This window comes from Lissotriton vulgaris, chromosome 4_1 (genome assembly GCF_964263255.1).
Source record: "Lissotriton vulgaris chromosome 4_1, aLisVul1.2, whole genome shotgun sequence".
In the NCBI taxonomy this organism is placed as follows: Eukaryota; Metazoa; Chordata; class Amphibia; order Caudata; family Salamandridae; genus Lissotriton; species Lissotriton vulgaris.
This window is the reverse complement of record NC_141691.1, coordinates 2,064,659,501-2,064,803,679: the sequence shown is the minus strand read 5'-3', so window position 1 is coordinate 2,064,803,679 and position 144,179 is coordinate 2,064,659,501. Positions and strand designations below refer to the sequence as shown.

At 45.4% G+C, this 144,179-nt stretch overlaps 1 protein-coding gene across 1 annotated transcript; it reads left to right on the top strand.

Moving 5' to 3' along the window:
• The first annotated feature begins 51,961 nt into the window (after positions 1-51,961).
• Positions 51,962-134,026, top strand: LOC147724988 (uncharacterized). Its single transcript, XM_086966471.1, has 3 exons — positions 51,962-52,061; positions 55,485-55,536; positions 129,461-134,026. The coding sequence occupies exon 3, from the start codon at positions 130,671-130,673 to the stop codon at positions 131,712-131,714; it is 1,044 nt and encodes a 347-aa protein (XP_086822597.1). The 5' UTR covers positions 51,962-52,061; positions 55,485-55,536; positions 129,461-130,670; the 3' UTR covers positions 131,715-134,026.
• Positions 134,027-144,179: the final 10,153 nt, after the last annotated feature.

Below are 144,179 nucleotides of genomic sequence, written 5' to 3'. Positions count from 1 at the left end.
AACTTCTTATGGTTACATTGATTTTGGACATGAGAGAACAATACGTTGAGGTTTCAACCAAAAATGTCTGTATTATAAGGACATCACGAAGAGTCTTCTTCAGGACAGAAGGGAATGTGACAGCCTAATAAAAGAAAACAAATTGTTTAGATGTGTGTGTTTTCTTAAATCAAAATGACAATAAAAATGCAGGGTCATGCATAGACTCACGAGTCGTGGAAAATTTATGAAATCCTCCAATACTAGATAAGTGCAATTAAAGGCGTCTTATCAGCGCATCTATGAATGAGGTCAAAGATTTAAATATATTGGTCACTAATTTGTGTTATTGATGTATCAGTGTGTTCTGTTTCTTGTTACCAATTTTTTCACTTCTATCACCTCATGTCACAACAGTAACTTTTGAACCAACAATTCTTATATTGTATGACAGCCTATTTTTCTACTAAAATAATTTGATACAGAAAAAAGATAAAAACAAAAAATATATATACATACTTATCTAAATATCGTTATTGTGTGTTTGTTGTTTTTGTGACTATTGCATGTTTAAAGGAATTAGCTGCCACCCGATGAAACCATTTTGTTGACTATAACTTCAATATTTTTTTTTCAGAGGGACACTGGGTTACCCCATTGACTTTAATTGTCAGCAGAAATAAGGCCTTGCCACCTTTGAACCCTGGCCCTATAGCTCGGCTGTTAGAAGCAGATGGAGACTCCCAGTCCTGCTCCCCTTTTGGCAGATGCACTGGCCAGAAAATTTAGTAAAGCAGGAGGTGTGTCTACCATCGCCCTGTACCACCCCTCAGATGGGACAGATGAAGTAAACCCCACTTTTCACTATCTTCCAACTTGAGTATATGAATATTAGCCTTTTAGGAGTCAGGGTATTCCCACCCCCTCCATGTGGGTTGAACATAACCTAAAATACCCTTAAATTCAGTATGCAGGTCACTGCCCGAGAACCTGACTTCAGGTGTGATGAAAGTAAAGAAGATGACGGAAGACGAATGCTCGTGAACCAGGAACTGAGCCCTGCTGCAGAAGAAACCATCAAAAACCCTGCCACCTGCAGAAAGGACTCGATAAATGCAGCTTGCTGTCTTTCCCAAAACCTGAAGGGGCCTCCAAGAAACCCTGGAGCCCCTCCAGCCTCCATCAATTGCCAATAACCTCCATTTGGGCTTGAGTCTGTAGTCCCCCAGTGAAGAAACACAGTTGTTGAGGACCCGCACTTCGGATTGACGCGACTCACTGCTGTAAGAGAACTCTGACATCTACACGCCTCCATCAACTTGAGGGATCCTCCCAGCAGTGTGACTGACACTGTAAAAAATTCAACTATGATGAAAAAATGTTACGACAACTAGCAGTACCGTCTCACTATAAGAAATTGACATGTAATCCAACCAAAAGACTATCACAAGAGATTGAAGCCTTAAGCAAATCAGGTCTTGAAGGTGGTTGGCTAAATGAAAAGGAAGCTGCTTTTCTAATTAACAAAACACCCACGGTGCCTGCAATTTATATGCTACCAAAGGTGCATAAAGATCCTGTTAATCCGCCCGGCCGACCCATAGTTTTGGGCTGTAATTCAATGCTAAAACCCCTAGCTCAATACTCAGATTATTTTATCAGACCTTTTGCGATAAACTAGACTTCTTGTATAAGGGACACCATGTCTGTTATCAACGCTGTAGAAAACTTTGACTTTGATCCCCAAAATGACCTTTTAGTTTCTATGGATATAGAAAGCTTATACGCTAATATTCCACAAACAGAAGTGTTGAGCATTCTCACCAATCTCTTAGAAATGTGACCCAGACCGCATCATTACAGAATGTGTTAGGATATCTCTTTATGAAAACGTCTTTTTATTTCAGAACACATTCTACTAGCAACTTAAGGGAGTTGCTATGGGTGCAATTTTTGCTCCAGACATTGCCAATATTTATGTTTCATGTTTTGAAAATGACCATTAGTGGCATGTATCTAATCCATTTTCCAATAATATTCGAAAATGGCTTCGGTATATAGACGATGTCTTTATGGTGTGGCATGGTACCACCCAGCAACTATTGCATTTTCACACATGGTTGAATTCAAGGAACCCCAACTTAAATGTAAATTGTAAATTGATACTTGTATAGCGCACTACTCACCCGCAAGGGTCTCAAGGCGCCTGTACGAATACCACTGTGGAACCCATCCTGGCTTTCCCTGTGAGGCGTCCACTCCTGGGCACCCCCAAGGTAGAGGCCAGGCATCCTTAGCGCTGTGGGGGCCGTTGTGGAGATTAAGCAAGCTATTGCCCAGAGTTGGACTCCATGATTGGAATAGGCACGAGGCGAGAATTATCAGGTCCGTGGAATTTTGAGCCCAAGACCCGCGGAGGCGGGGAATTGAACCCTGGTCCTGGGGCAGACCTCTGCATCAGGGTCTGCCGCTCTAACCATTAAGCCACACTTCTCCCCTTACAGTTCACTATTGAACATGACACAAATGAGATGCCTTTTTTGGACATAATTATCAAAATAGATGTTGACAATCATCTATATACGACCTTATTCACGAAACCCACGGCCAGAAATACCCTTTTAGGCTATGATAGTCATCATCCGCAAGCTTTGAAAGACGGGCTACCGTTCGGCCAATTCTTGTGTCTACGCAGGAATTGTACATTTAAAGAAGACTATTTCTGTGAGGCAAGAAAGCTCAAAGACAAGTTACATGCCCGAGGCTACCCGTCTAAACTACTTAAAAGATCAATGAAAAGGGCGTGGTATAACAACCGCCAAGCCATATTAACAGTTAAAGAACACCAAGATAGATCAAACACAGTCTTTGTATCTACATTTGGCACACATTCCAATGCCATCAAAAAAATCATCTCAAGGCACTGGAATCTTTTGAAATCTATCCTGGAACTAGTACAAAAGCCAATGTTTAAATTTAAGAGAGGCACTAATCTTCAGGACAGACTCATACACGCCTATGAAGATACAACATCTAAAGACACAGTGAATAATATGAGACAATTAGTGCCACTGATTGGTCATCATAAATGTAATATGTGCACTGCCTGTGCGACCACCACAACTGTTAAAGCTTGCAAAATTAATGATGTCAACTTTACAAATAAATCATTTTCTAATTTTAACACCACTAACGTGGTATATTGTGTACAATGTCCCTGCAAACTCCATTATATTGGTAAAACAATTTAACCAATTAAAAAACACATTCTGCAACATCAGTCGCGTATTAGGTGTAAAAAGGAGAATGCCCCTTTAGTAGACCATAGTCACGATTTAGGCCACAAAGAGACTGACATGCTCTGGTGGGTACTTGAAGTTATCAAACCCGGTAAAAGACAGAATAATGTAGATAGAATCTTATCCTTACGAGAAGATAAACTAATCTGCTCTGCTGATACTGTTAATCGGGGATTAAACTCAGCTACTGAATGGCACGCCCTTGCATGCTTATCTTGATGATCCATCTATATAAAGTTCTCTGATGAACAGTTGTCTGATGTCATTGTGTTCATCCTTAACATCCTAAAATGTCATGATATTTATCAGATTAAGTGTATGATTTTTTTATTGACTAGCTAATTTTATGATCTGTGTTGATTGACTAGTCCATAGAAGCAATATGAAAATGATGTTTCTTCACGAATAATTCATAGATTTTTATCTGAATGTACGGTGTTCAGTCTGAACATTTCGAATGCCATGGCATCTATCATAGAAAGTGTATGATTTGTGTTGACTAACTGTTTTCTACTTAGTTCATAAGCTAAGGAACACAGGAACGATGGCTTTTGACTATTTAATGTCAAATATATAATAACTGGTTGTTTCTTAGCCACAGTCCATCAAATGTTACCATTGCATCTTATGTCATTATTACCTTTAAGCAACAGTGTGAACATATCTAACAGCCACATGATAGTCAGATAGAAATAGATGCTCACTTCATCTATAGGGTACCTTTAATATAACTATATGAAGGTCTCCTGTGCATATGTGAACTATTGAACAAATCTTTCACTTAGCACAGAAGTCACCGACAATATGCTTTATCTATTAGAAAATGATATTTCCACATGCCTTCACTATATCGCATAGGAGAAATTATATTTCCCAACATGGGGCGTGTTGTAATTTGTAATATATAATTGATTGTGTTTAAAACAGACATTTTAATAATTTTTAACACAACATAGATAGAATGTCGATTTATTAGATGGATAAGTGGACAGTTTGTTCACATTTTCTCAAGATTTCATTGTTTAACGGCATAACTTTTGCTTAGAAGTTATCCATTTAATATTGTGCCAATCTAAAGTTGTATTACTTCTTTAAGATGGCGCCCAAATATTTGTTTTGCGTTGCGCATTTAACTCTGTTTAGCATTCACCATTCTAAGATGGCGCTTGCTGGCGAACTCTTAGTCCCCTTGCGCTCCAAACTTGCATTTAAAAAACGGATGAATTTCGCTTCCGTCTTGATCTCGACATTGACGGGAGTCCGGTTATGCTGCCACAACTCTCTGCCATTTACTAAGGTAACCAACTATGAGACACGTATTAGCGGCTTGTTAACCGCTTTTGAATAACTTAGACCCGTCATTTATTACAATATTGTTGCACACCTGTCTTTGCAGACTTGCAACGGACCGGCATTCAAGTGCCCCGTGTCTATATCACGACTTTTTACCTCAAATCAAGGTAAATGGTCATAATTGAATTTCTCCCTGAATGTTTTTTAATATTATTTAAAAATATATCTATTGATCTAATTAAGGTTAAATATATGTCTTTTCAGACCACAATTGTGCGATAAACTATATGAGAAGCTTGTGAAGCACCTTACCACACAATTAACTATATCGACCTGTCGCCTTGACGCCTGTCTATCTTCCGATCTATTTTGGCTACGCACTTCGTTAAAGACTGCGTTGGGACTGAGACAACATTTAGGTATTTAACTTTCATGCTGCCTTGTTGAACTATAGCCACCTAATTTAGACTCTATGTCCAACCCAATCTTTTTATCTTTAGAACGCAACTCCATTACATTAAAAAAAAATGGAGATCGAAACGCCTTTAAATACTTCAGTCGTCTCAAGGAAACTCATATTGTTTGGCCTTTTGAGGTATGTCTCATATCCTCAGATGGATATCATGTGCCATATAGAAAACGTTTGAGCTATAAAATATGTTTATATCTCTCCCATTCAGGATGTGCTTGCTTTTCACATTAAACCAATAGTTGTTTATACAGTCTCAGATTGAATGTAATTTTTTCATTGACCAGTTGGAGCTCTACATATATATATATATATATATATATATATATATATATATATATATATATATATATATATATATATATATATATATATATATATATTATTCTTTTACTCTGCTGGTTTTTGAACAGTTCTTTAAATTGGATGAACTATGAACCATAGAACTATTAAATACGATCATTTCTTCAACTAAACATTAGATTGTCTAAAGTATATCAATCATCATTATTGTTTTTTTAATACCAAGATGCACCTAGGTGAAGTTGTGACATCAGGATTTGAAATTAAGCTCCTTTTCCACCTAGATATTGTTCTATTTTTGTTTTAAATGATAGGAATGTGATATATTGATACAATTCAAAATGATATGTATTATATGGATTCATTTTGAAAATGATTGAAGATGACTATTGTTATTGTTTGAACTGATATCTTTTGGAGATTTTTTGACATATTGGTAATTGTAAATATATCTTTTTGTTTCATGTTATCATAGGGCATTACAAATATAAATAACACAGTCCTGAGGATGGTCTCGCAGATGGATACATAAGAGACCGAAACGTCAACCATCGCCTTTTCCTAGTAATAATTTATTTACAACTTTGATTAAAAATGAAAGGTGTCATTAGGATCTACAGTGTTATATACTAATGTATTGCTGATATTCCTGTAGTCCTGTTCTTATATTTATACTGATAAACTTTTGCCTTTTCTATTTGATGATAAATTCAATATTTTTCATATACACCCGTTTAGTCTTGTTTTGTTTTTCATTTTTTGTTTGGTTTTTGATAAATTGCTTACATTTTTAGAAATTAATCTATGATTGAATTTTCAACCTTGGGACCATTAATTTGTCCTTATAATTAATCTTAAATAATCTGAATTCTCATTTGAAACAAATTCCCTTCAAGGCATCCTTTACCTTTCAGTTGACACTGTAAACAGCCCCACTCTGGTGAGCCTGTACCCTCCTGCCAGTGACCTTGATGGCATGAAGCATCATCAGTGGCACGCCCACCTCTTCAGTGACGGACTGCCCGCACCCAACTGGTAGCCTGACCGCTGCTGGTGCCGACCAAGACCAGACCACAAACTCCAGTACACTTTAACCAGGTGAAGTCTCAACTGCATGCTATGCCTACAAAGAAACTTCATCCTTGCAATAAACTCAAGCTTTGACCTCCAAGTGACTTTGGTCACCTGGAACTCCTGGGCGGAGTTGTTTTTTAAAAATTCTTTTTATTGAAAAGTAATTGCAGAACGAATACATTTAACGTCAATTTGATGCAATGCATTTTTACTGTTTGGAATATGCCACAACATAGAACAGACATCAATTGTAGCATCACTCTACTTCTCAGCCGCATTGCAAGTGTCTTCACACTCCATTATTCCCCTTGGAAGGAAGGGCCCTCGATCGGCATACATATCATCCCCCTGCTTTCATTCCATTCCCCCAAATCTTGGACCATTTTTGTTGACATCCTCTTCCTTTATAAACCACTCTTTCCGCCTGCATACACCAATCCATATCTGCCTGCCAGTCTCGGAATCTATCTCCGGTTATTCCTCTTCATGTTCTTGCAATCTTGCGCCTATCAACTATACATCCCAGGGAAACCCAGGTTATTTATTTCGCAGTAAGTTCTGTTTTGTCCCAGACATTAAGGAGGCACCATTGGGGTGAGACCCTTACCTCCTTCTCACACAATGTCAGCATTCTCAATGTTATTTTATCCCAGTATTTCTTAAAAATTGGGCATTCCCACCATTGATGTATAAATGTTCCCAGTTGACCACAGCTCCTAGGGCACAATGGTGAGCTTAATGTACCTATTTTAACTAAAGCTGTACTAGTATATACGCTCTAGGTAGAATCTTTAGTTGTCTTAATTTTAAATTGTGAACGTATAGCCACCTCCCGGGTGGACACCAACGCCTCTTGCCACTCTTCGTCTCTCACGTCCCCTACATTGTCTACCCATTTTGAGCGTATTTTCTCCAATTTATCAGGCGAGTTATTCAATATCTTCCTGTATGTCAATGATATCGCCTTGTCCTTTAAATAGTCGTCCAAGAGTCTATCTTCTAAAGGTGAGGAGGCCTGGAGCTCAGTACCGTTGGGAACTGCCTTTTGTAATTCACTGCGAACCTGAAGGTATCAAAAAGATTCCCCCTCATCTAGTTCATAATCCCTTTGAAGTTCAATAAATGGATGATCTTTCCTCTTGCCCACAAATTTCCCACACTAGACAGACCAATCAGGTCCCATTTATCGAACCAAGGATGTTTTCTTAGCAGCCCCAGATGCAATGAATCCAAAAGTGGAGTGTCATTTGTTATAGTATTTTTACACCCCAGTGCAGCTGATGCAGTGTATCATGGTGTGACAGTAGTTGAGGTTGGTGTGTGTCTTGGTGCATTCTTTCTCCCACCATAAACTGCTCTTGAATAATTCCCTGGGGACATAATATGTCTATCCATCCTATCAATCAATCAATCTATTAAAGCATTTGTAAAGCGCACTACTTACCCGTGAGGGTCTCAAGGCGCTAAGGGGAGGGGAGTGCTGCTACTGTTTGAAGAGCCAGGTCTTGAGTAGTCTTCTGAAGGTCAGAAGGTCTTGGGTCTGCCGGAGGCGAATGGGGAGGGTGTTCCATGTTTTGGCGGTGAGGTGGGAGAATGATCTGCCGCTGGCGGTCACTCTTCGGAAGCGGGGGACAGGAGCGAGGGCGTGGTCGGCAGAGCAGAGCTGGCGGGTGGGAGTGTAGAAGCTGAGTCGACTGTTGAGGTACGCTGGCCCGGAGTTGTGGAGCGCTTTGTGTGCGTGGGTGAGGAGCTTGAAGGTAATCCTCTTGTTGACGAGGAGCCAGTGCAGGTCTCTCAGGTGGGGTGTGACGTGGCTGCGGTGCGGGATGTGGAGGATCAGGCGTGCAGAGGCGTTCTGAATGCGTTGGAGCCATTTCAGGAGTTTGGCTGAGGCTCCGTCGTAAAGGGCGTTTCCGTAGTCCAGTCTGCTGCTGACGAAGGCCTGGGTGACTGTCCTTGTTTTGGTGGGGATCCACTTGTAGATCCTGCAGAGCATGCAGAGGGTGTTGAAGCCAGAGGAAGAGACAGCATTGACCTGCTTCATCATGGAGAGGGTGGAGTTGAGGATGACCCCTAGGTTGTGTGCGTGGTCGGAGGGCTTTGGAGATGTTCCTAGTGTGGCCGGCCACCAGGAGTCGTCCCAGGTCGAGGGAGTGGATCCGAGGATGAGGACCTCCGTCTTGTCCGAGTTCAGCTTCAGTTGGATGCTTCTCATCCAGTCGGGGACGACCTTCATCCCCTCTTGGAGGTTGATTTTGGCAGTATGGGGGTCTTTGGTGAGGGAGAGGAACAGCTGGGTGTCATCAGCGTAGGAGATGATGTTGAGGTTGTGCAGTTATGCGACGTGGGCGAGCGGTGCCATGTAGATGTTGAACAGCGTTGGGCTGAGGGATGAGACCTAGGGTATGCCGCAGATGACCTCTGTGGCTTCGGAGCGGAAGGGGGGAGGCGGATGCTCTGTGTTCTGCCAAAGAGGAAGGAAGTGGTCCAGTCCAGGGCCTTCTCTTGGATCCTTGGAGGCGTGTTTGTAGTGTGCGTTGGCAGAAAAGTGTCGAAGGCGGCTGACAGGTCCAGGAGGATGAGAGCTGCGGTTTCTCCGATTTCTAGCAGGGTCCTGATGTCGTCGGTGGTGGCGATGAGGGCAGTTTCAGTGCTGTGGTTGCTGCGGAATCTGGACTCGGATGGGTCTAGGATGCTGTCCTCCTTGAGGAATCTGGTCAGTTGTTTGTTGTTTGTCCTACAGGCTGCTTCTGCTTGTGGCCAGTGTACCCAATGATTCGTAACAACCCACTGATATGCCCAATAGTAATATTGGATTGCTGGGAGGGCTATACCTTCAATGTACCAGCTTTTCATGAATTTAGTCAGTGCTATATGAGGGATACCATTATTACAGAGAAGTGTGTGTATCTCTGATTCTATTGCTTGAAAATACCTTGACGGAACAAAATATGGAGTGTTCTGCAAGATATAGACAAACCGGGAGAGTGCCATCATTTTGTATAGGAAGGCTTTACCAAGTAGTGTGAGGAGCAGTGTCTTTCAGTGTTGCACATCTTCTTGTAATCTACGTAGGGGGTAACCACATTTTTTCCATAAAAGACTGTTGGGTTTGTGGTGACGTAAATCTCCAAGTATCAACACCCTTCAGTCACTCTTCACCCTTCACAGACCATGGGAAGGTTCATGCCCAGCCTGCAAAGAATACATATGAGCGACTTGTCCCAATTAATAGTGTACCCTGAGTATTTTTAAAAATGGGTAAATATGTGCTGTACTTTGTGTATTGAGGAATATGGTTTGGCTAAATAAAGCAAAATATCATCAGCATATAGGGAAATTCTGTCTTCCCATTCCCCTGTCCATTTAAGTCCCCTGATGAGTGGATCACCTCTGATCCAGACTGCCAAAGGTTCTAACACCAGTGCAAATATTAGTGGAGAAAGTGGGAAACCCTGTCGCGTCTCTCAGCAATTTGAAGACTGATGATCTTCCCCCATTCACTGTAACTTGTGCTAGGGGCTCTGAGTAGAGAAGCCTTATCCATGACAAATATTTTATCCCAAATCCAAATCTTTTCAGGGTCACAAACAGAAAGGGCCATTCAATCATATCAAATGCCATTTTGGCATCTAGTGACATTAGTACTGCCTCTTTTCTAATAGTCTCTGCCCTACCCAGTACTCCATTGAGGTGCCGCAAGTTGAGTGCTGTATTTCTACCTGGTCTAAAGCCAGATTGATCGGGGTGGACTAATGTGTGTAGCAGGGGGGACAATCGAGTAGCCAAAATCTTGGCCAGAATCTTAACCTCCAGATTTAACAGGAATAAGGGTTGATAGGAGCCATATTTTTCAGGGGGTTTTCCCCTTTTGTGTATTACTACAATATTGGCCATTCTCTGACTTTCTGGTAGGGTACCTCTTGTTACACTCTTTTTATACCTCTTCACCAAATACGGGGCAATTGTGGATGCATTTATTTTATATAATTTGATTGGTAGTCCTCTCGGGCCATTGCTTTCCCGGCCTCTAGATCCCCAATTGATGTATCTCTTCTTTTTCAGTCAAATCAGACTCCAAGCTTTCTCTATCTGTAAGCTTTTAAGGATGGAAGATCAAGGGTGGCCACAACTCTTGAGCCCCAGTTTGAGTGAACATCCCTGATGATGTATATATCTGTTTGAAATATTCTGCAAATGCTTCTGCTATTTCTTGTCTATCCCTAAGCGGGGTCCCCTCGCATGATGTAATCTCAAACACCCATCTGGAAGCCTTTTCTCCCTTTTTCAACCATGCCAATAATTGGCCTGCCTTATCTCCAACCTCATATATTCGATGTTTGGTTGCTCTGTATTGTACTGTAGCTGCTTCTTTAGCAATATCCTTATTTGTTTTCTGTTTAATCTGTGTTTGGTGTCCGGGGAGTCTAGCAATATTAACTTGGACTCTAGCTTGCTAATTTCATCTTCTATTGCGAGAAGTTGTTTCCGTTTTTCTTTACTACGACAGGTTATTGTAGAGATTCCTTGCCCCCTGTTTACTGTCTTGTGTGCTTCCCACATCGTTTGGGCTGAGTCCACTGATCCTTCATTTTCTTTGAAGTAGTTAGTGGTGGCCTCAATCAGACCCTCTCTTATGATCGGTACCTTTAGGTACCATGGAGTAAATACCATTCCATGTCTTTTAGAAGATGGCGTACCCCCATAGCGTGCGATCACTGGGGAGTGATTGGAGATACCCCTTGGGATATGACCCTCTTCGCTGTACATTGAGAGCTGACCAGCTCTTTAAAACATATAATCTATGCTGGACAGACATCCATGGGCCCCAGAGTGAAAGGTAAATTGGAGAGATGTGGGATTATGGACTCTCCAGACGTCTATTAGGCCCATAGCCCTCGAATATTCTTCTAGCACCTTCCTGGAGGCCTCCCTTAGTTTGGTTGGATTTCTATCCAAGTCTCCGCTAATGGCTGCATTACAGTCCCCTTCTATTAATAATTCTCCCTCTGGTGGAGGGCGCTTCCGGGCGCACAACCGTAATGGCCGCGCAATAGAGCAGCTCCGCCAGACCGGGCGGTAATATACACTTCATATCCATCCTGACTCACAGAATCAGCCCATAAAGTGCCGGGAAAGAGAACGAATTGTGCCGGCATGCAGCGGTGAGACCAGACGACAGCAAGCCTGCTCCAGAGTGGAGTCGGACACTTGGCAAGTCGCGCGTGGACGGCAGTGGTGAGAGGCTGGAGTGCCAAGCCAGCTGCTCGTGATGGGAGAGGACGGGGCTGCCTGGGCCTGTAGCGGTAGAATGAGAGGAGGAGGCAACGGCCTACCTGGGAAACGCTGCTGCCCGCAGAAACGCCGCGACATCAAACAGCGGTAATAAAAGCGTGCAGGGATCTGGAGTCATAAACTACAAGGTACGGAGCGAGGCGAAAGCAGACGGGAGTGGGCAGGGCCCCTACAACGATACCGGGCACGAGAAGTGCTGCAGGGCTAGCGAGGCGACTTGGGCTGGGAGGAGAAGCCTGCTTCCCCCACATTAGCCCCTCAGAATAACTGAGGTTTGAGACTTTGGCAGCGGGAACCCAACATACCCGACGCCATTCCAGACCTGCAGGGGATGTGGAGCTGCCATATTAAACACGGGACAGCGCACCGCGGAGAGAAGGCGGCATTGCATGCTGACCGCCCCAGCAGCCCACCAAACATGTGCTGAGGAAGAAAAACGAAGTGGCTTATATACCAAGGCAGTGGGTTCCAGCAAGAACCGCCACTGGGATGCTAGGGACAGGCCGCACGTAGACAGCGGAACCGCCATTTTTGAAACGGAGCTGCTCACAGGGGCACTGAGGAGGACCCGGTAAGAGGTGACAACCTGGCATATAGATAGCTGGCCCTAATTGCCCGGACAGTGAGAGCTCAGACAGGAGAGGGTATTGAACAGTGCGAAGGGCTGCCCTGTTGGAAGAGCATAGCCATCGGGGCCTGGGAGGCAGAAAGCCCACAGACAGCGACGCCGCCATCTTATAACAGAATAGTACACTGCACCACTGTAGAAGCCCACTGGATAAGCTGCGTGCCGGCGCAGGAATAGCTAGCCTTCCCATATATCACATGGGGGCTTGGACGTGGGAGAAGTGCGCTCTAAGGGAAGGAGCGAGCAGTCCACGCAAATACGACTGCACATACCGGAGTGCCTGGTAGCGCGCAAATAGAGGCCCATGCGCTGAGATCCAGTGAAACGAGTGGACTATGACAGGGGGGGGGGGCGATTGCATAGGTTCTGTGTATTGTGACAACTGGCAGGGAGCACTTGAGCCCCGGTAAAACCACAAGGAAAGATAGTGGAATGCGAGACCTGCCAGCCAGCCTGTGAGGCGGACCAACGGAGTGGAAAAGCCCAAAGAGAAGTGCACCTACAACCGAGGGGCTACAACGAACTTCAGCTGCACACGCAGTCCCAAGCACGAGAAGGACAGCCAATATGGGGGGCTCCGATGCCAAGCAGCTAAATTATCGTTTGATGCTCGCAAACCACCTAATCCCAAATCGGCGGAGAGGATGGACAATGACGTGCCTGAACAACAGGAAGAGGACTGGAAATCACTGTTGCTTGGGATGAAGCAAAGCCTTGCGTCCATAGACGCTTAAATGGACACCATGAATGCCAGAATGGACTCAGTGGTGACTAAACTGAATCAGCACGACCAGTGGATCAAAGAAACTGCGACCAGGGTGTCAGAGCTAGAAGATGGAACAGTGGCAAACAGAGAACAGATGCTCCAGATGGACAAGCTCCTGAAATTAATAGTGGATAAAAACGAGCACTTAGAGGCGCGCTCTCGAAGAAATAATGTATGCGTGCTTGGACTGGCCGAATCTACCCATTCTGGTAAAATGGAGGACTTCATGGAGAAACTGCTAGTTGATCTATTCGGATGCCTTCTCCGCACACATGATAATAGAGAGGGTGCACCGATCACTTGCAGCATGTCCACCACCTAGAGCGGCGCCGCGACCTATCATAGTTCGATTCCTGAACTACCGAGACCGGGATACGGTGCTGAGAATGGCTCGGGAGAAACAACCAGTGCGGTACGTTGGCGTTCTATCCAGATTTTATACAAACAGGGCAAGAATCCCGCCGCAGATTCCCTGTGGTGAAGAAAAAGCTGGTGGCACAGAATATTCCCTACGCCATGATGTACCTAGCAAAACTGGGGGTCACTCACGGTGGTAGACAACATTTTTTTGGCAACCCCCAGCAGGTGGAGGATTACCTCAAAAAGATACGCCGAGAAGCATCCCAAAGCGCGGAGGAGCGTGGAAGAGCCAGATCCCAATCGCCTATGCCTAATACGGACTGAGGAACATTGCAATTTCCTTCACACCCTCAGATAACTAGGCTAGCAGTATGCCGATGAACTGGCACATTTGGTGATGTACGCTAATGATGTTTGCATTCTGTTGTGTATCGCCTGGTCACTCACCTCCATCCCACTGAGCTTGTCCACTTTCTTGAGCGGAGCGATGGGCGGGTGAAATAGAGGAGGGAAGAGGGCAGGTGTGAGCCCTTGGTGACCCCCGTATGAGGGCATACACCATGGAATTCAGTTTAAAGAAGTTGGGGAGAAGGGGAGGGGATGCAGGTTGGGTGGGGGGAGGGGAGAATGCCTGGCAAGTTGGGGGAGCCTGAGTGGGTGGAGGAGGTGGGAAAGGGAACGGGAGAGTTGTTTGGGAATGGGTATGGCACTGAAGCTGAGGTACTTGTTTGTAATTCCAGAAAGCTCAGAAGAGAATGGTGGATGTTATAAAGGATGGCAGTGAGCTCACAGTCATGACTTGGAATGTAAGGGGGTTGAAAAACCCAAGGAAACGAAGGCAAGTGCTAGGATACCTAGATAGGCACCACATCAAGTTGGCCCTCTTGCAAGAAACGCACCTAGACCTGAGAAAAGAGCATAGGTTTGCGGGCAAAATGGGCACCTCACCAATGCTCAGCTTCTTACGCAGGTTATTCTGGGTATTCTAGAGTGATGTGTATATTAAACAAGAGAGGAGTGCAGTTTGTAATGGGAGGAACCGACATAGACAACGAAGGTAGATATTGCCTGCTCTGGGGGAAGCTAAACTCGCAAAAGGTGATATTCGTAAGCTATTACGGACCCAACACAGACGACACACACACCTTACTTACCTTATGCAGCAAAATCAAAAGCATAGGCACAACTTACGTAATGTGGGGAGGGGACTTTAACACTGTGGTTGACCTGAGACGGGATAGATCCCATGCCTCTCCCATGCACTACACCAACTCGCACCGCATCCTAAAGGATATAATAGACATGCATGACCTGCTGGACACATGGCGGCACAGGCATCCTACCCGGAAGGAAGGGACACCCCCGCTCCGCAGTACACTTAACCTGGGCAAGGCTAGACTACTTCATAGTATCGGTTGGCATGGCACACTGAGTGGAAAAAGCTGAGCACCTAGACCGAACCTATTCCGACCATTCACCTGTGAAAGTGATTTTGCGGACTCCGAGCGTACAGGCCCTGTTTCTTAACTGGAAGCTTAATCCCTTGCACCTGCAAAATACAGTGTTCAAAGCTGAAATGGTAAGGGACATTCGAGAAAATCCTAGACTCTGTAGCAAGTCTCACAACTGTGTGAGAAACATTTAAAGTTACTGTACGCGGCTGGTGCATATCCATGGGAGGGGGTATACTTAAGGACCTGCGTACGGACCTATATAAGTTGGAAGGGGAGATTAAAGACCTAGAGGAGGAGCTGGCATCGGGAAGGGCGGGAGACGACACACGGGCCAAAGTGCGCTCCAAAATGGCGGAATATGAGGAAGCGGCCGAAAAAGAGGGAAGGTACAGAGGGAAAACACACTGGGCATGACTCTACAGTGAGGGGGACCGCCCGGAAGGTACTGGCGAGTGCGGGAAGGCCCCCTAAATTCACAAATTATATAACTAAAATAAGAGACGCACAGGGGCAAACACACAGGAACTTAAAAGGGCAGATGGACACCTTTGTCGAGTTTTATAAAAACCCTCTACACATCTCAGAGGGGTACTCCCCTGGACCTGGAACAAAACCTGGATGACACGGCTGTGGAGTGGTTGAGAATCACACAGCAAAAGTTCCTGGGGTTGGGTCTAGAAATAGACGAAATTAAGGACGCAATAATGGCCATGAACTCGGGGCGCGGGCCAGGTACAGACGGATTGCCAGTGGAATTTTACAAGTCTTTTGTGACTATCCTTGTCCCTATTCTGAGGGCAGTATACTATGAGGCATTGGAGGAAGGCAGATTACCTGCGACTATTACGGAAGCACAGATAATCTCACTGTTAAAGCCCGGGAAGACTCCAAACTCCTGTGATTCATACCGACCCCTCTCATTACTAAATTGTGATTCCAAGATCCTGGCAAAGGATTTTGGCCACTCGTCTTAATTTACTAATGGAATGCATGGTTCTGCCTGACCAGGCGGGATTTGTTCCGAACCGTGCTACGTCCCATAATTTGAGGACCCTCCTGGCAGTACTGCTGACATAGACCCCGAGTACTTGGCGGTGGAGGTGTTCCTGGATGCCACCAAGGAGTGCGACTCTTTAGAGTGGGACTACTTGATGGGAATCCTGTGACGCATGGGGGTACCGCCGGTCTTTCTTGGGTGGATGCAGCTACTGTATCAACACCCCCGGGCCAAGGTGCTACTGAATGGAAGCAGGTCCGCAAGTTTCGCCATAACGAGGGGCATGAGACAGGGGTGCCGCTGTCCCCAATACTATTTGCACTAGCCATAGAACCTCTAGCAGCGAAATTGAGGCAGCACCATAACCATAGGGCATTAATATACCAGGCTTGGCAGTTATTAATTTCGCTGTATGCAGACAACATTACTCTATATGTCAAGCAACCCCAGGAAAACCTGAACCCTATACTGAGGGAAATCACCAAATACGGGGCTATTTCAGGGGTGCAAATTAATTGGAGTAAGTCTGCCGTGTTCCCCCTAACGGGAAAGACAGTCAGACACCAGCTGGACTTCCCCCTGATATGGGAGGCAGAGGGCTTCAAATACTTGGGGATTTACATACCCAGGAATAAAGAAGAATTAATTTGGGCCAACTATGGAGTTGCCATAGACAGAATCACAGATACTGTCTCTAAATTGATAAAGTTACCCCTGTCAATGACGGGAAGGATATCCCTAGTCAAGATGACAATCCTGCCAAAGTTTCTGTATTTATTTATCAATATACCCTACCACCCCGGGAGGTATTTCTTCAACACGCTAACAGCTCAGATAGTTCGACTCATTTGGGGAGGGAAGCAGGCATGGCTCAACTTGGCTACTCAAATGCTGCCATACCACCAAGGCGGCCACGAGGTCCCCAATTTTGAGCAATATTACTATTACGCACAGGCACACTTTGCGGTGTATTGGTTCAATCCGCCCCCTTTATGACCCATCTGGCGGTAGAGGATGGCCACATGGGTCCGATACCCCCAGAGAACTACATCTTTACAGGGGTGAAGGAAAGGGAGAGAGACCCGTCAACAGTAGATTGCACGGTCACAGCATGGCAATGGATGGCGAGGAAGTTAGACGCGCCAATGATGTGTTCCCCGCGGATGAAATTGACTCGCAACCCTATCTTGCATATCACAAGTGAAGGGCTGTGTTGCAGGATGCTCGACAAATTAGCTATTGGCACCTGGGGAGACTTGTACAAGGAGGGATTGTTTTGTACTGAGGAACAGTTCTTTAGGGACGATATACCCACATTTATGGATACTTTCCTGTACAAACGCCTTAGGCAGAGTATAAAAGCCATCACCCCAGGATTTCCTAGGGAGCTAGATACTTTTCCACCAGTACACATGATTTTACAATCTGAGACACCCAGACATGTTATTTTTCTCCCATACAGGCAGGTCAGACACAGCCCCACTCCTCCGCCTTTGCGGGCTAGAAAAGAGTGGGATAAGGATCTAGAAAGACCCCTAACTGATGAACAATGTTGCATGCAGACAGAAGTAGTCATCAGTAACAGCAGACTTAGACTGATATATTATGAATTCCTTCATAGACTGCACCATACCCGATTAAGTTAAATACATTTTGCCTAAGAGCGGATGATAGGTGCAAACGCTGTGGGAGGGAAGGAGCGGATTTCATACACCTAGTTTGGTGCTGCCCGAGGGTCCTGAGCTACTGGGACGAAGTGTTTGTAGGTCTGTCTGCAATGCTAGGAGAACAGATAGAGCCGTCCCCTCTGCTAGCACTGTTGGGCCTACAGGATGGAGTGAGGACGAAGCATAAGAAGTTCATGGCAATGAGTGTCTTACTGGCAAAAAGACAGGTGGCCTGTAGATGGGGTACGGGAGAGCACCGAAATTCAAGAGTTGGATTATGGACATGACAATGTGGCAAGAGCAACTTCATGACTATTCGGACACGCTCCCAATTAAATCCTGCCCTGGGGATATATGGAGACCATTGATCACTTACCTCCTTGCACGACATGCCGAGGATGCGAGGGAGGGATGAGGCTCAGGGGGTGAAGGGAGTTGTGGAGCTCTTGCAGAAAGGTGAATCGAGCTGTGCTGAGTGTCGAGGTAGTCAGGGAGCGTAGCAGGGAACAAGTACATGTATTGAGGGTAGGGGCAGAGGAAACATACTGCACTTCAAGGGACTTTGGAAGGCTATTGGAGCCACAGACTAAGCATGGACAGTAACGTTTGGCCCACGAGGACCTGGAATGAGAACTTTATACAACATCTCGCTAAAGTGCATGGGGGGAGGGGGGAGGGAGGGGAGGTATTTTGGAAAGTTGGGGAGGGAGAGGGGGGCAGGCAAATGTAGAGATGGATGTCAGAGTATATCTTTTACTGACCGAAGCCAAAGCCGTGCTTACGCGACGCTGTGCTTTGCTATTATTCAATAAAGGTTTTTTGAAACTATAAAAAAAATATTAATAATTCTCCCTCGGGTAGATTAATAATATGTGACCCCAAGTCAGCTAGGGCGGAGGAGTGCAATCTGGGTGGTACATAGAGACCGCACACATAGCTGGTGACGCTTTGCGTGGGGCATGCGTACTGTTCTATATGCACTACTTAATGCAGGTGAGAAATGGTGCGTCTGTTTGTAAATCCGGATGAGGGATCGATTCTGTACGCGTCAACACTGACCAGGTGAGGGAGGCTTGTGGCGTGTTTATGCGACACAGGTTCTCAATAGGGAAATCGATGTGTATACATTGTGGTGCTTACGTTACGGCACAACATTGTGAGGCTGTATGCAGTCTGTATGCATCTAGGCTTCTATCTTGTGATTTTCTTTTTGTCACTGGCACGGGACTTGCTTGTCACCTACACCACATGGGTGCCCGGCGGGTTCGTTGGTCAGTATACGAATGTGTAACTACTGACAGCTGTCGAATGAGGACGATCTGGCTGGCTCAATATGTGCTCCTCCTGGCGAGAGCACTGTGCTGTGGTTGTGCGGTGGTGTTGATTTATGGGGGTATAGTACACGTGCATGCATATTTCTTATGTCCTCTTAATACAATGTGGACGAGGTCTGATTGCTAGCTAAATCTTAACTGGCACAGTATTTATATGTAAATATGGTATTATTGACAGGCAGCTTTAATGACGATACCCCGACATGTCGTTTAGTGTCTAATTATGTCCCTTTCTGATGTGAGTGAGATTGATCATCATCAGAATCATCCTCGGGGGCAGAGGGAAAAGTATATGGAGGCGGAGATCAATCTAACAAAATTGAATCGTCCTGTGGTTTATTAAGTAAGGAGAGAGAGGGCGCCGGACAGGGTATTGGCCATTTACCTGTAAACGGCACTCCCTATCCTATTCTCTGTTATTTCCTTCATTTCTTTATTTTTCATTTCCTGTGCTTTCAGATAGATGTTTTTGCGCTGTTCTATGTCTGCTAAAGCTTGCTCTTGCCTCACTCTCTCATGCGCTTTTTTCTTCCGCATTCATACACAGTCAAACATATCTTGTCTACTTTTACGCTTAAACACACATTGTTCTACATACTGAATCTTTCTAAGATCAAATGACCCATTTATTGGCCATCATAAATCAGGATCTTTCTTAGTGTATTTATTCCACAGTGCACTATACATTATGGAAGAAATACAGTTTTTAATGTACATATGCCTATTTGGTGTGCCCTCGGGGAGCCGGCTGACTTTGTTCTAAATCCATGTTGGTATCTCCAAGAAAGCAACACATCCTTTGAAGCGTGCTTGAAAGAGGCATGTCAAAAATATTATACTAAATATAATTTTATAACAAAATAGTACTTATTGCAAATATAGTGCTATTCAAGAATTCAAAAGTTAGAGAAAAATCTCCACATTGCCTGCCTATATAAATTGCAATTTATATATTAACCCAAACTAAGAATCTTGACCAAGTAAATCCAAAACAAAAAGTATCGCTTTTGCAACCTTACCAAGCAAAAAGTCTCCAGCCTTCAACTGCCAAGCTCTGAATTGACCTAATGGTGACTGTAAGCCGAACGCCAGAGGGATCTCAGTCAGAGACAGGCACCACCTGGAGGGTCAAATCGGCAAAATCGGAAAAGCGCTTTGCCCTGCTATGACAAGGGTCTCCTCATGCAGTGTACATCCTTAGCGAGATTCCAAACCTCTGTTGAGACCACTCCATTGGGCATCCGAGTCGCCGATGAGCCCCAAGTAGGAGGTGCCAATTGGTGGGAGTGAGCCTTTTCAGTGGCCCACCGGTGCAGGGGTTCGCTCTTCTTTGCGCACTGGTCCTTTAGACTGACAAAATGGAGATTGGCAGGGAAGCTGTAATATTAAACAAATAGTTTATTAGGACTCATGAGTTGAACTACATCAATACATAACCCTCAGGCAATGTATGAGGCAGCACATGGAGTACAGAAACCATGGTGCTTATATACTGTGATAGTTGCAGAGTAAACATGGAGTTTCAAAAAGAGGCAGTACAAGTGTACACCCAAAGAGCTATTCACATATAAGGATACATGAGAATCACTTAGTCAACAGAGTGGGAGGAGCTACAATATTGCTGAAATTAGTTAAAATAGCCTGACAGTTAAGTTTGTAACAGATGCATTTTAACAGCTACAGGCCTTTCTGAGCATGTGCAGTGCTCAGGCTCAGTGCTGAAGGAGTTAACTATAGATGATGACTCAGGCGAAACAGAAGCAGGCAACAGCGAAGACGGTAAAGCAAATGGTAAACACGTAGCTAACTAAAATGGATGCCACAAACAAAATGGCTCAGCTCAAGCTAATAGTGTGGAGAAGTGTGGCTCACGGTGTAGAGCAGGCAGACCCGGAAGCTGAGGTCAGACCCGGGACCAGGGTTCAATTCCCGACGCGGCAGGGTCTTGAGCTCAAATGTCCACGGACTCGATAATTCTCGCTTCGGTGCCTGCTCTAATCATGGGTTCTCAGTCTGCAACTCTGGGCATTAAGCTTGCTTAATCTCCACAACGGCCCCCCTGCTTTCACCTTGGGGATGCCCTGTAGGGGCTATCTCACAGGGAAAAAGCCAGGACGGGTTCCCAAGGCAAGCGCCGGGAAACCTCCGGGTAGCTGTGCGCTCAATAAATGCAATAATAATAATAATAATAATCTCTACCAAATTTCCACAATGCTACAAAGAATGGTCTTTATCTGTCATCTTGCACAATCTTCTTTGCTCCAAAAGCAAGGCTCTTTATGCTTAATATCTCTGAGCCCACTCTGAAGAGCCTTGTGCTATTGTGGCATGTCTCTATTTAGCATTGGTGTGTTACATTTATCTCCCTACCTGGGAGGTATATACACACTTTAGTACCAACCTGTCACACTGACAAGGATCAAACGGGCCAGAGAAAGATTTTAGGTTGTTTGCGTTCCCATTCAGTGGGGAAGTGATGTGCGAGTATGGGTTGGCCTGCCCTTTTGGCATTAAAGAAAGACTGACATGGGGGGTGCTAGAAGGTGCACAGAAAAATGGCCGCACCTTAGTTGAGCTCTGCCCGGCTGATCTCCTATCCGCCAATAACCCACCTATAATTGCTGCTTCAATGCCTTGAAATCCATCTACATGGTGAACCACCCCTGCTCACTACGGGGACATCGTGGACTATGGGGGCCGCTGTAAAGGCCATAATCCTGACGACTGCGGTCCTGCGGTGACAATGTAAAATGGCGGCCGCCATGAAGCTGTGGTGGTGGGGTACGCTCGCCGACGATCCAAGAGGCAGAGGCAGGCTGAGACAGCTGCATAGCGTGTGGCGATAGAGCGGCGTGGAGCTGACTGTCATGGCACTGTTTGAGCTCCGGAACTGTGGAACTGCCATACCTGCTTGGAAGATCCTGGCAGTCCCTGCACAGCCGCGGAGCCGATGACTTACTGCGACGCGATCGGGAAACCTATATACGTTATCTAAATCTTCCCTGAATTTACTGTTGCAGTCCAGTCGGCGCGTGGGGAATTTGGATCCATGAAGCAACTTTTACAGACTGAGGGCATCCCATATATTATGTTATATTCCTCTCGCTTGCGTTTGGCTCGGAAGGGGACTCCAACATTTTCACTACCCGAAGACGGCGATGGACTAGGTGAAGAACCTGAAATGGCGACGCCGGGATGACCCAGCTGATCTTGATTAGGAGGAACAGTAGGCTGGCCCGTCAATGCCAAACTGTGCTCTTACTCACCGCTCACGTCGGAATTGTTGTAGGATCATGTATTGTGATTCCCTGTTGTTGACACATGCATGTTGAGCGAGGCTTATGACTGTATGATAGACTGCATTGATGCAAAATGATCATTCATATGTTTATTATATCCTAGCACAGGTACTAGACCTGATCAGCCACCTCCTACGTAGTAAGAGGCTAGTAGAATTCTACGATCACATAGGAGTTCCCCACACTGTGCAAGCTATTTGTTTTTTATGTTGGGGACTGTTCAATCTGGGATGGGATGGCTTTGGCAAGTTGGATTCGCTGAAGTGGGTGGTTGGTGGGGGATTGTGGGGGGAATGGTTGGCACTTTGATTTTTCATGGACTTCTGCGTGGACTCTGAACCCTGGTAACGCAGTACTGTAATGGGTCCTCACACTGTTATGCATATCATGTTGACTGCAAGGTAATATAAAGTTCCTTACTTGGAACGTATGTGACTTGAATAGACCCAAGAAAATAAGTTCTGTAATGGCTTATCTGGACAGGATGGATGTCCAGTTAGCCTTTCTGCAGGAAACGCACCTCACAAAGCTATCCGAGAAAAACGTGGGCACGTGGTGGTCTGGGGTTAAGGTTGCTTCCTCCTACCCCTCCTACTCTCGTGGGGGGCTGATTCTTGTTAGAAGGGGTTTCCCTTTACTGTCCTTAGCTCAGAGACGGGTGAGCAGGGCTGATTGGCCCTTGTACATGGTAAACTTGGGGATGTGGGAGTACTTATGGTTAATGTTTATGGCCCAAATGTTGATGTCATTCCTTTTTAGGTCTCGCCTCTCAATGCACATGCACATTGAGCGGAGCGAGACTATAGGGGCTTAAACAGCGTTTAACCAAGCACACGATTCCACTGGCGATTCCTTGCAGTGCATGTGCTTTTTAGGTCATTGCGCAAGCGCAAGACCTAAAAAGCGCGTGCACATGCCACCAGCCGCCTGCCTGCCTGCCTCGCATTACCACATCAAAGGCAGCCCAGCCTCCCTCCCGCAGCCCCTGCTGCTTTACACCCTCATCGCCGCTCTCCCCACTCCGCCCCCTGCGGCGGCCGTGCCGCATTTCTTCTCCCCCCTCCCCACAGCAATGCCCTCCGTCTTGTTTTTTTTAACCTGCTGCAGGCGCTGTTATTAATATCTCATCAGCCTGCTTTCTTGCCCTCCCAACTCCTTCTCACCCCCTCCTGCCACACACTGTTGCCCACTCCCGCAAATAACTTGGCATCAGCTTGAGGGGCTAATCTGTGAGTGATTCAGGTGAATTGGGAGAGGGGCAGAGATGTATGCATTCCACATCAAAGGCAGCCCAGCCTCCCTCCCGCAGCCCCTGCTGCTTCACACCCTCATCGCTGCTCTCCCCGCTCCGCCCCCTGCTGCGGCCGTGCCGCATTTCTCCTCCCCCCTCCCCACAGCAATGCCCTCCGTCTTGTTTTTTTATCCTGCTGCAGGCACTGTTATTAATATCTCATCAGCCTGCTTTCTTGACCTCCCAACTCCCTCTCACCCCCTGCTGCCACACACTGTTGCCCACTCCCGCAAATAACTTGGCATCAGCGTGAGGCGCTAATCTGTGAGTGATTCAGGTGAGTTGGGAGAGAGGCAGAGATGTATGCGTTTAGGGGCAGTCATAACTCTGGCGTAATCGGCGAAGAACTGACCTCTAAACACAAAAGGGGCTCCCTGCTTCCTCATTTTATTCACTGGAAACAGAGGTCCCATATTTCTTTCCACCTACAGTGCCATTCTGGCAAAGGATGGCTATTCGGTGCATCAGCCATTTTGTATGCATGAAATGGCCCTGTGCAGATCCTGTAGCTAGTAGAAAGCAGCAAGCAGTGCAGGGCAAATCTGTGTGGGCTTTATTCCGAGCCAGGCTGCTTTTCACTCTTGTTACTCGAGCATTAAAGTTTGTCAATGAAATGTGATTATCTGTCAGCTGTTATGCTAAGGCGCTGCTCTCATTAATGCCAATAGCTTCAGGTTTCTGATCTGTCTGCAGATAAGCAGCTAAAACATCAAATGAAAGAATGTCCGGGCAGGTGTGGGGAGAGAAGATTTGTGTGGGCTAGCATGCTTCACGGCATTATCGTTGATGTGGGCCTATGGCGCTATGGCCAAACATACACACAGCACAGTCCCGCATCCACCTAAAAACATACACACACCCCCACCCCATCTCATGCACACACATAAGCACATAGTAATTTGCGTAACTCCCTATCCACTCGAGCCCCCAAATATAGGCTTGCACTCACAGTATGTCACACACTTGCACAATCACTCACACAAGTGTGTAATATAACTTACACAGTGATTGGCTAAAACACACCCAGTGACCTAGACACGCACCAATCGTACATAGAAATGGTTCCCTCACAGCTAGTAGGCTTGGTGTCCTTTTGAGAGTTTATCAGTGCCTCTTTGTGTCTAGAGGTTTCTTTCAAGTGTGCGTGTTGCATATTTCTCCCTGTCCTTCAATTTTGCAATCACAAAACAGCTTAGCAGAAGCCCTTCCATCGATACAGTTTTTCTGAGATGTTCATGAATACACGCAGAGTCTTTTTTTTTTTTTGGTTTGAATATCAACATCTGTGGAGATCTGAGAGGAAAAATAAGTTTTATGGGTATCCAGTGTGTCTTCGCAAAGCATATTTATCACTCTAACAATACTGGTAAACTTTTAAAATACAGAAGTAATCAACAACCACAACCATGTTTATTTTGAATGTATTGCATTACACGGACTTCAGACTCACCTGCACTTGTGATGGCTTACTTCTTCCCATAGTTGTAACATGTGTGCTTGTTTTTTATTATGCATCAAGCTCCTAAACCAAACGTGCCTTCCTGGTATTTCATGGTGCTGGAGTCGATAACATGGTTCTCACTCTCTACTCCTCTATCCCTCTCCCTGCTCTCCTCTCTCTCTCTCTCCCTCTCTCTCTCCACTCCCTCTCCTCTACCTCCTTCCCTCTCGTCCTCCCTCCCTCTCTCTCCCTCCCCTCACTCTCTCACTCTACCTCTCTCTGTCTACCTCTCACCCTTTCCCTCACTTTCCTCTCTCCTCTCTCACCCTCTCCTTCTCTCTCTCCTCTCTCCCCCTCTCTCTCCTCTCTCCCCCTAACCCCTGCTCTCCTTTTTCTCCCCATCCCCATCTCCCCCTCTGCTTGCTCTCCTCTCTCTCCCTCCCTCCCCTCTCTCTCCCCTCTGTCCTTCGCTCTCGTTCTCCCCCTCTCTTCTTACTCTCCCTCTACCCTCTCTCCCATTCCCTCACTTCCCACTCCCTCTCTCTCTTTCCCTCTCTTCCCTCTCCTCTCTCCACGTCTCCGCCTCTCTCCCCATCTCCGTCTCCTCTCTCCCCCCTCTCTCTCCTCTCCCCTCTCTCTCCTCTCTCTCCTCTCTCCCTCTCTTTTCCCTCGCCCTCTCCCTGCTCTCCTTTTTCTTCCTCTCCCCATCTACCACTCAGCACCACCACAGAATAACTCTGCACCACCACAGCATCACTCAGCGCAACCACAGCATCACTCAGCACCACCACAGCATCACTTGGTCAAATATGTTCTTTCAATGTTTCATGCTGTTTTCAAGCTTTCAAGCTTTATTACGATGTTAATATTTTACTTCTGTTCTTGGATTTTCGTCACAATAAAAAACACTGAACATAGTCTTCACAAAAGTTATTTAGAAAAGTTTGAGCTATTGACATTACTAATTAAATAAATTATTTAAGTATTAATTATTTAAAAAAATTAAAAGCCATTGTTATTTGTAATATCAATACATCTAAGTCACGTAAATACAAAACATGTTGCATTACAAATGCTATAGGTGTCACATTTGCAAAAGTTATAACTATAAATGACAAAGCTATTAACTAGACCTATTGCATTTCCAATGCTTGTTTGCTGATGTTTGGCGCTGTATATCTAGGTTTCCTCCTGCTGAAATCCTATGGGGGGGATGGAAATATAGACAGATCGGGGAGTGAGGCTGCACGACACAGGCAGGTGACCAATGCTTTACTGGGGATATTGGAGGTTGGGAACATTCATGAGATTTGGTGGATACGACACCCTGGTGCACAAGAAAGTACCTTTATATCCACTGTGCATGGGACGTGGTCTCGCCTGGATTACTGGCGGTTGATGTTAGCCATTTGGCCAAGACGCTGTCTGATCACTGCCCAGTACTGTAGTGTAGTTCCTATATCCCTGATAGGCTCTGCACATTGGAATAATATACCCTATAGATGTGGCACAGGACTGAGGTCAGTATGCCTCTATCGAGTACATTAAACTTAATTACTTGTGTGTGCTAGCTAACTCAGAGGTCACTAGAAACTTCTCGAATGAACAAGAAGGGATTAGTTTCTGACAACCGCATAAACATGACAACTTTATTTCCCTTAGAATCGGAACAGTTCTTCTCAGAAACGTGGAAACAATAGATAACAGGTTCACTCAGTCAATCGTGCACGCTTTGTTTCTACAGAGTTGCACAGAAATAGATAGACGTTTTCAATAAAAAGGGTTTATTGAAAAGTCTTATTTCTCGTGCAAGAGATATGACCTGCTACCATCATAAGACAGAATGCGAAGTATAATATGTACAGTGTTAGCAGTAAGATCAAATACTGTAATAGGATGGTTTGTAGCTATGACATATATTCATAAAAATACATACATAAATAACACAGGCTAAAATGTGAATACTCGTCTGGTGCTTCCAGCTAGTTCTACCCCAGTGTACCTAACCTAAGTGTAGTATGAGGTATGATGTAGGTGCTGGTTTTCTTTAGTCTAGTTTAGCTATAGTTAGGATTGGTGTTGCCAAGATTTGCCAAAAGGCCATCTAGGTTCTATTTTGCTCCATACCTTAGAATGAGAGAGGTTGGAATCTCTTTCCGGGTCTCGATCTCTAAGACCCCGCAAGGGGAATCAGAAACACAGGATCTGGATTATCTGCGAGGAGGATGACGGCGTCTGGTCGGTGCGTGAGGCGGGGACTCGAATTCCTTCCGAACTTGCCGTGGCGAGCCGTTTCGAGCTGTGCAGACGAGCCGTGGTTTGCCAGGGCAAGTGCAGGTATATTTATACCTAGAAGGTGTTTAGGAATGCCAGTATTGACGTAAAAGCCAGGCAGAGGAACGTCATGAATGAACCCCTAAGGAATAGATGTTCATGCATAATAAATGACTTCTTGGAGAAATCAATAATCCAAGCAAGGGGAAGTCCTAAAGGCTTAAGAGTCTGGTTTTCCAAGAACTCGTTGTGACGTAAATGGACGGATGTAGGAGACCATGCCTGTATTTGGTTAGCATGGATAATGTCTAAATAAGGGTTGGATTTCTATGCCTAAATATGGGAATGAGAATTGTGCCTATATAAGGGCATAAATCGCGAAACCTATATACGGTATCTAAATCGACACACAACACCCACTCTAGTTTTGTATGAACGACATTACTAAATCCCAAACATGCTAAACATATCTAAAATAAAGTTTCACATGATATGCTAAAAACATGTCTAAAACATTTAGCTAAAAATGAATTTAAAACTGTTGCCATGCATAAAAATGCATAAGACAAAATTTTTGCTGACAAGGTGGCATATTGTCCCTGGACGTTTTTCAGAGTTCTGTTCTCTATGAATAGTTCTACTATAAGCAGATTACTGTGCCATAAAAAAAGAAAAATTCAAATTTAGAAAATCATAGGAAAAAAGTTCCAAAGTTATTCCTTGTTTTGAAAAATTGAAGGCCAAATTCAGAGTTTCTTCAGTACACTGTGTGCCTGTGTGCCTGAATCAAAAGTCAGTGTTTTGGCTTGGAGAAAACATGAAATCATCTATATCTGTAGACAAAAAGACGTCTACCATTGTAGGTGAAAGTTGGAGTACCTTGTGTAGAAGACTAACTGTGAATAGATGTGAATCATAGCCTTCAGCATTAGAAGCATCAGCAATGTTCTTATTGGATGTTACCTACGTGCCTGTTGTTTCCTCGCGTACCTCAGCAGCAGCAATTTGCGACTGTGAGATCTCAATGAATGCCGTCATCAGGATTGGTAGCCACTGGGGACAACACACAGCATGGGCCGCTACAGGGTCCAAAAGAGTATCGATATCTGTAGGCATAACTGATGGGAGTGTTAGACAGATGTCTTGCACGCATTCTTCACCGCAAAAAAGGCAGCGAAGAACAGGTAAGATGCAATCTTGCCAGATTGGTCTGAATGACAGAAACCATGTGGTATTTAGTTCTCGTAGATGAGGTAAACCCAAAATTTGGATGATACGCTCACGACACTTCATCTCCTGTAGAGCTCTCTCCACTGTGCATTGGGTGTTGCTGGTGATTTGGCTTGCCATATCGTAGCAGTAGGAATAAAAACAGGATCCCTGCAATGATTGCTAATAATAGCGGCAGTTCGCCAAACACAGAGTGCACAAAGTTGAGAATTATTACGAGGACTGCTTGAAAAGGTGCTAACAGTCTTGAACACACGTTCTTAAATACATGTACAATACCGCTTTTATCAGACTGTTAAAGCTACATCCCAACATTTCTGAGAAATGTATAGGGATGTTTGTATTCAAAAGGGCATGTATCTCAGCAGAAGTCCTTGCGACTTGTAGATCATAGGTTTCTTTGGCCGAGGTCAGAGGCACTGTTTGTTGCAAAAGAATGGTTTCATTCTGCTTAGGGTATCAATTTGTATAGAAGAGATGTTCAGTGAAGGCCATAGTGACAACTCCCAGGCTGTCTCTATTTTAGGGAACAAGACTTGCATACAGCAAGTGACCCTGGATGTAACCATTACTAGATATGGGATACCTGGTAACATGCCACAGCAGCTGTGATCATTCAACATGAGGTAACTTCCATTCGAAGGTTGTCAAAAAATTGGATTAATCACTGCAGCTGGTGAACCTTGCGGGGGCAGGATAGGTTTGTAGTGGAACCATTACAGGCCCGTGTAAATTAATACCCTGACATAGGAGAGCACCGCTTAGTGTGTATTCACAGTTTGCACCACTAAGAAACACTTCACGCCCCCCACTCCAACATCTGTGCGTGTAAGGTAAATCCCGGGATGTCTTGATGTATCCTTTACCCAACCTTTCATATTTGCCTGATGGTGTATGTTTTAGGCAATACTGAAAATGGAAAGTTGTAGCAGGCAGAGTAATTTTACCATGTATGATCCACTCAGTTGATGGTTTTTCTGCCACTGTGAATGGTAATTTTTCCAGTGTTTCAATGCTTAGCACCGTATAGTCTGCCCCCCTTTGTGCCAGTTTGATCTGTTTATCATTGAGATTGAATTCTGAAAACAGTGACGTAGTGTTGATTAAACATTAAGGCACATAGCCTGCACGCAGGTGTTGTAGCGTCCAGCCTAATGGCATGATAGAACGTAATTGAGACTGACCATGTTCCAACATGTCCACGTCTTGTTCCATAATGTCTATGGCAGAGGATACAATGCTGTCCAATGAATATATCCTGGACGACAGAGTCGTTAACCCTTTGTCGACTACAGCAAGAGATTTCTCTAAATTAATAGGATCAATTTCTTGTATTTTTTCTGAAGTTTTTGCTTGGATAACCTTCCATATTTCATTATAAGCAGCGTAGATACAGGAATATATGAAATGTTTATGACGCGGTTTTCTTGGACCTAGCAAGAATTCCCTAAGGTCTGCGCCTTCTAGATGTAAAGTTAAGTGTTGTTTTACATCCTCTAGAGTAGCTTTCTGTAGCCAATCAAGGCATAGTTTCCCTACACTGTATATTGTTACTACCCCTGGATGCTGTCTTTGAACATATCGTGGGTCTGGCCAATTGATCGTGAAACCCTCTGTAGTGTTATCACTTGCAGGTACAGGTATGGACGGAGTGTTCATGTCTTTGATCTTGGCTAACCCAAGGCAAGACGTTTGTTGGACAGTGTCATTCAAAAACATGATTTGCTCAGGGATGATACAGGCTCTAAACAAAGCTTCTGTCCACTGTACTTGCCAATCTTTTGTACCCCATACAGATTTTGTCTCAATGCTGTCTGTCCAAAGGTTGAAACCTTGTCTAGACAGTTGGGCAATAAAGGCTGCTGAATAAATCTGTTTTGTATTGGTTAACATAATTTTCGTTCCTGTCTTGTTCACATTTTTAAAGTAAAATGTTTCTGGATTTGACATGTTGAACCCTGAAAAATATGGAAACTTCTTTGCAAAAGCTTTTGAGCTACCCTTTGGAGGGGTAGGACAATGTTCCCATTGGTTAAACATAAATAAATTTCAGGGCAATTCAGATTTGAGCAAGAAATGATGACCATAATGGTTATAACAGTACATTTGTTCATAGTCTGATGAACCCTCTAAATAGTCATGATTTGTGAATACTGCAGACATTTCTAGATCAGACATCATGTTATTAACAGCCTCGAAGTCCCAATCATCAGAAAAGGTACTAGAGGTAATAAAATCACTTAAAGAAATTTTAAATAAGTGTGGAATCTTCAAATGTTCCGACGGGCCAAAAATGTCACATTCTGTTTTGTCCCAAACTATACCATCTGGTATAGGAACAACTGTGATGTTCACTGCTGACATGTCTCTTGCTTCACAATAGGATGATTTGTGTGGCTGCAGAAGTAAGTTTACTCTTTTACTTGCTGTGTCCATTTGAATATACTTTCCACTTATCAGCATACCCATAGTCATTATTAAAGCTAGCCAAAGTAGAAAGAAAAATATTCCCAAAACAATCCATAGTTCAATCCATGATGAAACCAGATAAGTCTTTTTCATGAGATGAAAAAAGTCTGTTGCTTGTTCTTTCAAAGTTCTTTGTGCTGGCGTTGTTTCAAGTTTTCTGGGATCCTCGGAAAATGTATCAAAGTTAATGAAATAGCCAGAAGCAGTTCTGTCAATGGTCGGAATTGCATCCGGATTTGTTGAAATCGCTGGAACAACTTGATCACTTGTTACTTCGTTGTAGACAGGTGTATCGGGATGAACTGTTATTTGGGTTTCAAGAGGATCGAGTTCCATAGCATTGTTGCTTAGTCCTTCTTCTCTCACTGTAGAATCTTCAAAGTTGATGAGTCTCTCAGTTTGAACCTCTTGGATAGTAGCTACAGGAGTGTGTCTGATACACTGTAGGAGTCCACTTGGCCTACTGCTTAGTATCGGTCACATAGTGTGGTTTGATCAGGTCGATGGACACAAATCTTTTCTCTTTTTTTCCAGGAAGGCCCAAATTCCTTCTTGTCCGCAAACTTTTCTCTGACTAGCTCCCCAAGCTTTGGGATTCAGACAGGCCTTACTGGGACGGTTAGTTTTTCCCCAGTGGTGGTTTCCTTCAGGAACACGTTGCTTTGTTTCGATATTAGTTCATTTAAGTCCTGTAAAACAGCCAAACGATCTTTGATATCAAATTCTTTATTTTCCACCACTGTGTCCTTCATGTCAAGGTCGGTACCAAACTTCTAGTCCCAAATAGGACCTCATACGAGTGACACCCCCTAGAGAACTTCTTAGCAATGGTTTAATGAGCGTTGGACCCCGTAAAGATGTTTGACCCACCCATCACCCGAACCTAATACCCTAGCTGTTATAGTCTGCTTTATGTCCTGTTTTTTTCTTTCCACAACAGAATTTCCCTCAGGGTGGAATGGAGAAGAATACCGCAATGCTACACCCAAACTGGCCTTGACTTCTTTGTAAGCTTGAGAGCTAAACGCAGGACTCTGGTCAGAGTGTAATGTGCCTATTGCATATGTACCGATAAAGACTCGCAAATCTTTTATAACAGTCCGAGCATCAGCCGAGCACTGAGGCCACATCCATTGAACACAAATCCACTGTGACCATGATAATTTATAGTTACTTTCCCTTTGTAAGGAGCCACAGTTGTCCAGGTAAACACAAGCTAATGGTTTATCTGAAATTAACAGGGGCGTCTGCACATGATGTTTCACAGTAGAGACTTTCATCTTCTGGCATATTTCATAGTCCAAAACATAGTTTCTGGTCTGTTTACTAATGCCGAGCCACAAGTATTTGTTTTAATAATGATATTTTGTCGGAAACACCTGCATGAGCAGAGGCGATCCCTTCATGTGCTGCTAGGATTAGTCCTAATCCATGTTCCATGTTTGGAATTACCCTATGCCCCACTCCAGGGATTCGAGCAAACAGAGCATTGTTCGCATTAATTGTATACGAGTATTTGAATGGAAACCCTTTAGGTAACGCTGCACCGCTGCCTTTGCATGAAGCAATGACAGCCAGTATTAATTCACTGTCTATTTTAGTTTTTGATTGCAGCTACGGAAGCCGTTTACACAGCCCCCTTTGCGGCTTCATCATCCAACGAATTCCCTTCAACATGAACTCCATCATGACTCAGCGTGTATCACGTGAGTGTTTTGTAGTCCGTTTCGCAACTGAACTACTTGTTCCCAAAAGATTTTGTGCTTGATTGTGCCACCTTTTACATCTTTGAAACCATTTTGAAGACAGTTCTGTGAATATTCATTGTAAAATTGAACACAGTAAAAAGAATCGCACACTATGAGTGTGGGGAATCCATGATCCGTATTTTGAAGTGCCATCTTGAATGCTTGTAGTTTAGCTCGCTGAGCTGTACAATCTTCTAGAGATTGCGCTTTTTTGACCATTGGTTGTAATTTACCATCGCGCATACGACCTTTAACGATCACGCATGCTGCACTATAATCTGCACTATAATCTTGCTTAACCCCCGTAGCAGGTTGTGTAGATCCATCACTATAAATTATAAATTTGTACTGGTCAAGAGAGAGAATTTCAGTAGGCAGAGGACATTCGTGTTCATATTGCAGGAATGCTTGTGTTTTCAAATAAGGATCAAAAACATATTCAACATCACTTGCAGCAAGAGAATTAACCCATTGTATCCATCTTGTATGTAAATATTTTGCATTTGGAATGCTCGGTTTTGTAACTGCCTCTAAGGCTGGTACAGGAGTCACGACCATAATGCATTTCCCCTGTGCTAGGGCTCTTTCTTTTGCTACAGCGGTTTGAACTGCTGTCAGAATTTTTTCTGTAGAAGTGAATTTCATTTCTGCTTGTGTGTACAAATGCGATGTGTATGCAATTGGTACTTTTTCACCTCGTTAAAAGTTAAGTAGGTGAATCCGCATTGACCCGGAATGACTCGGATCACTAAGTGGCATACGTTTATGCGTGTTTGTAAATGTTTTGTTGCTAACATGTCAGCTTGAAGTGAACGTAAAATTTATATGTGTTCTTGTGTCCAATTTGCGATTTTGAAATCAAGTTTGATTAATTTGTAGAGAGGTTTAACCCTTTCTGCATAGTTTAGAATGTAAGTTCCTCCAAAATTCAGGAAACCTAGAATCAACTGTAAGTTTTTCCGCATTTTTGGAGGTTGGAGCAGTGCACATTTATCTAAAAACTTGGCTGCCAGACTTTTGCCTTAACTTGAAAGTTAATATCGTAGGAATAGGACGTTGAGATGGGCAATTCTTGATTTCTTGAAATTGGATTTGCAGCCCTCAGAGGCGAATCCTAGTATAATGGTGTTCACCCTATTCAAGTGCCAATCCAGGTCATCGTCTGTCAGAAAAATATCATTGACATATGACAATGCCTCATCATCATAAATTTGTAGTAACTCTGTTACCCTTGCTGAGAATAACCCCGGGCTGTTCCTGAACCCCTGTGGGAGTCGACAAAATTGACGCTGGGTTCCCATTATTGAGAAAGCGGTCGAATACCTACTATCAGGTGCAATGTTTTGACAAAAGAAACCATTTGAAATGTCTCACGTGGTTTTATATTTTTTACGCACAATGTTATTCATTAGTGCTGTACCATGGGCATTTTGCACTGCAAATGTTTTGCAACAAGAGTTCAGGTGTCTGTAATCAAAACTAGACAATATGTATGGTCAGGTTTGGAGACCGGAAACAAAGGATTGTTCATTGATGAGGTGCTTGTTTTAATAACCCCTGCTATTCAAGTTGGTCTAAGATCTCCCTGACCTGTGTTTTCGCTTCTTGTTTAATTGGGTACTGCCTTTGTGCAGTTGGTTGACTTTTTAACTGGATCTTGTGGTGAGGTGAGTCCTCATCCCATCCTACATGATTTTTGTATACTGCTGGGGCCTGGGCAACTGCCCATTTCCTGGCATAAGTGTATTTTAAATGTACTGGAACATGGTTGGAGAAGGCAGGCATAATGATGTCTTCGCCATGTGGGCACTCCCTAACAAATTTTGGTGGCCAGTCCTGTTCTGCTAGAAGTATATCATAACTCTTTGAAAGATGCTCCCAAAAGAGTGCTTTATTTCATATAACCTATCTGGAGAACTAACCCTGGTGTCTACAGTCTCAACTTGAATGTCCGCATTCAAGTCTACTGTCTCCAGAAGTCCCATCAGGTTCTGGTGAGCTATTGTTACTTCTGCTGCCCTGTCCAGCATTGCCTCGGCCCATTCCCTGTTCTTTAGTTGTGTCCTCAGAATTTTCAGCATGTCTGATCTTCAGACCTGCTACCTTCTTTTTTGAGAATTGAGGTTTTGTTTGCTTTTCTGAACGTGTTGATCGTCTTTGGACTTAACGCGTTCTTCTTTTTGTTCTGACCGCCCTCTTCTTTCGGATGACTGTGATGATATCTAAAAGGTATGAGAGGAACATGTATCAGTATCTTGATACCTATCAGGTTTTCTCAAATTATCCTTATTCCTGAGGTCATACCTCCCTTCAGATGGCTCCTTTTGAAGAGACCTACCTCGGGAGGAGAACGCTTCTCTTTAGAATGTTGTTTGCTATTTTCCCACTTCTTTTTAGAAGAGGTAGGATTTTATTTAGTAAAGCCCTTATCAGGACTTTCATACATTTGTGATTTAACTGATTTCCCACCCAAACTGTCTCTGCCTAATTCTTCATAGGATTTTCAATTATTCTGGGTAGTGCTTGTTGTTGTTCTGTTACATCAAATTCCCTTAATTTCTGGTGGATTGCCACTGATGCTGCTTCTCCTTTAATATTAGATAATATTATTGTTGACACCTAGTCAAAATTATCCAATAGTTTCATACCTAAATTCAGAGCAAGCTCTGTCCCGTATTCATTTTGAATTTGTTTCAGGACATCAGGTATTACCGTCATAGACGGTACACCATGTGTTTTTGAGTAGATAAAGACTGTGCCCCAAGAGGTGCAGTCCTCCAGATGTGGTGTGATCCCCAATGGTAAGCAGATCGTTAAGATTCTGTGTTTCTCATAATGGCTAGAATCAGGAAATGCTGCTTCTATTTGAGTAATTTTTTGAGCTATTCAGAATGGAATGTGTTCACATTTTGCTGGTAATTTACCCACGACTGTGTGTAAAGTCTGTGGAGTGATTTTGAGTGTATTCCCGTGGTGAGAGGTTTGTTGTGGAATAACTAATGGTGGTTTGACTGTGAAAGTCTGCATGACATACTGAACCAATTGTCTGCAAATTTTGATTAACTCTTTGAGGTGAGCAAGTAATTCATCCTTTGACATGTCTTCAATGTCAGGATAAGGTGTGTAACCGGCTAAAATCGGCTATGTTGCTCCTGGTCTACCTAGTGGACCGAGCATGGTAATGTGATTTCAATGTTTTAGGGCGCATTTAAACCAGAGCTCATGCTCCTGGTATATGAGAGGAATCTCAATATCCTTGAAAGGAATATATTCCTCAGGTGGATCATCTTCTTTGTAGAAGTGAAACATTTTTGTTACTGGGTGTGATTCAGGGAATACTATCCGTGAGTAGAACACCTCTGTCTGTTGAGATTCATGTGCCTCCAGCACAAAAACTACTCTACCCCGCCCACACCTGATCTTCGCTATGCTAGCCCTGTCGGCAGCGAAGAGGGTTGTAGTGTTGCCGCCCCGGTTGGGGGAATGGAGATGAGGTATTGATCTGTATATGGCAGCAGAAAGGGTCACTTATAAAGCTAGAGGTTGTCCCCGGAAATTCCGAAGAGTATGGGGAAAGTGGAGAAGGTATCATGGCCTTGACGGGGGGTTAGGTTCTGATTGATGTGCTAAGGGTCCTGCTAAATAGGGCTGTGTTCCGGGGTGCTGAGGGGTAGTCCGGGGGCCCCGGACTCGAAGGGGGTTGCTGGCTGTTTAATGGACTATGCGAACAGATGTACTGTAGGCGGGTGTTGGATCTTGATATGCTGATGATTATGGTATTTTCACTAAGGAGGGTGGGTAGGGGTCGGGGAGCGCAGAGGTGTACGGTTAATCGCTTGTGACGTGCCAGCTGCGTTTATGTTGGTTAAAAATGCAAATAAAAATATATTATTTTTTTTAAAACCGCTCTACCACCTCTTGGTGTTAGGCCATGTTTTATACGTTTTAGAGTGATGGCTCTCCTTAAATTAGGAGGGATAATTATCGCATCCTCATCGGTTTCCTGAAAACCTGTACGATTAAAAGCTGTTACGACTGGCTCAGCCGCAGCTCCACTGTTTCCGGTGTTAGTCTTGTTTTCGGTCATTTTGTAAATGAAAAAATGCAGACCAAGTTTCATGGGAACAAAGACAAGTTGAACACTGTATCCTTCAATGTTGAACAAACAAAACAGCTAATACATAGGATTTTCGTTCTACTCAGCTATAGTGGATATTATCCCTACCCACTCCAGACATCTTATGGAGTTTTATGAGGAGGGGTCTCTGAGAAAAGCACGACTGAGTCACTTCAGTATCTAGCATTAAAATAGTGCCTTACCAAACCATTAGTGGAAAAACAACACTGGGTGTGGGCTTCCGACAGTAAGGCCAAGCCTCTCAATCACAAAACAACAAAATAGATGCCAGTACCGTGAACACTACTAAACAAAACTAAATTGTCTCACACAGAGAATTAAACTGAGTGCGGGTTCAAGCAATTTTTTCGAATGAATTACTATTTATCATATGTTTTTTAGAAGTTTTTTTGTTGGTTATTATTCACCAAAAGTACACAGAGGAAATTACAAAACAGACATTACATACAACAATTTTGATAAAAATGACATTAGCCTAAAAAATGTGTAAGAATAACAAAACAATCAATCAGACGTGGTTGATCAACATCGGCACTCCATTCTCACACTCACATACAACACCAACATACAAATCAATATTTACAATTCCAATGTCACAAAATAGAAATTTAAATGTACACCAAAGAAACTTGTTTGATATACTCAGAAATTATTAAATAATTTCAGAAACACAATTTAGTGAATAGAGATCTTATGGTGTAAACACACGGTCTACGCGTTTCGAACCCCTGACAGGTTGGGAGGTTCTCATCAGGACCTCATATCTTCACAAAGAGTGGTGTGCACTAATTACTCAGAAACCGGACGTTGACAATTTACTGCTGCACAAAAGTCTGTGTGTTATTTGTAATTGCTCTGCATAGAGTAGATTGCCAAAATTGAATCGTGGACTTGGGAGTTGTTGTTAGTCCGCCGCGTTTGAGTTGAAAGTCCAGGGAAGGGTCGGGGACCTTCGAGGGGATGACAGTCTCCTATAATCGGTGTCAAGCTTGCACATTTTTTAGGCTAATGTCATTTTTATCAAAATTGTTGTATGTAATGTCTGTTTTGTAATTTCCTCTGTGTACTTTTGGTGAATAATACCCAACAAAAAAACTTCTAAAAAACATATGATAAATAAATAGTGATTTATTCAAAAAAAATTGCTTGAACCCGCACTCAGTTTAATTCTCTGTGTGAGACAATTTAGTTTTGTTTAGTAGTGTTCACGGTACTGGCATCTATTTTGTTGTTTTGTTACCAAACCATTAGGCGCCATGTAGTGTAGTTCCTATATCCCTGATAGGCTCTGCGCATCGGAATAATATACCCTATAGATGTGGCATAGGACTGAGGTCAGTATGCCTCTATCGAGTACATTAAACTTAATTAGTTGTGTGTGCCAGCTAACTCAGAGGTCACTAGAAACTTCTCGAATGAACAAGAAGGGATTCGTTTCTGACAACTACATACACATGACAACTTTTTTTCCCTTAGAACCGGAACAGTTCTTCTCAGAATCGTGGAAACAATAGATAACAGTTTCACTCAGTCAATCGGGCATGCTTAGTTTCTACAGAGTTGTACAGTAATAGATAGACAGGCATTTTCAATAAAAAGGGTTTATTGAACAGTCTTATTTCTCGTGCAAGAGATATGACCTGCTACAATCATAAAACAGAATGCGAAGTATAATATGTAAAGCGTTAGCAGTACGATACAATAATACTGCAGTAGCATGGTTTGTAGCTATGACATATATTCATAAAAATACATACATAAATAACATAGGCTAAAATGTGAATACTCGTCTGGTGCTTCTAGCTAGTTCTACCCCAGTGTACCTAACCTAAAGGTAGTACGAGGTATGAAGTAGGTGCTGTTTTTTCTATAGTCTAGTTTAGCTATAGTTAGGATTGGTGTTGACAAGATTTGCCAAAAGCCCCTCTAGGTTCTAGTCTGCTCCATACCTTAAAATGAGAGAGGTTGGAATCTCTTTCCGGGTCTCGATCTCTAACTCTCCGCAAGGGGAATCAGAAACACTGGAGCTGGATTCTCTGAAAGGAGGAGGACAGCGTCTGGTCAGTGCGTCAGACGGAGACTAGAATTCCTTCCACACTTGCTGTGGCGAGCCGTATCGAGCTGTGCAGCCGAGCCTTGGTTTGCCAGGGCAAGTGCGGGTATATTTATACCTAGAAGGTGTTTAGGAATTCCATTATTGACGTAATAGTTGGGCAGAGGAACGTCATGAACGAACCCCTAAGGAATAGATGGCCATGCATAATAAATTAGTTGTCCAAGAACTCGTTGTGACGTGGATGGACGGATGTAGGTGACCATGCCTGTATTTGGTTAGCATGGATAATGCCTAAATAAGGGTTGGATTTCTATGCCTAAATAAAGGCAATGAGAATTGTGCCTATATAATGGCATATATCGGGAAACCTATATACGGTATCTAAATCGACACACAACAGTACGCAAGTGAGCGAGGCCCCCGTTTATGTGGCAATTGCAACAGGCCTCACTGACTGATCCAGTTTTTAAGAGAACTGTTGGTTAGGCGATTCGTAACTATTTTAAGGAAAATGAGGGTACTGTGGACAGCGCAGAGGTCCTGTGGGAAGCATTCAAGGTCACGATACAAGGTGTGTGTATTTGTGCACAGGCAGCGGGCCTTGACAGACTCCTGAGGAAGTTCTGCAAGGCTTATGACGAAGAACTGGCTCCTAGGTCATTGGACGTGTTTGCGGAGGCATATGAAACTGGAACACTCCCTCCCACACTCCCACACTCAAAGACGCACTCCTTGTCATGCTCTTGAAAATGGACTAAGTGGCAAATTTGTGCGACTCCTACGGGCTCCTTTCCATTATTAACATTGGCGCCAACATTTGGGCAAAAATTATAGCCAGTAAACTCCAGCCCCTAGTTCCTAACCTGGTACTCCCGGACCAGTCTGGATTTATGCCTACCAGATGGATGACACATGACTCACATACTGTCTTTGCCACTTTGCATTACTTTGAGTCAGATTTTCAAGCGGTGGCTGTGCTGCGTGAGTTGCAAAGGCGTTCGACTCTGCAGTGGGAGAATGTGTTCACTGTGCTGCTGATAATGGTCCTGCCACCTTTCTTCCTCAAATGGATACACCTACTGCTGTATGCAGTGGCGCCGATACGCGTGAACGGCTGGGCGTCTGAAATTTTCCCTATAAAAAGAGGTAAGCGACAGGGATGCCTCCTGTCGCCAATGCTTTTTGTGCTCAGATTGGAGCCTTTGGCTTGTAAATTATGTCAGCGGCATGCTGCGGTGGCGTTGCAATTTCGACAGCGGCCACTAGTGATCTTGCTGTACGCTGACAATATGTTGCTGTTTGTTCGTGAGCCAGCTAGGTGTTTACAGGAATTGCGCCTCGAATACATGAATTTCTAAAGATATTTTGGTCTAAACTTAAAGTCGGCAAAGTCGACGGTGTTTCTGCTGACGGGCGGTACCTGTGAAGTGGTAAACAAACCCAGTGCGGTATTTAGGCATATGGTTGCATTGAGATCCTGATGTGGTGCTTTCTATGAATTATGGCTGTGTCATTACTAGGGTTACAGACCAAGCAGCACAATGGCCCAAGCTACCGCTTTCGCTAGCGGATCGAATAGAAGTCACTAAAATGACTATTTTGCCCAATCTTCTCTATTTGTTCGTCAACATCCCGATCCGCTGAATTTCGTGTTGTTTAATATGCTTTAGTCAGCTTTGTATGTGGAGGCAAGAAGCCCAGATGTAGCTGGGATGTGCAGGTGCAACCGTTTGGGCGAGGTGGCTTTGAAGTACCTGACATGTGGCTCTACTACTTGTGCGCTCAGATGCAGTTTGCGAACTAATTGTACTTTCCGCAGCTGTTCCAGCCGCACTTTGCAGTTGAGGCAGAATCAGTGCTCCTTGTGCCACTCGTGGCAGCTGCTGTTAGGTGGAGGTGGTAGGCCGTGGGCCAAAATCAACCCTGTACAATGCACTGCTTTCCAGACTTTTAAGAACCATGACCCACTTTTAAGATCAGCAAACTTTTGCAAACGGCCGAGCTTGAATGGACACAAGGTGGGCGATTTTTTCAATGTAACTAAAGCATAGTTTGGTACGGCACTGTCATTTACAAAGAGCACATTTCCGTTGTATTAACCACTAAATGTGCACGGACCAACAATTTTTCTGAAAAAATATTTTGCCTGCAGGTGATTATATGTGCATATCACATTTCAGTGAATATCATTTGTGAAGCACCATGTAAAGTGTCTTGATTTGTATTGATCCTAATAAAATCTTTGTTTGCCTCACCCTTCAGAATTACAAAACAATATGCTTCATTTTTACTTTCCTAACTGCTGAATGTATATATTTCATTTGCAAGGCTTACATTTCTTTGTGTGTTACAAAACCCTGAAGCCTTCCCTTCACCGTGTCTGTACCCCAGTAAGATTGTCATATAAATCACTTTTCTTTCTATAACTGCAAAGTGAGAGGAGTTTGTAAACACCAATACCCAAGTTTACAAAATAAGCACCAATTCGTCAGATGACCTAGACTGACATTTGACCTCTCTGATTTTGAAGCACAATGAATGTGACAAGTTAAACACAGAATTTAAAGGTATTTTTTTTATTGCTTGGGCTTTCCCAACCCACCAGCTCATGAGCGACCACAGGGTCGGGACCCACAGTTTTGGAAACACTGATATAGATGATCCCATCTCAAATAGTGCAGACAACGTAAAATGCAGTGGACTGGTGTGCTGCCATGAGGAAGGCCTCATGGTTGTCTTAATTTCAATCATTAAAGTCTATCATATTTTGACTTGTTACATTTGTGTCTCTGTAACGGCAGCAGAGAGAGCCTTGCCAGTAAAAATATCTTACATAAGGATCATTGCTGTCTTTAGTGGCCTCCCTGCACCTTCCCAAAGGAACGCTTTGCCTCACACGCACGCTCTCCAGACGTATCGAAACGAACCACCCACTCTAGTGGCACAAGCTTGTCAGCCACCACCCACTAGAGCACGGGTACTCATAGTACGGCCCGGCAAGCCTTCCTTGGCTGCCTGCGGACCTTTCAGACATCGTACCTGTGTTTACATTTTTTTTATTATTGTTTCAGTAAACGCCCGGTTTCTCAGAGACTCATCTCTGTGGGGGCCGGTGGATTCCAGTGATTGTCAGAGTGGAGATGCAGTGGGGGAGACAGAGGGAGGGTGAGGGAGACAGGGGTTGACAGAGGGAGAGAGAGACAGAGGGTGGCAGAGAGTGGCAGTCAGGGGGAACAGAGGAAAGGAGACAGAGGGAGGGAGAGGGAGACAGAGGGTGACAGAGGGAGGGAGGGAGGGAGGCAGAGGCAGGGAGAGGAAAGGAGACAAAGAGAGGGAGGGAGGGAGACAGGGAGGGAGATAAAGGGAGGGAGACAGTGTGAGGGAGACGGAGGGAGGGAGACAGAGGGGGCGGAGACAGAGGGAGGGAGACAGACAGAGGGAGGAGGGCGAAAGAGGGAGGAGGGCGACAGAGGAGGGAGGGAGACAGTGAAGAGAGACAGAGGGTGACAGAGAGAGGGAGAGAGTGAGAGATGGCGTGAGACAGAAGGAGCAGGGCGACAGATGGAAGCCGACAGAGGGAGGGCGACGGAGAGAGACAGAAGGAGACAGACGGAGGGAGACATAGGGAGAGAGAGTGAGGGAGAGAGAGCAAGGAGGGAGAGAGAGGGAGACAGAGAGAGGGAGAGAGGGGGAGGGAGAGAGAGAGAGATGTGTGTATGCATGTGGTGGCTCAGTGGACGAAGGCATCTGCTGCAGGGACCTGTGTTCAACCTCATGGTCACATTTTTTTTTTGCTTTAGCCCCAGGCCCTCTCCCTCTGACCCCACCCCCACTGGTGCGGCCCTCAGCCACAAACCACACTGAAATTGTGGCCTCAGAGAGAAAGTTTGTGAGTTTGTGCACTAGATCCTATCCTGACAAATACATAAACCTTGTTACCAGAGTCATCTTCCTGAATGTGTCCAGGCTAATAGATGCAGGAACTCAGTACATCTCAACAATTCTCTGATCTAAAAAGAAATCACCTATCTATGCGAACAGCCTCCGCTGTCACTTCTGATGCCTACTTAGAAGTACTTGCTCTCAAAACGTCAACCTCCCCCTTTTTTAGGTCTCGCCTGAGCCAGCACGCATGCGCTGCCTTGTGAGGCTTCTAGTAAGAACTTCCATCTCACACATCTTAACCTTGTGTTGCTTTTTCTTTCGGCCACGAATTTGATTGGCCATTTGCGTAAGGCTTCCACAAAAGAAAGCACGCAAATGGCTAAAGGCTCAGGTAAGTCGCGCCTTATCTTTAAATGTTCCCTTCCACAGCCTATGTGTCTCTGGAGCGAGCACAGTCATCAGCAGTGCACAGTGTGCCAGCTGGACAGCAGTGTGCATTCCAGTATCAGGTTACTTTCGCAGCCACTGTGATAAATGTTTACTTCCAGAGCGTTTTGCTCTTGGGTGCCAGCAGCGGCGCGCATGGGCCATCTGTTTATAATTGGCTTGGCCGCGCTTGTCTCCCACGCAGTCTGTCTCCCCCCTCTTGTTTTTCATTGTCCTTTGGCTTGGATTGGCATTTGGTACATGTCATGTATTTCTACTTGGCCATACAAATTTTTCTCCAACTAAAAAAAAAAGTTCACTTAAGTGAAAGAGATGCATGTAAAGGTTCCGCTAAAGTGTAATTGGTCAGTGATCCCCTCTTCCCCAGCGGCTCCGTCTAGCTGAGCTCAGTCCTCCCTCCTTTCCTTCCTTCCCTCCCTCCCTTGCTCTCCCTCTGTCTGCGTCCCTTTCCCTCCCTCTCTCTGCCTCCTTTTCCCTCTATCGCTCTCCCTCTCTGCCTCCCTTTCCCTCCTTCGCTCGCTCTCCCTCTTCCTCCCTCGCTCTCCCTGCCTCCCTTTCCCTTCCTCCCTCCCTCTCCTTTTACCTCCCTCGCTCTCCCTCCCTTTCTCTCACTCCCTCTGTCTTCCTCCCTCTACCTCCCTCTGTTACCCTCTTCATCTCTCCCTGCCTGTGACAGCTTCAGGGCCCTCAGAGTAACACTCACCTACAGACCCCCGGGGACCCGTGCACAGTTCATCAATGCCATCTCCGACATCGTCAGGACGCACAATCTTGCTTCCACAGGCTACATCCTCCTCGGAGACCTGAACTTCCACTTTGAGAAAGCCAACAACATTAACTCCGTCGCTCTGCTTGATAACCTCAGACCCAAAAAGCTCGTCCCGACCCTCACCCACACTGCCGGACACGCGCTCGACCTCATCCTCTCCGCCAGCAAACATGTCTCCTTCAGCCACACCAACGAACTCCACTGGACCGACCATCGCTGTGTCCACTTCACCTTTAAAAAACCCACCTCGCACCACCACCCACATCGGACCCCTTACCGCAGCTGGAACAAGGTTACCGGAGACCAGCTCATCACCACCCTTGCCGGAGACCCACCAACCGACACCACTGACACAGCCGCCTGCAACCTCAGGCAATAGATGGACGACTGCGCCAACACTCTCGCCCCGATCAAAAAACCCTCAAACAGACGCACCAACAGAAAGGCCAGCTGGTTCACCACAGACCTCCAGGAATCCAAGCAGACTTGCAGAAGACTCGAGAAAAAGTGGTGCCGCGAACAGACACCTGACAACCACTGAGCCCTAAAGAAAGCCAGCCGCAAGCACCACCAATTCATCCGAGCCACCAAAAGGACTTGCTTCAAGGAAGGCATTGACAACAACGCACAGAACAGCAAAGAGCTCTTCGACATTGTGAAGGAACTCTCCAACCCCAACCCCAGCTCCAACGGCATCCCTCCGTTGCAAGACCTTTGCGACTCCGTAGCACCTTCTTTCACCGCAAGATCACAGACATACACGACAGCTTCAACGCCCAGACCCTCCCTACAGCTGCCGACACCTCAGACTCACCGCAGACCCTACCCCAGCCTCACCAACCACCCGATCTCCTGGACCCACATCAACGATGATGACACCATCAAGACCATGAACACCATCCACTCCGGCTCACCATCTGACCACTGCACTCACCACATCTTCAACAAAGCAAACCGCATATTGGCACCCCAAATCCGAAAGATCATCAACAGCTCTTTCAAGACCGCCACCTTCCCGGAAAGCTGGAAGCACGCCGAGATCAACACCCTACTCAAAAAACCCACAGCGGACCCAAAGAACCTCAAGAACTTCCGACCCATCTCTCTGCTTCATCTCTGAGCGAAAGTCATTGAAAAGATTGTCAACAGGCAACTTCCTCACTTCCTCGAGGAGAACATCATCCTGGCCCCAACCCAATATGGATTCCGCAGACATCACAGCACCGAAACCGCACTCATCACTGCCAGTCGACATCAGGACCCTATTGGACAATGGCAAAACCGCGGCCCTCATCCTCCTGGACCTCTCGCCCGCCTTCAACACCGTCTGTCACCACACACTATGCACACACGACTCCGGAATACTCGACAAGGCCCTGGACTGGACCACCTCTTTCCTCACAGTCAGAACCCAGAGGGTCCGCCTCCCCCCATTCTGTTCTGAAGCCACCAATATAATCTGCAGCGTGCCCCGAGGATCATCCCTCAGCCCTACCCTCTTCAACGTCTACATGGCACCGCTCACCAACATTGTCCGCTCGCACAACCTCAACATCCTCTCCTACGGTGACGACACACTGCTGATCCTCTCACTCACCTAGAACCCTGCCACTACCTAAACCAACCTCCACGAAGGAATGAAGGCTGTCGCCAACTGGATGCAGAACAGCCACCTGAAACCTAACTCAGACAAGACAGAGGTCCTCATCCTCGGCTCCACCCCCTCCGCCTGGTACGACTCTTGGTGGCCAGCTGCCCTGGGAGCTGCACCCACACCCACCAACCACGCACGCACGCAACCTGGGGTTCAACCTGGAGCCCTCGATCTGAATGAGCCAGCAAGTCAACGCAGTCCAAATTGTAAATTGATACTTGTATAGCGCACTACTCACCCGCAAGGGTCTCAAGGCGCTTGTACGAATACCGCTGTGGAACCCGACCTGGCTTGCCCTGTGAGGCGTCCACTCCTGGGCACCCCCAGGGTGAAGGCCAGGCATCCTTAGCGTTGTGGGGGCCGTTGTGGAGATTAAGCAAGCTATTGCCCAGAGTTGCAGAGTGGGACTCTATGATTAGAATAGGCACTGAGGCTAGAATTATCAGGTCCATGGACTTTTAAGCCCAAGACCTGCCGAGGCGGGGAATTGAAACCTGGTCCTGGGCTAGACCTCTGCATCAGGGTCTGCCGCTCATTGAGCCACACTTCTCCACCCATCTCCTCCTACTGCTTCAACACCCTCTGCATCCTCCGCACCGGAACTAAAAAGACGGTCACCCAGGCTCTCGTCAGCAGCAGACTGGACTATGGCAACACCCTCTACGCAGGAACCACGGCCAAACCCCAGAAAAGACTCCAACGTATACAGAACGCATCTGCATGCCTCATTCTCGACATACCCCCCACTCCAACATCAACACCCACCTGAAAGACCTGCACTGTCTCCCAGTCAACAAGAGGATCACATTCAAGCTCCTCACCCACGCTCATAAACCACTCCACAACTCCTGACCAGTGTACCTCAACAAACGCCTCACCGTCTACACCCCGAACAGCCAGCTTCGCTCCGCCGATCTCGCCACCATCCCATACACCCACAGGACCTCCACCGGTGGCAACCAAGTGAGAATGTGGAACTCACTTCTGCCTCAGCTTCGGACCACCACCTCCTCCCAGGCCTTCAAAACTGACCTCAAAATTCTCCTCCTTCAAAGACCCTTCCAAATTTAATTCACACCCTCTCTATTATCTGAAGGAAGACCTTCCATTATAGACAATCGTTTTCTCCATGACTATGGAAGTGCCTTCCCAGTGTGTTCTGCCAGTTATTGCAGTATTATCCTTCTACCTGTGTTTGGTACTCTTTTGTAACATGCACACGTCACTTTTCTCTTGTAACACACTGTTTGCTACCTCTTACATTTTGTTTGTTTTAGATACTTGCACAAGTGCCACCACTGCCTACGTAACATTTGTTCTTGTGTTTGAGTGTCTGCAATTTATTGCAGTACTACCTCTACTTGTATTTTGTACGCGTTTGTAACCTGCACACTGCACTTTTTCCTCCTGTAATGCACCGTTTGCTACCTCTTGTATTTTGTTTGCTCATAATTTTCACTTTTGCCTCATGTAACTTAACGTTTACTTTTGTAGTTTGTTCACTTGTAATTTTCTCATGTATCAGTTCTGTTCCTATTGTGAAGCGCTCTGACACCTTCGGGTAAAGTCTGCGCTATATAAAAACGCATAAAATAAACAAGATCCTTCTCCTATCTCGCCGCCTGCACCCCCCCTCCTCTCAGCGCCTTGAGACCCTCACGGATGATTTAATTTTTTTTATTTTAAAAGTTTTATATATCGCTAGCTTAACCCGTAAGTATCAGAGTGCTTTACATACACACAGTAAACAGCAGATCGCAAATAACTGATTGATTGCTTAATGTGACAACAAGCTCAAAGTGATACTCTGTTTGTTGATGGAGACTCGTGTGAGGGTAACGTGTTGTCTTCTGTGTTCCAAAAATAATGACAGAACACAAAAAAATGATTTGTTGTATCCTGGCATGCCTGATTCTCTGAGCGAGGAGACTTGCCAGCTGCTGGAGGATTACCTCTGACACTGCAGCCTTGGCCCATCCAGCTCCTGGCCACCGGTCAGCCCCAAGGTCAGCACCCTAATGAGCGTAACTGCCGAGGTGCTGGAGCCGCACCGGGACTCCTTCCAAGACTCCTGCTGTGCACTGGAGGCCGGCGGAACGGAGGCTGACCTGGATGAACGCCTCTTCAGCTCCCGACATCGCCATCGCTATCCCAGAGGGCTACAAGATCGTCCGGAGGGACCGCACCGCCAACCAGACGGGAGGAGGCATCGCCATCATCCACAGGAACACCATCCGTCTCACGACCAGCACCGACAACACCCTGACCACCGCCGAACACCTGCATTTCCAAACCCACACCGACCCGAACACCACCCTCAGAGGCACCCTGATCTACCGACCTCCGGGACCACGCACCCAATTCAGCGAGGACATCGCCGACTTCGTCAGCCCGCATGCCCTCCCCTCCGCTGACTACATCCTCCTGGGGGACCTCAACTTCCACCTGGAGAACAACAACGACCGCAACACCAGCACCCTGCTCGACAACCTCGCCAATCTTGGACTCAAGCAGCTGGTGTCCACCCCCACCCACCTCGCCGGACACACACTCGACGCAGTCTTCTCTTCCTGCACAGACATCGACTTCAGCCACGCCACAGAGCTTCAATGGACGGACCACAGCTGCATCCACTTCACCTTCAAGAGAGCAACGACCCACCACCACCAGCAACAGGCCGCCCGCAGAAGCTGGAACAAAATCACAGCAGACCAGCTCGCCACCTCCCTGAGCCAGCACCCTCACGCCAGCTCAGCAAACCCCAGCCAGGCCGCCGACAACCTCACGAAGTGGATCAGCATCTGCACGGACGAGCTCGCCCCACTGAGGACCCCGCCCAGCAGACCCGGCAGCAAGAAAGCCCCGAGGTTCACCGACGAACTCAAGAGCTCCAAGAAGAACTGCCGAGCCCTCGAGAAAGTCTGGAGAAGGGAACCTACACCGGACAACAGGACCACCTTCAAGCTGGCCACCCGGAAGCACCACCAGCTGATCCGCGCCGCCAAGAAAACTGCATTCAAGGACCGGCTGGACAACAACGCACACAACTGCAAGGAACTCTTCAACATCGTGAAAGAGCTATCCAACCCCAGCGCAGGAAACAACGACATCACCCCATCGCAAGACCTCTGCAACTCCCTCGCTTCATACTTCCACAACAAGATTGCGGACATTCACAACAGCTTCAACAACCAACCAACGCACACCAACACCGAACAACCACCCCCCACCACCACCCTCCACGCCTGGACCCCGATCAGCACCGAAGACACCATCCGCACGATGAACTCCATCCACTCCGGATCACCGACCGACCCCTGCCCTCACCACGTCTTCAACAAGGCCGACGCTGTCATCGCACCCCACCTGCGAGACATCATCAACACATCCTTCGACACCGCCACCTTCCCTGAGAGCTGGAAGCACGCCGAACTCAGCGCTCTACTCAAGAAACCCACAGCGGACCCTACCGAACTCAAGAATTACCGCCCCATCTCGCTCCTCCCGTTTCCAGCCAAAGTCATCGAGAAGACCGTCAACAAGCAGATGGCCGCCTTCCTCGAGACGAATGGATCCCTCGACCCCTCACAGTCCGGCTTCCGAGCCAATCACAGCACCGAGACCGCCCTCATCGCCGCCACCGATGACATCCGAGCCCTGATGGACAACGGAGAAACAGCGGCCCTCATCCTCCTAGACCTCTCCGCGGCATTCGACACTGTCTGCCACCGCACCCTAGTACAGCGCCTCAGCAACGTCGGAATCCTGGACAAGGCGCTGGAATGGATCATCTCCTTCCTCGACGGAAGAACACAGAGAGTCCGCCTACTACCATACAAGTCAGAGGCCACCGAAGTCATCTGCGGCGTCCCTCAAGGATCCTCACTGAGCCCCACCCTCTTCAACGTCTACATGAGCCCCCTCGCGGCCATCGCACGCCAACACAACCTCAACATAATCTCCTACGCCGACGACACCTAGCTGATCCTCTCCCTGACCAACGACCCCGCCGCCGCCAGAGCTAACCTGCACGAAGGGATGAAAGAGGTAGCCGAGTGGATGACGACCAGCCGCCTGAAACTGAACTCGGACAAGACGGAGGTCCTCATCCTGGGCTCTTCACCCTCCGCCTGGGACGACTCCTGGTGGCCTCCCGCCCTGGGCACCGCACCCAAACCGACAGACCATGCACGCAACCTGGGCTTCATCCTGGACTCCTCCCTCTCCATGACCAGGCAAGTCAACAACGTCTCCTCGGCGTGCTTCAACATCCTACGCATGCTACGGAAGATCTTCGGGTGGATCCCCACCGAGACCAGGAAGACCGTCACCCAGGCCCTCGTCACTAGCCGACTGGACTACGGCAACGCCCTCTACGCCGGTACCACCGCCAAGCTCCAGAAGAGACTCCAGCGGATCCAGAACGCCTCAGCCAGACTCATCCTCGACATCCCACGAACCAGCCACATCTCCGGACATCTGAGAGACCTTCACTGGCTCCCCGTCAACAAAAGAATAACCTTCCGCCTCCTCACCCACGCACACAAAGCCCTACACGACCAAGGCCCGAGCTACCTCAACAGCCGAATCAACTTCTACGCTCCCAAACGCCACCTCCGATCAGCCAACCACGCCCTCGCCGCCGTCCCCCGCATCCGAAGAGCGACTACAGGAGGAAGGTCCTTCTCCTACCTGGCCGCCAAGACCTGGAACTCCCTCCCGACCGACCTGCGCCTGACCCAAGACCACCTCTCCTTCAGGAAGAAGCTGAAGACCTGGCTGTTCGAGCAGTAGCGGCACCCCCTCCACCCCCAGCGCCTTGAGACCCTACGGGTATGTAGTGCGCTCTATAAATGTCATTGATTGATTGATTGATTGCCCTGGTTTGGCACCGGCTGGCCCAGCAGCTGGGAGACGAGGCAGCCTTAGCTGAGGTCGGTTGGTGGCGCTCACTGCATTCGCTGGATCTCTGGCCAAGAGGAGAAGCGGCTGTGTAGAGACCCCCACAGACTGGCGGGGGTTTTGAGCCACTACCTGGGACAGGAGAAGAGCGAATGGCTTGAAAAGAACGGTGGATGAGTAAATATACTTCTAACTTTGTTGTGACCGAACCGATGGAGGCAAGCGCGAAGCCCCATTCATTCATGTGTCAGGAGTCCAATTCATTCATATGTGAGGAGTCTTGGAGCGAGTCCCATTTCTACCTATGTATTGAGCCCAAGGAAAGACCTCTACTAATAACAGTAATTGTTCCACCTTTTTATAGCACGGATATTTCACATGATTTTGTAGGGGGCACTATGTACAGTACTGCTATTTGTTGTATAGTGGTCCTTGCTTATGGCACCCTTCATGTCGTTAGACCTGACCAGTCAATGCATTGTGTAATTCTCTTTCAAGTATAATTAGCCATATTCATAGCAACATTCATTCACGTGAGTGGGTTTGTATGCACTGCAGCATTCATGCGAGCTCTAGGCACTGCACCACTCGAGTGGCCTAGGCACAGCACCATTCATTGCACCCACCCTCTTCTACATCAGGCATGAGACAGTTTGACTTTCATACTCCATCATTCTCTGAAGTAGCTCGCGAGAGACACCCCCTTAGCTCGTCACTCGTCTTCCAGGCGCTCCACAGTACCGTGTATTTCTACCCATCACATTAGCGCCCTGTGCTTTGTTCGGGTGAACAGACTTTGAAAGCCAAAAACCGGAATATTTCACAAAAATAGACGGACTACAATTTACTCCAACCGAGCACAGAAAATGACAGCGCTCCTCAGCGGAGAATTACAGACACATAAATCAAATGCAATTTTTATAAGCCAGTAACATGCCGGTTAATTAAATTGCGTTCTTAGAACAGCTGCAAACTATCCCTGCTTTGGGAAACATAAAAGGGCACCTCCCTTCGTTTTCGGTCGACCCTCTCTAAATACCGGGACATTAGCTTAACTTCCCGAAATCGGCTGTAACAGCTGTGAAAACCGGACCTGTTCCGACAACACCTGCCTGGCCACCCTATGCTTAGGGTTATATGTCCAGCTACAGCTTCACATGGATCCACAAATCCCAGTGTTAATAAGTGACCTCTCGTTGCCCGATACTCGGCCTCGCATTCCTGTCGTGGCCCAAGTAACGAACAAAGCCCTGCTGAGCACTGTTCATTCGGGTGTCTCACTTTCGTTTCTTTCTGCACCGGAAGTGCATCGAGCCGCTTTTCCGGGCTGGTGATGTCCCTCGCGTGTCATTGGCAGCTGCTCCCTATACTGGTGACGATTGGCCTCGCCTGTGAGCCGCCTGCTCCTATGGGTAAGGTCGAGGGACCCGGGCAAGGGATGTGTTTCCGGTTTCCATTCCACTTCCGGCAGTTGTCTTAGTGCAACAAGTGAAAACAATATTAACAAAACAATATTAACCAAGGACTGTTGGGGCCGCAGGTGTAATAAGTCCAATGAGCCACAGGTATTCTTCAAGATGAGTGCTTTATTGATACTATCTTAGATGGATATAAGTATCAAGCATTAGCATCATAGGTAAGTAAGCCCAAAGGGAGAGCCCCACCAGGAACAGCTTCCTTGCCGCTCAGCCCATCCACTCCAACTGTCACTCCACACAGGCATACCAGCATTCCATTCACACATCACACATACCAACATTCCAAGCTCACTCACACAGGCTGAGCAGCAAGGGAGATAACAAGGAAAGGTACAATATACTAAATACAAGCATACTACATACCTTCCCCCTTATAAACAACAACAAAAGAAATGTGAAAGTCCACCGCATAAAGCATGAGTAAACATAGGAAAACATTGCATTAAATAAATGAACCTTCCCTTTTTTACGGAGAAAAATAAAGATAATAAATGCAAGACGAAGGAAAATACAATCAAAGACACAACTCGCAAGAAAGGTGTGAGGAAGAAACAGAATAAATCAAGAGAATGCAAAAATAAGAAGAAGAATGTGAAAAATAAATAGCATGACTAAAGAAAGAACAAGAACTTGAGATCAGAGTTACCATCAAGACAAACTAGTAGGCCAGACTAGGAAGCAGATGACAAGCAGTGAACATCAACTAATTGCAGAAAATAGAAAAACAATGAAAAGAACAAGAAAAAGTACTCCCACATACAAAGAAAAAGGTTGGTCGCGATCCAACACAAAATCCAAGTAAGAGAGACTACAGATAATGAAAAGAAAAGAAGATTATGACAATACTCAGTTAGATTTTAAGCATAATCCAACAGGACAGTAAATGAGTGTGAAATCACATACGAGAAAATCAGAAAAAGAGTGAAAATCACACACTGTGAGGAACAAACAACAGTAGATTCTACACGTAGTGAAATAAGCAATCCAACTGAAAACTAAAGAAAAGACGTAGAATCCCTGTAGGTGATATTTCAATACCACATAGCATATAAGCTATAAAAATGTATACATCAAGTAAGATAACCCCGTAGAATATCATATAGCTTGTCGGCCATCTTATGTATGCATACCATATCCACACAACAGTGGAATAACACATATAGCCAGAAGGCTATTAAAAAACAAATACTCTAAACCATGGCGCTGCCTTAACCAAACTGCCATTATAAGGTGTGAGTAATACATTTAAAATAAAATAGGTGACCAGTCCACTTAACGGTGTAAGGCCACATAGCCAATAAGCTATTACAGTGCAAATTTAGAATCCTTGCTAAAACTTGCGGAGAAATCATTTTTTTTAAAAAAATAGGTGACAAATCCACTTGACGGTGTAATGCCACATAGCCATGAAGCTATAACCAAACCAAACATTTCCCCAAAATACATGCGTTAAATAAACATCACAGTGCTTATTACAGAGGTGGAAATAAAAGTAACCTACGTCACACTGAATATAACAGTAACAAAATTCCACTTGAAAATATTTAAACTAATAAATGCATGTAAACCATTACATTATCATTAAAAAGATGAGACTTAAAACAGTGAAAATAAATGCTTGCTAGTAATACAACCAGGCAAATAAACAAAATGCCCAGGAGATGGTGCTCTAACTATATTAAAAGCACAAGTGAAACACACTATAAAGTCCCATAGGAGAACGTTTTTACATAAACATTTTCCTAGATTGCCAAGACTCTTAGTTGAATATATATTTTTTTTAAATAAACATATTCCTAGATTGTCAAGACACTAAGTTGTACACATTAAAATAAACATATTCCTAGATGTACGTTTTAAAATAAACATATCCTTGACTGCACTGTAAGAATGAAAGGAAAGCTAGAAGATGTATTACTAAAGCGACAACACTTTCTTCAGATTTGCCTATTTTACTTTTCCTGGAACAGCAACACCAGTCTCCTTCGTTTTGTTGGCCTCATAACAAGAAATTAATTCCAATCCAAGTAGAACACCGTTTGAGGAATAATGTCAGCATGTACCTCCAAGGTCTGAAGAAATCCAGAAGTCCCCACAGACGATCGGAACGATGACATCCCAAAGGAGGATCCTGAAAGACTCCACATGAAGACACGTTGTTTTGACGCTGAGCCGAATGGCTCGAGGCACGTTAGTGAGGCAGAGCGTCTAAAAGCAGGCCCAGAACGAAGAGACAGGACGAGGGGAGGTGCACAAGATGACCTCACACCACGACAATGTCGGTAAGGTCGCGTGCCTGGACACACGCGCTATTTAATTTTAAAAACAGCTAACAGTTAAACCGGCAATTTTGTGATGACAAGGCTAATTGGCAATAAATAAAAATAAATAGTGCCCAAACAAAACAAAGATGTCATCCTGGCGCAAAAATATCGAAGTTGACATCCTTATCGACAGACATGCCCCTCATTTTGTCCTCGCAGCTAACTAAACAGTTCCTGTGCTGAAATCCACTGACGCATGCTGGAACAGACTTAAACAGAAGATGTGTTCGTGAAAATGAAAATCCGATGGGCAAATTAAAATGTGGAATTGCTCCATTAGGTGGCAGCAAATATCCATTCCCTCTCTCAGGCAAAAACAAAGAAATTACACCACCGCTTCCAAATATGAAATGCCCTTCAACTCGGTTCACGAGGGACTCAATCAGCCCGCTGTTATATAAACCTTGTAACTGAAAATGACCACTTTCAAGGGTTTGAAAACACAAACGCTGACCATTGGCTCCGGTTCTGGTTTTCTCCATTCCTTTAATTTTTCCGATCTGATTACCAATTTCCTTCCCCTACTCACGATTAAGTTGTGATCCTTAAGGGACTGGGAAATCTCAGATGCCAGGCAACAGGCAGCCAGGTAATCGCGTTATAGATGAGCAGTGGCACACTTCAATTGTGAAATTAGAAGCAAGGCAGCAGGATATCAGAAACAGCTGCAAACAGGAACAGCAAAAAGAAACTGGCACCTTACCGTTGTGGGCGACCGATGGAGGTCACTGGTGGGGCTCTTGTCGGGGTGCCAGTAACTTTGAGTTGCTGAAAACATGTCTTTTATCTTGCTTGAAGGTCTCCCATTCCAAGTTACATGGGGTTACTTGAGGTGTAGGTTGTTTCCCAGCGTCGCCAAATGTAATAAGTCCAATGAGCCACAGGTATTCTTCAAGATGAGTGCTTTATTGATACTATCTTAGATGGATATAAGTATCAAGCATTAGCATCATAGGTAAGTAAGCCCAAAGGGAGAGCCCCACCAGGAACAGCTTCCTTGCCGCTCAGCCCATCCACTCCAACTGTCACTCCACACAGGCATACCAGCATTCCATTCACACATCACACATACCAACATTCCAAGCTCACTCACACAGGCTGAGCAGCAAGGGAGATAACAAGGAAAGGTACAATATACTAAATACAAGCATACTACAGCAGGGCGGGGCTGGGACCTGATCCGAAGGTACCGAAGGAGTCCCGGATAGGACAGGTGAGGAGCGGAAACCCGGCTGAAACATATTAGGATGGATGGGCGTACCTGGAGTATTCACTCACTCTTGTAATGGAGGGGTGTGCCGGGAGTATTCAATCACTCTTAAGAAGGAGGGGTGCACCTGGAGTATTCATTCACTCGGGATGGAGGGGTGGCCCTGGAGTATTCATTCACTCTTGGGATGGAGGGGCGTACCTGGAGTATTCACTCACTCTTGTAATGGAGGGGTGTGCCGGGAGTATTCAATCACTCTTAAGAAGGAGGGGTGCACCTGGAGTATTCATTCACTCGGGATGGAGGGGTGGCCCTGGAGTATTCATTCACTCTTGGGATGGAGGGGCGTACCTGGAGTATTCACTCACTCTTGTAATGGAGGGGTGTGCCGGGAGTATTCAATCACTCTTAAGAAGGAGGGGTGCACCTGGAGTATTCATTCACTCGGGATGGAGGGGTGGCCCTGGAGTATTCAATCACTCTTGGGATGGAGGGAGGTGCCGGGAGTATTCACTCACTCTTGGGATGGAGGGGTGTGCCTGGAGTATTCTATCACTCTTGGGATGGAGCAGTGGGCCTGGAGTATTCTATCACTCTTGGGATGGAGGGGTGTGCCTGGAGTATTCATTCAATCTTGGGATGGAGGGGTGTGCCTGGAGTATTCTATCACTCTTGGGATGGAGGGGTGTGCCGGGAGTATTCAATCACTCTTAGGATGGAGCGGTGTGCCTGGAGTATTTATTCACTCTTGGGATGGAGGGGTGTGCCTGGAGTATTCTATCACTCTTGGGATGGAGGGGTGTGCCTGGAGTATTCTATCACTCTTGGGATGGAGGGGTGTGCCTGGAGTATTCATTCAATCTTGGGATGGAGGGGTGTGCCTGGAGTATTCATTCACTCTTGAGATGGAGGGGTGTGTCTGGAATATTCAGTCACTCTCTCTCGGAGAGTCCAACCGGCAGTGGTCACTGGGAAGTGCGGACAGAGCGCCTTTGAGTACACAGAGGCCAAGTCTCTGCTGGCTCTGTCTTTCCTGTTCCAGAGAGAATGCATATATTTGCAAGGACACTGAAGGGACGCTACAGCAGGTATCACAGAGGCACTAATCCTGATTATTTATGCCTTCACTTCTCCACCCCTCACCCCCCATGACACTGGATTGGGGGGCTTGACTCACAAAGGTGTATAACCCCAGTCCCCAAGTTATACGTTTGTCTTTGTATATCGGCCCTCCCTCAACTGCTTTTTCACAAACTCACTACAACTCCTCCATTGATCAGACGACTGTTCAGAAACTAGGACAGTGGTCAAATATATATCATAAAACGTTACGTACGTGTGTAACATTGTTTTGTGTCCTGTTTTGCATCTTTTTCACATTCGATGGAACCTTTGAGGATGCCATTGTTTGACTGACTCCCCAGTTCTTTCATAGTGCTTTATTAATTATGTGTCTCAAAACTGTGGTTATATATCTGGCTCAGAAGATATTCAAATGATCTGTTTTGTGTTGTTCAGTATTATAACTGATCCACTTTACTTCCTGTAAAATAAATAACCATTGTTTTAAGAGGTTCAGCTCTGATAGGGGATTGAGTTCAAGGGTGGTTACTATGCCAAACCGTAAATAAGTTTTAAACCTGCAACAGCCTGCTGGAGTAAACATTGACTGCATACACCTATTATTCTTTGAGAGTTCAGTTAAAACAGGTGTTGACTTGGATATACAGTTGGAGAAAAATAGTATCCAAACCGTCGGTTGACTTCGTTGTCACTCTCATTTCCTCACTTCTCATTGGTCAGCGCATGCTAGTTTCTCTTTTTGCCTTCGTATGTTTCTCTTCCATGAAGCATGGAACAATTACTGATTAATGTCTTTATTAGTGTCCATCCGCTGCTCGTGCTGTGATTGAGACACGTTGACATGCATACATACACTGTAGGCATGGACCTATTAGGGCGATACTGAAACACTGTTCTTTTTCATATTCAATCTTTTCTTCACCGTTGCTTTTCTGACGTCCAGGGTGACACTGTAGCCACTGACTTATTTGATGTTTAAGATCATTTTCTCTTTAACGTACAATTTTACTTTTTAGGTCCAGCATTTAAGACCTCTTGAATATACTTTAGTCTATACTTATATGTGTATGTACTTTGTGGGCTCTGGAGATCAGCCCTAGGACTTGTCTGCTTCTGCTTAGGGACTTTCGTCTGTTCAATTGCCTCTATTTAACTGTCTTGATAGAAAACGACCATTAGAGGTCAGTAAAATACCAGAATTGCTTTCTGCTGAGGGACTTTCATATTCTTTAATTTTTCTGGAAACTGCCAATATTTAACTTTCTTGATAGAAAACGACAGCAGGGTGCAGTTAAAATTAGTTGACCTTCTCCACAAAGGGAAGTCCACTGCAAAAGCCTGTGCCCTCTGAGTCTGCTGTCTGGTCACTCTAATTCAAACCTAACCAATCCTGCACACTACCCAATCCTGTTTTCAGCATGAGAGAAGCACCTGGATTGGATGGAGCAGGCTAACCCAGCGTTACTTTTGTGACTGGTGGCCTGTGGCTCCAATTCACTGGCTGTTATTCAGTTGCTCAGTTGTTTTGGGCAGAAGAGTGCATGTCGGATTGACCATTACAAGACAGCCGGTCAATCTGACTTAGGAACTCTGCACTTATCTTGTAATTCCATCGCAATCCCATGTCCGTTGGCCTGTGGGTCCCTACGAAAGTAACTTGATTTCTCGTGGGCTTTCCTGGTTGCTCCAGATGTGCTGTGACTCCCCATAGCTTGAAGAGTCCCCAGGACCTTGCTGGTCCTCACTGTAACCAGTTTCCTCTGCCCGCGTGGGTGGCCGTTGCCAAGGCTTGTTGGTGTTCAATCTGGACACTGACCCCCCAGCACTCAGCATCCTTTGTGGGACAGCTCACCTCCGGACTTTGGTCAGGGTCAACGTCTCCAGATCCCCGTGGCTGCAGACTCAAGCGTCCTATCTTCTGACCTGAAGCACCCGACATTGGGTGGGGGGGGGGCGTAGGGTAGCCCCGAGTGCAGGCCTCGTGCGTAGTTGCCAGCAGTGTGGGGAAGAACACCTAGCGTCAGGAGGGCGTGGGGAGTCTGGAGTCAGAGCTCCTTCTATCCTGAAGTTTGTGGGTGCCATTCCTAAGTGGCAGGCCCGGAAAAATAAATGGAACGTTAAGAGAGGGTTGTGTTCCCCAGTGGGGACACCAGGGGGACAGTGTCCAGTCAGTGGGGCTGGGTCCCCTAGGAGGGACCAAGGTAGACCCACTCTTAACCTAGAGGACAGGATAATTAGAGGTAGTATCCTGACCGATGGGTCTCCCCAGGGTACCACTCCAGGGGGGGTTGGCATGGGTCCAGCACCCTTGGAGGGCCCCCTTAGCAGAGAGGGATCCATGGAACAGCATTGTGCAACCACTTGTCAGGGCTTACTTTCCCTTTTGCATACACATTGGGCACCCCTGAGGTAGGTCCCGGGTAATCCCTGGGCAGGGTGCAGTGTAGGTAAAAGGCAGGACATATACTAAGGTGTGTGTTATGTCCTGACAGTGAAAAACTCCATTTCGTTTTTCACTGCTGAAAGGCCATACTGTCCAAAGGACAGAATGGGGGAGGCTGGGTATTATGTTTGTTAGCCTAGTTTCCTAGAAGTTGAAAATGGAGAGGTGAAGTTTAGTATGTATGAACTCACAGTGTCATAACGCATCTTTCTGTAAAAGTGGTTTTGTCACTGAGTGTTCAGAAACCAGTCTTTTAGAAAGTGGCTGAGTTTTATGCTTTAACTCCTTCCATGCTCATGACGAGCTCAGCTCGTCATGAGGCACAGCGGAGCTGCACTCATGACGAGCTGAGCTCGTCATGAACAATGGGAAATCTGGGATCCCAGAACCGGGGGGGGAAAACCCTTAGCAGCCATGGTGTTAAGCATTTCTGTGGGTCTCTCCTGAAAGGTGGATTGACTGTCTGGATCTTGAAGGTGAGTGGAGCTGGGAGAGGACTTGACCCAGGTAGGGGGTTGAGATGGCACCAGGCTGCCCTGTATCCGGAGAGTAGGGGTAGGAGAAGCCTTGGAGGTAAAAAGGCCTGAGCTGGTGCTATAAACCAATTGACCCATCTCCTGCTTTTTGATTAAGGATCCAAACCCCAGTATCCCAGACCTTCTGGTCCCAGGGCTTCTGCTTTCCCTGAACTAATAATGCCCCTGGTCATAAAAACAGCGAATTTCTCAATTCTGGGTGATCTAAATCTCCATCTAGAGAATCCCACATATAAAACTAGCACTAATCTGATTTCTGATTTGGCTTCTTTTAATGTTAATTTAGTCAATTCCGGGTCCACACATGAGGTGTGCCACTTGTTAGACTCCATCTTTTCCAACCTTGTTGAGATTCAATGCTCCCTGGCACTCCCCATATGCTGGTCTGATCACTTTTTCACAAGGTTCAACCTGTCTCTTTGACGTAAATAATTAATTTACTCTCGGAATTTCTATACAGGTAAGTACTTAATCAATAATAACTCAATCGGAATGAAAAAAGACAGAGTCCGTGGTGTTAGAGTTCTAAGGGGTTTTATTCCTATAAAAGGAATGGTATGGTCATGACCAGGATATCAGAATATCAGGTTCCTGCGACCACAGGGGTCCAGGAAGGGATAGTGATAGAGCCAACTTTTATTGACATTACATAGCTTATATACTTAACATACATTACGGAAATCAATGCAGTAGGCGTAACAGCTGAGAGAGACAAGATAGCAGTATACACGTGATATAATACGTAAGCAGAAGGCGTAAACTAGGCGTGAACATAGGCGTGAACATAGAAAAACGTCACAGATAGGTGTAACAAGTAAGTGGATACTTGGCATAATTGTGCAATGTCAGCAGAAATCGGAAACTTGGATGCGCGCGCAGCTGCATGACGTGTAACTAAGAGTGACAGGGAACTTTGACATTTATACTAGCGGAAAGAGACAGAAGTCTGGCATGTCAGATCAACTCGTACCTAGATCATATCTAGTATCTGATGTTTGGGAACCATACTATCGGCAGTGAAAGGTCTCTGGGACAGAGGCTATTCTATACTGACTATGAGTGCGTGTAGGCGTCTTTGTGTCGGTATGAGTTGCGAAGGGGCATGGGCCTTCCATGGTAACAGAGTCTATGAATTACTTGAGCATGACAGCGTGGCCGGGCCCTTTGCTCTGCAGATGGGAGAATGTTTACTTAACTAGTAGGTAGGAATGTATTTTCGAGGAGCAGACAGATAATTCGAAGGTCGGATACGGTCTTGGCAGGCAGCAGGCTAAGCCGAACGCCATGGGCCGCACAGAAAGTAAGGCAGAGTTCAGAGATGCAGGTGGGGGCTGCTTGCTTCGGAGTCAGAGTCAGAGAACAGAAAGAAGCTCGATGGCAGAATTTGGGCCTAGTGTGCCAGAGCTGGAAAATCCTGTAGAGTGTGCCACAAGAAGACATTGGCAAGGCATATTTAGGAACTGAATATCCGATCCATTCATGGTGGATCTGAAAGAGGACATGTTAACGGTGGACGCAAATGTGTCCGCGTCTTTATAGCTGGTACAGGAGGGAAGTTACATGTACTTTAAAACTGATACATGGAGACGGTGGGGTACACGCCAGGGAACATTTTACTGACCATAAAATTATATTTCCTCATTCCCTCCTTGTTCCCTGCGGACCCTTCATGATATATCGATTCTCATGAACCGATCAGTCTGATCTCGTAACATCATTTGTTCTTCTTTCTTCTTTTCACGTTTTGAGAGAAAACTGGAGTGTTCAATACATGAGGTGGCACATAGACCACAGATCGCTGGCCCACACTGTAGGCACAGACAGCAACTGAATACTATGACAAGGCCAATACCTAGGAGGGATAGGAGCTTCCATCCCCAAGCTGTTAACGTTTCCCAGAACCAACCGGACCAAGTCCAGGTGCCTGGATCCTGATGTATCAGATTTGCAATTTTGTGTAGACGAGTAATAGCTTTATATACTGAAGGCGCGTTTTCTGGAATGAAAACACAGCAACTTGACCCGATGACCTTACAAGCTCCGCCTCTGTCTGCCAAGATGACGTCAACTACAAGACGATTCTGAAGGACAACAACCCGCATGGCGGACTGCTCCTCTGTTAAGTTACCTAGGGCGGAGGCCGTTTCATTTACTACTACCTCGAGTGTTCTCGTTAATTTTCATATCAACTTACTATTGAAGACAGTCCCTAAGAAGGGAAAGAAACCTTTATTGGCATCTGTGTATTTCTCCCATGCTGTTTCAGTGTAATCGACAATCGGAAGATCTCTTCTGAGTCTATTCTTTACTAGATTTGAGTTTCTGTGATAATCGGGGGGAGCTAGAAAAACAGGTGGGAGAAGGAATGCAATGTAACAGGTTCCATCCCAATCTGGAGGTAGTCTTATGTATGCGGTAGAACCACAAACAAAATATGAATGACGAGTTGCTTTGAAGGAGGATTTACCTTGATCACTGAAGTCTACTACAGTTTTGCATTTACTATGACCTAATGGTACTGAACCTTTCTTTTTGATACATAAATCACCGGTAACTGGTAATACTAACATGACGGGAAGGACTGGAGTATCTTCATATTCAACAGTAAGAATCATGAGGCTAATTGTGTAATTACCTAATCCATAAACTTCATTTTCTAGGTCAGTTCCTACTCTTACGGGAAGTCCGTTCTTGTCAGGATAACAGACGTTGAGCAAAACTGAGTTCAGGTTACCCCAAACCCAATTTCCTTGAAAAACGGCAATATCAGAATCTAGTGAATTCATTATTCTGAACCATGCTCCACAGGAGCCATTGTGAGTGAATGGGTACGGAAAGAGGGGCAGAACTCCCTTGGACTTCTGATAGGGAGGGAGTCGGCCACATATCCAACAATTAGTAGCATTGGTGGTCTGATGAGAATGATGTAACAGGCTAATGAATGTATTGTTGCGCAGCGCTAGTCTGTAAGATAACTCGTGTGAGGGTAACTCACTAAAAGTGTGTTCAGCAGTAACATTATAGACATATTGTTCACGCTTGAAGATAGGGTGGTATATGGAAAGCAGCATACTGGCAATAATAATCAATAAACTTAGGAAAAACATAATTAATAAGGTCACAATACAGCGACTGTGCAGTACTTTGCAATATGTACGTTTTTTCATTTTCCTCTCTCTCTCTCTATCTTGATCTAGGGGATACATGTCAGAAACTATTTAACCGATTCACCTAGGGGAGGACTTAAACAATTAAACTGTCTGACTTGCTAGATCGAAGTTTTAACTTATATTCCTCTTGGGGAGTTAACTCTCGTTTCGGGATATCGAAATCACTGGAATCAAGCCAGTCTTTGGAAGGGGCAAATGAGTCAGTTTTTGGCGGAAGTCCGGGCCACTTCTTGATATGACTACAGTGAACCCATCCCTTACGGCCCTCCAATTTAACAGCAGTCCTTGTGGTCAGAAGTACGATCTTTGGCTCCTTCCAACGGGGCTCCAGCGGACTTGTCCTGTCGAAATTTCTCACCAAAACGGTGTCGCCAGGGCGGACATCATGCGGCTTTACATCAGTGTTGTCGGGGAAAGCGGCAGCAACCTGTGAACGACATGATTGGAGTGCAGACATCAAGGAGGCAAGGTAATCTGTCAGCATATTACAGTCAACATCTGTGATCTTTCTTGGCATAGGTGTTCCCCACATATTGGGTGGCCTGCCAAAAACCACTTCATAGGGGGACAATCCTGATCTCGAATGGGGAACCATACGCATATAGAATAATGCAACAGGGAGGGCGACTATCCAGTCGACCCCTTTCTCTTCACAGATTTTGGCAAGTCGTGTTTTGAGTGTCTGATTGTGCCTCTCTACGAGGCCTGCAGCCTCGGGGTGTCGGACGCAGTGGAATTTCCACTGATACCCTAGCAGAAGGGAAACTTTCTTCATTAGCTCGGACGAGAATGGCTGTCCGTTATCTGAGTACACGATACGAGGCAAGCCGTACCGTGGGAAGAATTCACGAACCAGCTGCTTGGCAGTGGTCGGAGCAGTGTAATCTGAGACTGGGTAAGCTTCGGTCCAGCGGGAAAGTGCACAAACAACTACGAGGACATACTTGAATCCTCGACATCGGTCCATCTGGATATAATCCATCTGGAGTATTTCAAAAGGGTGGTCAGGAGGATGGAATCCACCTTGCTCTATCGGGACGCTTTTACCTGGATTGAACTGACAACAGATCATGCAAGTACGCACTTTCTGTTTTGCTGCTGCTCGTAAGTGTTTGTTATACCAGAGATTCTGTAAACTGTCTAACATCGCTTTTTCTCCCAGATGTGCTGGGCTATGTACTGTATTTATCATGACTTGAACCATTGAGTCGGGGAGAAACCATACAGATTTTCCCTTCGTCATCCAACCTTGGTCTGTCTGGATCCCTCCTAGTTCGGTCCATTTCTTAATTTCTTCAGGAGTGGCATGTGTCTGAATATCAATTACATCTAGTGTGGGATCTCGAACTGTCATACAATGTGTCAGTACTGTTGTCTTTGTCATGTCTGTTGTCTGCATATGAGTTAATGCTGTATGTTTTGCTGTTTGATCTGCCAGGTCGTTACCCTGGGAAACGGAATCAGTGACTTTGGTATGAGCTTTACATTTCATGATAGATATACCTAGAGGCAGGTGTATTGCTTCTAACAGTGCTTGAATGAGGGGACCATGCTGAATCTTGGCCCCATGTGAGGTCAGAAAACCTCGTTCTTGCCAAAGCATGCCGAAGTCGTGAACGACTCCAAAGGCATAACGTGAATCTGTGTATATGTTAACATTTTTGTTCTTGGCTAGCACGCAGGCTCGGGTCAGAGCGACGAGCTCCGCTGCTTGAGCAGACAGTATATCAATACGGTATGTTTCTTTTACTTCGGTTTCAGTGGTCACTGCATAGGCGGCCACTAACTCTCCTGTTTCTGTTCTCATGCATGAACCGTCCACATAAAGTGTCAGGTCTGGATTCGTCAATGGTACATCTGTTAAGTCTTGTCGTGGTTTCGTTACTGTATTAACTATTTCTATGCAATCATGTGGGACTGATTCTGTCGGAATTGCAGGTAACAGTGTTGCGGGATTCAGGGTGCTGCAGCGTCTGATTTCTATGTGTGGCTGGAATAGTGTTAATTCATAACCTGTCAATCTTGCTATGGTCAGATGTTGAGTCTGTGTTCTGTTCAAAAGGACCTCTACAGAGTGTGGAACTTGTACTGTTAACTGATGTCCTAGGACAATTGAATCACTTTGTCTAATTGCTAACGCTGTTGCAGCTACTGACTTCAAGCACGCAGGGAGTGCCTGAGCTACTGAATCGAGTGTACTTGAAAAATAAGCGCAAGGCTTATGTGAACCTGCTTGATCCTGAGTGAGGACAGACAATGCTGTACCATCACGTTCTGTAACAAAAAGTGTAAACGGTTTGCTGTAACATGGTGTTGCTAGAACTGGTGCTTGACATAAAGCTTTCTTTAGATCCTCAAAGGCTTGTGTATGTTCCTGAGTCCAGGGGAGGACAGTCGAAGTCGCTGCCTCCTGCGTTGTTAACTGAATAAGTGGTTTGGCTAGAAATGCATATTGAGGAATCCATTGTCTGCAGTACGAGGTGAGGCCTATAAAGGCCCGCACTTCCTTTTGTGTCTGGGGTCGTGGCATATTTACAATTAACTGAATGCGATCAGGAGTGAGCTGTCTCCCCACTTTGGACAGCAAGTGACCCAAGTACACAACTTGCTGAACACAGAATTGTAGCTTCGAAGGGGACACCTTGTGTCCCTTGTCGGCCAGGTAATGCAGAACTGTCAATGATGCATGCTCACATTCGGGTTCACTTCGTGCGGTGATCAACAGATCATCGACATATTGCAGTAAAGCGGTGTTAACTGGCATTACAACACAATCGAGCTGTCTTTTCAGTGCTTGACTATAGATGCTGGGGCTTTCTGTGAATCCTTGAGGTGCGCGTGAAAATTTGAAACTTCGTCCATTTAAACTGAAGCCAAAAAGATATTTACTCTCTGGGTCAATTGGTACACTGAAGAAGGCGTTCTTGAGATCAATTACAGTAAAGAACGTTGCTTCGGAATCAATAGCAGTCAATAAGGATGAGATATCAGGAACCACAGGGAATTGTGGAACTATGCACTTATTAAGTTCGCGCAAATCAATAACCAGCCGATACACTGGCGGCGCATTGGGATCAGTACGTTTCAGAATCGGAATGATTGGGGAGTTACAGACGTTGGAGTCGGTCTCTATGACCACTCCTTGGGCAATAAGCTCTTCAATGATTTCCAGTAAAGCCACTACAGCATCAGGTGGTAACTTGTATTGTCTGATTCGGGGTAGAACAACTCCTGGCCGGAGTGTAACACGGTATGGTGTAATGTGCATGCAGCCTACATCGGTTGGGCCTTGTGCCCACAGATGCTTTGGTACCTTTTCTAATCTGACATCGAATTCACGTAAAACATAATGACCTTTGAAATCGCGCAGAAAGAGTCTAACTCCCTCCGGCGAACAGCATATCACTGCACCTAGTGCCTTCAATGTTTTAATTCCTAACAGATTTTCGGGACAAGATTTCGTAAGCAACAAATCTGTAACACGTGACAATGGTCCCACTGCTAGCGGGACTGGTGCTGAAACTTCATTTACAATAGGCTGTCCTGAAAAACCAAGGGAAACATTCTGTAAGCCTGAGAGGGGTGCCCCTGGGACCTCGTTGTGACTGATTGTTGTGCGGCTTGCCCCTGTGTCAATTAAGAATTTTCTGTCTTTTCCCAATACCTGACTGTGTACATAAGGACCTTCTTGATCTACAGGAACTTCAATAAGAGGCAAGCCAACTTCCCTCTCTAGGCTGTTTCATGTGAATCGCTGATAATCAGGGTAATCTGATTGAGCATACTGGCTCATCTGTCGTGAAACTTGCTGTGTTGCGGCTAAGGACTGTGTCTGAGGTGGAGGAGGTACAAGTTGGGCTGTATGTTGTGCATACGGGGGCCCCGAATCCTGTGCCGTGGTTCGGGGATGCTGTTGTTGCTGCGGTGACTGTAATTGCTGTGAATTCTGTTGATGACCCTGTTGTTGAACCTGATCTTGTCTCGGTGGATGCGGTCTTTCCTTAGTTTTACCTGTTGCTATATTATACTGTAGGACTGGACATTCATGTACGTAGTGACCTGGCTTCTTGCAATAATTGCATGTCCCTTTAACGGGAGCTGCTGAATTTCCTGTATGATGTGTACCTTTCCTTTGACCCTCGGCTGGAACCGACTGGGCCACTAACATCTTCAGTTTTGTGTCTTTTATACGCTTCTGTTCACTCTCTTGTTCTTCTCTAATTCTGTTCTGGTGATACTGTAACATTTGTAACATCTGAGATGGCGAGTTTGCTTGCCATGTACTTTCAACTTTATATACACGATTTTTAACTGCAGTCAGGGAATTTTCAACTAACTTAGTCACAAAAAGATGCGGGTATGACTCGCTACCTGGTTTCAGGCCACTGTTAATAATAAAACATTTCTCAAATCTGGAATAAAAGTCACTAGTGTCTTCATCATGTTTCTGTTTACAGGCTGAGATCGCGTCCCAGTCTTCCTTTTTCGTTGTCAACAATCTTGGTAAAACTTGCACTATTAAACCTGGTAATGCTTTTTCCTTGTCCCCAAGAGCTTTCCCGGGGACACGAGTTTTCTCCTCGTCCTCTATTTCAGTCCATATAATCTTTTTATCTCCCACCTCCCACTCTTTTTCCTTTAATTTCTCATAAATGCCCGTAGGCAGCAGTACCTTTAACAATTTCATAATATCAGTATACGTGTAATCACCCATCAGTAACATGTCTTTTAATTCACGGTGAAAACCTGCAGGGTCTTTATCATGACAAGGTAACAATTTCTTCATTTCTAACAATTCTAACTTCGTTAAAGGTGTGTAAACATACACACGTTCTAATTCATTATTTGAATTCAAGACTGGGTGTACTTCTCGTAAGGGGTTCTGACTATCAATGCCATGCATGCACTCCATATGATACATTTTCCTTTCTGGGCATGAGGGAGAAACTGAATAAGGAACACATACATTTTTCTGGAAAGTATTATATCGGCGTCGTTGATCTAGAATTAAGTGTATTAACCCTGAACTTAAACCTCTCCATTTGTCCATAATTAATCCTTCTAATGTTTCAGGTAAGAGTCCTGCATCGGAATGTTGGCCTTTGAATAACGTGAGAAGGTGCTGGATCATGTAAACACCTGCTAGTTTTTGTTCTTCGGGAGATAGATTCAGAAAAGTCTGCACTACGATTTCATCTTTATATACACTGGGATTATCAGCCCATAAAACTGCTGACCGGGCTAGTTCTTGTTCATCCATAGAATTGAGTACATGGTATCCCAATCGTTCTCGAAGTTGTCTATCTGTCTCCTGGAACTGATGTTCCGGAGAATTCGGTTTAGTAATGCCAGAGAGAAAAACTCTCTTGCTTTCGGGACGGATGCCTTTCCTAAGGTAAGCTCCCTTACCTACATACGCTATTGTTTCTGCAGCTGTTGTTTCTTGCTCGTCGTCCTCCTCTGAGGAGTCTTGTTTCTTGTCTTTTTCATGTGCCGCTAATACGGCTTTCCTGATTTTTCGGTACATACTTATTATACTACCCTCTGTATCATGCTTTCCCTCGGATATGTGTTGACCCCACTTTGTTAATACTTCCATTTCGTCCTTACTCGTATCTGGTCTATCTCGGTCTCTTATTAGGCAGTTTATGAAAAAACGTAATATGTTTGCTTGAGTATCTATTTTCTGATATTGCAGTGCGTCTTTAATGCTTTCGGGGCGTTTACCTGTCTGGACGAAACAGTATATTCTGTCTAGCTTTTCTTTCATTCCTGGGAATGTCATTAAGTAATCTGTAGCAGTTCGCAAACGTAATGATGCTAACCTCATTTTTTCATCTTTGCCGGGCACTGGATCGTATCTACAAACTGCAATCGGTCTTTTGAGTAACTCTTGAAGGGGTGTCTCGGGCCGGGAATCCCTGAACTGAAATCTATGTGTCGGTGGTGGGGTTTGAAAACCCCCATCTGCCCCCTCTACAGCTGAATCTTGAACAACATATCTTTGCGGAGTTCGTATGTGTACTAGAGGCTGTCCTTTAGCAGAGTCAGGAAAAGACGGTTTCGGTATGTCCCCCTGAGGTGCGGGAAGAGTCGGAAGTGGTGGAGGTGTAGGTGCAGGTACGGGAAACTTATGATCAGAATGATCTGATTTCGGTGACTGCGGAATAGGGTCTGGAGGCCTATTACTGCCTCCGTTACTGCCGGTGGGCGGCGCCTGGGCAGGACGCGGACGGGTGTAAGCAGGAGCGTCACCTTCTAGATAGGAATTCAGGAATATGTCTTTAACGGTCCTGTGATTTACTTTAGTCGGAACTAATGGTGACGGCAGATTTTTCGGAATCTCAGATGTGGCTTCAGGTGAACCCTCGGCCACCAGATACATATTATTTAGGAGACTGTGTCGAGCACGGTCTACTTGTTCTGCTTTGACTCTAATTCCTTCGCTTACTAATTCATTTTCTCGGGCTTTTTCTGATTCTTTAAGTCTGTCTTCGTGACGGAGTGCTTTCTCAGCACGCTTATGTGATTCTTTACGCCAAAATTCTATGGCGTCTTTCTGAGATTGTCTGGCTTTCTTTTTCCATAATGCTTCCTCTACCTTCATGATGCACTCGGCATCCCAAGTTCCTGTATTGGGCCATCGGTATCTCTCTTCTAGATGCTTGGTATAATCGGCCCATAAATCTAGATACAATATGGCGTCTATGCCATGCTTATGGTACATAAAGTTACCAGGTGTATCCCTAGGGGGGATAGGAATTTCTTCCTCTAGCATCCCTTTCCTAGTTCCTAACTGCTTGAGTTTATCGAAAAGCGGCATCTTTGATTACTCGATACTGAATACTGGATACGGAACACAGTTCAACAAGAAACACAGTAATACTTTAAACAATCATTCGTACCACAACATAGAACACAGAAAACATTTAGGACATGCCTTTACCCTCGCTAACTGATATACTGATATGCTGCTAAACAGCACAGATACACTGTCTAATACAATGCAGACCGTACTTGTGTACCCAAACACGTCTTTACCGGATACATAATAATGCACCCGTCTAGATACTCCCAGCAACGGTACTCACCGGGAAGCACAGAAAACTGAAGGCCTCGGAAAACACGGACCGGACTGGACTCGGATTCGGACTGGATTCGGCTTCGGACTGGACTCGGCACGTGGTACTTCGGATAACTGGTGGGCCTCTGACACCTCGGACCTTGCTTCTTTCGGCTAGGCTCTGGTCGGGATCCTCCGCACTCCTTACCGCCTCGTGTGGGTGCTAATCGCAGTCTTCGTCGCCTCCGTGGGCCAGAGGGAGATTACAGGAAATCCTGCCAGTACGCGTAGGTTCCATCTAACTGATGGCAGGGGACAGAGTATGCAACGCACCATCCGGCGCGTAAGGTGGGGGAGGGGTCCCTATTCGGGCGCCAAAATGACGTAAATAATTAATTTACTCTCGGAATTTCTATACAGGTAAGTACTTAATCAATAATAACTCAATCGGAATGAAAAAAGACAGAGTCCGTGGTGTTAGAGTTCTAAGGGGTTTTATTCCTATAAAAGGAATGGTATGGTCATGACCAGGATATCAGAATATCAGGTTCCTGCGACCACAGGGGTCCAGGAAGGGATAGTGATAGAGCCAACTTTTATTGACATTACATAGCTTATATACTTAACATACATTACGGAAATCAATGCAGTAGGCGTAACAGCTGAGAGAGACAAGATAGCAGTATACACGTGATATAATACGTAAGCAGAAGGCGTAAACTAGGCGTGAACATAGGCGTGAACATAGAAAAACGTCACAGATAGGTGTAACAAGTAAGTGGATACTTGGCATAATTGTGCAATGTCAGCAGAAATCGGAAACTTGGATGCGCGCGCAGCTGCATGACGTGTAACTAAGAGTGACAGGGAACTTTGACATTTATACTAGCGGAAAGAGACAGAAGTCTGGCATGTCAGATCAACTCGTACCTAGATCATATCTAGTATCTGATGTTTGGGAACCATACTATCGGCAGTGAAAGGTCTCTGGGACAGAGGCTATTCTATACTGACTATGAGTGCGTGTAGGCGTCTTTGTGTCGGTATGAGTTGCGAAGGGGCATGGGCCTTCCATGGTAACAGAGTCTATGAATTACTTGAGCATGACAGCGTGGCCGGGCCCTTTGCTCTGCAGATGGGAGAATGTTTACTTAACTAGTAGGTAGGAATGTATTTTCGAGGAGCAGACAGATAATTCGAAGGTCGGATACGGTCTTGGCAGGCAGCAGGCTAAGCCGAACGCCATGGGCCGCACAGAAAGTAAGGCAGAGTTCAGAGATGCAGGTGGGGGCTGCTTGCTTCGGAGTCAGAGTCAGAGAACAGAAAGAAGCTCGATGGCAGAATTTGGGCCTAGTGTGCCAGAGCTGGAAAATCCTGTAGAGTGTGCCACAAGAAGACATTGGCAAGGCATATTTAGGAACTGAATATCCGATCCATTCATGGTGGATCTGAAAGAGGACATGTTAACGGTGGACGCAAATGTGTCCGCGTCTTTATAGCTGGTACAGGAGGGAAGTTACATGTACTTTAAAACTGATACATGGAGACGGTGGGGTACACGCTGTAATGGCAGGGTTGTTGGCTTTATTTAGCAGTGATAATAGATCATTATTCTTGCTCGCATCTAGTATAGGCATTCTTAGCCTGTGTTGGCCCTTTTAAGCCCTTTTTCCAGACCTAGAAGAGGATAGCTGCTTAATATGCCTTTATTCTTGACTTTAACCTGTCTATTGCCTATTGGCTTTGACATATTAGACACATTGGTATGGTGTATGTAGGTATTCTGACAGAGCTAAGGAGCATTTCACCCCTTTCAGGCCTAAAGCTAGAGAGACTCCATCTTGATGGAAGCAGGGAGGCTTTTCAGGGCAAAGGCGAAGTTTATAGTTAAGGCTGTTTTTCACTTGGAGAGAACCGGTCTGGGCCAGCCCTTATCGGTAGGCTGTATTATTCTCTGTGTTGAAGACACCACAAAAGGCTGGCCAGCTGGGTGTGTGTCCTTGATGCGAAGTGGTGCAGAGATCTGGTAAGCGGCGGGCTGATGGATGGAACTTTCCATGAGGAAACAGCATTCTATATTTGTGAAGTACAGAGGCGGAGTCAGTCAGTCAAGCAGAGGGGAGTCGAGGAGTCAGTCGAGGAGAGAGTCCAGCAGAGAGGAGAGCAGTGGAGTGGAGTTGGCAGAGAGAGAGAGAGAGGGTTCAATCTGGAGAAGAGCTGAGTTGAATAGTGAGCTGGAACTGAAGGAAGCAGTCAGAAGCAGTTGTTTATCAGGAGGAAGTGTGAATAGCTGGAGTCTGAAGTAATGCCTTTTAGAAGAGATAGAGGAGAGCTCGTGGATTAACCTATGGGAGCAGATGGAATTGGACATTGGCGCAGAGAAAGAGCGACTAAGATAGTGGAATGAACGGTGACCAGAGCGGCAGGAACTATTAAAAGATTGAAGACGCAAGGTGAAGAGACAGTTTGTGTGGGGGAGAGGAGTCCAGAGACAGAGCGATCAGCGCAGAGGTGTACCCAAGAGTGCAGGAGAGGAGAGAGAGAGCATGAGATGACCCAAGGCACAGACGAGAGAGGAACCCAGATGACAGCTAGAACAAGACTACACACTAATAAGGTGAAGGCGTTCCTGTTATATTAATTTACTTTACACTTGTATCTTAATCTTATCTTTATTCCCTGGGCTTTTGCATTGCTAATCTTTTCCCTTTCAGCGGAGTGTTCCTGTTATGTGTAATCCTTCTCTTTCAAGCGGTGTGTTCTACCTATAGCCTTTGTTAGATTTGTATTAATGTTTATATTACTATAATAAAATGTCCCCAGTTTATAACTAACTGGTGTGTAGTCCCTATTCTTGTTCACTAAAGGTAAACGGCGCTTCTAGGTAATCCCAGGCGCATGAATGGATGAGTAATCCCAATCAGGTAAGTGGTGATCACATAAATAGGGAGTGAGTGGACCTTTGATGCCAAGAGCAGGTAATACACAATAATCTGGACCCACAATCAAAGTTATTATTGTAGTTTCATCCCGAGTAGACAGCTGAGATAATATCCCAATATATATATATATGTATAGGTGTTCATAGGAATGTGGTCTTCGTTTGACATGCGGCGTTAATGAGAGCACTGGGGGGTCAAACCAGTGTTTATACCCACAGGATTGTGGCTTGAGCTAATGAGAGCACTAGGTGGTTGAACTAGTGTGTAGGTTTCGCAGGATCGCGAACGGTTTGGAAAAGGGAGCATTGGGTTCTGCAGACCCACGTGTGTAGACACGCCAGATTGTGTGTCAGATCTGCCCTAGGGTAGAACGGTCTGGGTCAGGGTGGCCGCGAGACCAACTGATGTAAATAAGTGTGGTGTAGGGTATGGATATCCCTAGTAATCAGTGAGTATTCTTAGTATCCCTATAGATTTAGTGGTGTTTTTGATAATATGAGCTTGTATATTGCGAGTTCCCTATCCTCAGGTAGGTACCAGGTGCCTGGATAGGTGGTCCTGAGGACGGAAGGTGAGTACGTTTTGGCTGGGTCACAGGGGCCCCTGGGGGCTGATCCCATCTAAACAGAAAATCCAGCCATTACATTTTGGCGTAGTCGGACAGTTTACGAACTCTGTGTGCCTGGCCATGTGTTTAGAGAGTTGCCCATGTGTTCTGAGGGAGTGCCCTGAACGCTAGTTCCATCTGGCTTAATGTTGCAGTTTATGTAGCCTGTTAGACCTATTGGCTTGAACAGTTGCAGCGTGAGGAGATTGTATTACATCATGGCATTTGGTTTATTCAGGGTGGAAGGAATGGTTTTCATCTTGGTGTTTAAACTGTCAAAGTTGAAGGATGGCATTACATGAGGAAGCCAGTTACATCTTTGTGATGGTCCAATTGTATAAATGTGTGTAAAAAGTGCTTTTAAATTGCCCATTAAATTGCTTGCTGCATCTGCTTATGCTGTGCAATGTGAAATGTGTTCATTGTTCTATGATCTGTGGAGTTCTGTGAATCTAGCTCCTTGTAAATATGGCTTTAGAATAGCGCCATTTTAATGTGCCTTGTGAGGTGCATGTTCTCATGTTGATCTGCTGTGTTGCTTGTGAATGGTGCTTTGAATATATTCCTTGTGACAAGCGTGTCGTTTTTTGAGTTTGTTTATTGTCTTGTAAATATGGCTTGTGAATAGCGCCATGTGGTCATGGCTTGGACAGGGCATGTTCTCATTACGTTTGGCAGGAGAGAGCTGGATCTCTCTCGGGTGCTTGGGGATAACGTTTTTGAAAATATGTGTACGTGTTAGCTGTGAACGTGAAGAAATGTGATCATGATTTTCCCATGTATCCATGGACGTTGGGAAATGATTGTGCTTGAGCTGCCAAAGGGTTAATATCTTGAGTTGAGATGGCAGTCTTTATTTTTTACATGCTGTCAACATGCATGGTTATCTGACCTGACTATAAAAGTCAGTGAATTATTTTAAGGATTTTTGATGGTTTGATTTTGACTTTTTTTTTTGGTTCCTTGGTCAGCCTACGTGCTTTGTCAGTTTCTTGACGGAAAGGTAACATCTTGTGTTTTGAGGAGGGTTCTGTTCATTTCACATTCCTTTTGAAATGCGTCTACGAATTTGTGTGGGTTCACCTTGGAATTGATGTGGTTATAAATCAACCTTACGGAGAAAGCTGTGTTCTTTTAAAATGAGTGAAATGTTAAAAAGATGGCCCGTTAGAGTGCACGCTACGAGCTGTTTTCATTAATTATTTCTGTGAGGGGTTTCCATCTAGACAGGAATGTGATGGTTGCAATAATAATAGGTTTAGAATAATAAATATTGCCCGACAGTGCGTGGTAACATGTGCTTTTAATTAGTGTGAGGCAACCATGTGCTTTTGAATGAAAAAATTTAAAATGTGACATTATTATTTTCCCAAATGTGAATTAAAATGTATGCTTTTATAAAAGTGTCATCAAAAAATGTGAACTTAAATATAATGTTGAAATGTATCTGCATTATTATGTTGTTTTACAAATTATTTCTTTTTGACAAATGGGCCATGTTAATTCGTTTCTCAAATGCAGAATGTATATAATTTGGTGTGCAAAAGATAGTTGCCCCTTTTAAATAAGTGCTCAAATTTTCAATGTCTTGCCTTTAGTTGAGTTAGTTGGACAAATGTCTTTTTTTAAAAAAAATTGGATCTTTTTTAATTGGCAATACACTGTAACAGAATTGTTTTTTTATTAATATTAGCCTCCGTTAGTTTGAGAATCAGGCCATGAGAACAGGCATAAGGAATTTGTTTTTTGACCTTGGCAGACCAGCTGGTCTGCGCAGATGAATTTCCCTTCATTCTGCAAGTTTCGATCACGTCCCAGTGTGTTATGATTGGCTACAGTTCAATTTTCTTCCGCGCACGGCTTGTTTATTTAAGGGCGGGGTGGCCTGGCTCTTCAGACTCTGACCATGGAAATTGGGAGGCTTGCAGTGCCCTGCTGATGCTGTCATCATTTGGCAGTGTTACAATTTTTTTTTTCACACTGTAGCATGGCTCTTGCCCAGAAGGGTGAGACTGGCTTAGTTAGGATTAGGGTATGTTAGGCCCCACTCAATGTTACTAAAAGTTAAATTTTGAATGTTTTTAATTAATTAGGATATTTTCTTTTCAATAATGAAAGGCACCCGGGGTGCTTTTTAAATGGAAAATTTTATTTTACAAGAATAATGATACTTCTTCTCTTGTTTCTAGGATGGCTGCAGTTGGGGTGCGTGCGTGCGTCTGCCCACTCCCTTTATTTGTTTTAGCTTTTTATTTTCATGTTATTATTTTAGTTTATTGTTTTGGATGATGGAACCAGACCAGACCAGACCAGACCAGACCGGGTGATGGATGGCCACATTGGAGGAAGTACCGAGGATGCAGGGTGGTGGCCTACACTGAAGAATTTGGACATTACATAATACCTTGGACAATCAGGCCCCACTTTTAAAGCAAAAAAACGTGTCACCTATTATGACTAAGTTATTTAATTCCCTGGCCTGCAATTTTGACATTACTACAAGCAGGCCCCACTTTTAAAGAACAAGGAAAAAAAAAAATGTTTTATTTGTAACAGTATTATAAAAGAATTTGGACATTGAATAATCCCTTGGACAAGCAGGCCCCACTTTTAAAAAGAAATGAAACCCAAACATGTTTTATTTGTTACAGGATTATAAAAGGACTTGATCCATACTCCCTTGTACAAGCAGGCCCCACTTTTTAAAGCAAACAAAAATATGTCACCTATTATAGTTTTTCCAAATGAAGGACTTTTTTCAATGATGGCGCACACATGTGCTCCACTGTGTGATTTAAGCTTGATGTTACACTAGTTATCTTGTAGACTGGGGTTGTAGTTTTTTACTGTTCTTGCATTTTCACCTTAATTGATCAAAGGGTGGTTACCTTACAATTTAGATGGTTCTGGGTGGTGTGTCTTTTAGTATGATTATGTGTTAATGTTTATCCAGACCTTGCAACAGTTTGTCATGTTCATTTCTCAGATTTCACCTTAAATTGACTAATGTCAGCAGGTAGGCCTCATTTAGGCCTATTGTTATTTTCATCTCACATATTAGCACCTACACCATTAGTTTCATGTGTCATCATTAGTTTAAGTTGCCTATAGTACGTAAGGCTCATTTAGGCCCTTTCTTGTTTTCTCATTAGAAGTTGAAACACATTTAGCCTTAAGTTGTCCGAAGTAGGCCCATTTAGGCCCCTTGCTATTTTCATTCAACACATAAGTCCCTACATCACTAGATTTCACCAGTTATCATTAGAAGTTGAGGCACATTTAGTTTGAGGATGCTTTGGTTAGTTTCTTTCGTTATTGGATCCAATCTCAGATATTTTCAGCATTCAAGTCAAGGGTGCTTTGATTTGTTTTTAGGTTTCTATTCCCTACAATTGAGTTTCAGGTGGAATTTTCTTGAGTTGTCATTGTTTTTAGGGAGTTTTTTAGGTTTTGATTTGTTGATAGATTGTGTTGATGTTTGTTTATTTAGATGTTATTGTTTGTCAGATGTTCGCAAGATAAGGATCTAAGGGTGGATGGCAGGGATATTTAGCAGTGATATAGATCTTAATCTTGCTCACATCTAGGATAGGTATTTTTAGCCTATGTTGGATAGATTATGTTGATGTTTGTTTAGATGGTTGTTGTTGTTTATAAGATGCTCGCAAGATAAGGATCTAGGGTGCAGTGTAATGGCAGGGTTGTTGGCTTTATTTAGCAGTGATAATAGATCATTATTCTTGCTCGCATCTAGTATAGGCATTCTTAGCCTGTGTTGGCCCTTTTAAGCCCTTTTTCCAGACCTAGAAGAGGATAGCTGCTTAATATGCCTTTATTCTTGACTTTAACCTGTCTATTGCCTATTGGCTTTGACATATTAGACACATTGGTATGGTGTATGTAGGTATTCTGACAGAGCTAAGGAGCATTTCACCCCTTTCAGGCCTAAAGCTAGAGAGACTCCATCTTGATGGAAGCAGGGAGGCTTTTCAGGGCAAAGGCGAAGTTTATAGTTAAGGCTGTTTTTCACTTGGAGAGAACCGGTCTGGGCCAGCCCTTATCGGTAGGCTGTATTATTCTCTGTGTTGAAGACACCACAAAAGGCTGGCCAGCTGGGTGTGTGTCCTTGATGCGAAGTGGTGCAGAGATCTGGTAAGCGGCGGGCTGATGGATGGAACTTTCCATGAGGAAACAGCATTCTATATTTGTGAAGTACAGAGGCGGAGTCAGTCAGTCAAGCAGAGGGGAGTCGAGGAGTCAGTCGAGGAGAGAGTCCAGCAGAGAGGAGAGCAGTGGAGTGGAGTTGGCAGAGAGAGAGAGAGAGGGTTCAATCTGGAGAAGAGCTGAGTTGAATAGTGAGCTGGAACTGAAGGAAGCAGTCAGAAGCAGTTGTTTATCAGGAGGAAGTGTGAATAGCTGGAGTCTGAAGTAATGCCTTTTAGAAGAGATAGAGGAGAGCTCGTGGATTAACCTATGGGAGCAGATGGAATTGGACATTGGCGCAGAGAAAGAGCGACTAAGATAGTGGAATGAACGGTGACCAGAGCGGCAGGAACTATTAAAAGATTGAAGACGCAAGGTGAAGAGACAGTTTGTGTGGGGGAGAGGAGTCCAGAGACAGAGCGATCAGCGCAGAGGTGTACCCAAGAGTGCAGGAGAGGAGAGAGAGAGCATGAGATGACCCAAGGCACAGACGAGAGAGGAACCCAGATGACAGCTAGAACAAGACTACACACTAATAAGGTGAAGGCGTTCCTGTTATATTAATTTACTTTACACTTGTATCTTAATCTTATCTTTATTCCCTGGGCTTTTGCATTGCTAATCTTTTCCCTTTCAGCGGAGTGTTCCTGTTATGTGTAATCCTTCTCTTTCAAGCGGTGTGTTCTACCTATAGCCTTTGTTAGATTTGTATTAATGTTTATATTACTATAATAAAATGTCCCCAGTTTATAACTAACTGGTGTGTAGTCCCTATTCTTGTTCACTAAAGGTAAACGGCGCTTCTAGGTAATCCCAGGCGCATGAATGGATGAGTAATCCCAATCAGGTAAGTGGTGATCACATAAATAGGGAGTGAGTGGACCTTTGATGCCAAGAGCAGGTAATACACAATAATCTGGACCCACAATCAAAGTTATTATTGTAGTTTCATCCTGAGTAGACAGCTGAGATAATATCCCAATATATATATATATGTATAGGTGTTCATAGGAATGTGGTCGTCGTTTGACATGCGGCGTTAATGAGAGCACTGGGGGGTCAAACCAGTGTTTATACCCACAGGATTGTGGCCTGAGCTAATGAGAGCACTAGGTGGTTGAACTAGTGTGTAGGTTTCGCAGGATCGCGAACGGTTTGGAAAAGGGAGCATTGGGTTCTGCAGACCCACGTGTGTAGACACGCCAGATTGTGTGTCAGATCTGCCCTAGGGTAGAACGGTCTGGGTCAGGGTGGCCGCGAGACCAACTGATGTAAATAAGTGTGGTGTAGGGTATGGATATCCCTAGTAATCAGTGAGTATTCTTAGTATCCCTATAGATTTAGTGGTGTTTTTGATAATATGAGCTTGTATATTGCGAGTTCCCTATCCTCAGGTAGGTACCAGGTGCCTGGATAGGTGGTCCTGAGGACGGAAGGTGAGTACGTTTTGGCTGGGTCACAGGGGCCCCTGGGGGCTGATCCCATCTAAACAGAAAATCCAGCCATTACACACGCCAGGGAACATTTTACTGACCATAAAATTATATTTCCTCATCTTCCTGCGTCCCCTGCACCAAACTCCGACTCAGGATCCCTAACCAGGAATTAGAAAAAAACTAACTCAATATCAGTGCCCTAAACAATATCTTAAACTCTCACATGCCTTTCCCCAAACAATTGGTGAATTCGCTTTCAGCCTCGGTGCAATAATGGATCCTTAACGTCATTAACACCTGCCTACCTCTCTCAAAAAATAGAGCCAACAATCACCGGCCCAGAGCACCTTGGCTTACAGAAGTGCTGAAAAAAGAAAAAAAACAACTGTAAAGTTTTGGAAGGCAAGTGGAGAAGGAATTATACACCTGAATCCAAAATCAGATACAAAGCCACCCTAAACATATATCACACTCATTGCAGTGTCGTAAATATTTAATTTACCGTCTTAATTTCTATACAGGTAAGTACTTAATCAATAATAACTCAATCGGAAAGAAAGAAACAGAGTCCGTGGTGTTAGAGTTCTTAGGGGTTTTATTCCTTAAAAAGGAATCGTTCTAGAACTGGATATCATGTTCCTGCAACCACAGGGGTTCAGGAAGGGATAGAGCAATATTTTATTGACAATACATAGCTTATATACTTGACTTACATTATAGACACCAATGCAAGAGGCGTAACAGCTGAGAGAAACGAGATAACAGCATGATAACAGTGTCCACGTGTTGCAATACGTAAGTGGAGGCGTGAACTGGGCGTGGATACAGAGGTGTGTGCTAGAAAACGTCACAAGTAGGTGGCAACAAAGCAGAATCTTGTAATGTCAGCAGAAATCAGAGGCATGGATGCGCGCGCAGCTGCATGACGTATGATTGACGTGAAACAGACGGGTGCAGGGGACTTGACATTTACACTGGCGGAAAGAGACAGAAGTCTGGCATGTCAGATCAACTCGTACTTCTATCATATCTGATATCTGATGTTTGGGAACCATACTATCTAGAGGGAAAGGTCTCTGGGGCAGAAGTTACTCTATTCTGACTGTGAGTGCGTGTATAAGCGCCTGAGTGTCTGCATGAGATGCGGGGGCATGGGCCTTCCATGGAAACAGAGGCTATGAATTAGTTGCATAGAGACAGCGAGGCCGGGCCCTTCGCCCTGCAGCTGGGAGAATGCTTACTTAAACTAGTAGATGCAAACAAATGCACACCTAGTATAAGTAATTGCTAGGTGGACAACCCATTCGTGATTGATCACTTATATTTTATAGAAAAAAATTTTGAAACGTTTTTGGCATCAAAGAGTACACACCACATTCACAAAAAGTACACAAATGCATTGAGACCAAAATACAGTACATAACATTACAACATACACATATAATGATTGTGATTACAATGAACAACTGTGCTATGCCTCAAAATGTAGTGTTATACTGAGGCACCAATCCTGAATTATAAATGAAGTGGACAGAGAAATGAAATACTAGCCTACTTGTTTCCACCACCCTAGACACATGTTAATTTTAACATATGGTACAAAAATAGGAACACACAAAAAACTAAGCAGACATGTAGAATTTGTGCGAATTCTGTTCCTATTGTGCCCTAATATTCGCAGTATCTGGGTGGAGCAGGACGCCGACGCGTTTCGAACCCATAGAATAAGTAGAGGGTTCTCCTCAGGACAAGGATTGGGGGTCGTTGTTGCTGTGAATTTAAAAAAATGGTATCAATGGAATGTTGACTACCACCTTACTGAGACTACCACACTGTACATACACGTAAGGGTACCTTAGACTTGCAATGTCAGGAAACTCTCTGTGGGTTTTCCTGTGGGTGAGATGATATAAACCCTGATTAATCACTATGCCACATATAATACGTAAGCCTCCAAATGATCAGGGGAAAATGGGCACGTACCTTGGTGGATACACCACTATGAAGTGTAAGGGGTGCCCGTGTGCGTGAAATCTGGAGTTTCACAATTTATGCCTGAGGAGATAAACAACGCTACGTGTCAGAAAATCGGACTCCAAATGCCCTAAATAGTTTTTTGCGCATGTAACTGTCACTGCCGCAGAGGTAAAGGGAGCACGTACCTTGTTAGGTAGGCGTTTGTTACTCTGCACGAACTCGAGCGGCAGCCGCCGCTGTAGTTCGGAAACTGTGGGGACAAAGAGAAACGGTAATCAGTAAAGTGCCTGATAGGCGTTTACTGGCTCACTGTTGATAACGCTGTATCAAAGCGGGACTTACATTTTTCGCGATTGAATCGGTCTCCACACCAAACACCCAAGCTTCGCTGAACGAGTAGCGCGAGTGAGTTGGGGGCGTGTCCTGATCTTATAAACGCGTAATGCGTTAGTGAAGGTGTGGGCGAGGGAGTGATGGGACTTGTAGTCCGCTATGAAGCGAAGGCATGTCCCGGTGTTTACAAACCTGATACGTTAGTATGTGGGCCACTAGGACCCCGGCACCAACAGATATATTTATAAAACTAAAAAGTAGAAGAGGGCTCCTCCCTCTTCTACTTTTTAGTTTTATAAATATATCTGTTGGTGCCGGGGTCCTAGTGGCCCACATACTAACGTATCAGGTTTGTAAACACCGGGACATGCCTTCGCTTCATAGCGGACTACAAGTCCCATCACTCCCTCGCCCACACCTTCACTAACGCATTACGCGTTTATAAGATCAGGACACGCCCCCAACTCACTCGCGCTACTCGTTCAGCGAAGCTTGGGTGTTTGGTGTGGAGACCGATTCAATCGCGAAAAATGTAAGTCCCGCTTTGATACAGCGTTATCAACAGTGAGCCAGTAAACGCCTATCAGGCACTTTACTGATTACCGTTTCTCTTTGTCCCCACAGTTTCCGAACTACAGCGGCGGCTGCCGCTCGAGTTCGTGCAGAGTAACAAACGCCTACCTAACAAGGTACGTGCTCCCTTTACCTCTGCGGCAGTGACAGTTACATGCGCAAAAAACTATTTAGGGCATTTGGAGTCCGATTTTCTGACACGTAGCGTTGTTTATCTCCTCAGGCATAAATTGTGAAACTCCAGATTTCACGCACACGGGCACCCCTTACACTTCATAGTGGTGTATCCACCAAGGTACGTGCCCATTTTCCCCTGATCATTTGGAGGCTTACGTATTATATGTGGCATAGTGATTAATCAGGGTTTATATCATCTCACCCACAGGAAAACCCACAGAGAGTTTCCTGACATTGCAAGTCTAAGGTACCCTTACGTGTATGTACAGTGTGGTAGTCTCAGTAAGGTGGTAGTCAACATTTCATTGATACCATTTTTTTAAATTCACAGCAACAACGACCCCCAATCCTTGTCCTGAGGAGAACCCTCTACTTATTCTATGGGTTCGAAACGCGTCGGCGTCCTGCTCCACCCAGATACTGCGAATATTAGGGCACAATAGGAACAGAATTCGCACAAATTCTACATGTCTGCTTAGTTTTTTGTGTGTTCCTATTTTTGTACCATATGTTAAAATTAACATGTGTCTAGGGTGGTGGAAACAAGTAGGCTAGTATTTCATTTCTCTGTCCACTTGTTCATTTATAATTCAGGATTGGTGCCTCAGTATAACACTACATTTTGAGGCATAGCACAGTTGTTCATTGTAATCACAATCATTATATGTGTATGTTGTAATGTTATGTACTGTATTTTGGTCTCAATGCATTTGTGTACTTTTTGTGAATGTGGTGTGTACTCTTTGATGCCAAAAACGTTTCAAAAATTTTTTCTATAAAATATAAGTGATCAATCACGAATGGGTTGTCCACCTAGCAATTACTTATACTAGGTGTGCATTTGTTTGCATCTATTCAGACTGTCCGGCACTTTCTTGTGTTTGGTATAAAAGAGTGGTCCAGCCGGTCAGAGACAGGACCCAGCCTTTCTCTCTTTTTCTCTTACTTAAACTAGTAGGCAGGAATGCATTTTCGAGGAGCGGAACAGATAACTTCGATGGTTGAATACAGTCTTGGCAGGCAGCAGGCTGAGCCAAGCGCCATGGGCCGCACAGGAAGTAAGGCAGAGTTCACAGATACACAGACTGCCTGGGCTGAGGCTTTCGGAGTCAGAAAACAAGAAAAGGCTCGATGGCAGAATTCGGGGCCTACTTTGCCAGAGCTGAAAACGTGTAAAGTACACCACAAAAAGACGTTGGCAAGGCATACTTAGGAACTGAATTATCGATCCATTCATGGCGGATCTGAAAGAGGACATGTTAACGGTGGACGCAAATGTATTTGCGTCTTCATAGCTGGCACAGGAGGGAAGTTACATGTACTTTAGACTGGTACACAGAGACGGTGGGGTACACGCTAGGGAACATTACTTGACCATAAAATTTATATTTCCTCATTCCCTCCTTGTTCCCTACGGACCCTTCATGATATATCGATTCTCATAAACCGATCGGTCTGTTCTTGTAACATCATTTGCTCTTCTTTCTTCTTTTCGCGTTCTAAGTGAAAACTGGAATGTTCGATACATGAAGTGACGCACAGGCCACAAATCGCTGGCCCACACTGTAGGCACAGGCAGCAACTGAATACTATGGCAAGGGCAATGCCCAGGAAGGATAGGAGCTTCCATCCCCAAGCAGTTAACGTTGTCCAGAACCAACCGGATCAAGTCCAGATGCCTGGATTCTGATGTATCAGATTGGCAATTTTATGAAGACGTGTGATAGCTTGATATACTGTTGGCGCGTTTTCTGGAATGAAAATGCAGCAACTTGACCCGATGACCTTACAAGCTCCGCCTCTGTCTGCCAAGATGACATCAATAACAAGACGATTCTGAAGAACAACAATCCGCATAGCGGACTGCTCCTCTGTTAAGTTACCTAGGGCGGAGGCAGTTTCATTCACTACTGCTTCAAGTGTTCTAGTTAATCTGCGAATTAGTTTACTATTTTGGACGGGGCCTATGAAGAAAAAGAAACCTTTATTGAAATCTGTGTATTGCTCCCATGCCGTTTCAGTATAGTCGACAATCGGGAGATCTCTTCGGAGTCTGCTCTTTACTAGATTTGTATTTCTGTGATAGTCAGGAGGAGCTAGGAAAACAGGTGGCAGAAGGAATGCAATATAACAGGTACCATCCCAATCTGGAGGTAAGTGTATGTATGCGGTATGACCACAAACAAAGTAGGAATGACGGGTTGCTCTAAAAGAAGATTTGCCTTGATCACTAAATTCGACTACAGTAGTACATTTACTATGACCTAAGTGTACGGAACCTTTCTTACTGACACATAATTCACCAGTGACTGGTAGTACTGACATAGCAGGGGGAACTGGTGCAGTTTCGGATTCAACAGTGAGAATCATAAGGTTAATTGTATAATTACCTAATCCATATACTTCATTTTCTAGATCAGTTCCTATTCTAATGGGAAGTCCCTTCTTGTCAGGATAACAGGCATTAAGCAGAACTAAGTTCAAGTTTCCCCAAACCCATCTCCCTTTAAAAACAGCAATATCAGGATCTACGGAATTTATTATTCTAAACCAGGCTCCACAGGAACCATTGTGAGTGAACGGGTACGGAAAGAGGGGCAGAACTCCCTTGTATTTCTGATAGGGAGGGAGTCGGCCACATATCCAACAGTTTGTAGCATTGTTAGTCTGATGGGAGTGATGTAACATACTAATGAATGTGTTGTTGCGCAGCGCAAGTCTGTAAGACAATTCATGAGGAGGTAATTTACTAAAAGAATGTTCAGCAGTGACATTATAAGCAGATTGTTCACGCTTGAAAATAGGACAATATATAGAAAGCAGTATACTTGCAACAATAATCAGAAGACTTAGAAAAAACATAATTAATAATGTCACTATACAGTGACTACGTAGTGATTTACAGTGTGCGTGTTTCTTGAGTTGTTTCTCTCTCTCTCTATCTCGATCTAGGGGATACATGTCAGGAACTATTTAACCGATTCACCTAGGGGAGGACTTAAACAATTAAACTGTCTGACTTGCTAGATCGGAGTTTGAATTTATACTCCTCTTGGGGAGTTGTCTCTTGTTTCGGAACTTTAAAGTCACTAGGTTCGATACAGTCTTTGGAAGGGGTGGACTAGTCTTTTCCTGGCGTTAGTTCATTGCATTTCTTCACATGACTTGTGTGGATCCACCCCTTTCTGCCTTCGATCTTTACAGCGGTCCTCGTGGTGAGAAGGACGGTCTTCGGCTCTTTCCAGCGGGGCTCCAGCGGACTTTTCCTGTCAAAGTTCCTAATCAGAATCATATCGCCGGGACGGACATCATGCGGCTTTACATCAGTGTTGTCAGGGAAGGCTGCGGCAACCTGTGAACGACATGATTGGAGTGCAGACATCAAGGAGGCAAGGTAATCTGTCAGCATATTACAGTCAACATCGGTAATTTTCTTCGGTATGGGCGTCCCCCACATATTCGGTGGCCTGCCAAAGACCACTTCATACGGGGATAGCCCTGATCGCGAGTGGGCGACCATCCTCATGTAAAACAATGCAACTGGCAGGGCGACTATCCAGTCGACCCCTTTTTCTTTACAAACTTTAGCAAGACGTGTCTTTAATGTCTGGTTATGCCTCTCTACAAGGCCGGCGGCTTCGGGGTGTCGGACACAATGGAATCTCCACTGATATCCTAGCAGCAAGGAAACCTGCTTCATTAATTCGGATGAGAATGGCTGTCCGTTATCTGAGTACACGACACGAGGCAAGCCGTATCGTGGGAAAAATTCTCGAACCAGCTGCCTGGCAGTGGTCGGGGCAGTATAATCTGAGACTGGATATGCTTCTGTCCAACGGGAAAGTGCACAAACAACTACGAGGACATATTTAAAACCTCGACAACGGTCCATCTGGATATAATCCATCTGGAGGACTTCAAAAGGGTGATCGGGAGGATGAAATCCACCTTGCTCTACAGGGACGCTTTTACCTGGATTGAACTGACAACAGATCATGCAAGTACGCACTTTCTGTTTTGCTGCTGCTCGTAAGTGTTTGTTGTACCAGAGATTCTGTATACTGTCTAACATAGCTTTTTCTCCTAGATGTGCTGGACTATGTGCTGTATTGATTATGATTTGAACCATAGAGTCGGGGAGAAACCATGTAGATTTTCCCTTCGTCATCCATCCTTGATCTGTCTGAATCCCTCCTAGTTCGGTCCATTTCTTTATTTCGTCTGCAGTAGCATGTGTCTGAATATCGATTACATCTAGTGTGGGATCCCTAACTGTCATACAATGTGTCGGTACTATTGTCTTTGTCACGTCAGTTGTCTGAGTATGAGTCAATGCTGTATGTTTTGCTGTCTGGTCTGCCAGGTCGTTACCCTGGGAAACGGAATCTATAACTTTAGTATGTGCTTTACACTTCATGACGGATATACCTGAAGGCAGATGTATTGCTTCTAACAGTGCTTGAATGAGGGGACCATGCTGGATCTTGGCCCCATGAGAGGTCAGGAAACCTCGTTCTTGCCATAACACTCCGAAGTCGTGTACGACTCCGAACGCATAACGTGAATCAGTATATATGTTAACATTTCTGTTCTTGGTTAGTATACAGGCTCGGGTCAGAGCGATGAGCTCTGCCGCTTGAGCGGACAGTGTATCAATACGGTATGTCTCTTTTACTTCGGTTTCAGTGGTCACGGCATAGGCGGCCACTAACTCTCCTGTACTTGTTCTCATACATGAACCATCCACATAAAGTGTCAGGTCTGGATTTGTCAATGGAACATCGGTTAAGTCTCGTCTGGGTTTTGTTACTGCATTAATGATCTCTATACAATCATGCGGGGCTGGATCTGTCATAATTGAAGGTAACAATGTTGCGGGGTTCAGAATACTGCAGCGTCTGATTTCTATCTGTGGCTGGAATAGTGTTAATTCATAACCTGTCAGTCGTGCTATAGTCAAGTGTTGAGTTTGGGTTCTGTTTAAAAGAACCTCTACAGAATGTGGAACTTGTACTGTTAATTGATGTCCTAAAACAATTGAGTCGCTCTGTCTGATTGCTAATGCTGTTGCTGCTACGGACTTCAAGCACGCAGGGAGTGCCTGGGCTACTGAATCCAATGTACTTGAAAAATAAGCGCAAGGCTTATGTGAACCTGCTTGATCTTGAGTGAGGACAGACAACGCTGTACCATCACGTTCTGTAACAAAAAGTGTAAAAGGTTTGCTGTAACATGGTGTCGCTAAAACTGGTGCTTGACATAAAGCTTTCTTTAATTCTTCAAAGGCTTGTGTATGTTCCTGAGTCCAAGGAAGGACAGTCGAAGTCGCTGCCTCCTGTGTTGTTAACTGAATGAGTGGCTTAGCTAGAAATGCATACTGAGGAATCCATTGTCTGCAGTACGAGGTGAGGCCTATAAAGGCCCGCACTTCCTTTTGTGTCTGGGGTTGTGGCATATTTACAATTAACTGAATGCGATCAGGAGTGAGCTGTCTCCCCACTTTGGACAGCAAGTGACCCAAGTACACAACTTGCTGAACACAGAATTGTAGCTTCGAAGGAGACACCTTGTGTCCCTTGTCGGCCAGAAAATGTAAAACCGTCAGTGATGCTTGCTCACATTCGGGCTCACTTCGTGCGGTGATCAGTAGATCATCGACGTATTGCAGTAAGGCGGTGTTAACTGGCATTTGAATACAATCTAGTTCTCTTTTCAGTGCTTGACTATAGATGCTGGGGCTTTCTGTGAATCCTTGAGGTGCGCGTGAAAATTTGAAACTTCGTCCATTTAAACTGAATCCGAAGAGGTATTGGCTCTCTGGGTCAATAGGTACACTGAAGAAGGCGTTCTTGAGGTCAATTACAGTAAAGAACGTTGCTTCTGGATCAATAGCAGTCAATAGGGAAGAGATGTCGGGAACCACAGGGTACTGTGGAATGATGCATTTATTCAGTTCTCGTAAATCAATCACCAGCCGATATACTGGCGGTGCATTGGGATCAGTACGTTTAAGAATCGGAATGATAGGGGAATTGCAGATATTGGAGTCGGTCTCTACGACCACTCCTTGGGCTATGAGCTCTTCAATGATTTTCAGTAAAGCCACTACAGCATCGGGTGGTAACTTGTATTGTCTGATTCTCGGTAAAACAACACCTGGTTTCAGTGTAACACGGTATGGTGTAATGTGCATGCAGCCTACATCGGTTGGGCCTTGTGCCCACAGGTGATCTGGTACATTTCTCAATCTGACATCAAACTCTCGTAATACATAGTGACCCTTAAAGTCACGCAAGAAAAGTCTAACTCCTTCCGGAGAACAGCATATCACTGCTCCTAGAGCCTTCAATGTCTTTATTCCTAACAGATTTTCTGGACATGATTTCGTAAGTAATAGATCTGTAACACGCGATAATGGACCCACAGCCAGGGGAACTGGTTCTGATACTTCATTTACAATAGGCTGTCCTGAAAAACCAAGGGAAACATTCTGTGAGCCTGAGAGGGGTGCCCCTGGGACTTCGTCATGGCTGATTGTTGTGCGGCTTGCCCCTGTGTCAATTAAAAATGTTCTGTCTTTTCCCAATACTTGACTGTGTACATAAGGACCCTCTTGGTCTACAGGAATCTCAATAAGAGGCAAGCCAACTTCCCTCTCTAGGCTGTTTCATGTATATCGGGGATAATCGGGGTAAGCAGATTGGGCATACTGGTACATCTGTTGTGAAACTTGCTGAGTCGCGGCAATGGGCTGTGGCTGTGGTACCGCTACGGTCTGTGCTGTATGTGATGAAGCATGCGTAGGCTGTGAAGTCTGTTGCTGAACCTGATATTGTCTAGGTGGATGCGGTCTTTCCTTAGTTTTACCTGTTGCTATATTATGTTGCAGGACGGGACATTCATGTACATAGTGACCTGGCTTCTTGCAATAGTTGCATGTTCCTCTAACGGAAGCTGCTGAATTTCCTGTCTGTGTCGTACCTTTTCTGTGGCTGTCGGCCGGAACCGATTGGGCCACTAACATTTTCATTTTTGTGTCTTTCATACGTTTCTGTTCATGGTCCTGTTCTTCTCTAATTCTGTTCTGGTGAAACTGTAACATTTGTAACATCTGTGATGGCGTATTTGCTTGCCATGTACTCTCGACCTTGTATACACGGTTTTTAACTGCTATCAGGGAATTTTCTACTAACTTTGATACAAAAAGGTGCGGGTACGACTCGCTACTTGGTTTAAGACCACTATTAATAATGAAACATTTCTCGAATCTTGAATAGAAGTCACTAGTATCTTCATCTGGCTTCTGTTTACAGGCTGAGATTGCATCCCAGTCTTCCTTTCTAGTTGTCAGTTATCTTGGCAGAACTTGTACTATTAAACCTGGTAATGCTTTGGTTTTCTCCCCAAGGCCTAGCCCTGGGGTACGCTTTTCTTCCTCGTCTTCTATTTCTGCCCATACAATCTTTTTGTCTCCCACCTCCCATTCTTTTTCCTTGAGTTTCTCGTAGATGCCCGTGGGCAGCAGTACCTTTAACATTTTCATGATATCTTCATATGTGTAATCCCCCATCAGTAACATGTCTTTAAGTTCTCTGTGAAAACCTGCAGGGTCTTTATCGTGGCAGGGTACTAGCTTTTTCATTTCCAGTAATTCTAACTTGGTCAGAGGTGTGTGTACATACACACGTTTCAGATGATTATCGGTACCCATAACTGGATGTACTTCTCGTAAAGGGTTCTGACTTTCAATGCCATGTAGACGTTCCATATGATACATTTTTCTTTCCGGGGGTGGAGCGGAAACATATGGTGAACCTAAAAAGGTATTATATCGGTGTCGTTGTTCTAGAATTATTTGTATTAACTTGGTACTCAGACCTCTCCATCTATCCATGAGTAGTGCTTCTAATGTATCGTGTAAAGGACCTGGATCAGAATGTTGGTTTCTGTATAACGTGAGGAGGTGCTGAATCATGTATACACCTGCTAATTTCTGTTCGTCTGGAGATAGGTTCAGAAATGTCTGTGCTACTGTGTCATCATTATATATATTCGGATTGTCAGCCCATGTAAATGTAAATGCTGACCGGGCTAGTTCTTGTTCATCCATAGAATTGAGTACGTGGTACCCCATTCGTTCTTGAAGCATTTTATCAGTCTCTTGGAACTGGTGTTCCGGAGAATTCGGTTTTGATATGCCAGAGAGAAAAACTCTCTTGCTTTCTGGACGGATACCTTTCCTAAGATAAGTTCCCTTACCTACATACGCTATCGTATCTGTAGTCGTTTCTGGTTCTTCGGGTTCTTCCTCCTCCTCGGAGGTGGCTTTCTCTTTTTCTCTTTCATGTATTTCTATTACTTTCTTACCTTATTATCTTGTACATACTGGCTATGCAACCCCCTTTGTCGTGTTTTCCTTCGGATATATTTTTGCCCCACTTATTTAGGGCTTCCATTTCATCCTGATCTGACTCAGGCCTGTCTCGTTCTCTTATTAGACAATTTATGAAAAAACGTAATATATGTGCTTGAGTATCAACTTTCTGATGTGCCATGGCCTCCTTAATACTGTCAGGATTTTCCCCAGTCTGGACAAAATGATATATTCTATCTAGGTGCTCTTTCATTCCTGGGAATAATATTAGGTAATCTGTAGCTTGTCGCAATCGTAGTGATGCTATCAACATTCTATCGTCTTTACCGGGTACTGGATCGTATCTACAAACTGGGAGCGGTTCTTTGAGTATGTCGAGACGGGGTGATTGGAACGTAATAGAGTTCTGCATATCCCTAAGCTGTAATCTGTGTGCTGGTGGCGGGGTCTGGAAACCCCCGGTCGCACCTCCTGAAGCGGAAACTTGGACATTATCTCTCTGTGGAGTCTGTATGTGTACTTGAACTTGTGTTTTAGTAGAATCAGGTTGAAGCGGTTTCGGTATATCAATCTTAGGTGCGGGAAGTGGTGGAGGTGCCGGAATGCCAGGCTGTCGGACGGGATAACCGGACTGCAGTAACGGTGGGTTCTGGTCTGGAAGCGGGTTGCCATCTCCGTCACCGTCAGTAGACGGGACGCGGGCACGTGGATTGGTGTAGGCGGGTGCTACATCCTCTAGATAAGAATTCAGAAATATGTCTTTAGTAGTTCTATGATTTACTTTAATTGGAACCAGTGGTGGCGGCAAATTTTTCGGTATTCCTGAAGTGGCCTCAGGCGAACCCTCGGTCACTAGATACATACCATTTACGAGATTATTTCGTCCACGGTCTACTTGTTCTGTTTTTACTCGGATTCCTTCATTAACTAATTCGTTTTCTTGGGCCTTAGCTGATTCTTTAAGTCTGTCTTCTTTGCGGAGTGCTTTTTCAGCACGCTTATGTGATTCTTTACGCCAAAATTCTATGGCGTCTTTCTGAGATTGTCTGGCTTTCTTTTTCCATAATGCTTCTTCTACCTTCATGATGCACTCGGTATCCCATGTTCCTGTAACAGGCCATCTGTGTCTCTCGTCTAGATGCTTAGTATAATCGGCCCATAAATCTAGATACAATATGGCGTCTATGCCATGTTTATGATACATAAATTTCCAGGAGTGTCCCTAGGGGGGATCGGAATTTCTTCTTCTAGTATCCCTTTCCTAGTTCCTATCTGCTTTAACTTGTTGAAAAACGGCATCTTGTTTACTTAATACTGAATGCTCAATCCTTGCTATTTAATTCGGAATACAGCTAGTTACACAAGAACACAATAATGCACAAGAAAAACAGTCACACTCATACCACGACATTAATCACATGAAAAACATTTAAGACATATATCTCTACCCTAGATAACTGATGTACTGCTGAACAGCACAGATACACTGCCTAAAAACAGTGCAGAAACTTGAAAATAACGGATATACTGCTAAACAGTACAGATACACTGTCTAAAACAGTGCAGACCGCATTTGTGTACCCAAACACGTCTTGATACGACCCAGCAATGGTACTCACCGGGAAGCACGGAAATCGGAAGGCCTCTGAAAACTCGACCGGACTGGACTCGGACTGGACTCGGCTCGACACGTGGATACTTCGTAAAACTGGTGGGCCTCTTGACACCTCGGACCTTGCTTCTTTCGGCTAGGCTCTGGTCGGGATCCTCCGCACTCCTCACCGCCTCGTCTGGGTGCTAATCGCAGTCTTCGTCACCTCCGTGGGCCAGAGGGAGATACAGGAAATCCTGCCAGTACGCGTAGTTTCCGTCTAACTGATGGCAGGGGACAGAGCTTGCAACGCACCAACCGGCGCGTGGGGTGGGGGAGGGGTCCCTGTTCGGGCGCCAAAATAATGTCGTAAATATTTAATTTACCGTCTTAATTTCTATACAGGTAAGTACTTAATCAATAATAACTCAATCGGAAAGAAAGAAACAGAGTCCGTGGTGTTAGAGTTCTTAGGGGTTTTATTCCTTAAAAAGGAATCGTTCTAGAACTGGATATCATGTTCCTGCAACCACAGGGGTTCAGGAAGGGATAGAGCAATATTTTATTGACAATACATAGCTTATATACTTGACTTACATTATAGACACCAATGCAAGAGGCGTAACAGCTGAGAGAAACGAGATAACAGCATGATAACAGTGTCCACGTGTTGCAATACGTAAGTGGAGGCGTGAACTGGGCGTGGATACAGAGGTGTGTGCTAGAAAACGTCACAAGTAGGTGGCAACAAAGCAGAATCTTGTAATGTCAGCAGAAATCAGAGGCATGGATGCGCGCGCAGCTGCATGACGTATGATTGACGTGAAACAGACGGGTGCAGGGGACTTGACATTTACACTGGCGGAAAGAGACAGAAGTCTGGCATGTCAGATCAACTCGTACTTCTATCATATCTGATATCTGATGTTTGGGAACCATACTATCTAGAGGGAAAGGTCTCTGGGGCAGAAGTTACTCTATACTGACTGTGAGTGCGTGTATAAGCGCCTGAGTGTCTGCATGAGATGCGGGGGCATGGGCCTTCCATGGAAACAGAGGCTATGAATTAGTTGCATAGAGACAGCGAGGCCGGGCCCTTCGCCCTGCAGCTGGGAGAATGTTTACTTAAACTAGTAGGCAGGAATGCATTTTCGAGGAGCGGAACAGATAACTTCGAAGGTTGAATATAGTCTTGGCAGGCAGCAGGCTGAGCCAAGCGCCATGGGCCGCACAGGAAGTAAGGCAGAGTTCACAGATACACAGACTGCCTGGGCTGAGGCTTTCGGAGTCAGAAAACAAGAAAAGGCTCGATGGCAGAATTCGGGGCCTACTTTGCCAGAGCTGAAAACGTGTAAAGTACACCACAAAAAGACGTTGGCAAGGCATACTTAGGAACTGAATTATCGATCCATTCATGGCGGATCTGAAAGAGGACATGTTAACGGTGGACGCAAATGTATTTGCGTCTTCATAGCTGGCACAGGAGGGAAGTTACATGTACTTTAGACTGGTACACAGAGACGGTGGGGTACACGCTAGGGAACATTACTTGACCATAAAATTTATATTTCCTCAGCAGAACCGCCCGAGCAACTATATCTCACCACCATCTCGAACACACTGAACTGCTCCAAAACACTCTTTAATACGGTCAGAGCTAGCTGGTTCCAAACCCCATTCTATACCCCCTGCGCTCAGTAAACAGAAATTTGAGGCTTTGGCTTCCTTCTTTGTCCAAAAAGTGGACAAAATATACCAGGACATAGTGCTTGCTCAAAACGCAAATTTCTTCTCACCTCCAACATTTCCTGCATCTTTTCCGGAACACAACATGCATTATGTAAAATAAAACCCCAAGCCTTATTCTAAAGAGAGAGTCCTTTCATTTTGTAAAATAAAACCCTTTTCCAAAGGTGCTGTGTTAAGTTTTTGACTGTGCCGGATGTTGGGTTATCGTGTGGAAGATTCTGTGTTTTCTGATAGGCTCAATCAAAACACCTTTAAGTTAGTTAGCCCTGTAATTGGCCAGTCTCCTCTCAATAAAATTATATTGTTGAGCAATACATATATAATAATAATATTGTATTGGCAAGCAGTGGTAGCGTTAGATGTAAATGAGACAAACTTGAAACAGGCCACTCTGGTCTCAATCAAGCTGAGCAACCCCCGCCCGGATCACGTGGTCTCTCGCAGCGCGGCCTGTTTGATCTTCAAAGACAACAAAAATTAATCTGGCAGCACTGACTGCTCTCACGTTTGTCAGTTCAATTCAATTTAATTCAAATGATTTATATAGCGCGCTACATACCCAGAGGGTCTCAAGGCGCTTGGAGAAGGGTGGGGAATTACTTGTCGAATATCCAGGTTTTAAGTTGCTTTCTGAATGCTAGGTGGTTCTGAGTGAGGCGAAGGTGAGTGGGAAGTGAGTTCCAGGTTTTGGCTGCCAGGTAGGAGAAGGATCTTCCTCCCATGGTGGTTTTGTTGATGCGAGGTACAGCAGCAAGGGCTTGGTTGGAGGAGCGTAGCTGGCGGGAGGGGGTGTAGAAGGAGAGTCGTGTGTTGAGGCATTCGGGTCCAAGTTCGTAAAGTGCTTTGTGTGCGTGGGTTAGGAGGCGGAATGTTATCCTCTTATTGACGGGGAGCCAGTGGATGTTTTTCCGGTGACCAGAAATCTGGTCTTTACGCGGAATGTCTAGTATGAGTCTGGCTGATGCGTTCTGGATGCGTTGGAGTTTTTTCTGAAGTTTTGTGGTGGTACCCGCGTATAGGGTGTTTCCGTAGTCCAAGCGGCTTGTAACCAGTGCGTGGGTGACCGTTTTTCTAGTTTCGGTGGGGATCCAGCGAAATGTTTTTTTGAGCATGCGAAGGATGTTGAAGCAAGATGAAGAAACGGGGTTGACCTGTCTGGTCATCGAGAGTGAGGAGTCCAGAATGACGCCCAGGTTCCGTGCGTGGTCCGTCGGGATGGGTGCTTTTCCAAGGGACTCTGGCCACCACGAGTCGTCCCAGGCGGAGGGGGAGGTACCTAGGATAAGGACTTCTGTTTTGTCGGAATTCAGTTTCAGACGCCTGAGCTTCATCCACTCGGCTACTTCTCTCATTCCTTTATTAGGTCTCGTTCGAGACCTATTGCTGCCAAGTTGCTTGTCAACGGACACAGAGAGGGTCACGAGCGGCGATTCAGGTCCGTGATCGCGCAGATTCTGGTCCGTGCACGCGCACCAGCCGCCACCACATGCACAGACGCACCAGCCGGCACCAGCCGCGCGCACACGCACCAGCTTACACATGCACCAGCTCACACACGCACCAGCCGCCCCCAGCCACGCACACACGCACCAGCTGCCCACACACGCACCAGCCGCCATGGCCGCGCACACACGCACCAGCCGCCCGAGCCTGTGCACGAGCCCCCAAGGCACCAAGTCTCACTCACCGGGTGTCATCTACTCCGCCTCCATTGACGTGGCACACACGGGGCTTCCCTCACTGATGGGAGCCCCGCACTTGTATCCTTAGCCTCAGTCACCACTTTTCTGCTGCCACCGCCGGGCTCCCCCTCCGGCATGGGAGCCCGGCGTCACCACGTCCATCTCGGCGAGTCACTTCGTGCACGAGCTCATGGCGGAAGTCCCGCCCCACAGCAAGCATGACTCTGCCGGACTTCCGGATTTCGCACCAGTCGGGCCGGTGGCTTGCCAGAAACTCAAGCGATTTCCAGGTACTTGTTACTTTAGTGATGTGTAACCCAAGTGCATTTTAAAGATTTAGCCAAATGGGGAGTAGTTGACAGGGTTCAGATTGTGCTTTACAAACAATGCAGAAAATAAACTCTCTTGGGCGTGTCCCGCGTTTCCTTCATCCATCTGATGAACACGTAAAGCATTTAAACCCAGAATATAACAGGTCGCATTGCTCCCCGTTCATAAATAGCGTATTTCTGAGCTATCACAAGTCTATGAAGTCAGAAAGCCAGGAGTTGAAATACAATAATTCTATTCTTCTTATTGTTCATTTGTAACCTGCACATGCAGTTCGAACAACCGCCCAAAGTGCCTATGAAACGTCTCCAGGCGCTCTGCTCCGTGGCGATGGCGAAGGGTCAACATTCCATACCGTGTAATGTTCCTCTGGCTGGGATTCTTAAACCAAAGTGCAAACTGTTGCACAAGTACAGTTTTAAGGCACCAGCAACTGAAAGTAGAGACTAGAAACAGAAGCGAACTCGAATATAAGCAAAGAAACTAATGGAGTAACATATTAAAAAGGCAGAGTTAAACCTTTCTAGACAAAGGGAATCCCCATATTCCCCACAGAGGCTCTGATTCCGACTGTGTGGGGCTCCAGCTGTCTGTTGCTGCATCAGATAAATGCCAATACCGTGGGCTCTGTTATTTATCGGGTGCGATAAGTGGCACCTTTTGTCAGTTTCTTGGGAGCAACATGCAAAGTCTGGTGGTTACTGCATCAAAATCCTCATGGTACGGTACATACCGTACATTTTTCCAATGTTAAATTCCAGCAGGTGCTCCATTTGCAGCCCAGACTGACCCGAGAAAGCCAGCAGCCGGCAAGGCAGGACGGATGCGTCCCAGCTGGACTGTCGATCTGCCACGAGCCCTGCATGGCCCTATCCGCCCTCCACACACCCCCTTCTTTTTTGGAGCCAGCCTGCAGATGTGGAGTGAGCTCCTGGAGTCTGCAACCTTAAGGCTGCACGCTTCCGTCCTACATTTAGGCTCCCTCGCTTCACCACTTTGTGCTACGGGCTCTGCCTGTGGACACACAGCGTCGGATGCCTCTTCCCTCTTTCGCCTGCTCCAAAACATCATGTTAAAATTATTATTTTTTAAAACCCACACTAGCAAAACACAGCAGTGGAACAGCATTCTGCTCCACAGGACCAGACACACATTCCTAGTGTGCCTGATATGTCTGCTTACCATGGCAGTTCAGGTTTGATTTGGCCTCGCCGAGAGCAGTTTAGCCGGAGCTGCATAGGCAGTATGAGAAGTGCACTGGATGAAAGCAGGGCTCTAGGGCTCTCGTGACTCAGAGGCTTGTGGCGCTCGCTGTCTAGGAAAACGCTTTTTGAGATTTTGCTAATCACGATATTCCTTTGAAATCCGCTGAAGCACGTGATGGCCGCTATTTTTAACAAATGTGCTGCTATAAAATAAATTGTGGCCTCTAGTGTTTTTTTCTTTTACTACTGTGTGATATTAGTTGTGTGCGCCAAGGTTCAGGCACACAGCCGTCTCTTGCTGCATAAGTTGTGCACTGCACGGCAACCACGGCTTTAGCTGCCCTCATAGTCTCACATTTCCACCGGGATGTTAGGGCAGGCAGTTTTGCAAGAGGCATGCGGATACAGAACATTCGCTGACACCGTGTCCACAGGAGCAGTATGGGCATTCACTGGCTCTGTCTGATCTGGGGCTTAAAGGGTAAAGCGCTTTAGGGATGCTGGTGGTGTAGGGGTACAGCATTACATGGCCATATGCTTTAGAACTGTCCCTGATAACGAGAAACAGGTGCAGGTTGTGGAAGCTTAACATGACGTCATGGGCAGAGAACTTCGGACCCGGCCGGTAGGTACAGGAGGAGGCTACAGAGGCTCGGCGTTGCACAGAGTGCCATGGGACCATGGCGAGGCTGGAGAGACTCCGCTTTTCCCAGTTAAATGGGTAGAAAGCGTTATCTGTGCATGCAAGCTGTTAGGGGAGTAATTTGGTGCGTAATTTGTGAAATAATAAGTGCCGGGCCCAGACCTTTTTGCTCGTATGCTGCTACCAGCGATGCACAGTTGTGCCGAAAATCAAAACTGCATAGTCATGATTTACCCTCATGCATATTGAATCCATCACAAGACACTCCATGCCCCTTAAACACACTCCTGCACGTTCTTTTTCGCCCCTACTTTCTCCCTTTGTCACACTTTTTCTCTCTTTCTTTTGATCTCTTTAGCAGGGTGCGTGCTGTTCCAGCGAAGAGCAGTAGAGTTACTGCCGGGCACAGTGTTACATGGGCAACAAGCAGGCGCGCTACGTGTATAAAACTAGAACCACCATAGCTTCCAAGGTTTCAGATTGCTTATGGTGACATTTTCATAATTTCAGTGCACTCTTGAGTGACAATCCAATGATTTAGTGACACTTTCTCGTGAGCAAAACCAAGCAATGAAGACAGGAAAACATATAAGCCCTCAGGAGAGTAAGTATGAGGCACACATAGGTCACAGCCAGGCTGTATTATTTTAAAAAGACTTCAGCTTTCTCAACCCTATAAAAACGCTATAAAAATCATAAGCTGAGCAGTCTGCCCCGGTCCGGCACATTGCATGCTACCTGCCCAGCTCCGCAACTGGCACCAGATTACACCAGGAATAAGTCAATGCAATAGGTCTCGCATTTTCAAAATTTTGACCTATTGGTATTGTAAATTACAATGTCTTTTATCATTGCATGTTTGTTAAACACATATAAAAAAAAACGTTCCCATTGCGGGCCATATTCAGATGCATTCATTCTATACGTACACTTACTTACACACCGCTTCACTGGCAGCCAACACATCAATTTTAAGTACACGGGAGCTGTGCTTTGTCTCAACGCAGGACCGCTTTCAAGTTAGGAAAACATGAGCCATGTTTTACGTAAAACCTCACCGAGCAGGGGCTCCCGCTGCAGGCAGACATCAGAAACAGACAATACTTTAGCTGCACTTTATTTTGAACTTTTGATCTGCACGGCTCAAACACCTTCATTTTAAAGAAATCTAACAAACTGAAATGCGAGTAACAGCCTTGGGGCACCTTTTCACATTGTGATTTCAATACCTGGTGGGATTATTTCATGGGAGCATGTCAAGAGTCTAAAGCCCAAAGCGTGCACTGGGTAGCCATGTGTCATGCGTTGTCAGCACCTCAAGCGCTGCCCTTTGCTTTGCTAACAGGTCGTGAAAACTTGTTAACGCTGTGAACTGCAGATGACTTGTGCCTCCTTAATCTTTCTGCCATTTTTTGTTGTTCTCAATTTACTTCCGAAGTGTCTCCTAACACGTTATACAATAATAGACAACAACATAATGCTCCCTCCCACAAGTCTGCTCCTTTGCTGATCTCAGTGCCTTGACCCACGGGCCCTACGCAAGAGTGCACTTTTTAGCTGGCCTAGGTTTTATCTTGCCCAATTACAGCTGTGAAACCTCCCTAATTGACCATCATAATTATAAATTGCTTTCGGTCTTCGACAGTGACAGAAACCGACAGGGGGCAAATCACACTTCATGGTGAAAAGTGCAAACTTGTGCAGTGTTGTGTTACGAAATAGGATTTTTCTAATCATAACTGTTTTTTTCCCTCTGTGCAGGTGTGCCCTCTTAGCATGTGTCACAATTATTAGATTAAAACAGAGTTCTTAGCCGTTCTGTCCGCGCTTCATGTTTAAAAAACAACCCTATCCCAAAATGGTGAACAAAGGGAAATAACAAGAAACAAGCTCACCTCTACTTTCTTTGCGAAAGAAGGAGCTCAGCTCACACGTCTACCGAGAATGATACCTCCTCCCAGAACACAGTTTTTAAACAGTTCTGCAATATACTCAGGTAGCGTTTTCTTCTTTACTTTGTTATTCCTCTATGTATGGGGTTAAAACTCATTTGAAGTGTGTGTGCTTTGAAAACGGAGCTTATACTTGTACCTGATGAGACAATGATGGCTCTGCTTTAGTAAACAGGAAGTTGTGCCCCACCACCAGGAACGAGGGGCCAGCGTACGACATGCACATCATGGGCCAACTTTGACTTAACTGCTTCAGGTGCAGTATTATCAACTGGTCTGTGCAGATTTTATGTCATTTTTCGTCGGCAATTTTTGCATCCTTTTGGGTTTAACATCTTTTTTTGCCTACATATTGAGGGGTAGCTATTCCAGCAAGTGTTCTTCTAATATTGTTTCCCACCTAATCGCAGTGTTTGTCAAGTCCACTTTAAAAATGCTGCCTGATTCCCGTTTACTCCTTCTATCTCAGTGTCAATGTTGCTGTTGCTTCTTTCTTTTTTCCTGCCTGTGCTGCTTCTTTCGTTTATCCTTCTCTCTGCTCACCTTCTCATTGTCTGTGTTAATTCTTCACCCCACCTCTCACTCAGCCATTGTTTGTGTTACCCCAACCATAAATTAAACAAGCATTTGCAATGCCTTAGGTCTTGTTGTGCCTTTCTGCCCTCTGCATCACCACATCATCACTCAGCGCTACCACAGTATCACTCAGCACCACCACAGTATCACTCAGCACCACCACATTATCACTCCGCACCACCACATTATCACTCCGCACCACCACATTATCACTCAGCACCACCACAGCACCACCACATTATTACTCAGCACCATCACATTGTCATTCATCACCATCACAACACCACTCAGCACCACCCAGCACCACCACAGCACCACTCAGCACCACCACAACATCACTCAGCAGCACCACTCAGCATCACTCAGCAGCACCACTCAGCACCACCACAGCACCACCACAGCACCACTGAGCACCACCACAGCATCACTCAGCACCACATCACCACTCAGCACTACCACAGCATCACTCAGCACTACCACAGCATCACTCAGCACCACCACAGCACCACCACAGCACCTCTCAGCACCACCACAGCACCTCTCAGCACCACCACAGCACCACTCAGTACCACCACAGCCCCACTCAGCGCAACCACGGCATCACTCAGCGCAACCATAGCATCACTCAGCGCAACCACAGCATCCCTCAGCACAACCACAGCATCCCTCAGCACCACCACAGCATCACTCAGCACCACCACATTATCACTAAGCATTACCACAGCACCACCACAGCACCTCCCAGCACCACCACAGCACCACTCAGCACCACCACAGCATCACTCAGCACCACCACAGCATCACTTTTCACCACCACAGCACCACTCAGCGCAACCACAGCATCACTCAGCGCAACCACAGCATCACTCAGCGCAACCACAGCATCACTCAGCGCAACCACAGCATCACTCAGCACAACCACAGCATCACTGGTTCAAATATGTTCTCTCAATGTTTCAAGCTTTATTACAAATGTCACAAAAAGATGTTAGTATTTCACTTCTGTTCTTGGATTTTCGTCACAATAAAATACAATGAACATAATCTTCACAAAAGTTATTTATAAAAGTTTAAGCTATTGCCATTATAAATTACAATCACTTTTATTTAAGTATTAATTATTTAAAAAAAATTAAAAGCCATTGTTATTTGTAATATCAATACATCTAAGTCACGTAAATAGAAAACATGTTGTATTACAAATGCTATAGGTGTCACATTTGCGAAAGTTTTAACTATTGGCATTGGAAATGACAAAGCTATTAATTTAGCTATTTTCAAAAACAACACATAAATAAAAAAATTGGCATTTACAAGACCAATAGCTCAAAAATTCCTAATGCGAGACCTATTGCATTGCAAATGCTTGTGTAAGTTTGTTTTGGCGGTGTTAGGGTCTTTGGTGAGTGAGAGGATCAGTTGAGTGTCATCAGCGTAGGAGATGATGTTGAGGTTGTGTTGGCGTGCGATGGCCGCGAGGGGGCTCATGTATACGTTGAAGAGGGTGGGGCCGAGTGAAGATCCTTGTGGCACGCCGCAGATGACTTCAGTGGCCTCTGACTTGAATGGTGGGAGGCGGACTCTCTGGGTTCTTCCGGCAAGGAACGAGGTGATCCATTCCAGTGCTTTTCCTTGGATTCCTATGTTTCTGAGGCGTTGTAACAGGGTGCTATGACAGACTGTGTCGAAGTTCAAAGTTAGCAAAGGTCCCAAGTCGGTGGACAAAGAGGATTATGTCCTATTTTAGTGTTGGTCCTATGGGCATGGTAATATAACCAAAAATGTTAAATTTGAAATTGAAAATTCTCTAAGAATTACAAATAAAAAAAATAAAAAATTAAATTTTTTTTGTTGGGTCAAATAGAATGGACGTCAATTCCGTGGGAAAGGCAAATGTACAAAGTTGTGTGATTAGTTATCAATTCCATGCAGAAATTACGCACTATGGTTTCTGACATAGAAACAGGTAATGACGGATTCTACGCAGTTACTTCAGATCCCTACAGCAAGTATTACAAATGCAATTTTTCAACAAGTTAAAAAAATTAATGCTTATCAACAACAATTGTTTGGTAACAATATTTAAATTTTATTGCACTTTATCAATTCACAATTTCTGTTCAAAACAACAATTAAAAACATTTAGCAATAGACATGATCATCACAATGATTTTTAATAAAAATATATATATGTGCAAACAAAGAATCAAAAGGACGACGCGGCGTTTCGGCTTTCTTTTGTACACCTTCTTCGCCGCGTCCACAAGTGACAGGGCGGGGAGGTGCGGAGAAACCGGGGAGATGAACTGCCTGGGACCTATCCTGAAGGAAGGACGCCAGCCAGGAAAAGGCCACGCCCCGAATGCCCGCTGCGCTGACACGGTCGAGAAGGATGGCGTGGTCAACCGTGTCAAACGCAGCGGACAAGTCGAGAAGGACCAAGGCTTGGGGGAGATTAGAATCGGCCTTCCCCTTAAGCTCATCCAGGACCGCGAGGACCACCATCTTCGTGGAGTGGCCCGGGCGGAAGCCTGCCTGGTGGGATGCAAGGAGGCCATTCTCCTCAATATAAGAGGAGAGGCAGGAGGTGACATGAGCTTCGAGGATCTTGCCGAGGTAGGGGAGAAGAGAGATGGGACGGAAATTAGAAGGAAGGGAGGGATCTAGACCAGTTTTCTTTAGAATAGGAAGGACTATGGCAGATTTGAAAGAAGAGGGGACAGATCCGAGAGCCAAAGAGGAGTTGAGGAGAGCAAGAGGAGGCGCAGAGCAGTTGGTGAAAAGGGTTTTAAGAATGCGTGCTGGCGCACAATCCAAGGGGGAGCCAGACTTGATTTTGACCAGAAGTTTTAGAAATAGTTCAGTGGAGAGAGGAGGGAAAGAGGAAAAGGAAGAGAAAGGACAGGTGGAAGGACAGGTGGGACGGGATTGAGGCACTGTAGGAATATTGGCTTTGATCTTTACGATCTTGTCGATAAAAAAAATCGTTAAGTGAGGAACAGAGGGACTGAGAGGGAACCAGGCTAGGGGTAGAGCGATCGGAGGTGGCAAGATTGTGGACCAGAGAGAAAATTTCACGGGGTTTATTAGCCGCGAGGGCTATTCTCTCAGAGAAATAGGCGGTTTTAGCCGCCAGGATCGCTTTTTTATATTCAGTAAGGAGTGATTTGTATTTGGCGCGCAATACAGGACAATAGTTCCGTCTCCAATGACGTTCCGACCGCCTAAGGTCGAGTTTGAGAGTTTTGAGTTCTGGAGAGAACCATTTGTGCGCGTCATGTGGACGAATCGCCTTGATCTTTCTGAGCGGAGCGACAAGGTCGCACGAAGAGGAAAGCCATGTGCCAATGGCGTTGACCTGGGAATCAAGAGGAAGATTGGTAAGGGTGGGAGCAGAGGAAGCCAAAGTGAGCGAGAGGGAGTCGAGGTCGGTTCGGTTCCAATTGCGGGCTAAGATGTTCTTCGGGAGGGGGGGCTTATCAACCGCTCCCAGGTGGATGGAAAAAGAGATGGAAAAATGATCCGACCAGACGCATGGGGAAGTGAGAAGGGAAGAAACAATGGGGCGAGAGGACCAAATTTGATCCAAGATGTGACCCTGGACGTGGGTGGGGGCTGAGATATGAGATGTGAAGTTAAGGCATTGAAGAGTGCCAGAAAAATCTTTCGAGGGGAGGTCTTCCCTAGGGTCGCCCGGCCAATAATTAAAGTCGCCGAGCAGGAGAACGGAGGAATTGTTGACCACGAGAGTGGCCATGAGGTCCTGAAGGGAGGCTACAAAAGAGGGCATAGATTGAGGAGGACGGTACACAAGGACGACAGTGAGGGGGGCAGATAGATTGAGAGAGCGGGCCCAAGGTAGTCTACATTAGAAATAGGGGGGTGATTGAGAAGTTGAAATTTGAGGGTTGACCAAATGATCATCGCCACCCCTCCCCCCACTTTGCCGTCCGGACGATCAGCCCGGAGGGCATAGTAGGTGTCAGGAAGAATGGCTAAGAGGTCAGGGAGGGAGTCAGCAGTGAACCAGGTTTCAGTCAGAAAGAGGAAATCCGGGGAGTCAGAAGTAAGAAGGTTAAAGAGAGCTGTCTGAGCCACTGCGCTCCTCTGAGCTCTCTTCTGCCTCAGAGCTCTTTGGGCCTGCACTGGGCTGCAGGAGCTAAGAGGACCACAGAGGCTGCAGGACCTCAGAGGAGCAATGGAGCTGCAGAGGGCTAAGAGGAAAACTGAGGCTGCAGGAGCTCAGGTGAACATTGAGGCTACGGGGGGTCAGTGGAACACTGAGGCAGCGGGGGGACAGGAGCACTGAGGCTGCAGAAGCTCAAGAGGACTACAGAGGCTGCAGGACCTCCGAGAAGCAATGAAGCTGCAGAGAGCTAAGAGGAGACTTAGGGCTGCAGGGGGGTTAGATAATCACTGCTGCTGCAAAGGGCTCAGAGGAGCACTGAGGTGTTTGGGGCTTCAGAGGATCACTGAGGCTGGAGGGATCTCAGAAGAGCACTGAGGCTGCAGGTAGCTCAGGGAAACACTAAGGCTGCAGGGTGCTCAGAGGAGCACAGAAGCTTCAGGGGGCTCAACGGAGCACTGAGGCTGCAGGGAGCTCAGAGGAGCATTGAGGCTGCAGGAAGCTCAGGAGCACTGAGCAGACCCCATGATATTGTGGCACAAATCTGCTAATTTTGGGGCACAAAAATTTAAATGTTGCAGCATTATTGCAGCACTTTATTTTATTTGTAATCTCTTCAGCTTTAAATGAATGGATATTGTTTTAGCAGAGTATTCCACTTTGAAATAGGCATGTCTAAAGTGTCAGAGAGTGTTTTCTATGAAGTCGTTTATGCTAAAGGTCGGACCTTCAAATAAGGATTTATTATCAGCAAAACTATTATAATCTGATACTTTTGTGAAAATAAAGTGACTGAACACTACTGTCACAGAACACAGTTCTTTGTTAAATGAGGTTGAAGGACTCCATTTCTCCGGGATAGCTGTCAATACGTTATGAAAAACAGGTTTTTCTTTCTTTCAGGCAGATGAAAGTCAGAGTAGGCCCAGCCAGGTTCTAACTTTTCACTACGAATGCTCCAAGTACTGAAGTACCTTCTCAAAAAAGAATGAATATCATCATAAAATCTCTCAATAACAGCATCACCCCAAATCGGACTGTCAGTCAACAATACCACAAGCTTCTTCAGACATGTACTCATAGGTTGGGGTGGGCCACCTACAGAAAAATATGATGGAGGTTATGTAAAAATTCTGCTCTCCGTGGAACACGCTTTGAAACCTGGTCACCTGTCTGTATATCTAATGTACAATCCAGATTGTTAATTTGGACTGGAGTCAAAGAATCAATAACAAGTGACCCCCCATTATTATGGCATTTTTTGGCAACAACATTTTGCATTCTTGGGTTTGCAGATTTACTTTCACCTTTTAAGGCACAGGCTTCCGAGGTTCACTACGCAAGTGGTGTTGCTTAAAATTCAGATTTGCATGTTTGAGCCCCACATCCAAACTTTGAAAAAAAAAATAATCTTACAGTTTCAACCAAAATATTAGTTGTGTCTCAATATAGAGGGGCATATTCTCAAGGATTTATCAGCACTTTAACGCAGCCAAAGTGGCGATAAATGTATTGCCCCATTCACAAGCTGGTGCTAACAGCCCATAACACCAGTTTACCTGCGATATCAGGCGCAAAAAACATGGCCACAAATGACATGAATCATGAACAAAATAATTCACCTGATGTCGCACAATCACAACAGGTAACATGCATGTGTCGTCACAGAAAGGAGCATCACACATTTACCTTCGAATTACCAAGCCAACCATTTTATTCAAAAAACACAAAACAACAATTTTGAAGATTCATGGCAGGTCTCCTTGCGACAATCTGTAGGTCACAGCCTGCAAGACAAAAATTCAGATAAGATGGTGTGTCAGGCGCTCATCAAAAGACAGAGAGAGCGAGAGAGAGAGAGAGAGAGAGAGAGGGGGAGAGAAAGGCGGAAAGAGAGGGAGAGAGAGAAAAAGAAAGACAGAAAGAGAGGGAGAGAGAGACACAGTGAAAAGAAGAGAGGGATAGGGAGAGAGAGTGCAAATACTGCGCACCCAGGCCTCACTGCTCACCTGCTGCCACCGTTGTGTCTCCAACCACGTGCCGGTATGCACTGCAGTTCACCAGGTCCCTCATCTGAAACAGAGTCCAGATACATAAATGGCAGAGTACATACAATTGCACACGCCATCATCGCCTGTCCGCCCCTGCACACCCAGGCAGCTGCAACCCAGCCCCTCCCGCCGCCCAGCGGTGCATGCCCGCCCCTGCGCACCCAGGCAGCTGCACCCCAGCCCCTCCCGCTGCCCATCGGGGCATGCCCGCCCCTGCGCACCCAGGCCTCACTGCTCACCTTCCACCACCGGCGAATCTACAAGAGGGCCCACAACGTGCCGGTGCAAGCCCCCAGCCTAGGGCCCGCAAACATGGCACCCTCCACATCATGCAGCCCTGCGGGCCACCAGGTCTCACACTTGATTCTGGGTCTTGATTTCGCTATGGCAGAGGACATATCACACATGGCATCATCGCAGGCTGTACACCTGCTCAGCCTTTCGTGCCACTAACTCTGTGACCCGCGAAGCAACACCATGTGGTGGTCGGCCCGTGCTGCCGCCTGGCTCAGGCCTACACTACGGTCCAGCAGTGCTCATAGTGATCCTCACTAGTCCGGACCACCCGGACGGGGCATCATCGCAGGGTGTACACCCGCTCAGCACTTAAGGTGCCCCTACCACAGTGCACCGAAAATCACCGTCCTGTGGTGGTGTGCCTGTGCCGGCCACAGTGCATCCGGTGCCACCAGGTCTGTGCCCCGCAAGTCATGGACCCTCTATGATTGAGTATTGTGGTGTGGATGCCATCATGTCACCTCCGGCCCTGGAGAATGGGATGTTGTAGGGCCCTAGGCCCTCATGCATAAATAACCACACGGATACACCCAGAGAGACAGTGGAAATGGTGTCGAGCACATGCGCCCTGCCCTTTTTATTGGCAGGGTCACATGTCCTGTGACCCGTGTGCTGTATGTGTGTGGGTATAAACCAGCCGTGAAGGAGTGGCTGTGGCATGCTGACAACTAGACCTGTGATCAGCAGTTCACTACAGGGAAGACCTGGGACATGTAGCTTTGTCGCCCCCTTTGAGCGTAAGCGGAGTGGGCTGGCCTGGCATATGCCAGTCCAGCATAAGGGTTTGAACAATGACCCAGGGGTTCTTGGCATGGTTCCGTACTTGGCTGGACAAGGAAGTAACTAATGCGTGTGTCCCTGTTGTTGTGTCAGCGCCACCCGGACTGCATTCAGCAACATGTCACCATGTGGCCCAAGTCCAATGACCTGAGCAACATGGACATAAGGGGGAATCAATGACCCTATATATATCTATACTTCCACACTTGAAAGATTATAGACGTGACACATCTGTGTGATTGTGAATGTTTAATGCACATTCAGTGGAGTGTTGCAGTTGGAGCAGTACAGGGCCATGCAAACCCCACTTTGCAATGTTGGCCCATGGAGGGCCAGCCAGAGTCTATCATGAAATGACAAGTCCAAAGGAAGAGGAAGAGTGCAGTCCGCAGTCCGATTGCTGTGTCATTGTCGATGAAACAGAATATGGCAGTTCATTTTGAGGTCCAAGGTGAGTGTCGCTGAGTGTATCGGGGCACAGGGCACAGAACCGGGTCTAAACGCTGCAGCTGGCACTAAGTGCTGTGCAGCTGGGGAAGGCCAAGGTAGGGATGAAGGAGTGCGACCCACTCCTTAGTCCAAAGAACACATGTCCCTAGGAAGGAAAAACCTAAACGGTGCAGCTGCCCACTACTTGCTGGGCAGCTGGGAAGCAAATTGCGCCAGGTGCTCTCACTGGCCCTTAGAAACCAAACTGTGCCACACACGGGAGCCCTCTAGGCTCTGGTAATACATCTGCCACCTGTTGGAGCCCTCTAGGCTCTAGGAATACACATGGCGCACAGAGGAGCAAAACTGCGCCAAACATGGGGGGCCTTCTAGGTCCTTGAAATAACTGGGGAGCCTCGTGTACTCTGTAATAATGACTGGGGCCCTTGAACAACGTGGGAGCCTCGTGGGCTCTAGGCACAAACAACTGGGCCCCCTTTGAGCCTCGCTGGGTTTGAGGACAAATGTGGCACCCCAGAGCCTCCCAGGGCTCGTAAAACTAACAATGCGGGCGGGGAGCCTCCTGGACTCTGAAGAACTGTGTGCCCAGGAGCCTCTAGTGGCCGCGAAATCAACTGTGCCACTCAGGAGCCTTGTGGGCTCTGTGCAGCGATGTGCCCCCGAAGCCCTTGTGGGCTTGTAAATAAAGGAATGTCGCTTGAGCCTCTCTGGGGTCTTTCCCTACAGATGCCCCTGGACGTTGGAGTCCCTCCCTGGAGGACTCGGAATCAAGTGAGGCCCCACGGGCCTCCCAACACTGCGGGCCTCGCACTGGAGGGGAGGGGCGGGCACCGGCAATGTGCCCCGACGCCCCCCCTCTCCCTCAAGGGTCTTCACGGCGGCTGGGCTGGAGAGCTCGGGACTCTCCGACGTTGCAGCTTTCTCTCGCTCTCCGGGGATCTCCCTCGCTCTAGGGAGCCCAGGGGGTGGGGGGGCGGCGGCTTCACTTGGGCAATGCAGGAGCGCGGAATAGGCTCCCGCCGCTTCCTGCTTCTTCTTGCTCCGCGGCGGGGGCAGGACTTCCGGATCTTTTTGGGCCGGCAGCCAATCACGGCCCGGGGATTGACGGCATGGGGGTATCCCAGGCCGGAGCCAATCCCAGCGTGGCCCGGGGAGGGACGTCACGAGGGGTTCCGGGCCAGTGGCGGTGAACTCGGCAATACAACGAGGGGTAGGCTCCCTCAAAAATCAATAATACAGCGAGGTGGGCACTTGCTGGGGGTCAAGTCAACAGCAGGTACCCGGCAACATGCGGCGTGGGCAGCCCCGAAAGTGGAATAAAAGCGCTACCAAGAGCTTACGGGCAAAATCAAGCGCTCCCAGGCGCTAGTATAAAATAAAGCACTCTCCAGCGCTAGGGGCCAAAAGAAAGCGCTCACATGCGCTAGTGGCCCAAAAGTCAGCAACAAAGTCCTTCAGGAGTCCAGGACATCAACAGTCCAGGGGCTGGGCAGGGCCCAGGGAGGCAAGCCTTCCCCTGGGCCCCAGTAGCAGCATGCCCGTGGTAGATTCGAGTTAGAAACAAGAACATTTTGTAAGGAGACAGCCCCTTTTTAAACCGTGAATTCCTTTGTCTCAGGGTGCAGGGTGGGGGCAAAACCGACGCAGCTGGTTTGGGAGCACTCTTGATGGGCTCAGCCCCTCTCACTATTCACTGGCCGGGGTAGGGTCATTAGACACACCACAGGGGGCGGAGCCAGCATTGTGTGGGGAAAGTCCAGCCCTATTCAGGTCCCAGGTGTACTCCTCCCTCACATTACTCATGCTAATCTCAACACTCTCCACCGGGGCAGACCCATCATGACTCATGGAGCCAGGCTCACCAGCCAGCTCCAGCCAATCACAAGCCAGACACAAATTACACAAACATGCCAACTTCTAGAAGTGGCACTTCCACACTAGACACAATCACGCTGCATACATCATTGCGCATTTAATCATACGAGTCCGCACATACCAAACTCGCACCTGCACTCCCCACGCATCAGGAACTACCAGGGAGACACATATTCCCCATGCATTCCTATGGGAGGGCAGGCCAATCTCACCCACGCACTCAGGGAGCGCACGCACTTTACACTGCGCCACAGTGTTAAAGTGTGCAAAGACCAGAAATCACTATAATTCTTTAATAATACCAGGCAAAAAGTTCAGGGGTGAACCTGCCAGAAGGGCCAAGTCCAACAAAAGTAATCCAATATTACTTGCATTATGGAAGTTTACTTCACAAAGTCAATAAGATCCTAAGGTGGTTTCAGTGGTGCTTCCAGGGCTCTGAGGAAATATAAATTTTATGGTCAAGTAATGTTCCCTAGCGTGTACCCCACCGTTTCCGTGTACCAGCCTAAAGTACATGTAACTTCCCTCCTGTGCCAGCTATGAAGACGCAAATACATTTGCGTCCACCGTTAACATGTCCTCTTTCAGATCCACCATGAATGGATTGAAAATTCAGTTCCTAAGTATGCCTTGCCAACGTCTTTTGTGGTGTACTTTACACGTTTTCCAGCTATGGCAAAGTAGGCCCCGAATTCTGCCACCGAGCCTTTTTTTGTTTTCTGACTCCGAAAGCCTCAGCCCAGGCAATCTGTGTATCTGTGAACTCTGCCTTACTTCCTGTGCGGCCCATGGCGCTTGGCTCAGCCTGCTGCCTGCCAAGACTATATTCAACCTTCGAAGTTATCTGTTCCGCTCCTCGAAAATGCATTCCTGCCTACTAGTTTAAGTAAACATTCTCCCAGCTGCAGGGCGAAGGGCCCGGCCTCGCTGTCTCTATGCAAGTAATTCATAGCCTCTGTTTTCATGGAAGGCCCATGCCCCCCGCATCTCATGCAGACACTCAGGCGCTTATACACGCACACACAGTCAGTATAGAGTAACTTCTGCCCCAGAGACCTTTTCCTCTAGATAGTATGGTTCCCAAACATCAGATATCAGATATGATAGAAGTACGAGTTGATCTGACATGCCAGACTTCTGTCTCTTTCCGCCAGTGTAAATGTCAAATCCCCTGCACCCGTCTGTTTCACGTCAATCATACGTCATGCAGCTGCGCGCGCATCCATGCCTCTGATTTCTGCTGACATTACAAGATTCTGCTTTGTTGCCACCTACTTGTGACGTTTTCTAGCACACACCTCTGTATCCACGCCCAGTTCACGCCTCCACTTACGTATTGCAACACGTGGACACTGTTATCATGCTGTTATCTCGTTTCTCTCAGCTGTTACGCCTCTTGCATTGGTGTCTATAATGTAAGTCGAGTATATAAGCTATGTATTGTCAATAAAATATTGCTCTATCCCTTCCTGAACCCCTGTGGTTGCAGGAACATGATATCCAGTTCTAGAACGATTCCTTTTTAAGGAATAAAACCCCTAAGAACTCTAAACACCACGGACTCTGTTTCTTTCTTTCCGATTGAGTTATTATTGATTAAGTACTTACCTGTATAGAAATTAAGATGGTAAATTAAATATTTACGACATTTTGGCGCCCGAATAGGGACCCCTCCCCCACCCCACGCGCCGGTTGGTGCGTTGCAAGCTCTGTCCCCTGCCATCAGTTAGACGGAAACTACGCGTACTGGCAGGATTTCCTGTATCTCCCTCTGGCCCACGGAGGTGACGAAGACTGCGATTAGCACCCAGACGAGGCGGTGAGGAGTGCGGAGGATCCCGACCAGAGCCTAGCCGAAGGAAGCAAGGTCCGAGGTGTCAAGAGGCCCACCAGTTTTCCGAAGTATCCACGTGTCGAGCCGAGTCCAGTCCGAGTCCAGTCCGGTCGAGTTTTCCGAGGCCTTCCGATTTCCGTGCTTCCCGGTGAGTACCATTGCTGGGTCGTATCAAGACGTGTTTGGGTACACAAATGCGGTCTGCACTGTTTTTAGACAGTGTATCTGTACTGTTTAGCAGTATATCAGTTATTTTCAAGTTTCTGCACTGTTTTCAGGCAGTGTATCTGTACTGTTCAGCAGTACATCAGTTATCTAGGGTAGAGATATATGTCTTAAAGGTTTTTCATGTGATTAATGTCGTGGTATGAGTGTGACTGTTTTTTTATGTTCATTATTGTGTTCTTGTGTAACTAGCTGTATTCCGAATTAAATAGCAAGGATTGAGCATTCAGTATTAAGTAAACAAGATGCCGTTTTTCAACAAGTTAAAACAGATAGGAACTAGGAAAGGGATACTAGAAGAAGAAATTCCGATCCCCCCTAGGGACACTCCTGGAAATTTTATGTATCATAAACATGGCATAGACGCCATATTGTATCTAGATTTATGGGCCGATTATACTAAGCATCTAGACGAGAGACACAGATGGCCCGTTACCGGAACATGGGATGCCGAGTGCATCATGAAGGTAGAAGAAGCATTATGGAAAAAGAAAGCCAGACAATCTCAGAAAGACGCCATAGAATTTTGGCGTAAGGAATCACATAAGCGTGCTGAAAAAGCACTCCGTAAAGAAGACAGACTTAAAGAATCAGCTAAGGCCCAAGAAAACGAATTAGTTAATGAAGGAATCCGAGTAAAAACAGAACAAGTAGACCGTGCACGAAATAATCTCGTAAATGGTATGTATCTAGTGACCGAGGGTTCGCCTGAGGCCACTTCAGGAATACCGAAAAATTTGCCGCCGCCACTGGTTCCAATTAAAGTAAATCATAGGACTACTAAAGACATATTTCTGAATTCTTATCTAGAGGATGTAGCACCCGCCTACACCAATCCACGTGCCCGCGTCCCGCCTACTGACGGTGACGGAGATGGCAACCCGCTCCCAGACCAGAACCCACCGTTACTGCAGTCCGGTTATCCCGTCCGACAGCCTGTTATTCCCCCACCTCCACCACTTCCTGCACCTAAGATTGATATACCGAAACCGCTTCAACCTGATCCTACTAAAAGACAAGTTCAAGTACACATACAGACTCCACAGAGAGATAATGTCCAAGTTTCCGCTTCAGGAGGTGCGACAGGGGGTTTCCAGACCCCGCCACCAGCACACAGATACCTGTCCTTCACGGAGCATTGGGAAGCAGACGCCGTGTGCTACAGCAATTGGACTTCACTAACCCTGCTAAGCGGCTCTACAACTCGCCGCACCCGCTCCGCGGGTGCCGCTTCGGCCAGGTTTGGAAAGCGGGCGCTGAGGAGGCTTGTCAAGGCGGCTGGGTGTGAGGCTAGGCGGGGCTGCGAGCGAGCAGGGACTCCAGTAACCAGGAGTCCCTGCGTGACCAAGAAACAGCTGACGGTCCGCTCTCCCTGCTGGCCCGCCCCCCGCCCAATCACCCTCCTTACATAATCAACGCCTACTCCCGCAGCGCGGGACGCAGCTCGGGGCGAAGAGCGGGCAAAGAGCGGGCCGTTTGAGGCCGTTCGAGGACTGAGCGGACTGGACTGGCCCAGTCTCTTTCGCCCGCCATTTCCTACCAGAGAGGTCCGCAAAATTCGATCCACGCCCTCCTTTTCTTACATATATTTTGTTGTTTGGCTGTGCCCCTTATTTAAGATATGTGCACAAGAATAACCAGGAGTAAGGCCTCCAAAGGTGGTCACCCAATTAGTGGTCCAATGGATGACTTTATTACCCGCACTAACTTCGCCATTGACCGGGAAATATCCAAGCTCCAGACTCGGGTATCTCTCGAGTTGGCAGCGGCCAGAAGACTGTCTGAAGTCATCGCTACTTCCAAAAAATCCTCCTTGGGCTCTATAGCTGTGGCGGTCACTCCAGAGCGTCCTCCCATCCCCCACTGTATAATTTCCCAGGCAGAGGTACACCAGACTCCTCCTCAACTCATCCCTTCCCCACACCATACCCCACAACCTAATTTACTGGAAGCGAGTGCCCCCGTCACCTCTTGCACTCAGAATGCTGTTCCTATCCTTCCCCCCCCAGTGGTCTTTAATGCCCCTAGTGCCCCTAGTGTCACCAAAATAAACCGGAAGGCTCGCTCTCGTTCCGCCTATTCACGGAAAAAGGCGAAAATCGCAGTGCCACAACAGCTGGCACCGTCGAATGGCCCAACACCCACCATCAAAGTTGCTCGGCCGTTTGGGGAGCAGCCACCACTGGAGGGAGTTGGGGTGGGGACAACTACAGAGCAATTACCTGCTTCCACCCCAGTGACTGAAGGCCTACAGATAGATGGCTTGGGTAATAATGATAGGGAATTCATAGATCTGGTTTGGGAATCCCTTAAAAAGCTCCTTTCTCCATTAGATCTTAGACTTTCACGAATCGAAAATAATTTACTTGAGATGGAAAAGAGCATTATTGCTCTGGCCACTCTCGGTTTGAGAAGTCTTGAAAATCAGGGCCTCCCTGTAGTCGATGCTATTTCTCCAGCTCCCATAGTGCAAACACACCAAAATCAGCCCACTATACCCACGATTGTACGACCAGTTCCAAAACCGAGGACTGTGAAGGTGGATCAAATACCTCCTGTTACAATCCCTAAGGTCCCGAAGCAGACCCCAACTCATCTACCTGTTAATTCTAAAGCCGGGTTATCTTCAAAACGACAGCCTGACAAGGTAGCTATACCACCTACCCAGGACTTCCAGGTTAAGAACAATTTTAGAGGGGGATATATCGACCTTCCCCCGGAAGCAAATGATTTTGTAGTTGTGTTGATGGGGGTTCCACAGATCAGTAATGGCCAATATGAGGATCATTGGTCCTTGAAAAATAAAATAATGCATTGGCTTAATGTCAATAGACCTATCCCCAATGGCCGTAGAAGTAAAGTGCTGATGGTGCGCAGAACTTCTTGGGTGGGCCCAACTAGGAAAACAAATGCGGGGGATTGCATAGTTGTAACTTTTGATGACCCGCACACAGCACAGCACATATGCTCGTGGCCTTGTACTGAGGGGTCCTCTGTCATTCCGAAACCCTTGTCCTTCTTCTATCCCCCACGACCGATCCACAATCAGATGGACAATTGGTCACTAGTCCACCAACAACCAAGGAGAAACCATTTTAACCATCAAGTGGATCCTTTTGCCCACTGGAATGGTTTCCCAATCTCAAATAGATTCGGGGGTTTGGAGGAAGTAGATTGACTCCATAGGCGCCCAGGTTCCCACACAGCGGGCAATGTACCATCTTTCCCAGCCCACGGGTGTCCCGGGTCCCATTGTGCAGGCATCGATCGCTTAGCAACTGTAGATCCTTTTGGCCTAGTTCAAACACTACACAGCGCTATTTTTGAGGGGGGTTTGATAGCTAAGAGTAGTACAGATCAGGCCGAGCTGACTGTATTGGGAGCCTCTAGTCCACAAGGTAGGAATGTACAGTTTGAATCCTCGCATATCCTACCAAATGCCCCTGTACAGGCCACACCTTCGCTTGTAGGAAGTCAGTCTGAGGGAATTATGGCCTTTACAACCTCCGACAAAATTTCCCAAGACGAGCCCCTTGACAGGTTACCCCCAGCGGCTGTGCCAACTTCTACTGCATTTGCTTACTCCCTCAGTCATCCTATTACAGCCGTACCCCCACTAAAGATTGTAAGCTGGAATGTGGCAGGGCTAAATCGGAACTTTGATAATCCCGAATGGAATGTGTTCATAGAGCCATTTGACATTTGCATTTTGCAAGAAACTTGGACCTTGGACCCGAAACATAGAGTAGGATTTACCACCTACTTTGTTCCAGCCCTCCAACAAAGGGGTTCAAAGGGTCGTCCATCTGGAGGCCTCCTAATATGGGTTAGAATTGCTTTGGGTTTAAAAGTGAGCGATAGGTCCACTCATTCTCCCGACTTGCAGAGGATTTCAATACATTGCGAAGGGGGCAAGATGTTAGAGGTCTTCAACCTATATCTGAGGGGTGCCAGGAGTGGGACATCAAGCCTACCTCAGACAGGTCTTAGTAACGACCTAGCTGCTTGCAAGATTGACTCTTATATTCTCCTTGCGGGCGATTTCAATTGTTGTTTCGAGCCGCTGGCAATGGAGGATATTTTGAATTCCTTCGAGGAAGATGCAAGAAGGGGCATCCCGACCTTGTCGCTGGATCCGATTCCCAAATGGACACAAAATGCGTTAGAGATTAATGCACTCTGTCTGGAGCATAACTTGAGATCAGTGAATGGCCGCTCAAAATCGGACCTTATGGGAGCTCACACCTACAATAGACCGGGACACTCCTCCAGAATCGATTTTATTATCCTGAATTATAATCTTTGGCCATTCCACTTGGATATGGAGGTTGTAGCATCTTGCGATAGCGACCACAACCCCCTTTGCTTAACCCTGTCTCCACATTGGCAAAGTAAGAAGTACAAGCAAGCACCCACTTGGAAGTCATCCCACGAAATTGTTCCGTCCAACTGTGGTAGACGTCTGAAGTGGGCAAAAGTCAAAGCTGATGAGGCAAGGATGGCGCAAGCCGGGTCCATCTTGTTAGTGGTGGAACCTCGGCTTGACGCCATATGCCCAGCCAGTACTAAAGTCTTGCCACTTTTTATAGAGACTATAGTATCACTGAGTAAATTGTTTACTGTTCAATATACCAAATCTAGGGCGGGTTCCAAAAGTAACTCTAATGCCAGGGACAATTGGTACTCTCCCAAATGTCGTATTGCTAAGGGGGAGCTTATTGCTGCAGTAAAGAGTAGGGACAAGGTCGCCATTAGTTCCGCGAGGAAATCTTACAAAAAAATAGTGGCTGAGGCAAAGGAGGCTCATGACTACCATTTCTGGTGTGACTTAACTGAAGCTAGTTCCTTGAAGGACTCCAAACGGTTTTGGGATCTCCTAAGAGCAAGGAACAAGCCCATTGACCATCAAATAACCTGTAACATTCTGGGTGATGCTTGGTTTGCCCACTTCTCCAAGCTTTATTCTGTTGCACTGGACTTGTCCCCTTTATGCCCGGGATCTTCGGCCACTACAATAGCTAACTCTCTTCCTATAGATTTCCCTTTCACCAGTCAGGAAGTTGAAGGGGCTATCAGGAGCATTGTCCCCAACAAGGCTCCAGGCCCTGATGGTATTCCAGGGGACTTACTTAAATCCTACCCGGTAGTATGGAGCAGATTAATTGCTTTACTCTTAAACGAGGCTCTGCTAGGGGGATCCTTTCCTGACTCTTGGAGGGGCGCAGAAGTTGTGCCTATCTTTAAGAAAGGCAGTCGGGACGACCCAGCAAACTACCGCCCTATTAGTTTGCTGGACTCAACCCAGAAGGTCGCGGGGAAAGTTGTTCTGGGTAGGATTCTCCAATGGGCTGACGAGGAAAAGATCCTGTCTGATTTTCAGGCAGGTTTTAGAACAGGGACAGGTACCATCGAGCAAACATTCCGCCTTCTGATGATATATTGGAAGGTGGTGGTGCTGGGAGGGGGTACGTTATATCTAGTCTTTATTGACTTGAGAACGGCCTTCGACCTAGTCCCACAGGAACTGCTATGGAATGTCCTCGATGGTCTAGGACTACCTAACTACCTGTTATTCTTGCTTAAAAAATTTCATGAAGGCAATTTCGCCCAGATCAGGTGGGGTGTCCAGGGAGAAAAAACACCTCGCATCCCAGTAGACAGGGGCGTCCGCCAGGGGTGTGTGCTTGCCCCCACTCTGTTTTCCCTATATGTCAACGGAGTGGTGGAGCATCTGCTGCAACACCCTGCGGATGCACCTACCCTGGCGGGCAGAAAGATCCCAACGCTCCTGTTTGCGGATGACACCCTCCTGATCTCGAAATCTCCAGCTGGCATTCAGAAATTGCTTTCTAGCTTTAAATCCTTCTGTGATAACAGGGGTTTAGCTATAAATATAAGCAAGACCAAATTCCTTGTCCTTAATCCCCCCAAGAAATCCGTCGCCCCACCTGTTTTAGACTCCACCCCCCTGGAGAGAGTCAAAGAATTTGACTACTTGGGAATTCGCTTGTGTGACTCTATGAGTTGGAAGGCACACCATCAAAAGGTGTTTCTGACGCACAAAAGGGTCACGGGTGCTTTGCTCAAGGAGCAACGAGCCTCCTCATTGAAACCAATCGGGGCAGTGCTAGATATCTACAGAGCAAGGGTTGTAAGCGCAGCTTTATATGGCGCTGAACTGTGGGGTACGCAGAGAGTCGATACATTGGCAAAGATGGAAAACAACTTCCACAAAGATCTGATGAGGCTACCCCACAGCACTCCTACAATCCCGCTCTTGTTGGACGCAGGCACTCGCCCAATCTGCGAGCAAGCAAAACTGCGCCCCCTGCTACTCTGGTCCCGGGTATGGAACGTCCCAGAACTGAGTAGTTATGCTGACGCCCTGGATGATTTGTTGTCTCTCCCAGGTTGTAATAAGATACCCTGGTTTAGGGAGGTAAAACGATTGCTCTATGAGCTGGGGTTGGGAGATGCTTGGGTTAACAAAACAGCACCACCCAAGCTGCTTCTAAAGAATGCTTACTGGCTATGGGTAAAAAATAACAGAATGCGTAACTCCAATCTTTGCAAATCTGCTGCCCAATTTTTACTAGTTAAAGATCTCCCTTCCAGGGAACCTTATTTGGACCTAATCCATAGCTCTGGAGACAGATCACTCTACTTCAAATTCAGAGTGGGTGTTCTCCCCTTAGGATTGTTTACTTCCTCCTGGAATCCTCCCTTTCAAACGGTCCCATTTTGCCCATTTTGCGACTCAAGGGTTGAATCTGACGCCCACCTTCTGTTTGAGTGCAGTGTTTATGCAGCACCTAGATTGAAATGGCTAAAGCCCCTGTGCAGAAGTCTGGGAACAAGATCACATCTAGAAGCCCTACGTATATTGCGCTCTGATGCCCGCCCTTTCTTTGCATGCTGCATGGCAAAATTTCTTGGCTGGGCATGGCGTATAAGATCTGCAAGAAAGCTATTGATTCAATAATGCCCTACTCCCTATAACATGTTTTTAGCCATTAGTGCAAACACAAGTAAGGATAGCTTAAATGTGTATTTTATGTATATTATGACTCTTTGCGGTATTTTATATTATGCACCTTTGTAATGTTTTATCTTTTGTACTGCTTTTATGATATGTACCGTATCGAAATAAAGCTATACTACTACTACTACTACTACTACTCTTTTTCGTTCCAATCACCCCGTCTCGACATACTCAAAGAACCGCTCCCAGTTTGTAGATACGATCCAGTACCCGGTAAAGACGATAGAATGTTGATAGCATCACTACGATTGTGACAAGCTACAGATTACCTAATATTATTTCCAGGAATGAAAGAGCATCTAGATAGAATATATCATTTTGTCCAGACTGGGGAAAATCCTGACAGTATTAAGGAGGCCATGGCACATCAGAAAGTTGACACTCAAGCACATATATTACGTTTTTTCATAAATTGTCTAATAAGAGAACGAGACAGGCCTGAGACAGACCAGGATGAAATGGAAGCCCTAAAAAAAGTGGGGCAAGAATATATCCGAAGGAAAACATGACAAAGGGGGTTGCATAGCCAGTATGTACAAGATAATAAGGAAAAAGGTAATAGAAATACATGAAAGAGAAAAAGAGAAAGCCACCTCCGAGGAGGAGGAAGAACCTGAAGAACCAGAAAAGACTACAGATACGATAGCGTATGTAGGTAAGGGAACTTATTTTAGGAAAGGTATCCGTCCAGAAAGCAAGAGAGTTTTTCTCTCTGGCATATCAAAACCGAATTCTCCGGAACACCAGTTCCAAGAGACTGATAAAATGCTTCGAGAACGAATGGGGTACCACGTACTCAATTCTATGGATGAACAAGAACTAGCCCGGTCAGCAGTATTATGGGCTGACAATCCGAATATATATAATGATGACACAGTAGCACAGACATTTCTGAACCTATCTCCAGACGAACAGAAATTAGCAGGTGTATACATGATTCAGCACCTCCTCACGTTATACAGGAACCAACATTCTGATCCAGGTCCCTTACACGATACATTAGAAGCACTACTCATGGATAGATGGAGAGGTCTGAGTACCAAGTTAATACAGATAATTCTAGAACAACTCCACCGATATAATACCTTCTTAGGTTCACAATATGTTTCCGCTCCACCCCCAGAAAGAAAAATGTATCATATGGAACGTTTACATGGCATTGAAAGTCAGAACCCTTTACGAGAAGTACATCCAGTTATGGGTACCGATAATCATCTGAAACGTGTGTATGTACACACACCTCTGACCAAGTTAGAATTATTAGAAATGAAAAAGCTAGTACCCTGTCACGATAAAGACCCTGCAGGTTTTCACAGAGAACTTAAAGATATGTTACTGATGGGGGATTACACATATGAAGATATTATGAAAATGTTAAAGGTACTGCTGCCCACGGGCATCTACGAGAAACTCAAGGAAAAGGAATGGGAGGTGGGAGACAAAAAGATTGTATGGGCAGAAATAGAAGACGAGGAAGAAAAGCGTACCCCAGGGTTAGGCCTTGGGGAGAAAACTAAAGCATTACCAGGTTTAATAGTACAAGTTCTGCCAAGATTACTGACAACTAGAAAGGAAGACTGGGATGCAATCTCAGCCTGTAAACAGAAACCAGACGAAGATACTAGTGACTTCTATTCAAGATTCGAGAAATGTTTCATTATTAATAGTGGTCTTAAACCAAGTAGCGAGTCGTACCCGCACCTTTTTGTATCAAAGTTAGTAGAAAATTCCCTGATAGCAGTTAAAAACCGTGTATACAAGGTCGAGAGTACATGGCAAGCAAATACGCCATCACAGATGTTACAAATGTTACAGTATCACCAGAACAGAATTAGAGAAGAACAAGATCATGAACAGAAACGTATGAAAGACACGAAAATGAAAATGTTAGTGGCCCAGTCGGTTCCAGCCGACAGCCATAGAAAAGGTACGACACAGACAGGAAATTCAGCAGCTCCCGTTAAAGGGACATGCAACTATTGTAAGAAGCCAGGTCACTATGTACATGAGTGTCCCGTCCTGCAACATAATATAGCAACCGGTAAAACTAAGGAAAGACCGCATCCACCTAGACAAGATCAGGTTCAGCAACAGACTTCACAGAATTCACAGCCTACGCATGCTTCATCACATACAGCACAGACCGTAGCGGTACCACAGCCACAGCCCATTGCCGCGACTCAACAAGTTTCACAACAGATGTACCAGTATGCCCAATCTGCTTACCCCGATTATCCCCGATATACATGAAACAGCCTAGAGAGGGAAGTTGGCTTGCCTCTTATTGAGATTCCGGTAGACCAAGAGGGTCCTTATGTACACAGTCAAGTATTGGGAAAAGACAGAAAATTTTTAATTGACACAGGGGCAAGCCGCACAACAATCAGCCATGACGAAGTCCCAGGGGCACCCCTCTCAGGCTCACAGAATGTTTCCCTTGGTTTTTCAGGACAGCCTATTGTAAATGAAGTATCAGAACCAGTTCCCCTGGCTGTGGGTCCATTATCGCGTGTTACAGATCTATTACTTACGAAATCATGTCCAGAAAATCTGCTAGGAAAAAAGACATTGAAGGCTCTAGGAGCAGTGATATGCTGTTCTCCGGAAGGAGTTAGACTTTTCTTGCGTGACTTTAAGGGTCACTATGTATTACGAGAGTTTGATGTCAGATTGAGAAATGTACCAGATCACCTGTGGGCACAAGGCCCAACCGATGTAGGCTGCATGCACATTACACCATACCGTGTTACACTGAAACCAGGTGTTGTTTTACCAAGAATCAGACAATACAAGTTACCACCCGATGCTGTAGTGGCTTTACTGAAAATCATTGAAGAGCTCATAGCCCAAGGAGTGGTCGTAGAGACCGACTCCAATATCTGCAATTCCCCTATCATTCCGATTCTTAAACGTACTGATCCAAATGCACCGCCAGTATATCGGCTGGTGATTGATTTACGAGAACTGAATAAATGCATTGTTCCACAGTACCCTGTGGTTCCCGATATCTCTTCCCTATTGACTGCTATTGATCCAGAAGCAACGTTCTTTACTGTCATTGACCTCAAGAACGCCTTCTTCAGTGTACCTATTGACCCAGAGAGCCAATACCTCTTCGGATTCAGTTTAAATGGACGAAGTTTCAAATTTTCACGCGCACCTCAAGGATTCACAGAAAGCCCCAGCATCTATAGTCAAGCACTGAAAAGACAACTAGATTGTATTCAAATGCCAGTTAACACCGCCTTACTGCAATACGTCGATGATCTACTGATCACCGCACGAAGTGAGCCCGAATGTGAGCAAGCATCACTGACGGTTTTACATTTTCTGGCCAACAAGGGACACAAGGTGTCTCCTTCGAAGCTACAATTCTGTGTTCAGCAAGTTGTGTACTTGGGTCACTTGCTGTCCAAAGTGGGGAGACAGCTCACTCCTGATCGCATTCAGTTAATTGTGAATATGCCACAACCCCAGACACAAAAGGAAGTGCGGGCCTTTATAGGCCTCACCTCGTACTGCAGACAATGGATTCCTCAGTATGCATTTCTAGCTAAGCCACTCATTCAGTTAACAACACAGGAGGCAGCGACTTCGACTGTCCTTCCTTGGACTCAGGAACATACACAAGCCTTTGAAGAATTAAAGAAAGCTTTATGTCAAGCACCAGTTTTAGCGACACCATGTTACAGCAAACCTTTTACACTTTTTGTTACAGAACGTGATGGTACAGCGTTGTCTGTCCTCACTCAAGATCAAGCAGGTTCACATAAGCCTTGCGCTTATTTTTCAAGTACATTGGATTCAGTAGCCCAGGCACTCCCTGCGTGCTTGAAGTCAGTAGCAAGTAACCATTTAGCAATTTAAGACACTCAACCTGAAGTAAAATTCAAGGCTTGGAGCTGATCAGTAGCTTTTATTATTTTGCTTAATGTTATCAAAGAACAATTGGTTCAAAATTAAACAGTATTACATGCTAGGTACAAAAAATGTGGGAAGGAAAAATCTATCATTCTATCAGGCATGTCACAAGCTTACAACAATCAATCATACAGGGACAGTGGGGGACATGGAAACTCATATATTACAGTGGACAGTATTTACAGTGAACAGACAAGCACAAGAATAGTGCAATAGGCCACAGTCTGCTAAATTTCTAAAAAGTTTAGTTATAGAATTATTTACATAAACTGTACATTCCTAACGCAAGTTTTAAATAATCACAATTTTTGATGCAGTCAACCAAAAAGATGAATAAGGTAATGTACAACTAAGGGTGAAAAAGTGGCAAAACAATTCAGGTCAACTTGTCACCCAGGCAGACTTAAAGGTGGTGGAAGGCCTACGCGTTTCGAATCCTACAGGTGTACGAGGATTCTCATCAGGGCCTTTGGTTCATAACACGGTGTTATAACATCCGAATGTAGTTTTTCACAGCATATATACTGAAGGGGGTATTTTGTACCTGCTACCGTGTTTACAGATGATGCTTTACCAGGTGCGGGGTCACTTTGGAAAGGCTGAAGGGTTCCTAATATTTTAAAATCTCTATTCTTATTTATAACCGATGTCCCTGTCCTTAGGGTAGCTGTCGCTTTATTTGAGACACTGTCGCCGTGGGAGTAGAAGTGAAGTTGAATCAGAGGCCGTGTTTTAAATTACGGCGGGCGTGGTCCGCTAACCGTGGTTGCAAACGTTCAAACCATTCTACGATCCGTCAACATTACACAGCACGCTGCAGAAAGGTGATTTATTCTTTCAAAGGTTCAGGCTGGCGACCTTAGCGACGGCGAACGCGAACAAAGTGGTAACCTTCAGGCAAGGGCGACTGCATCAAAAATTGTGATTATTTAAAACTTGCGTTAGGAATGTACAGTTTATGTAAATAATTCTATAACTAAACTTTTTAGAAATTTAGCAGACTGTGGCCTATTGCACTATTCTTGTGCTTGTCTGTTCACTGTAAATACTGTCCACTGTAATATATGAGTTTCCATGTCCCCCACTGTCCCTGTATGATTGATTGTTGTAAGCTTGTGACATGCCTGATAGAATGATAGATTTTTCCTTCCCACATTTTTTGTACCTAGCATGTAATACTGTTTAATTTTGAACCAATTGTTCTTTGATAACATTAAGCAAAATAATAAAAGCTACTGATCAGCTCCAAGCCTTGAATTTTACTTCAGGTTGAGTGTCTTAAATTGCTAAATGGTTACTTGTATCAGTACTGGCATCCCCTTCCTGTTGTTATAGATACTGGCTCAGCCATACTGATTAGAGCCACCCCTTTGTAGTTTTCTGGTGAAGTCAGTAGCAGCAACAGCATTAGCAATCAGACAGAGCGACTCAATTGTTTTAGGACATCAATTAACAGTACAAGTTCCACATTCTGTAGAGGTTCTTTTAAACAGAACCCAAACTCAACACTTGACTATAGCACGACTGACAGGTTATGAATTAACACTATTCCAGCCACACATAGAAATCAGACGCTGCAGTATTCTGAACCCCGCAACATTGTTACCTTCAATTATGACAGATCCAGCCCCGCATGATTGTATAGAGATCATTAATGCAGTAACAAAGCCCAGACGAGACTTAACAGATGTTCCATTGACAAATCCAGACCTGACACTTTATGTGGATGGTTCATGTATGAGAACAAGTACAGGAGAGTTAGTGGCCGCGTATGCCGTGACCACTGAAACTGAAGTAAAAGAGACATACCGTATTGATACACTGTCCGCTCAAGCGGCAGAGCTTTTTGCTCTGACCCGAGCCTGTATACTAGCCAAGAACAGAAATGTTAACATATATACTGATTCACGTTATGCTTTCGGAGTTGTACATGACTTCGGAGTGTTATGGCAAGAACGAGGTTTCCTGACCTCTCATGGGGCCAAGATCCAGCATGGTCCCCTCATTCAAGCACTGTTAGAAGCAATACATCTGCCTTCAGGTATATCCGTCATGAAGTGTAAAGCACATACTAAAGTTATAGATTCCGTTTCCCAGGGTAACGACCTGGCAGACCAGACAGCAAAACATACAGCATTGACTCATACTCAGACAACTGACGTGACAAAGACAATAGTACCGACACATTGTATGACAGTTAGGGATCCCACACTAGATGTAATGGATATTCAGACACATGCTACTGCAGACGAAATAAAGAAATGGACCGAACTAGGAGGGATTCAGACAGATCAAGGATGGATGACGAAGGGAAAATCTACATGGTTTCTCCCCGACTCTATGGTTCAAGTCATAATCAATACAGCACATAGTCCAGCACATCTAGGAGAAAAAGCTATGTTAGACAGTATACAGAATCTCTGGTACAACAAACACTTACGAGCAGCAGCAAAACAGAAAGTGCGTACTTGCATGATCTGTTGTCAGTTCAATCCAGGTAAAAGCGTCCCTGTAGAGCAAGGTGGATTTCATCCTCCCGATCACCCTTTTGAAGTCCTCCAGATGGATTATATCCAGATGGACCGTTGTCGAGGTTTTAAATATGTCCTCGTAGTTGTTTGTGCACTTTCCCGTTGGACAGAAGCATATCCAGTCCCAGATTATACTGCCCCGACCACTGCCAGGCAGCTGGTTCGAGAATTTTTCCCACGATACGGCTTGCCTCGTGTCGTGTACTCGGATAACGGACAGCCATTCTCATCCAAATTAATGAAGCAGGTTTCCTTGCTGCTAGGATATCAGTGGAGATTCCATTGTGTCCGACACCCCGAAGCCGCCGGCCTTGTAGAGAGGCATAACCAGACATTAAAGACACGTCTTGCTAAAGTTTGTAAAGAAAAAGGGGTCGACTGGATAGTCGCCCTGCCAGTTGCATTGTTTTACATGAGGATGGTCGCCCACTCGCGATCAGGGCTATCTCCGTATGAAGTGGTCTTTGGCAGGCCACCGAATATGTGGGGGACGCCCATACCGAAGAAAATTACCAATGTTGACTGTAATATGCTGACAGATTACCTTGCCTCCTTGATGTCTGCACTCCAATCATGTCGTTCACAGGTTGCCGCAGCTTTCCCTGACAATACTGATGTAAAGCCGCATGATGTCCGTCCCGGCGATCTGATTCTGATAAGGAACTTTGACAGGAAAAGTTCGCTGGAGCCCCGCTGGAAAGAGCCGAAGACCGTCCTTCTCACCACGAGGACCGCTGTAAAGATCGAAGGCAGAAAGGGGTGGATCCACACAAGTCATGTGAAGAAATGCAATGAACTAACGCCAGGAAAAGACTTGTCCACCCCTTCCAAAGACTGTATCGAACCTAGTGACTTTAAAGTTCCGAAACAAGAGACAACTCCCCAAGAGGAGTACAAATTTAAACTCCGATCTAGCAAGTCAGACAGTTTAATTGTTTAAGTCCTCCCCTAGGTGAATCGGTTAAATAGTTCCTGACATGTATCCCCTAGATCGAGATAGAGAGAGAGAGAAACAACTCAAGAAACACGCATACTGTAAATCACTACGTAGTCACTGTATAGTGACATTATTAATTATGTTTTTTCTAAGTCTTCTGATTATTGTTGCAAGTATACTGCTGTCTATATATCATCCTATTTCCAAGCGTGAACAATCTGCTTATAATGTCACTGCTGAACATTCTTTTAGTAAATTACCTCCTCATGAATTGTCTTACAGACTTGCGCTGCGCAACAACACATTCATTAGTATGTTACATCACTCCCATCAGACTAACAATGCTACAAACTGTTGGATATGTGGCCGACTCCCTCCCTATCAGAAATACAAGGGAGTTCTGCCCCTCTTTCCGTACCCGTTCACTCACAATGGTTCCTGTGGAGCCTGGTTTAGAATAATAAATTCCGTAGATCCTGATATTGCTGTTTTTAAAGGGAGCTGGGTTTGGGGAAACTTGAACTTAGTTCTGCTTAATACCTGTTATCCTGACAAGAAGGGACTCCCCATTAGAATAGGAACTGATCTAGAAAATGAAGTATATGGATTAGGTAATTATACAATTAACCTTATGATTCTCACTGTTGAATCCGAAACTGCACCAGTTCCCCCTGCTATGTCAGTACTACCAGTCACTGGTGAATTATGTGTCAGTAAGAAAGGTTCCGTACACTTAGGTCATAGTAAATGTAATACCGTAGTCGAATTCAGTGATCAAGGCAAATCTTCTTTCAAAGCTACCCGCCATTCCTACTTTGTTTGTGGTCATACCGCATACATACGCCTACCTCCAGATTGGGATGGTACCTGTTATATTGCATTCCTTCTGCCACCTGTTTTCCTAGCTCCTCCTGACTATCACAGAAATACAAATCTAGTAAAGAGCAGACTCCGAAGAGACCTCCCGATTGTCGACTATACTGAAACGGCATGGGAGCAATACACAGATTTCAATAAAGGTTTCTTTTTCTTCATAGGCCCCGTCCAAAATAGTAAACTAATTCGCAGATTAACTAGAACACTTGAAGCAGTAGTGAATGAAACTGCCTCCGCCCTAGGTAACTTAACAGAGGAGCAGTCCGCTATGCGGATTGTTGTTCTTCAGAATCGTCTTGTTATTGACGTCATCTTGGCAGACAGAGGCGGAGCTTGTAAGGTCATCGGGTCAAGTTGCTGCATTTTCATTCCAGAAAACGCGCCAACAGTATATCAAGCTATCACACGTCTTCATAAAATTGCAAATCTGATACATCAGAATCCAGGCACCTGGACTTGGTCCGGTTGGTTCTGGACAACGTTAACCGCTTGGGGATGGAAGCTCCTATCCTTCCTGGGCATTGCCCTTGCCATAGTATTCAGTTGCTGCCTGTGCCTACAGTGTGGGCCAGCGATTTGTGGCCTGTGCGTCACTTCATGTATCGAACATTCCAGTCTTCACTTAAAACGCGAGAAGAAGAAAGAAGAGCAAATGATGTTACAAGAACAGACCGATCGGTTTATGAGAATCGATATATCATGAAGGGTCCGTAGGGAACAAGGAGGGAATGAGGAAATATAAATTTTATGGTCAAGTAATGTTCCCTAGCGTGTACCCCACCGTTTCCGTGTACCAGCCTAAAGTACATGTAACTTCCCTCCTGTGCCAGCTATGAAGACGCAAATACATTTGCGTCCACCGTTAACATGTCCTCTTTCAGATCCACCATGAATGGATTGAAAATTCAGTTCCTAAGTATGCCTTGCCAACGTCTTTTGTGGTGTACTTTACACGTTTTCCAGCTATGGCAAAGTAGGCCCCGAATTCTGCCACCGAGCCTTTTTTTGTTTTCTGACTCCGAAAGCCTCAGCCCAGGCAGTCTGTGTATCTGTGAACTCTGCCTTACTTCCTGTGCGGCCCATGGCGCTTGGCTCAGCCTGCTGCCTGCCAAGACTATATTCAACCTTCGAAGTTATTTGTTCCGCTCCTCGAAAATGCATTCCTGCCTACTAGTTTAAGTAAACATTCTCCCAGCTGCAGGGCGAAGGGCCCGGCCTCGCTGTCTCTATGCAAGTAATTCATAGCCTCTGTTTTCATGGAAGGCCCATGCCCCCCGCATCTCATGCAGACACTCAGGCGCTTATACACGCACACACAGTCAGTATAGAGTAACTTCTGCCCCAGAGACCTTTTCCTCTAGATAGTATGGTTCCCAAACATCAGATATCAGATATGATAGAAGTACGAGTTGATCTGACATGCCAGACTTCTGTCTCTTTCCGCCAGTGTAAATGTCAAATCCCCTGCACCCGTCTGTTTCACGTCAATCATACGTCATGCAGCTGCGCGCGCATCCATGCCTCTGATTTCTGCTGACATTACAAGATTCTGCTTTGTTGCCACCTACTTGTGACGTTTTCTAGCACACACCTCTGTATCCACGCCCAGTTCACGCCTCCACTTACGTATTGCAACACGTGGACACTGTTATCATGCTGTTATCTCGTTTCTCTCAGCTGTTACGCCTCTTGCATTGGTGTCTATAATGTAAGTCGAGTATATAAGCTATGTATTGTCAATAAAATATTGCTCTATCCCTTCCTGAACCCCTGTGGTTGCAGGAACATGATATCCAGTTCTAGAACGATTCCTTTTTAAGGAATAAAACCCCTAAGAACTCTAAACACCACGGACTCTGTTTCTTTCTTTCCGATTGAGTTATTATTGATTAAGTACTTACCTGTATAGAAATTAAGATGGTAAATTAAATATTTACGACAGCTCTGGTATTTGGAATCTGAGTAAATGGTGGGACGGTTCATACACTCTACTAGTCCTAGAAGTTACTGGTCAATCTTGGGTGTACTAGTGCTGTAGCTGGGCTAGCAACCAGTAAAGTGTCATGTTATGTTTTTTTTTCCAAAACTGCACAGGCTGATCAGTCGTGATCTGATTGGAGGAGTTCACCAGTTGCAATCCGAAAAAAAGTGACCTTTATGTTTATGCTCTAACTGTGACATTAAATATTAACATCTCAAGTGCAGACCCCTTTTTTGTCCTCCCTCCTTCTCTGCCTTTCTCTTCAAAATCACTCCTTCCTCATCCAGTTTCTCTGTCTGTTATAGTCCCTTTGATTTCATTCCCATTCTCACAGATTTGTTTCTTATTCATAGAATCGAACAGCCTGATGAAGAGACGTGCAGCACCCCAGCACCAGATGATCAACGTATCCGTGTGTAGAGTCTGAGAAGACCCTCGGCTGGAGGTTGGACCTGGATACACAACCTATGATATATACGTTCAGAGGAGAAACACCGACCTAGTGTGTGAAAAAGCTCATACAGAGCTCATCTTTATGGACAGTTTTAAAGGATGCACACCAGAGATCATCTCTTTGAGTATACCGAGTGTGAAAATCTTTGGTTCACTCAGCACTCCCACAATTGTAATTCTAATGCGAAATTAGAGCAGTTAATCTGAATATCCTGAGGATAGGTCATACCAGTGTAAGGAGTGTGAGAAAAGCGTGACCCCAGAACATTTCTGTTGAAATATCATAGAATGCTTAGTGGGCAGAAAATCAAGCTGAAAAATGGAATGTGGGTAAACCCACACTGAAAGTTCTTCACTGCACACACATCAAATAGTTCCTTCATAGGATAGGTCATGCCAGTGTACGGAATGTGGGAAGATCTCCACCGAACCAAAGAAGCTGTTGAGAGACCAGAGAGTCCACACAGGTGGTTAGTGCTATAATTGTCTAAAATGTGGGATTAGCAACATTTAGAATGACACACTTGTAAAGCAACACATAATCCGTGCTCACGGCAAACCTTTCAGTGTAATGAATGTGAGAAAAACTTAGCTGAGAAGAAATCATTGTTGTCATATAGCTCACACTGGTTAGAAACCATGTTACTGAACAGAAAGTGGGGAAAGATTCCCTGATAAGGTCACACTGGTGGAGCATAAGATAATGTATACTGGTGAGGAACCCTATTAGTGTACCAAATGTGAGAACATCTTCACTTGGATTAGCATACAGTACATTCATCGGAGTACCATACTGGTTAGAAACGTTATCACTGTACAGAATCAGACATTCCATTCCGCTGATAAACCCTATCAGTATGCAGAGTGAGAAATGCTTTGCTGCAAAGAGCAAACTGTTGGTATATCAGATACTTTATAATGGGGAGAAACCCTATCAGTGTACAGAATGTCAGAAAATCTTCATTAAGACATATAGTTTGTTGAAACACAAAAGATTCCATACTGGAGAGAAACCCACTGCACGGAATTTGGAAAAAGATTCACTTTGAAGGGTCTGCTGTTGAGGCACCAGAGTATCCATACTGTTGAGAAACCCTATCATTGAACAGCATGCAGGAAAAGCTTTACGATGAAAAACAATTTGTTGAAACATCACAGAATCTACACTGGGGAGAAACCCTATCAGTGTACAGAATGCGTGAAAAGCTTTACGCGGAAGGATGCGTTGTTGAGACATCAGAGAATCCATATCAGTGTACAGAATGTAGGAAAAGCTTTACTGAGAAGAGCATATTGTTGAGGCATGAGAGAATCCATTCTGGTGAGAAACCCTATCACTGTGCTGAATGCGGTAAAAGCTTTACTCAGAAGGGTACGTTGTTGAGGCATCATAGAATCCATATCGGTGAGAAACCCTATCGGTGTACAGAATGCGAGAAAAGCTTTATTGAGAAGAGCAGTTTTTTGAATCATCAGAGAATCCATACGGGTGAAAAACCCTATCAGTGTACAGAATGTGGGAAAAGCTTTACTGAGAAGAGCACATTGTTGAACCATCAGAGAATCCACACTGGGGAGAAACCCTATCAGTGTACAGAATGCTGCAAAAGCTTTAGTGATAATAGTACGCTGTTCAACCATCAGAGAATCCATACTGGTGAGAAACCCTATCATTGCACAGAATGCCGGAAAAGCTTTTCTGTGCAAAGCACTTTGTTGAACCATCAGAGAATCCACACTGGTGAAAAACCCTATCAGTGTACAGAATGCTACAAAAGCTTTACTCATAACAGTACGCTGTTCACCCATCAGAGAATCCATACTGGTGAGAAACCCTATCATTGCACAGAATGCCGCAAAAGCTTTTCTGTGCAAAGCACTTTGTTGAAACATCAGAGAATCCACACTGGTGAAAAACCCTATCAGTGTACAGAATGTGGGAAAAGCTTTACTGAGAAGGCCACGCTGTTGAAGCATCAGAGAATCCATACTGGTGAGAAACCGCATTGGTGTACTGAATGTGGGAGAGGCTTCACTAGGAAGAAAGCTCTCTTAAGACATCAAATAACCCACACTAGTGAGAAACCGTATCCATGCACAGAATGTACGGAAAGCGTTACTGATAAGAAATCCCTGTCAGAGAATCCATACTAATGAGCGAAACCTTTTCTTTGTTCCGAATCTAGAAGAAACGTCACTCAGATACCCTCAATAAAGGCAATTCTCTGTGGCAAACATGAGAATAGCTTCACAAAAATGCAGATATTGTAAAATAATCTTAGAATCCTTTCATTGTAGAAAACTCATAGCCTTGAATGTGGAATACTACTGAAGCAAGGGGACTTGAAAAATATCAGCATTTGGGAGATAAAATGGTTACAAGAGCAAATCCAGAAGTCTGATCCAAAATACAATAAGAGTCCTTTCTTTCACCTTACGTATACTATTATTTGACAATTTCTTCATATAATAAACATTGCCACCTTGCCGTGCACTGGGGTACGAGACTGGTAAATATAAATGTGCGCGTAATAGACGAAAGTATAAAAGTAAAGATCATCATTGCCATGGTGTCAGATCAAGAGCTTTTTTAAAGTCTGTATGACCCCATTCACTCACTAAGATTCCCTCGCAATCATAACTGTTTGTCCCCTTGCAATGACAACAGTTTGTCCTTAAAAAAAACTACTTGTATCATAAATTCATATGCACACATGTAGACACTCACCTGTGAAAATAAATGTGCAATACAACCTTATTTGCAACAACAAAGCAAGATAAAAAAATGTCTTATTGTGACAAAATTCCATGTTATATCCTCAATGCAATGTGACAGACCTGTGACTAATTCTCATGAAAAAACATCATTGCGTATGGAGATCCGTAACATGTAATAAGGTGTTTATTATCATTGGTTATTTATTAAAATATTTATTTTCATTTTGAGTATGTGAAATGCTATACTGTAAAAAGCCAAGAGCAAGCTTAATCATGTAGTTAAGTGTGAGAGAGACTCTTTTTGCAGGCTCCCCGTATACTTTTGCCCCACTGTTGCTGGAGTTAGTGCTGGAGTTAGTGCTGTGTAATGACTGTAGTGCCTGTGGTCCCTGCATCCCAGGCCTCGGTGCATTACTCTGACCCTCAAAAGTGTATGTTTGATTGGCTTATCTCCAATTGGTATAAGTTTACTAATACATTGGTCCCTAATGTGTGACAAGATGTAACATCTCTCCCACACATGCCAATGCAGGCTGGCATAGCAGCTTTGACTCTGCTAACTCGACTGTGCCATTTCCCTCTGTGGCAAAGACTAAACCTTCCTATTTAATACTTGTAAGTCACACCTAGGGTAGGTCTAACGAGCCTCAAACGAAGGGTGCATTATGTTAAAGAGAAGGATATCCATTATGTTTTACATGTCTTGACAGCAAAAACCCTCCATTGTCGTTTTCACTGTATTAAGACTAGTAGCCCCATTGGTTAGTGTGGAGTTACACACTCGCAACTCAGTATTGCTAACTTCCAAATGGAGTTACTAATGTGAAACTTTAAGGTTTCAAAATAATCATTGCATTAATTCCAGCTAGATGCCCACGCTGAGTTTAATGTAACTATTTTATAAATGGCAATTTTTAGAAAGTTGTCACTTAGGTGCCCAAAAACATTCCAGTAACCGTCTTTGGTTGCACACGACTGTTGTCCTTCAGACAGCCTGCTGCCCTCCTGGAAAGATGTGAGAACAACTCTCAGGAAGAGGAGCAAACAATCTGCCCAGGGTAAGAGGTGCTATCTTTTGGCAGGGTGGCCAGTAGGGGTTTGAGCCCAGAAGAATGGCTTGAAAGGGAAAACCACTGTTGCGTGTTTCCTGCATTGCCCATTGTCGTTTTAACTATGTTAACCTAACTGTTAGCGTTAAAGGGAAGTTTAATTTTACACATGTTTCTACATAACATGCTTGCTTTTGTGCCACATTGTATTTTCGCACAGAAACTGCACTTGTTTTCGTATTTTATTCTTTTCCTGTGATTTAGACTGAACAAACAAAAAATGGTCAAACAACAATGCCCCTTCAGGGACTATCATTTAGACATAACATGCGAATGCAGCTTCTCTTTGTGAGCACACATATCTTGTCATATAACTGAGGTCAGGTGGTTCTAAAAAAATACACACTGAGTCAAGGTCCTTAAGCAAGAGTGCTGCGTCAGCTGAGATGTCAAACATCCACGTATGTATGCTTATGTACTGGGTCCTCCACAAATCCCAGGGATCTATAATATATAATCATTTAGCTTCAGTAGAAGGGGAGTTATTCGGCTAAGCAGTCTTATAACATGACTGGGCTTTTTATGGTATATGGTTTGTTAACCATGCTAATGATATTTTTGGGTATGCATTTGTTGTCTCATTTTGATGCACACACTACATCTTTGAGCACAATAGTTTTAATAAATATTATAAACTTCCTTTGTGTCTCTTGTTTATCTGATTGTTGACAAGTATGAGTGAGAGAGCAAAAGATTGGGGCCTGTTATCGCAATCCCTGAGAGGGGCAAGAGTGTTGTGTTCTGGGGTGCCAACTCACTTATTTCTCTGGAAAGGGTGGGGGGCAAGTAAGGCACTGTAGATAGTCGGTCTCAGGCTCATAGATACTGAGGTAGTCGGGCTCAGGCTCACAGCTACTGAGGTGGTATGTTTTCTCAGTCCCTACTTGCTAATGTTCTGTGGTTCCTCGCATAGTTCTGTTCCTGAGCAGAATCCATGCAACATGCCGCCACCAACGTTTTGGTCAGGTACTTATTTGCGGGAACTTTGAGTCATGCTTGTCCACAATACTCTCACACTTTTTACCAGAGAAATCCGTGGTGTTAGGGATTAATCCTCCAGTTTATAGGAATCAACTAGTTATGTTGTTTTTTCAAGCTAAACTATTAAAAGGTTACAACCCAATGTGTGTTACACTTGGAATCTATTTGTAACTAATTATAGCGCAACCTACTGCTATTACATACAAGTGCTTACCAGCAGCCTATGCACATTTAACACAACATGGAATCCCTAATGTGGGAGCTTGTATAAGCTTTTTAGGTTTGTAGTATCTTTTTAATTTTATGTTAGGTACATAAATGAACAATGAAGAAAAAAAAACTTGATTCACCGTACCCCTCGCCTACCCAGCCTCTTTTTGAAGAGTCCACCCCAACAACCCCCTTCCCTACTCCCTTCCCCCCTCCATCCTCCAGCCCCCTCACTCCTAGTCTAATTTCTGATTTCTAATTTAAAATATTTCTAGAGCGCAGCGTACACCTTGCGGTTTCTTGGCGCTAGCTCCGGCCCTTTCTCATAAAGATCACCATTGCAATCTATGAATGTTCCACCTGCATTGGTTTCCTAAGTCTTAGTATTTGTGAATACTTGGGGCATGTGAGTTCCTTAAATTCAGTTGAGAGCATCTCTATAAATGGCTTCCAAAGTTCAGAAAAAGAAGTCCCCTAGTTAGCCAAAGAGTAGAATATCTGCTCCATGCCCATGATAGGCCATATGCGATGCAGCCAGCCTGTATGGTTTGGAAGTCTATCTGTCCCACACAATGCCAATATATTGTGTGGAGTGGCACCTAGTTCAAGGCCTATCTTTCTGCTTATCCGAGATTTAAGCGGAAACATAAGATCATTAGGTAGACCCAGCACAACATAGTTCGGAAAGCGGGGAAGTTTTATGTCACAGCACTTATCTATATCATTCAGAACCTGCGTCCAATATTCATATAAATTGGGCAGTCCCACAGTATATGTGTCAAGGTTCCCTGAGCCCCACACTCTCCAACATAAAAGGTTCCGTGCAGGGTTTCCATGATGTTATCTGATTGGTGTGAGGTGACAATAGGTAGTTATTTTTTAGGCGGTTTCTATACCTGTTACGTTTCTAGCTGTGTGCCTAGCTCTATAGTATATGTTTTCCCACTCGCGCAATATGAGTTCACCACCAAGTTTAGTATCCCATTGCCTCTGGCTAGGGGATTTGATGGTTGGGGGAGGGGCCCTTAAGTGGTTATATAGTTCTGTGATAAGGCGATAATCGGATGACTTGGACAGAAGCCACTTCTCAAATGACATCAGATGGCGTGCTTGAGGACGTATCTTGGGTTGCATCACCCAATGCCAGATTTGTTGATACCTAAATCTCTCCGTTTCTACGCAGGTGTACGCGTTGACGAAAATCCTGGAATGTCAGGGGACCAGATTCATCAAAGAAGTGCCCAATGGATTGACTAACCTCTTGTGACCACCAGTGGAAATGTTTGTATCTAACCCAGGAGTAAAATCTAAATTTTCTGCTATAGGCGTCAGGGGAGTTGGGAACATCGTTAACATCTTTCTCTCAGCCACTTTATCCCAAGCCCCCAGGTCTGTCTGCGTGACCCGTAAAGGTAAAAATTCCTGGGACGGTTCCGTTTCGGAAGGAAGGGGATGTTCTACAGGGGTGTTTTGGCCAGGGCCCTATCCATGAACAGCCAGTGCATTTCAGATTCAGACTGGGACCATTCCTCCAAGGGCCTGATCTGCACTGCCCAATAATAGTTTTTAAGATTTTGAATCCCGAGGACCCCCCTCCTGGGGGTCTATAACTGAGATCTCTGCATAGGCGGGGTTTCTTGTCGGCCCAAATAAAGTGCTCTAATTCTTTTAAGGTAAGTATTGTACCCAGAGGGGGATCTAACGGCAAGGTCTGGAAAACAAATAGAATTTGGGGTAAGATTGGCATCTTGATCATCGCTATTCAGCTCAGCCAGGATAGGGTATATGATTTCCAATGGCTAAAAGAGGTTCGTATTTTCTTGAGCAGGGCTTGGTAATTCAGTGATACCGTTTGTTGCGGGGAAGTGGTCAATTGTATCCTCAGGTAGGAAATTGCATCTGGTGCACATTGGATAGGGTATGCTGCTTGTAGGTCTGCTAGCTTGGATGCTTTAAGGTATAGGCTAAGAGCTTGGGATTTCTGAATATTAATTTTAAACCCTGCAGCTTGAAGTAATTCCTCCAACTCGGCCAAAAAGGCCGGGAGTGATACCTCGGGGACCTCCAGAGATGCTATGACATCATCTGCATACAAACTTAGGGTGTGCCTGTCTCTCCCAAACAAACCCCAGTAATTTGAGCATTATCACGCACTCTTTGAGCCATAGGCTCAATATATAGGGCAAAAAAGAGAGGGGAAAAGGGACAACCCTGACTAGTCCCTCTTTATATTGGGAAGGGTGAGGAGGTATATCCGTTCACTCTAACTGAAGCTGTAGGATTGGTGTAGCCACTAAAGACCCATCAGATGAATCTGTCGGGGATCCCAAAATGTCCCGGGGTTGCTTATACATAGGGCTAATGGACCCTATCGAACCATTTCTCAGCGTCGATCGATAGTAGCATATGCTCTGTCTCAAACCTCTGTGCTTTATCCGTGATATGGAGTAATCGCTTAGTGTTACCAGCGCATTGGCAGCCGGGGACGAATCCTACCTGGTTTGGATCTATTAGGCCAGGAAGGAGGGGGGACAATCTGGCGGCCAGCACGCTTGTAAATAATTTAAGATCTACATTAAGCAGAGAGATTTGCGTATAAGAGGCACATTGTCTCTTACCCTTACCAGGCTTGGGAATCAACACCACTGATAGCATGGTTTGGGGAATCTGAGCTGCATACCAGATAGCATTTTACACTCTGGTGAGGTTTGGGGCCAGTATATGGCAACAGGATTTACAAAAAAGGGCTGTAAACCCACCTGGCCCTGGGGATTTTAGCATTTTCTGTTATAGTGATAATTACACACCACCGGGTGTCATGCTTCATCATTGACCAGTCCTTGCCCTCTAAAAACTTGGTTTGATAGAGGGCGGGCATGCACCTGACGACAGGGATGCACTTCTAAACTAAGTGGGGGCCCAAAGAAAAATATATAGTGAGTTAAAAGACAAAGAATTTCGAAAAAACTGGTCTGGAATAGCATGGAAGTGCACAAAGGATTGGCTAGTCCTGATCATTACCACTGCCAGAGAACTAGCAGATGCATTACTGGTAGAGATCCAACAAAGTGAGGATAGACTCAAAACCATGGTACAGACAACAGCCATCATCCGCAAGAAACTGAATGAAATCAACAAGGATCATTCCGAATACCAGGAATATCTAACCCAGTCTAAACTCACTAAACTGAAAAAAGATGTTCAGAAATTCAGTAAAGAGACCATTTACCCATACACCACCGATGAATATTATGAAAAAACAGTTCAGCCCCAACAAAATAGAAGGCAGCAACGATTTAGGCCAACTCCACAAAACTGGACCTTTAGTTCGGGTGAAGAGAGGAGCTCGAATGGGAACAGCAGCAGTGATGAAAGCACTGACTGCTATCAAGGAAGACAACAACAGAACCAGCCCCCACAAATGATGTATCCACCACCACCACCACAATATGGCTTTTGGCAACAACCATTTTATGGACCTGGATTCGGATTTCAACCAGGACCGCAGCCTTTTTTATACCGGGGCCGAGGCCGGGGAAAAGGAAGACAAAAACGACAGGACACAAGGGTCCAATGGGAGGACCAAACTCCAGTTGCAATGGGAACCCGGAGCAGAGGGAGAGGGAACGGCCCTTCAACAAGCAAAGAATAACGAACATGGTTAACTTGAGTGACTACCAACTCTCTGAGGACGAAGAGTCAGTTCTCTCCAAAGGACTTGGTTTTGTCCCCACGCCAGTTAATGACCCCTTTGTGCTTAATACAGAACTAGCACAATTCTTCAGACAAATCAAACTGCGCAATTACTTTGGGGAAATGAATGATGAGGGATCTTCTGGGAACAATGACACAGGACTCAAGAAGAAATCAACATTTGTGCCACCTACTCAAACGATCCCCTGTCACATTCTAGCTTTTGAACAGATAGTCCTAAAAGAGGTGGAACAGATCGACTTCAAGGGAGAAAAAAGCTTTCAGAACCTCTCTAATCGAGAACGAAAAGCACTGGAGCAACTCCGAAACAACATGGAGTTAACAGTAAAACCAGCTGACAAAGGTGGGGCGATTGTCCTAATGAATAAAACTATGTACAGAGATGAGTGCAATCGTCTTCTAGCAGATAACACCAGCTATGAGAGACACACCATCGACCCGACAGAACGATTAACCACCAAAATCAAGACAATTGTCAATTAAGCTGTCTGTAAAGACTGGATCACCAAGCAGGAAGCAGACTTCCTGGTGAATAACAACCCGAGAACAGCAAGATTTTATACTCTACCGAAAATACACAAGGAGAAGTTTCCACCACCGGGCAGACCCATTGTGTCCGGCATAGGTTCCATCCTGGAACCTCTGTAACAATTTTGTGATTGGTTTCTCAAACCACTAGTCCAGAAATCACGATCTTACCTAAGGGACACTAAAGATGTACTATGCCTCCTGAGGGATTTAGAGACCAACATCATGGAAGATATGTTCATCACGATGGACATCTTCATACGAGCATCCCTCAACAACGCACCTTGGAAGTGGTAGAACAGATTCTTAATAACACAGAGTGGAATTTCCTTACACCACAAAGATTCGTTATGGAGTGTGCAGAAATAGCCCTTACTGAAAACTTTTTTAAATTCGAGGGTGCCCTATACCATCAGATTGGTGGCACATCAATGGGCAGCACATTTGCCACCAGTTTAGCATGTCTATATGTACAACAGTTTGAGGTTGACTACATCTTCCATGACAGCAAGCCCTTCTCTCCCAACCTGAAGACATGGAAACGCTTTATTGATGACGTGTTCATCGTATGGCGAGGGGACCAGACTACAGCTGAGTCTTTTGTAGAGTGGGTCAACACGAAAGACAGACAGCTCAAATTCACCCACTTAATGAGCAAGAAGCATGCAGTGTTCCTTGACTGTGATATCAAAATGGATCCAGAGGGCATCAGTACCAAAGTTCATATCAAAGCAACGGATAAGAACAGCTCATTACTCTACGAAAGCTATCATCCAAAAGCCCTGAGGGACAACCTCCCTATCGGCCGGTTTCTTAGGATTCATAGAAATTGCTCTGAAATAAACACCTTTTTGCAACAGGCAGAGGAGCTGGACTCCAAATTAATTGAAAGACACTACCCCCGGAAACTTATCAAAAGAGCAAAGAAAAGAGCAAGAAATGTCAACCGTGAAGCCCTTCTTGAAACAAACAACAAAGAGAAATCAGATAGAATGGTATGTGTCACAACATTCACTCCAGCATCAAAAAAAGTACAGCGAATTATCAGAAATAATTGGCACATCCTTCAGGGGGCTGAAAAACATTGGGAACCTCCCCTGTTCACATTTAAGAGAAGCAAAAATCTGCGGGATGAGTTAGTACGGGCCAAGGATCCAGAATCTAGAGAAGATAATCAAATGACATTATGGAACTCCCAAATAGTCACTGGACATTACCCCTGTGGTGGATGTGTGGCATGCCCTCTTACAACTACCTCTAAAACTATTGACATAGGAACGACACACCCATGGACACTGAACTCTTTTAGCAATTGCAACACAGAGAATGTGGTCTATCTCCTCACGTGCCCATGTAACCCTAGGTATGTGGGGATGACGATGAGAAAAATCAAGATACACATCAATGAGCACCGCAGCACCATTCGCTGCAGAAAAAATAACACTAAACGTACCGACACTTCTTAGAAAATAACCACAAAGATAGAGATCTCAGGTGGACTGTCCTAGAAGTTATGAAAAAATACACCACTGACCTTAGTAGGCTACTGCACATTCGAGAACAGCGGTGGGTGTACCGCCTCCGCACCTGGAAAGAAGGTCTTAATGATGACATTCCGTGGCTCCAACTCGGTCAATAACCCTATAACCATTCTTGGACTTTTTTGATCATCCACAGCAACCCACTAATATAAGCTCTATATCATCGTAAAAAACTCTTACATGAAAGTTTACACATACTGGGTATATTTCTGACTCCCATCTTAACATGAATTTAAACCATACCCACATCCTCTGCACAAAATTGGAATCTAAATAAATATGTATTGTAGACTTTGGATTGTGAGTGGTGTGTTGACACTTGATTTCATGTGTGAACTTATAGGAATTCATTAGCAAACATTAATTACCAACATGGGTTTATGAATGCTAGCACTGGTTTTTAGGTCTCGCCTGTCGATGCGCATGCGCATCAAGCAAGCGAGACTATGGGGGCTTATCCACTCTTTATCCACTGCAAGTAATCGTGGCGATTCCTTGCAGTGCCCGTGACTTTTAAGCTCAATGCGCATGCGCATTGAGCTTAAAAGCGCGTGCACGTCCGTCTTGTTTTACCCGCTCCGCCCCCTCCCCTTCCCGCCGTGTCGCATTTCTCCTCCCCCCTCCCCTCTCTTCCCTCCGTCTTCTTTGTTTATTTTACCTGCTCCGCCCCCTCCCCTTCCCGCCGTGTCGCATTTCTCCTCCCCCCTCTTCCCTCCGTCTTGTTTGTTTTTTTTTTTACTCATGATGGGACAAAACAAAGTCTCTCGTGGTCCATTGAACGCAATGCCCTGGGTAATAATTCAGTGGGCAACAAGCGAACCACAATGAGTCACGTGACGAGGATGGAAAGCCATGACCGTCGAACTTCAGTAGAAATCGTGGCTGTATAATCAAATAAGCTTTATTGCAAAAAGTGTTCGGAGCGGCCATCTTTGAGAGAGTTTACTCCCGTAACATCCACCACCCTCTCAATGCAACGAAATTTCTACATTAGTGTTAGCTTCCATTAGTGAGCATGAAGGGGCAGCATAATATTTAACACGTGATTTTAAAACTGAAAAAACAAGTTTGATGCGTATACAATTGTCTATCTAAATGACTTGACCATTTTATTTTCTGTGTTACTCTCTCTAATAACGGAAAGTTATCCGTTCCCTGGGACAAACAGGGAGCGACAACCACATTAGGGACAGGCTCGTTACCTTGCCCTGCGCATTAGGCCTATAAAAGGCCCCTGGACAGTGCAGTCAAGTCCATAATCCCCCTGCTTGCTGAATGCAGATAAATGCACCCTCTCCAGAGCTTTCCGTGAACCTTGTTGATGTAGTCTTTCTTTTATGTCTAGTGTTAAACAGTTATCCGAACATGGCAGCGCTGGAGCTGGCTTTGACGGGAAGAGTTCTAGTTTCCTGCTTTAAGGGGCGGTCTGATCTGTAGGTCGCTTCTCTGCTTTAGCGCCAAATTTAAAGATCGCCATCTTGCCGGATCTTCATTCTGTTTATTTATTCTGGTATAAAGGAATATTTCAAAGAGGTTTCTGCTGAGTTTGCAGTCTGGATGGCGCCCGTAACTAAAGGTAGGCACCGGAGAGGTGCTCATTGTGCCATGAACATATCGTAGTTTGCATGTAAACGCAGTCTAGTAAAGAACTAGGATATCTTAATGAGTTCAGAGTTGAAAACACTAGAGGTGCTGTCACTCATGTCTTCTGTCAGTTGCGCATGTTTGTCATAGATATGAAATATTCTACAATCGGAGAGAAAATGTCAAAATGACAACAGATTATGGTTTAAGTAATTCAGCTCTGGACTTTTGTTTACATGAGACTTCCCGTGTCCAAACAATGTTACAATCACTTGAGGTATTGAGGCGGGGATTTGCAAACTGATGCTAGTCTTGAAGGATCTGACTGGTACAGGTATTCAGTCTGCACGGCACCCCACCCCCGCATTGTCCAAAGTTGCCAAGTTTTCAGTCTTAAGTGTGACATTTGCACGTTTTCAGTGTGCTCCTGTGTGATATTTCATTGCCTTATAGTCTGTGTCACTTTCTAATGGCGAGTAAAGCGGTTATGTCCGTGTAGAGAAACGTTGCACAGTAATGGTATAGAAATAGTCTTGAAACAATTGCAAACTCTTTAAACGCTTATGCTGTAACACAAATTACTTTCCTTTACGGACATGATCGCCATGAAACAATAGTGGTGTTATTTATAATAATATAGATGTATTTTATTGGTATATCTCCAGTTTGTTTAAACTCTGTGTTATTTTCATAACCTACATCAGTTCTATTCAGTGATGAAAAATTATCATTCTCAGTATTCATCTGGACATGAAATGCAGCTGTGCAAACTTAAAATAACTCTGTGGGGGTGTGTTCTTGGAGGGGAAGGGGCTCATGCTAAGTATTGCCTGAGAGGCACTTATGCACACATCAAGCCTCTTTACATTCACCCCCAAAATCTTGCTAAACCCTACGATCGTCAGGTTTTTAGGTCTCGCCTCAACCCCTCACCCTCAACCCCTCACTCACCCTCACTCTCACTCATCCTCACTCACCCTCAACTCCTCACCCTCACTCACTCACCCTCAACCCCTCACCCTCAACCCCTCACTCACCCTCACCCTCACTCTCACTCACCCTCACTCAGCCTCAACTACTCCCCCTCACCCTCACTCACCCAAAACCCCTCACCCTCACTCACCCTCACTCACCCTCACCCTCACTCACCCTCAACACCTCACTCACCCTCACCCACCCTCACCCTCACTCACCTTCAACACCTCACCCTCAACCCCTCACTCACCCTCACTCACCCTCACTCACCCTCACTCACCCACCCTCACCCACCCTCACTCACCCTCACTCACCCTCACTCACCCTCACTCACCCTCACTCACCCTCACTCACCCTCACTCACCCTCACTCACCCTCACTCACCCTCACTCTCACTCACCCTCACACAGTGCAATAGTTCTCAGACCATTTCAGTTAGAGCTTTTAGAAATGTTTATGGCTTTTTTTATTTGTAATACTTTCGCATTGGCTACAGGAAACAAAAATGCTAAACATTTACAAAAAAACCCATAAACAATTCTAAAAGCACTAACTCTAATGGTGCGAGACCTATTGCATTTCCAATGCTTGTTCCATTAGAGTTCCGATTCCATGATTTAAACATCATTCAAACTACAAACATCAGTTTCTCAATACGGAGCTACGTGGGCACGCATGCGCTCTTATAACAACACTGCAACACAATCATAGGAATGCGCACACTAGCCAGACTTGTTTTTTCATAAACACTCGGCGCTTCCTATCCGGACATGCGCTGTTCCCTCCTCCGTCTATGCGCATGCGCATAACAGGGACACTTCTGTCAAGGCCGCTCACCCGGTGGCGTACTCCAGAGCCGGATGTAATTAACAATCTTGATGTCCATATTTGGGCAGCCAGGCACTCCGACTAGCACATACTGATGGGGGAACTTAGACACCGGAATCCCCAAGCTGCTCCGTAATTATCCAATCTATCACTTAATTCCCGGTCACGCTGACTATAAAAACGAATCTCCAGCGGAAACATTTGCCATCGAGGAGCGGAGACATGCAGTTCTAGGCTAAGAGGCGGCGATCACGTCGGTTGACAGTAAGAGTTTGAATGAGGAGATGAATGAGTTTTTTCCTTACAGGCTACACAGCTATCATACAACAGAGAGATGCCTCATAGATTGTTGTGGCAGGTCCCTATGGGCCATTCATGTTTTAATATTCTGTTTTTCTCCACACCTTCCCCTCTTTTAGTTCCAGGACCTA

Excerpts from the sequence above, each read along its gene's own strand:
- LOC147724988 (XM_086966471.1), top strand. The coding sequence starts at position 130,671 with ATGCAGGAAAAGCTTTACGATGAAAAACAATTTGTTGAAACATCACAG.